The following is a 144,179-nucleotide window of genomic DNA, read 5'->3' on the forward strand; positions in this document are numbered from 1 at the left end:
TGCAAAAAGCTGCTAAGAGCTACACTATTTTGGAACTTGGAGAGGAGAGGAACAAGGGAGAAGGAACTAGGAGTATGTTAGGAGGTATTTGGAGATGCCTCATCATGTTTGCTTTGATAGTTAAATATGCTTGCATGCTTGTAGTCTCTCTTTTGGTATGCCTTTTTAGATTAGTTTTCGATTGACTAACGCTAATGCTTTGTGTGTTTTTGTGTTGTTTAATCTTAAACTAAATCTTGTGCCATTTAGGAGGGCATCATTTGGTGAACCCGACGTGAATCGAACACACAACCTTCTGATCTTGTTTTTGAAAATTAATATTTTTGCTTGTTGAAACTGCCACACAGGTCGCGCTTCGGCGCTATTGAACATGTTCTAGCGCTATTGCAACATTTTCTTTTAGCGCTATTGCCCATATAATAGCGCTAATGAAAAAGTTTTAGCGCTACTGATTCCATTCTGGTGCCTTTGTCACAGTTCTAGCGCTATTGCAACTACTTTAGCGCTTTTGACCTTTCGGATTTTCCTATTATTTCAGCGCTACTGTGTAAAATAACGCTTCTGCGACCGCAGACTAGCGCTATTGTATTAATTAGCGCTTTTGTCTAAAAAGGCAGAATAGCGCTATTGTGACAGAGTGTTGTCCAATTTGCTTGGTAACCAAAAATTAGAATTTAGGCTTGTGTAAGCCCACACTAACATTGGACCATTGACCAGGTGCAGGTTCTAATCTTCTTTGTGTGCAGGGGAAGGAGTTAGTAGATGCCTTAAAAAGTTTCTTTTTTTTTACTTTCTTTCAAACAAAAGTTGGTTAAAAAGAATTCATTTTTTTCTTCTTACACAAGTTAAAATAAACCTCACATCTCATTTTGGAGTGCATAAAATGAACCTCAAACTTGTTTTTGGTGCTTAAAACAAAAATTCATCTTTCTTTATTGCAAGGTAAAAAGAACAACAACTTCAAACATTTGTTTTCTTGCAAGTTAGGAAACACACTTTATTTGGTGCTTAAAACCAAACAATTCCATTTTCTTGCATCAAATCTAAAAATCACAAACCACACTTCAAATTTTGGTGCAAATAAAATACACAATCCACTTGTTTTTGATTTTTGCAAGCGATTTTTACTTCATGCAAACGTGTTTTCCATTAAGTTGACCAGGATTTCAAATTCTAGATTACAAAACACATTGCTTTTGAAGTTAAAAAGAACACCATGACTGTTGGAGCAACATCTCCAAATAGTTAGATCACATTTGCAATGATGGATTAAAAAAAGAACAAGTGAATTTGGTGTTTGGCACGCTTGTGCACAAAAGTCAGTCGAGTGGTCCTACTTCTAACACACACTATCCTCTCCCTTGGCTCTCGTGGTCCTAGGTGCAAGAGAAAAGTGTTAGTAACACTCAAAATTTTATTTTTTAAGAGAGGCCTGCCAAGGGATCGATACTCTTGGGAACGACCTCGAGCGATAAATCCTTCGAGCCGCTATAGAAATCAGGTGAGAGCGAAAGCTGTAGCCTTGGGTATAGCTGGTCCTACAGTGTAACTGGCCGAAAGGACAAATGGGCCCCACCACCAGTTACAAGGCTCTTAAGTGAGTCACTGCAGAATGAACTTATGTCCAAAGCCATCGAACATGACTAAAAACCTTTAAGTAGTAGCCCACATGTTCTATTGATTGAGGATATTTGAGGTATAATTTAGTGCAAGAGCATAGATGGTTTTTCTCCCAAGATACTCACCATACATATTTCCTTGAGTAGAAACATAGCTTTTTGAAAAGTCACTTGTGGCTTGATAAAAGTGGTGACTCCCCCATCATAGGGATCATCTATTTGTTATGCTCGTGCAAGACTTAGTATATCACATCCTTACCTGCCACGGCGGGATTCATAAGGTATGTAGTACCAAAGTCGAAGAAATATCAAGATGTGGGCTAAATTTATCACAACTGGCCATTTGACCATAGGGATAAAAAGTGTTTGAAGTGTGTTCGTTTTACAGACCTAGTGCGAATTGAGCCGGCTTTAGGCTTTGGAAATACACCTTAAAATAAATCTAAAGGAAGGGTCAAAAACAAGTCCAAGGATTGGGTTGATCTAGACCCATACTCATTTGTGCCTTTGAGGCAACATTCTTGTGTTTGTGTGCTTGCTTTGTTTTCTTGTCAAGGAAAAATCAGAAAATCAATCCCAAAAACAAAGTATTCATCCAACATTTCTCAAAAACAACCAAAAATACCAAAAACAAAAGTGCAAACAACACAAAGAATCACATTTTATGACCATTCTTCACGTCTTGCAAAAGAAGTGTCATCAGAATATCAACTTGAAAAGAAGACCATTAAGCTCAAAGGCTTTAATCAAAAGGAGGAAATTCTTCTATATCAATCGACAAATCTTTGTCTCCCATAGAGTCTTTCTACATCGCATGCGTCTATACCTTCAAGGTAAAACAAACGAATTTGATTCTGAATCATTAAACCGCAGAGCTTTTATGCAATATAGAGCTCTGAGTTATCACAAAAATCAAGGAGGAAAGATTAATCCCAACTTTTTCCCCAACATCTGTATCACCTACAACACAGCTCGAGAAGTGCCACCAATGCCTGAAAGGGAAGAAGAAGAGTTTGTCCCATTTGCGACACAAAGTTTTTATTGAAAGTTGAAAAACAAAACATCCATCATCTCACTCATACATCATCACTTCATCATCGATCCATCCCAAAACTCTCAAAACATTAAGAGGTTCTTGTCCCAAGATTCCTTTTTAGATATTGCTTGAAATCAAACACATCACATCACTTTTTAGATTGTTTCTACATCTAGGATAAGCTCATCCTAAGAGACACATCTACGCAGGTTAAAACTAGTTCATGAGTGAATCCTCTCATTGCTAGGTATTCCAATCTGCAACACATCTCAGATTTCTCTACACCTTATCACATCAAATCTTATCAAAACAAACAAGCAATTCAAAGAAAGAATTTCAGTTACATCTACCTTAAGGTGCTAGAGATCCCCATACAACACAAATCACCAATCATCAATCTTTCATTTCATCACCAACTCATCATCATCTTCAATCAACTTCAAAACAAACTTGCAAACAAAATGGCTCAAACCCGATCACGATCAAGGCAACGAGAAATAGAAATTGAGGAAGAAGAGGACAACCTCAATGAATTTCAAGAAGCACTTGGAGGAAATGGGAATGATGAAAACCCAAGTACACCCACTCCTTCAACAATCGAAAGGGTTTAACATAACCCCCATTTTAACAGATTATTTGATGAAATACTAAGGAGCAACGCAGATGCTCACTTCTTAAAACTCGCTCAAGAAGGAGCCAAACTCCCCTCAGACTTTGATCTTGCCCAATTAAGACAAGCATCAGAAAGACAAAGTCGCCATGAGGAGGAAAGGGGTAGAAATCATGCCAGATATAACATTCCCCGAGGTAACCCACCACCTCCTCCTACAAATGAAATGGAGATGTTGCGGCAACAAGTCGAGAATCTCACCCAACAACTTCATAGTGGTGTTAAAACCAATCAATTCTCACTTAACGACATCTGTCCCTATCCGTTTGATAGGAATCTTTATATGCCACCCTTTCCATGCGGGTTCGAAACACCAAAATTCGAAAAATATAGAGGAAAGGGAGATCCCCGCGATCATGTCCGAGAATTTCATTCCGCTTGTCTCGAAGTCGCATATGAAGACACATACTTAATGCGCCTTTTTCCCCAAAGCTTGGGAGGAACAACCACATCATGGTTTTCCCGACTACCAGGCGGCATAAGAACATTTGAGGAACTCATCCAGAAGTTCCTATCTCATTACTCTTATAATATTGAACGCGACATCACCATGGCTGATCTGTGCAACACCAAACAAAAACCAGGTGAATTATTCTCAGTATTCCTGCAACGATGGCGCCAAATGTCTAGCAGACGTTCTCTTCAGTTACCTGAACGAGAACTAGTGGAAATTTTCATTTCCAACTTAAACGAAGAAATGGAATTTCACCTGGATGTCAAAGATACAGATTCTTTTAACGATATGATCACCAAAGGTATAAAATGTGAAAGGGCACTCATCAAAAAAGGACTCATCAAAATCTTTAATGAACCAAAAGATGGTCCTCGCCCGCGCTTCAATAGCGATAAACCGAACTTCTGGAACAAGAATAAGAATATCGTCAACGATGGAGTTGTGGATGCTCGGACTATCCAAAATGCACAACCTGTGGTTCGGTTTGCAGGACAAAATCCTCCACCTCAAAATAACACAAATGTTCCTCCTAATCAAGGTCGCATCACATCTCATGATGAACCAAGACCTCGTCCACAAAAACAAAAACGCACATACACTCCCTTAGGGGAACCCATTGAAACAGTGATGCGACAACTCATTTCTCAGAATTTGATCACTCTACCTAAGTTATCAAATTATGAGCCTCAAGTCAAGCCGGCATGGTGGAGAGATTCTGAACATTGTGAGTTCCATCAAGGAAGAGGACACAAGACAAGTTATTGTCACCGATTGAAAGATCTCATTCAGGATCTTATTGACCGAGGAGAAATTGAAATTGAAGGGCATGACCCAAAAACAACCAATAATGATCATCAGATGTTCAAAAATCCACTTCCATCGCAAGATCAAAGGGGTCCTTCCACTTCCAGACAAGGTCCTGATACCACTGATTATACGCAAGCTGCGTATAATTACACTGTCAATCACCTGTATGATGCCAGTGAACAAATTGCAACTATCACCTTCAAAAATCCCACCTCAAATTGCAATGTTGTTACACGTCGTGGCAAGGTCACCATAAAGGCAGCTCCACAAGGCACCACCTCCATCCCAAAGCAGTACAATCTTGTGGAACAATTAGACAAAACCCCTGCGCTTATATCCATTTTGGAGCTTTTGCGTCTGTCACCCTCTCATAAAACTATCTTGGATCAAGCACTCCAAGAAGCGTCAGTCCCCGCAAATCTAAATACGGACCAGTTTCAAGCCATGGTTGGAAATCTAAAGTCATCACCTTGTCTCACTTTTTTCGAAAGTGACAACTCTTCCTTCCAGCAACCTCATAACGTCTCACTCCACATCGAAGGCTTTGTCAACCAACACAGGATCAAGCGAGTCTTGATCGATAATGGAGCAGGCCTAAACATTTGTACACTACAGTTGGTCACAGCATTGGGATATGCAATAGAATCAGTGGATCCTCGCAAGAAGATCACCATCAAGGCCTATGATGATGCAGAGCGTTCATCCAAAGGAGCTGTGGTACTACCAATCCGAGTGGGCCCTGTGGTAAAGCACATCATTTGTCAGGTTCTGGACCTTCCGCTGCCATATAATCTATTATTAGGGAGACCTTGGATACATGCCATGCAAGCTGTTCCATCTACCTACCATCAATGTATCAAGTTCCCACACAATGGTGCAGAGATCACAATCCTGGGCGATACAAACCCCTTTGCATTTTGCCATAATATCAGCCATCAACCAGAAATTACTGTTCCTAATAATAGGGAAGCCATTTCCTCCACATCATTTGTAAGTCCCACCTCTCTTGCCAGTTCAAACACTCCTATACCCAAGCAAGAAAAGCTTAAGATGAAAGTCGCAAAGGAAGGTCCTGGAGAATACAACTTGAGTCAGCTCTTTTGTGTGGGACAAATGCCCACTTCTCCTAGAACACATGGTAAACCACAGCAGTTACTCCAGCAACCACTAATCACGCCTGCATGTGCCTTAACGCCTTTCATCCTTGGAAAGAGTCAAGAGGAAGAGACACAAGATGAGGACCTAGCGGAATGGATCTATAAAGATCCCATCACCACTGACAAACCGCAAGTTACACTTCCTACGAAACAGTATGGTAAAGGCCTCCTCATTATGCAAAGAATGGGGTATGATGGTCAGAGTGCTTTGGGATACTGCAAACAAGGACGACACGAACCTCTGCTGCCAGAATTCAAGCCCAAAGGTAATACGGGCCTAGGTTTTAAAAAAGAGATCCTTCCTAAACTCAGATTCAAAGGAAAACCTAGCAAACCATTTTGCCTGCCTACTGCAAAGAGGACACCTTTCATTATTAAAGCACCATCAAACCCTATCCCCACTGCCCCATCGAGGCTCACAAACCCACCACAACCATCTACAATACCAATCATCCCACCAAACGAACCAGTAATCCCATCAATAACACCAATGCAGCAGCAACTATATCAGAACCCGCAGCAGCATCTATGGTACCAGCCATTCCAACAGAAGTCACTAAATCAACACTGCCGATACTTCCAGTGACAAATCCTTTAAACCCCATCACGGTTCCTGCAGCACCGATCACTACAAAGATACATAAACCAATCACACCTACCGTGTTTAACTCCAAAGACATCCCAGTATGGTATAGCAATCGGATGCTGGAAAGTGATTCAGAGACCGACTCACATGAGTGGGAATTTGATTCTATGCAGCTTAACACTTCAGATGAGGAAGACACATCACCACCTCCGCCCCGCAAAGACATCCCTATTTACGGAGAAGCACAGATAAAGACCACTTGGGTACCTGAGCTGGAAACATCTTCCACAGACCCTACGTCTCATCCTATGCCTGATTCTGACAGGGAGAGTACCATCAACGACCTTCACCACACTGTCTTAACCCTCACTGATACCTCTAACGAACTTAATCTAATCGATGAAGTAATGCCCATTATCCACCCTGAACTCATTGAATGGAACCAACCAAATCCCCCATGTCTTGACCTCTTCCAAAACGATGAGGCCATCATTGACTTTTTGGAATTAAGGGATAACCTACCAAGTGGGGATCACAAAGCTGGATTCGCCATTGAACTTAATAGCGCAGCATACTTCGGGGCAGATGCCAAACCTTTCAGCTGCAAAAATATAACACTAAAACATGGATCTTCCAGTGAAAACCACACTGTGGCGCTATTTGATCTGACAAAAGTAAAAAGAAAGAGCGTATCCAATGGTGAAAACCTCTCTGAGGCGCCTGAGGATGAAGGGTTTGACATTCTCCCTGATAATACACAACAGGAACGATCAATAATTCTTATCGAGAAAACCAAAGAGTACAATGTGGGGACTCCTGAAAATCCTCATATTATACATCTGGCATCTCTTCTCACTACAGAGGAACAGCCTCAATTCATAGAGTTCTTCCAGAAGCGTCAGATCAACTTCGCATGGTCATATGCAGACATGCCTGGGCTTGATCCTGATTTAGTCATGCATCACCTCACCGTAGCAAAAGGAGCCAAACCTGTCAAGCAGAAGCTTCGTAAGATGCATCCCCAGATTGCAGTGCTAGTCAAAACAGAACTCAAGAAACTTTTGGATGTTGGTTTCATTAGACCAATTGATTATGCAGAATGGATCTCCAATATTGTGCCAGTTGGCAAACCAAAAGGGGGCATCCGCATTTGTACGGACTTCAGGGATCTAAATAAGGCTTGTCCTAAGGATGATTTCCCCCTACCAAATATCGACATCATAGTGGATCTAACAGCAGGACATGCCATGCTTTCACTCATGGATGGCTTTTCAGGATACAATCAAATAAAGATCGCACCAGAGGACCAACATAAGACAGCCTTCACATGTCCATGGGGCACTTACTGCTGGAATGTAATGCCTTTCGGTCTAAAAAATGCAGGAGCAACCTATCAAAGAGAAATGACCACCATCTTCCATGACATGATGCATACTATGATGGAAGATTATGTGGATGACTTACTAGCAAAATCACTCACCAGAGAAGGACATCTCCACATCTTAGATAAAATCTTTGATAGACTGGAACAATACCATGTTCGACTCAACCCAAAGAAATGTGTCTTCGGAGTAACCTCCGGGAAACTTCTAGGATACATTGTCTCAAGCAAAGGTATTGAGGTCGATCCAGCAAAGGTAAAAGCAATCATGGACATGCCACCACTAAAGAATATCAGTCAGCTAAGGACATTACAAGGGCGGCTTCAATCCATCTGAAGATTCATTGCACAATTGGCTGATAAGTGTCACCCATTCACACACCTGCTACACAAGAACATACGCTTTCAATGGGATGACAGATGCCAGCAAGCATTTCAGGCACTTAAAGGCTATCTCATGAATCCACCCTTGTTGATGCCACCAGATCCAAGTAGACCGTTGTTACTTTATATCTCAGCGACAAGTACAGCATTGGGTGTGCTACTGGCACAACATAATGCAGAAGGTAAAGAGTGTGTTGTATACTACATCTCTCGCACACTGGTTGGCTATGAACTCAATTACACACCTATTGAGCGAGCTTGCCTAGCAGTAATCTTAGCAGCCACTAAATTGCGGCACTATCTGTTGACGCACAAGGTACAACTCATCGCAAAGATTGATCCACTCAAGTATTTACTCAGCAAAGCAGCATTGACAAGCCGCTTGGCCAAATGGGTGATGATTCTAAGTGAATTTGACATCGAGTATGTGGACCGTAAAGCTATCAAAGGGCAGGTCATTGCAGATTAGTTGGCCGATGCACCACTCATAGGCGATCATCCTCTCATTTCCAATTTTCCAGATGAAGAGATATTCATGATCACAACAGCACAACCATGGAAACTATATTTTGATGGGTCATACACTAGGCACGGCTCGGGGGCAGGCATTCTGTTTATCACACCTCAAGGTGATAGCATCCCGAAGTCTTACAGGCTCACATTTCCATGCACAAACAACATAGCAGAGTATGAGGCCTTGATCACAGGACTCAGGTTAGCCGTACAGTGGAAATTACAAGAACCAAAGATGATAAACTCATGCCATATAAGCAAATGGTAGACACTCTAAAGACATCATTTACTACTATCACTTTTGAGCAGATACCAAGAGATCAGAATCGAGCTGCTGATGCTATGGCTACCATCGCATCTCTCCTATATCTTCCACAAAATTCAACACGCTACGAGTTCTTGGTAGAACAACTTTGGATCCCCGCTTATGATATCCCTGAATCCGAGATGATATGTCGCCTTGTTGGTTCTGAATCCCCATGGTACGGTGAGTTCTACACCTATCTTCGCGATCATACCCTTCCTCCCAACCAATCAAATAACCAACGTAAAACCTTCATTCGCCAAACTGCTCGATATACCATTATTGCCGAAACCCTATACCGACGCGGTCTTGATGGTACTCTCCTTCGATGTCTGGAACAAGATGAGATAAAAAAGGCTTTGGAAGAGGTACATGAAGGAATTTGCGGGACTCACTCAAGTGGTCCGTCACTAGCCAAGAAACTCATGCGAGCTGGATATTATTGGCCATCTATGGAAAAGGATTCCTACTACTTTGTCAGAAAATGCAAAAAATGTCAAGTTCATGGCGACCTGATACATGCACCAGCCCAGGAACTGCAACCAATCACAACACCATGGCCTTTTTGTCAATGGGGCCTCGACCTTGTGGGTAAGATTCATCCATCTTCATCCAATGGCCATAAATTCATTATTACCGCCACCAAATATTTCACAAAGTGGATCGAAGCTGTTCCACTTACCCAAGTCACCGGCAAGCAGATCGCCTCATTCATCCTCAACTACATCATCTGCCGGTATGGTGTACCCATGTCCATCATCACAGATAACGGTCTTCCTTTCAAAAATCAGGATGTCCGTGAGCTTTGTGAGAAATTTCATATCCAACACCGCTTTTCCACCCCCTATTACCCACAAGGCAATGGTCAAGCTGAAGCATCCAATAAAAACATATTGAGAATCCTAAAGAAGACAGTCAATGATGCCGGTCGTGATTGGCATGTTCAATTGAATCCAGCATTATGGGCATATCGAACTAGCATTCGAACCCCTACAGGTGCAACTCCTTATTCATTGGTCTATGGTGCAGAAGCTATCTGACCTATTGAGGTTGAGATACCATCATTATGAGTTTCCTTGCATAATCTCATCGATGATGAAGCATACAGAGTCTCACGCCTTCAGGACTTAGAGTTACTTGATGAGAAGCGACAAGCTGCCTACAACCATCTCAAAGCCTATCAGCAGCGCATGAGTAGAAGTTACAATCACCGAGTTAGACCTCGTACATTTGAGGTAGGTGATCTTGTTCTACGAGAGAATCCTCGCAACCAACCAAATAGAGAACATCAAGGCAAGTTTGAATCAAACTGGCTCGGCCCATATGTTGTCACTGCTGTATTCGGGTCCGGGGCATATCAGTTGGCTACTTCAGAAGGAGAACCGCTTGCAGATCCAATCAATAGCATGCACCTCAAAAGGTTTTATACCTAAGCTAAACAGAGCATCAGGCTCCCCTGCATACCAGAAAATACCAAAAACATTCAGAAAAATGTCCTGAAGAAATACCAAAACATTCAAAAAAAGTAAAGAAAAATCATGCATCCAAACGGTGAACAACCACTCCAGTGGCACCTTGGGTAAGTACGGTGGTGAAAACCTGGCAAACAGGCGCCACTCGTAAAGGCTATGGCTCCAGTATCTTTCAGGCTCGTTGCGATCACATTCATGCACACACACATCCATCCATCCAAACCATGGCTTGTTATTTGATCTGCAATTAAGAAAATACTCCATGCGTCTAGCATCCCACCTTTTCATAGTCAGGTCTACAAACTGGGGGCAATACCCTTACCCTCGTGATGGAAGTGGATTCTACATTGTCTTATATGTCATTACGCTCTTCATTCAGGCAATCATCAGAAAATATCAAAAACATTCAAAAATGACTCTCAAAAATATCAAAAACATTCAAAAATGATTCACAAAATCCAAAAACATCGACAAAACCCATCAAAAATAAACAAAAACATGGCAACACCTTGTACATACTCATCCATGCAGATACCAAAAACAAGCATTGACAAACTACTCACACAATGACCATTTACCAATCAAACCAAAACAAATCGACATCAACAAATCCAAACTGTCTTTAAAACAAGGATGCATCCTTCCTTACCAAAACAAAGACAAGATGACATTTTCTTTGACAAGAAAATTCTGTTAGGCTATCAAATACTTGGTTGATTTGTGAGTACAATCGTTTGTTTATCTGTATCAGAATCTTTTAGCATTGTTTTGTTTTGTTTGCGCATTATTTCCGATGAAGTTCTGGGGCATGTACTAATGGTGTCTACGTGGGAAGTTCACTAAGCTACGTAATCTTATGCAAAATGCAGTAATAGATCACTACGGCTTGCTGACTACAGCGTATACCTCGACCATATGGGCATGAACCATTACCAAGGATCCTTATTCTTTATTCTTTATGTATATATACTGATTGGTTACAGATACAATGCTCATCCTTTAATTCCTCTTCCTCCAAACTGGATAAAGGTTTTTATCTCTTAGTACGGTATGCACTTGTCTCAGGATCTGATCAGCCTAAGATCAAGGAGGACGATCCAAGTCATGCATGAAAGGAGATAATCCTTGTCTGTTCCGCAAGCAATACTTTGGTCGACTTGACCCTTATATCAAGTCGTTTGTATTAACTTGCTATATCAAAACCATGAAAGAAATACTCAGGTCATCTTGAATCATTATGTCAAGATGCTTGTATTCTCTTCCAACATTTTAAAGCTCAATGATGAAAAATAGAGCACTATGGATCGTCATTTCATCTCATCTGTTTATATATTGCATTCCGTTGCATATCACCCATCCGTTCACTTATTCATATAGATGTTTTATATGCAAAAATGAGAAAATTAAGCTGGTCTTGGATACAAACCACGACCGAGTACTTTGATACATCATCAGTGCATCATGCAAAGTCTTAAAAACCTTGCATTCCTCATGGTCATATCATCATTGCATTTAGGTGCATCTTGCATTATGTCCATTCATGTCATTTTAAAAAAAAACATTGCATATAGTTCATTATTGACATTAGTTTTCATTAAAAATCATTTTCATCATTGCATCAATCATAAATAATTAGATTCATTCATGGGATCAAATTGTCTTTGGTTGTTTTAAATCATTTACTAAACATTTCATCCAGTGTAAATTATCCATTATCATCTTATCAACTTATTATTACACACATCCATTTATCCATTTAGTTACAAAGTGCATTCATTCATTCATTAATAAGCATCTTATTATGTTCATCTTAGGATTTATTCGCATTGCATTCATTATCCTCTTTTCAGGTGCAGTTATTATAACATTAGTTATCATATCATCACATTATCATTTGTACTTAAAAACATAGTTAAGCATTTAGAATCACAAAAACATTTGTACTTTACATTTTGTTTATCCACATCTGCATTCATTTAGACATTATCATATAAACATTTGTACTTTACATTTGTTTATCCATATGCATTCATTTAAAACACATCATCATATAAACATTTGTACTTTACATTTTGTTTATCCACATCTGCATTCATTTAGGCATTATCATATAAACATTTGTACTTTACATTTGTTTCTCCATATTACATTCATCTAAAACACAAAAAGGTGCATATCCATACATAAAATCATTACATTAACATCGTCACATAAATCATCTTATCATTGCATCGCAATAGGAAACACCATAAATCCTGTTCATACATCAAAGCATAAGCATATATCATCATGGCATTCCATACATAAAGCATTACATCAAAAATCAAAAACAAAAATCATACATAAACCTGCATTTCATATGTCAGTATCCAACATCATAAATCATCATCAAAACATGCATAAAAAGAAACATCTCATCAAATGCATACATGTACACATATCCATCTAAGCAATAAATCATCATCATGCATAAGCATCCATACATAATCAAATGCATATCATCAAAATATGGGATCTCCTCATATATCAGAGTACAATGAAGTCTACAAAAAATCGGCTACCAAAGAGCCATCCAAGATACAGTCCAAAAATAGACAATGATACAATACATGTATGCAAAAATGCTCTCTCAAATGCCACTCTGGCCAGATGTTGTACCACCACCACCCCTACCTGCTCCACCACTGGTACCTGCCCCACCTGATCCATCTCTCCGTGGAGGCCTCATCGAACCCCCACTCCCTCCTGCATCCCCTGATCTCTCCTGCCGTAGAGGACCCATCACACCCCCACTGCTCTGCATCCTCTGTGATCGCTCGGATCTGGCCTACCGCATCTGTGAATAGCTGAGAGCTCGCTGGCTAATCGGTACCACCTGCTCATATAACCCCCGCCAGTACTCTATCTCCGCCTGTGCTCGCCGCATCTCCCTCATAATCTCCCCTGAAGGCCCCTATGCACCAGTCCACACTCTCTCCTGCAGCTCCGCCAATCTCTCCACCGCAGTATCTCTCTCCCGCAGCACCACTGTCAGCTCTGACTCACGTGCAAATAGCTGCACATCCCTAGCCGCTATCTCCTCCTCTAATCTCTCCACCCGGGTCTGCAAATAACCTATCATATACTCCCGCAGATCCCCAGTCACTCCCTCCCCCATGTCCATGGCTGCCGCACCTGTATCACCCCCTCCACTAGGTCCCTCCCCTACACCACCCTCCCCTGCCCCTGTAGCCATCGGGATCTCTCTCTCCATCCCCCTCCCACTCAGCTGCACTCCTCCCTGCATCAAAGGTCCCTGTGATATCTGAAGAGGTAGTCCACCTCTCCCTCTCCGCTGCCTCGGCATCCCCAAACCTCCTCCACCTCCTCCTCCATCTCCTCTGCCACCTCCATCTCCACCTACTCCTCCTCCTCCTCCTCCTCCTCCTCCTCGACCTCCTGCTCTTCGTCCTCGTCCCCGTCCCCTCTCATCCTCAAAAGCTGGGATCGGCTCTGCTGGGTCTGATATCCGTAGGATCGGGTGCGCCGCCCGATACTGTGTATACTCTGCTGTCACACCTGCATCCATGACCCTCGGTTGTAAGTCCCATGGCCTGGCCTGCAGTGTCTGAAACTCTGCCAGTGCCTGATCATACGGTAGCACTGGACCCCATGCATACCGCTCCCGAATCACTCGTGCATACTCCCCTGATCCGCTAGGCAGTCCCTGCTGCCGTTCGAACTGCCTCATCACTCATCCCGGCACCTGTCTCTCCACATGATAAGAGGTCCTCCCAATGAGGAATCGGGTCATGAAGACATATGGTAGTGCCTCCGCATCATCCTCCCATGGCTCACACTCCAAGTATGGCCACCAGATCACTGCATCCAGGTCATCCAATGCTCGCCGCCACCACTCTAACTTCCCCAAGTGGGGCTGACTCATCATGCCACTGTACATAAACATGTATGGCTGGTCCACGGCTCGGAATCTGAGACTCACCGGTCGAGTCACTGGTAAGTGCTCCCATGCCCACACATGCAGCAGTGTCATGCCCACTGCAAGCGAACCTCTCCCCCGGTACACTACCTCGTGTAGCTCCTGATACATGTGCGCTAACACGCACGGCCCCCAGGCAAATCGGGTCCCCTCAGTCATCATCATCTCTATAACCTGTCCCCATCCCACCGCCAATCCATGTGACCACTTGTCTGGATACAGAAGTCCTCCCACGATCCCTGATAACACTGCTGGAAGGGGCTCATATAGTGCCGCTATATCCTCCCATGCGATCGAGCCATCATCAATGTATACATCCTCCTCAAAAATCCTCTGACAAGACACCGTCCCCCAGGATCTATCATATGTGACCAGCTCTCCTCGAATCAGAATCTGAAGGATACGCCACACGTCCTCCAAGGTCACAGTCATCTCTCCCTATGCCAAATGAAACGTGCACGTCTCACTGTGCCATCGCTCTGCCAAGGCTGTAATCAGGCTGTGATTCATACAAATCACAGGCATGTGCATCACCTCGTACAAACCAGTCACAGCAATGCAGTCTATCTCAGTTTGAGTCAATCGGTCCCGCAACCCCTGTGTCGCAGGATGACGCTCGCGTAACTGCAACACGCGCAGATCCTCCTGCACACCGACATTCATCAATCACCATCAGTTGTTTTGTTATCAAACTTTCTTAAGTTTAAACCTAGACTATCATCAGATACTTTGATCAAGTATCTTCGGGTCTCAACAGGTAAGCAATCATGGCCGCCTAGACTTCAATGGGCATTTATTCTAACAAATGACCTAAGTCTCATCGGGCTGCTATAGTTCAAAACAACTCCCACTTCACCTCGCCATCCATCAATCATCCGCATTAGGAGATTTATTTTGTCCAAAACTGGGGCATCTCATTATCCTAAGGCAAAAGCGCTATTTCATCTACAATAGCGCTAGTTCTACACAATAGCGCTACAATAAAAGCAAAAGCGCTCAAACAAGTCTACAAAAGCGCTACAAAAACAAAAGCACTAAACCCACTATGTAATAGCGCTATTACACATCAATAGCGCTCAAATAAGCCTACCATAGCGCTACTTAAACAAGAGCGCTAAAACTTGCATACGTTAGCGCTAATTCATACAAAAGCGCTCAAACCAGCCCCCAATAGCGCTATTGCGGCACAATAGCGCTAATTCATGGAGCAAAAGCGCTAAAACCATAGTTCCAACGCTCTTGCTCCGACTTGACTTTGACTCAGCTAACAACCTATCAAAAATGCATAAAAAGTCAGTTTTCGAATTTGCGTACTGCTGGTCCATAGTCAGCTGGGCGCTGGAACCATCGGACTCGCTCGAATCGGTGCTCGGTAATCGGAATCGGCATCGTAGCTCCTCCTTGCTCCTCCAAATGTCACTGTCAGAGCTCTCGTTTTCAACTGGTCGCGGTCACAAATGATCCTGTTTTCACCCCTTTCACCCCATTTATACCCCCCGCCGTCACCGTAACTTCGCCCCGCTCATCGCCGTGGTCCCCGTGAACTTCCCGAGCCCCCCATTTCTCCATGTTTCCCCCGTTTTCTTCTATTTTTCCCCAGTATGCCTAACTTCTTCTTTTCTACCACCCTGCCAATTTTCATTCTTTTTCGAGAGATCGCCCGATTTTTCAAAAATTTTCGGCCTATCTCTCGAGGGGGCATACCACCCATTAAATTTACATTTTATGGGGCATTTCTTCACACCAGTTTTTCTTTCTTTGAAACGATGCGATAAACTGCACCGTCTCAAAGAGGGGCAAATGTAGTCACATAAATCTGTCCATTTTAATTAAATGAATATTTCGTATTTATTTGATTAAAAATCCACTAGTCACCAATTAATTAAATTAATATTTAATTAATTCATCTCCAAACATTCTTCTATTAATTAAATAAATTATTCAATTTATTTTAATTAATTCATTAAATCAAATTTCAATCAATTAAATAAATAAAATCAATTTATTTAATTAAATCCCCTTATTCCTCTTTTAAATAAATTAACATTTATTTAAATCATTTTAAAACCTCCCCCACTTGCATTTTCCTACAAATGCAACTTGCACACATTTATTGAAATAAATGAATTTTTATTTTAATAAAATCCTATTTTCCCTCACCCACCAAATCCACTTGCAAACCTAATCCCCTTCTAGATTCTTCTAACCCCTTCCTAATTAGCCTAATCCATCTCCTAATTATTGTCACATTCCTAAGCAAAATGGAGTCACTTCTCAAAGACTCCAAAGTCTTTGAAAAGCATTTAATGCTTTGTGTGTTCAATAAATTAACCCCCCAAAGTCTTCTAAGACCACTAATGGCTCTTACATGACCATTTATGGCTCTTACATAACCATTTATGGTTATTTCAATCTTGTCTCCCCAAACATTTATTGTTTGGACCATAGTCATCCATTTCACATTTGCACAAGAGTTTATCTATTGGATAAAAGCTTTATTCTTTGAATAAAGAGTTTATTCATTCAACCAACCTTGACTCAAAATCCCAAAGTCATGTCAGACATTTAATGCTTATTCCCTCTCCTCTCAACCTATCTCACATTGACACTTGTCATCCTGGGATTGGGTTGAAAGCCCTCACATGGATTTGAAATCATTCAATCCTGACCCTTGTTGAGATTACTCAATCTCAACCATCCATTGCTCCATTTTTCCTATAAATAGAGCCCATTCCTTCATAATCCAGATCCTGAAAACTTGTATGCATCTAAGCTATAGACATTTTAGAGAGCATTTAGCATAGCATAACTAAATCTTGTCTTTTTGGTTAAAATGCATCATTTTAGCATAAAAATAGCTTTTTATTTCATATTTGGAGCTATACTACAAATTTCAATCCTCCATAAGCATCCATAGTGCAAAAAGCTACTGAGAGCTACACTATTTTGGAACTTGGAGAGGAGAGGAACAAGGGAGAAGGAACTAGGAGTATGTTAGGAGGTATTTGGAGATGCCTCATCATGTTTGCTTTGATACTTAAATATGCTTGCATGCTTGTAGTCTCTCTTTTGGTATGCCTTTTTAGATTAGTTTTCGATTGACTAACGCTAATGCTTTGTGTGTTTTTGTGTTGTTTGATCTTAAACTAAATCTTGTGCCATTTAGGAGGGCATCAAGAAGTATCACTCAAACATAGGTATTGATTTGTCCATGATGCCAAGGAATGCTCACAAAAGGTGGAATGATTGTACCAACATCAAGATTAAATATGTTATTAGTACCATATCTTGCTAAGTCTATGCCAAACATTGATAGCAACATGTGAAATTGAAGATGTTAAACTACCTAGCATAACACAAACTTCATTCAAAGTGATGCTTATTCTCTAATTAAGTGAGCATATTTTCTATATATACATAGAATGCTTACCATGAAATGTCATACAAAAGAGTTTCAACTTCTACTTCATTCTAAGATTGATTCCCTCAATTATCATGTAGAAGCCAACTTTTTCTAATATTTTAATGAGGAACCTCCAATTACTTCATCATGTGATTTGCTAATATTAATCTCGATTATTTAGTTGTATTGGAAATTGAGTAATCAATTCCATGTCTAGTGTTGCTACCTTCAATGATGGATCTTTTTAGATTAAGGTACTTTGTTCTTGGGAATTTAGAAAAAGGGAGCATTATTTTTAGATTGTTCTTCCTCGACTTCAAGAGGATTTTATGTAGAGTGTTACAAAGGGATATTTTTCAAAATTCTATAAAAGGCTCAAGGGAAGCATTCTTGGGGATTAGTATAATAAAAGTAAAATTGAGTTGTTTTAGCACCTTTATATCTTTGGGCTTCACCACAAGCCACTACAACTTATTTTTTAATGACATAACAACATTCCTAGAAGAAGACAATGTGAAATCCAATAGACTTTAGGGCTTTATTTGAGCTCACTTACATGGAATCCAAATTGATCTCCTTATTGAAAGGTGCTATTAAGATTTGACAATCTTCACTTGTAATAATGATGGGAATGAATTGTGAGAAGTCTCTTATCTCCTAAAAGTTTGAGTCCTCCTTACTTCCAAGTAATTCACTAAAAAAGAATATTTATTCAACCCTAATGAGTTTAGGCTCAGTGAGAGATTCTCTTCCACAATATTTGATCTAAGTAATTTTTTTAGCTCCCTCTTTCCCTATTTAAGTTACGAAAATGTTTTATGTTTTTTTCACCTTTAGCTAGCTAAATTTCACATGATTGTTTGACAATCTACCTATTTAGTCCTTGCCTTACCTCTTTGTTGACCTTCCTTTGATATAAAACATAGTTTATATAACATCAACACATTTTCCAATTATCAATGTTAGCCACAATATAGTATAAAGCCCAATACCACATGTAACGTGTCATGAACAAAAAATAACATACTTGCAATTTCAAAGCATTAAATAGTGGAGAAACCTCCATGTGGTACTGAAAACTTATCGTAAAGGGCTCAATAAATCCATATAAATATTATTTTATTCAGTTCAAGATATAAATCACTTGTCACATGCATGAAAATAATCCCAACTATACACAGTTATCCACATGATAAGTTCTCTCTAACTAGTTGGCTATCTTCTTTCTTGTGAAATTCTTCTCAAATTTTCATATGACACTAAAAAATCATAACTTAAACTATTCCCAAAATTATAAAACCCAATTTCAAGTATCCCCATAGATTAATAACTACGACTAACAAACAAACAATTGTTTAAACTAAAAAATTCCACTTTTTCATAATGATTCAATATTACCACATTGTGTAGGGATTCTCTTATATTACTTTTTTTAGAGGCAATGAGGCCCATAACATTCAAAGTTAGGATCGTCACTATAGTAGTGGGGAGCTACTTCCTCCTACTTCGATATTTTTTATGAAAATTTAGTGTAGACTGAGAACTAGGCTTGATCTCTTCAACTAAGACATCTTGAACTATCTTACAACTCTCTCTTATTTTTATTGAGAAACAAAGTGGATAAAGCTCGCAATATTAAATTTCTTATGTGATTACAACTCTGAAAAGATTACCAAATTTGAAATCAACATGTGATTGCACCATTTAACATAAATATAAAAACGACCAAAAGAGACACTAGATTCACTTAGAGAAACCCTTTCAAGAAAAAAAATCCATCAGAGAACAAGGGAAAATATATTATTAATCTTCAAAAGAGAGAACACCACAATAATACAATTTACTTCACTTTTCCAAATGATCTTGAAACTACTTGGAAACAATGACCAACTGAATGTCTGCCACATATGCCTGTATTCCATGGTACTTGTTTACTAATGATTCAATTTCCAGTTCAAGAGGAATTTTCCTTAAGTTTTTCACTACACTAGGAGAGCAAGTCATCTAGATGGAAATAGCTCAACTAATTTTGGCACAATAGTTATAATCTCCCCATTTCCTAAAATATTTTTTATCGTTTGATTTTTTATGTGACAATTTATTAGGCTAAACTAATGTTATGATTGATTAAAGTGAGAGAGGGCCCAAACCCTTGACATAATAGGGAGGAACTCACAAGTAGTGAGACTACCAATGCCAAAAAAGAGGAAACCCCTTCTTTGAAAGAGAGGCTTTTGATTGGAGCACCCAACCAATGGGAACAAGGGTCTTGAATCCTCAAAATGCTTACTTTTTTAGAACAAAGGGGTTTAGGAGAGCACCCTCAACCATAATCCAAATAAAAACCCTTTCACTGACAATAAACCAATAAATGAAATAGAAAGCTAATAGTGGGTTTTGAAAGGATTCTTGCAATATTTTTATTGAGGGACCTCCATGAACAAAAGAATTCTTTCAAATGGGAGGAGACACAAAGGTAACTAATGTTTAAGGATATGGTTTGGTTCCTATTTACTTGTTGAGCAATATTTCTATTCTAGTTGTGTTGTAAAAACTATTGAAGAAGTTGAGCTTAATATGTTATCCAAAGAGTCATCTAAATTATATTGGTACTAATCTCTTAAATATACAAAGGAAATAAATTTTTCCATATAACCAACTAGCTTAATTTCAACAAGATCTTATGTCATTGACTTACCTAAATTTTTAGCTCTCCATTGAGCTTGTTACCTTGTTGTATTAGCAAAAAACTCCTCTTATTTGTGTTAATATTTGAATATTATTCCAGTTTCCATTTCTAATTGTCTATTTATATTTCATTTATTGGTCTAATGTTGAACAAATTCACCCTTCTCTAAACTGGAAAAGCCAATATTTCTTTACCGGTTAATATCTTTAAATAATCACTTAAGGGTGGTGACTTTTTTTGCTGCATTGGGTTTCATTAACTAGTGTCTCAAAATAATTTTCAAGTTTTTATACTTGGAAAAAATATTAATTTGTTGGTGATAAAATTATGCCTCAAATACCTAAAGGTAAGACTATTAAAATGTAAGGGTGACGAAACTCAAGCAAAAAATTCAACCTTAAGATCAAATAGGTTAGCTTGGACCAATTATTAAGGTAAATAAAACCTTCTTCACTTCTAGCTCTACTAAAACAAGGGGATTTTCTTAATACATTGTAGTAGAATGAAACCATAAAATATAAATAGTTTCACAGTTGTAGATCATACCCAATGTATAGTCTATCCCTATTTTGAATGTCCCAATGTACTTTTATGCTAGTTTGATCATGAAAGATCAAATACCTTTACTTGAATCGATGAGGGATACCTTAGGTAGTGTTTGAAGATATGAATGTTACAACCTCTATTGTTATTATACACTTGAATATATGGAAGTTGATAAATATTAAACATTACACAAATTGATAATCAATAAAATGTTTCATTTGTTTTAGTGGGTTAATAGGTTGATGGAATATAGAGAAAATAATAGAATGAGGTTTCTATTCAACTAGGCATAAATTTATTGAATTTACTTAAATGATGCAACTATAGAAACCAAAATTGATATCTTAATAATGATCCCACAAAGGGCTATACAATTTTATTTACATACAAGAAAACTAAGTTCTATAGGTATGTTTTAAAATATATAGATTTTTAAGCTATTAGAAGAGAAATACTTAGTAATCCCTACATAACATGAACATTTACTTTATTATTTTGAAAAGATACTTCATAAAACATTGTGCATATTTTACAATCTTCTAGTTGATTAACTAATCACAAATACATCTATAAATGAATATGCTACAATTAAATACACTATATCAAGGTTGAATTTGCACTTTACATTTAATATTTAGAGGTTACGAGGAATTTATTACAAGATTGAAATGAACCCACATGAACATACTCTCAAAATATAATACTCGAAATTGAACTTGAAACTTGATGGGTTCATATGAATACTTTCTTCCTTCTATTGGTTTTGTAAACACTCTTTATCTTTTATTTTCATTCCCTTTATAAATGAGATTTTTTACCTTAGGTATCCCCAAAACATTGCTACCAACTCAAAAGGGGCATGCAAATTGTCATTAAACTCATAGGTTTGATTATTATTTTACAATAGTTGTCTGCGTCTTTTAGACATTTCTTCTCCTTGGATCAGTCTTACAATAATGTTGAAAATAATTCAATTTACGTGCAATTCAAAAATAATACCTTTTCACTAATTTTCAACCATTATCAATATTAATGGGGATCATATTGGAGTACCCAGAAGCTAAATTACCCATAAAATCTATAAAAAACATCCTAGTCTAGGTTATGAGGCATTACTCTTAAAGGCTAAAAATGTCTTAGGATAGGAGAGTTATAGGAAATAGTAGAGTATTCCTATAGTTTACATGTTGACAAGAAAGGTTGTATTCTTCTTGTGTATATTTCTCTTAAATAACATAATTTCATGACCTTACAACATTTTTCCATACAAGAACAAACACCTCTCTATGTTGAGGGATCCTTTCAAACTTAGGGATTTTGAGCAAAAAATAATAATAAAGGGGTCCAAGATTAAAGAACTGTATTATTGATTAATTTCATAAGAGATTAAAGGTATTTACCTAGACCTTTCAAGGTTTTTGATGATTTCAACAATGTCAGCCCATAAAAAATATTATTTAATCTAATATAGTTGTTGGACTAAGATAAAGCAAGGCTAACAAAGGAGATAAAACTTAAACCAATTATTAAATTTAGGGGCCTCACAAATATTAATACCAACACTCCTTAGGTATGAAAATTTGGATACCATAATTCTCTAATGCTAATTTTTCTTCCCATTTTATTACATTAATTTTTGTTCATTGATCCTCAATATCAATGATCATTTTCTCTTCTTTCGGTTATACACCCAACCTCTGTAAATTTCTCCAAACCTTAGAACACCCACTTGATAACCATGGAGAAACTCATCTTCACTACAAAATACTAGTCATCATACCACACATTTGCTAGAAGAATATATGTTGCCACACCTTGCAACTTTCCCTATTCCACTAATGGCTTTAGCCATTGGCATTATTCTACTTGCTTATTTCTTCCAATTACATACCACATGATTCACTAAATCAAACTTATTGTTTTCTCTCTAGTTTCAACATTAGCAATATTATTAATATTTTGTCTTTCTTGACTAGTCATTTGTTGCATATAGGGCATCTTATTCTTCACACTATTTAGATTTGGTTTTGAATATACCTTAATTGTTCTTTAGAACAATCAATTGTTTCTTATACTGAAATTGATTTTTCATTTCATTTGATGTTAGTTGTGTCACCATACATCTATTAGTGCATAATGCACTATTGATCCCTTTTCAAATTGTCTTAAAAATATAAATTCAATTTGCAAAAGTGTTCATGGGTTCTCTTGTTTCTCAAACATGTTACATCACTTTTATCTAGTTTTCTAAGTGACCAATTTAGGGAAATATGTTTTTCATGATCTCTATCAGCTTTTCATATTATTTTCAATTTTCTTCTTCATGAGTCTCTCTAAGCTAGAATGTATACCTCTAACCATGTCGATGCTCTAGTCAACATCTTGCCAAAAAGGCACCCCAAGTTACTTCTTAGTTCAAATTACCCTTGACATGAAATTTATTTACATACCTCTTGAAAATTACTTCAAGTTTGGTGCTTCTATTTGCTCACCTTTCTCACAAGTCAAACTTGCAAAAAATGATGTTACTCTTAAAATTTGCAAATTGGTGCTCGATTTGATAGTTCTCATTTTTTTAAAACTATATCTAATGTCAATTAGCGTTGATTGTTTCACCTTTAGTGCTTTGTTAACAACCCTATTCAAATACCATGGTACTAGAGGATATTTTATCCTTTCTCTCAAATGCATTTATTCCAATCTAATAGAACCTCTACCAAACACACTTGTTGGAGGATGTTCACACATGCATATATTCTACCTAACATTTTAGTACTAAAAGACACTTGCACACTCTTTTCTTGTGAACAACCTCTCTTATGGGTCACCTATGAAGTCATGCTCATAAGATTTCTTTATGAGATTTCTATGGATCATTCATATTGAACACAATATTTCTATTGTGAGGTTATTGCTTTCTCTCATAATAACTCAGACTCTTATAATATTTGATGTTGTCATATCTAAGAAGTCGATTAAAATATTATCCAAATACACAACTCTAACAAATAGATAAACACACGAAAAAAATTCAACTATACAACAAATGCATAAAAAATAATATCTTTATTTCTATTCATAATATATACATAATATATACATGAAGCTGCTAAACATCATTACAATAATAACATCTTCCTGTCTAAATGTTAGGAATTGCTGTTTTTAATATTGTAACGAATTGAATAAGATGAACCGCTTCTTGCATTCCTCATAAATGGTTAGATTCCAATCTAGACTGTCTTTAATAATAAGGTCGACTCATCTACACACAGAAAACCCCAGATTTTATTGAAGTCTAATTTGTCAGAGCGGAGTCTGGGTTTACAACTACCAATCGCATTTGGTTGAGATTTGCAGAATCATTTTCAAGAAATGCATTTCGTGCATATCCTGCAATCAAATAGGTTCCATACGTAAAGCCACTTTCGTACGTCCTGGGAATATACTGGCAAAAGTTGCAGCGTCTGGGTTTACAACTACCAGATGCATTTGGCTGAATCTTTTTTAAGAAATGCATTTTGTGCATATCCTACAATCAAATTACTTCCACGCTACCATATTTATTTGAGGCATCTGGTCAAACAGTTAATATGTCCTGTCTATGCTTCCACAGTTTGGATACGTCTACCAGAGTATTTCCCATTGTAAGATCTGACAGTATTTGACCTTTTGTTATGCTTTGATGGATGCGTATACCCTGTTCCAAAACTCCCATTTATCAACAGCATCCTCAGCATGTCCATGTCCTCTGTCTACTGAAGAAACCACTTGCATAAGCATTCTAGCAGGGATGGAAATCTTTGCACATGACAAAAGTCTTCCATGACAGCGGTGAAACAATGGGAGTGCCCGCTTTTTTGAGTGCGATCCAACGCTTTCAAATTTCTGCGCGGGAAGTTCTCAAATTCAAATGTTAACGCCGACTATTATTGGAACCGGACGGACTAGAGGGAACGGACGTTACGAAAGCAACGGTGGAAACCAAAAATCTGAAAACGGAACATTATGGATGGGAAATGTCAGCTCAGTGAGCCCGGCATACCGAAGCAGTCAAAGCTTCGAGTGTGCCAGTTAAACCAGGCCCTAAAATCATAGCATCATATACATTGAAGACTCTCTTTCTCACCCTGTTATTGAAAGTCAATATTCCAATCACAGTAGAGAATCCCAAACCATAACTCAATCCAAGTCCGACTGCCCATCCTATCATTTTAGCATCTCAATCCTTTGCTTCACCAATTGTCTCAATACTTGTGCAGTTACTATAGACAGAAGAGTTGTTGCAGACCGTTGTATTGGTAAATGGAATCCCACTTAGCTTATGATTGCCTAAGTAGGATGACTCCCCAAACATTAGAAACTGCCATCCGTGGGGTACTTTTCCATCAAGCATGTTGTAAGATAGATTCAAGAACTCCAAATAACTCAGCAACTCAAGTTCTAACGGAATGCTTTCATTCAACCTGTTTAGCGATGTTAGTTTTTAGGATCAGACTGTAGCAAATAACAGATAGACAATTCAATGCACACAAAGAACACCTAACTACCCTGGGAAAACCTTTCTCTTGAAGGTGAGAAACTCAGCAACAAATCTCAGATTTTTATTTATCAATAACCAGAAGTAATTTACAATATGCTTCAGCACTTGAAGCAATCAGCAGAGAGATGAATCACAGTAGAATGATTCCTTCACACAAGAGCAGTCCAAAAGAGCTTATCTGCAATATAAGTGCATGCTGACACAAGAATGAGGCATGCTGATTCTAAGGTTAAGTTCGCTTAGCCTTGAATGGAGTTCGCTCAGTCTTGAATGGAATTCGCTGACCTCCAAAGGATGTTCGTTGCCCCTGCAGTCCCTCAGTGATGTTCGTTGTCATCTAGATAAGGTTCACTGTGCTCTCAATGATGATTGCTGCCTTTAGTTGAGATTCACTGATCACTGAAGATAATTTGGTGAGCACTGAAGACAATCGCTGCACTCTGATGTAATTCGCTTGATGGCAGATAGAAAGTATTCACTAAATTGTATATGTTAACAATGATGTTGGTATTACATATATATGAGACTCCAGCCTTCCAATTTACCTTTGGTCGGCCTTACAATGTAAGAAATTTATTACAATACAAAACTTAAAGTTGGCACCAATATGAATAGGTCAAGGTTAACCACAAGTTACACATGCCGCCCCACTTAGGGCACAGTTAACACAAATTGTTTAAGCCTTCTAAGGCCGGCAGGGCCATACACATGCTAAATGTGCTAGGTCAGCCCTAGAAGGGATCCGACCTAGCTACAAATATCTCCAGCTGATCCATGCGTCCTAATGTTCCTGGGATTCCGCCACTGAGATGATTCCTTGAAAGGTTAAGGGCTATCAAACCTTGAAGGTATCCCATTTTGGGAGGAATACTCCCCGATAAGTATCCCATTTTGGGAGGAATACTCCCCGATAAGAAGTTGTTTGAAAGATCAATACATTTAAGAATAAAAAGAACTTTCACAAATATCCCTACCTTTCCAGGAAATTGTAATCTTATTTGTATACGTACCATATTGAATTTATTCATCCAGATGAATTGGATTACTCTGTGATGCATTGACCACTGCAAGCAAGTTTGTAAGGTTCCTTGGAATAGGTCCTAAAAGATGGTTCCCAGAAAGATCCAGAATTTGAAGATTTGGAAGGCCGATTAACTTGCGTGGGATACTGCCATAAAATTGGTTGGACCTTAACACCAACACATGCAGTACTTATTATTTCCCAAATCCAGTACTTGAAGATATCTGCATTTTGAAATGGAAGAAGGAATAACTCCTCTCAAGTTACTACCATTGAGCTTCAATGTATGAATCTCTTTCAGGTTTCCCCATTCTGTTGGCATATTACCTTCCAAATTATTTTCTGCCAAATCTAGAACAAAAATGAATAATAGAATGAGTAGGCATAAACAATGAATAAAAGAAGTTCAGACGATTTATAGTCAAATAATGAATATAAATTATAATACAAGAATAATGGATATCAATTATAAAAATATTGTATTCTTAAAAAGTTGACAAAATAAAAATTTTATTTTAATAAATAAATGAAAGAAGTAGAATTTAAGGATGTGTTCAATAAAAAAAAAAATTATTTCAATGAGCAAACATGTACGTGTGATATATGAGTAATAGATAAGATGGTTAAGATAAATAGCTTACCCTAGACATATGAAAGGGATATTCCAAGGAAGGAAATAAGGATTCTTGACTCCCATGATACCTTGGAGACACAAAAATTTTGATATATTTTTTTCAAGGAGCTAAATATGGACATGACGAATGAAATATTTATAGGATTGATTATAAATGTAAGAAGGTTGATAATGAAGATGGAGCTTTCTAATCTAGATCCTAATCCTTTTGCTCAAGTTATAGTGTTACATTCTTTTCTTTGAAAATTACATGTTTCAAAAAGCTTAGATTTTTCAAAATGTAGATTTGAAGAATAGAAATTGCATCAAGTAACATCTTTTACGCAATATTGCTTAATGCTGATATCTCTTGAAAGTTGTAAGTTTTTTGAACTTAAGGATTTCATGTTTATTGATAATAGACAATTGAGATGAATATGGACCCTAAAATTTAGCATTTTTTTTTTTTGTATTAAAAATCGTTAGTTAAAGCAAAGAGCACATCCGGGGAGGCCAGGCCTCAACCAAAAAAGAGAGTTAAGCCCAAGCCCAAGCCAAAATAGTTACATCACACGCCTACCTCGGCTATACCACAAATATCCATAGGTATCATACATAATCAGAAAAGATATAGTGTTGTAGCAAAAATAGCTCATTGAAGGATCTCATCATGAGACTCTACCCACGCAGTCCAACCTTGCGCTCCCTCTATCCAGACGATCTTCTTGCGGACCTGAAGCTGCAACAACATCTCCACATGAGCATAGGAGGGTCCTTTGTTTCTCTTTATCCCCTCCAGTAGCTTGGAAAGGGCATGTTCAAAGGCAACCTGGTTCTCCGCAATCCTTCTCCATTCATACCCATCCTTCATCTCGTAAACGAACATAGTGTCGTATCCATCTCTAAGGAATTGAAGGAGCTTGTTCCTTTCAACATTCATAGTAAAATAGATCTACACAACAATATTATAAAAAGTGAGCCTACGGAAAGACTCAGTAAAGATTTTGTCATTACCCTGAAATTTTTCTTCATTTCTAATTTTCCAAATGTACCATAGAGTATGAGATGAGAGAATAAACCAAAATAAATTAGCATCTTTTTTGAGCACATGGATAGTACCAAAAATAATATCTAAAACATCCACAATCACAGGAATGTATATACCAAAAAGTAACCATACCTCTTTAGCCACAGAGCAATCAAAAAATATGTGTCTACTGGTCTCGGGGACTCTACAAATAGAGCAGAGTTCAATACTCTTGGTAACCTTCTTAGTTGGAAGTCTATCTAAGATAAGTTACCATTTGAAGCATTGGATTTTGGGAGGGATAGGGCTCTTCCACAGTCTACCAAAAAATTTCTGCCAGGAAGATTCATTCAAATTAGAGTACCAGTTCAGATTAGCATGTTTAACAACATAGTCATCATAGGTGAGTAAATTGTATATAGAGAGGGCCTTGAATTTATTTAGGAGAGAGCCATCCTGACACTTGAAGGAAAGAATCCTATGATAATCCACATGGAAAATAATAGGCAAGGAGAGGACAACACAAGCGCTTTTGATCATGTTATAGGTTCATTTTTGGGAAGCAAGAAGATCAAATTTAGAGCTAAGGTCCTCCCAACTTATTAAATCATTACATTCAAGAATGTCTATAAGGTATTTTATGCCTTTATTGGACCAAAGTTTGGCATAACGGCCTTCAGTAAGCACCAGAGGTTTAGAAGTATGGTAGAGGTTCCACCAAATTGACCTTTCCCCATGCAAGAAATTATTGATGTTAACATTACTATTAACAATTATAAGCCTCCTAACATGCTCCCATTCTTTCTAGATAGATTTGAAGACACAAGTACCTTGGATCAAGATAGGGAAGGTGCCAACCACAAGGTCACCAAAGGGAAGACCCTTCCACGACTTAGCTTTCTTAGTAACCGCAGTCTAAATACTATTTCTAACTAGGATCTTCCAAGGTTCTTGTCCCTCCAACGCATGGAATATATCACATGGTCGAGTGGTAGTGCCACTTCCCATCGGATGTTCTGGATTGTATCTTCAAGCGAGGAAAGGCTTCGTTGGTGTTTCTTGGTTCGTGGTTCATGTACTAGCTCTTGTTTGTGATCATTGTTCAGTTGAGACCTTCTGGTCATTGTATCAAACTTTTATGTAACATTGATATTGTAACTTTTAGATTCCGTGGTATTTTTGGAAGCCATGTATTTATGGATATTGTAATATTATGTCAGTGCAATGTATGTTAATTCAGTTGCTTTAATCTTTTGTATAAATGGTTTATGGATAAATAAATGCATTAGATTACTTTGATTCTTTTATTATGAAATTTATATGTATTTGTAGGTTAAATCTTAAGCATTTAATTTATCTAATTAAATGGATGATTGGATTAACCATGGTGTTAATATAATTTGCGAATTAATCTTATTAAAATGTTCAAAGATTAAATACAATTAATATAATGATAAGTATTGCAGGTTAAAAACAAACACCATGGACACTCGGCGAGAGGGAGTCATCTCTTAATAGATAGAATAAGGCATCCGAGGCAATAACAAACAGGGTAGGGGCAAGGGGACAACCCTGCCTAATGGATCTAGTAAGCTTAATAGGTCGGGAAAGAGTCCCATTGATTTCAATGTGGGCAAAAGCATCTTTGAGAAGGACTTTGACATATTTACAAAACTCGGTAGGGAAACCAAAGGCTTCAAGAATCATAATGATGAATTCCCACCCAACTTTGTCATAGGCTTTCTCAAAGTCTAAAAAGAACATAGCAGAGTCTTGTCCAGAAGTTTTAGACCATTTCATGGCCTCCCAACTAGTTATAAGGTTTTCAAGGATGTATCTCCCTTTAATGAATCTGGTTTGGATAGGGCATATGAACTTAGGAAGGATTTTCTCAAGCCAGTGGGCCAAGGTTTTAGCAAGAATTTTGTAGGAGACATTCAAAAGGGTGATGGGCCTCCAAATTTTAATGAGGGCCTTGTCACTATCCTTGGGAATAAGTTTAATAATGCTTTTATTAATGGATTTGCCCAGAGTACCAAAGTCAAAGGCCTCAAAGTATATGTCCTGCAGGTCCTTAACAAGCCAATCAAGGTTGGCTTTGTAAAAATCAATAGGGATTCCATCCGGACCCGGAGTTTTGTCATTTTTAAGGGCTTTGATGGTAGATTTAATCTCTTCCAGAGAAACTTTTTGTTTAAGGAGGAGGGAATCTTGTTCAAAGATTCTACAGGGGATGATAGATTGACATTTATGTCTCATGTCTTTGGCTGAGTCCTTATCCTCAGAGGTGAAGAGGGCTTTATAAAACATCTCAAACGCATCTTTAATATTATTCCAGTCAATATTTTCTTCGTTATCCACAACTAGTCTGTCAATTTTTTCTTGAGTTTGTTTCTGTTTGAGCAAGTTGAAAAAGAACTTTGATCCTTTATCCCCAAATTTCAGCCATTGGCTGTGAGCCCTAATGATGCCTCCCCCAGATTTTAACCTATTGATGCTTCCTAAGGGCATCACGAGCTTGGGCAACTCGGGTAGCAAGGTAAATGGAGGAGGGGTTGCCTTGGACATCCTGTTCAACTTTATGCAAGTGATTAGTTAAAAAAAATTCTAAAAACCTGTAGTCCTTGGCTTTCTTTTGGCCAATAATCTAGAGGATGTTTTGCCAAGAATTAACATTGTAATTTCATCTGTCAATGTGGGAGGAGAGGTGTTTGTTCTGGATATTAAGGAGCCTAACCAGATTTATAGCCACCAAGGCATCTTGATCCAAAAGCAGGCTAGTGTTGAGGATAAACTTTTTATTACTGGTCTTGTAATTAGCCAAGGAATTCCTAATGCTAAGCTAAGTAACTATGGGATGGTGATCAGATAAAGTCATGGGACACACAACCACAGTTTTACCATAATCATTCGACGAGAAGGAAAAACAATCTTTGTTAGCATAGAAGCGATCAAGTCTATAATAAATCCTATTAGCACCCTTTTGGTAGTTGCACCAAGTGTACCATAAGATAGAAGTATCATTTTTAGTACCCTCCAAAGGATCAAATCGCAATTTTTGGTGTTTCATTCTATCCCATTGTAACTTTTCAGAGCTCTTCCATTCAAATGGAATTCCCTTGATTTTATCATCCTTGTTCTCAATCATATTAAAGTCTCCAACAATGACCCAGGGTATATCAGGAAGGGTCCCTAACCAAGTCCAGAGAGTAATCCTATCCTTTAAATCATTTGGAGCATCTATAGAACAAATGCCAACAAGAGTGCCTTTTAGGTCAACAGAAATCCAGACGGCTCTATTACACAGGGAGGTTCCTTTGTTAGTTATGTGATTAGTCCATTTAGGATTAATTAGCAGGCCAACCCCACCCTTACCTCTGGGGTGGTCTGAGCATATTTTGATAGCATCTTTCCAAATGAAGTCAAGAGTGACCTTAAGAGCGAAGTTGACAGATTTCAGCTCCTGCAGCATTAAAAATTTTGTGTCCCTATGAGAGTCAAGGAACCTTTTAACAACCTATTTTCCATCTGGTGTCTCCAGAGCTCTAACAATCCAAGATATGCACTTCATGGGGAACAAGATAGTTAAAAGTTACCGCTTGGGAGACCATTCTGCTCTCCCATCTTCTTTTTATTCAACGGACCCTTGTTTTTGGCCCCTTTAGGTCTTCCTTTCCATTTGGCATTGGAAGTGTTCTCTGAGATCATCCTCTTCCTCACTAGATTCAAGTTGGTACTCATGTTCAATTCCTGAAGTAAGATTTGAATGAGTGGCAACTTCCCTACTACTCATCCAAGATAGTTGTGCCTGGGGAAAACAGGGGAGCGAGGAGCCTGAAGTATTATTAATATCCATAGTGTTAGCAGGAATAACTTCAATCACGCAGTTATCATTGATTTTTTTAAACAATTTAGGAGATAGGATCACGGTCAAGGGAGTAGTGGTGACGATACTAGAGGGGTCCTAAACAAGAATCCTTCCCAACATATATCTTAGGGGTATCAGATCTGAGAGACATCTTTGCAGGGCCATTACTAGTATTGCAATCACTAGTGCCTCGATCGGAACCTTCAAAGTTCTTAATCATTGTTTTGACCAATAAATTACTCGAGATTTGGAAAGAGCATGACTGAACATCATCCATAGGGAAAGGTTCATTCCTAATGATAATGCTTTGGTTGACATATCTAATTTTATCAATGGTAAGTTGTTGGGCATTTTTATGTCTCCACTTTTTGCAGTTAACCAATTAGAAGCTGTCATTCTGTGAGGTTTCGATCATCTCCGTAGCAGAGAAGATCAGGGTCTTATTGAAGTTTTTAGCCAAAATGGTCAAGGGAGAAAAGAAAGTAGGCTCAAGGTTAGAAACCCCTAGAATGGCTTGCTCATCGCGAGGGTCCCCAAGCTTTGGGTCAGCCACAATGGTCAATGAGGTAGATTTAGAGAGATCATGGTAAGATGAACCTAACTTGGTTTGTTCAATGGTAGGATGCCCTATATTCGGGTTCGCGACAGAGTTAATTTTTGACATATCAACAGGGGAATTAGGGGTCAAGGATTCAACCATTTTAGGGTTGGCAAAAACATTAGAAAGATTAGCTTTCACACCATTGTCATCAACATTGACATTTGGAACCGAAGATTTAGCCAATTTAGGGTTGGCAGAGACATTATTAGAAAAGGATTTTGCACTATTTGCCTCAGATCCAGGCTTCTTCTCATTAATTATCAGACATTCCTTACGACGATGTCCTTCCTTTTTACATAAAAAGCAAGCATTTAATCCACCGAGCACCTCTGTAGGCCAGGAGAAATTTTCCCCTTCAATGTTAAGATTTAAGGTAACCGGGATATCAACTCCTGGTTTTATTGAGATTAGTATTCTAGCGTTGAGGTGTGAAATGATTCTATTGGATTCATCCATGCGAATAATTTTATCGATGGGTTCCATCATTTGGGGTCAAAAATGCCACAAAAATGAGGGAACATTTTTTAGCACAATCCATCTAGGCATGGTAACGCCAAGATTTTTTCGTTTATCACTTCAGGTGTCCATCCAAGGGCCCGAAATGATGTTCTACCAATAGCCCAATATTGTTTCTTAAGGACTTCGACTTGTGTTTCATGATTTTTTGAAGAAAATAACAAAGAGTCCTTTTTGTATTTGCCTACAGAAAGAAATTCTAAACCCTATCTTTAAATTCCAAAAATTGTAGAACCAGTCATCCATGAACTTACAGGGAGGGCACTTTTCCAAATGAACAGAGCCAAAGAATATAGAAGAATATTTTAACCTATCTTTTTCTAAATCTATTTCTTTAACCATGGCTTCATTGGGATAAATGGAGCAAAATTCTAGATTAAAGTCAGAATCCTTACCTTCTGGATTGGGTTGTCCATTTTAGGGTGTTGTAAGAAATTTGGCATCATTCACCAGTCCATTCGCAAAGCTCGCCACTGTCTCAGAGAAATATTTCTTGTGTTGTGGAGATAGATGCAGAGGTGGACCGGGAACAAGGTTTGGCTGAGTTAAATGAGGTGCATTTCATGTACCATCAGACTCCGACTCCATAAGGAGCCGAGTACAGGACGAATGACCAAGGTAATCAAGCTTCGGGTGAAACAAAAATTAAATGCAACGAAAGGAAATACTACTAAAGTTGCATAAGTATAAAAGTAGAGAAAATAAGGATCAAACCACGTGGAGGAGGGACGCCTCCTCCACCAAACACATGTATCGAGCCTCCCTCGTCGGCGAGGTCGCCTTTCACATGCCCAGCTTAGCAAAAAACTTTGCATCATTCGCCAAGCGAAAAAACGGAGCCCAAAAGTTCAAATATAGTAGTCAAATCAAATATTCAAAATTTAGCATTATTGAAAATAATAATATAATGAATTATTGAGCTATCCAACAAGTCAATACATAACTATCATGGTTTTACGATAGTCATTTTTTATTTTTCAATTAGATTTCCTATTAGGAGATTTGTGTGTTCGTCTTGAATTTTGCCTCAAATGAGACATGTATAAAAATACTTATCAAGAAGTACAAAATCATCTATATTATAAAATTATAGCCTATTGTCAAGTTCTAAATTTAGTTTTTATGAATTTGGTAAAATATTATATTTCTATACCATAGTTTGACTCTAGGTGGACTCTAATTTCTAATAAAAATAAACATTGAAGAAATAATTAGTTTTTAATGTATAAAATTCTTCAAAATGAATAGTAGATATATATGGTTGATGTCTAAAACTTTGACCATTAAATTCACTTTCAACATTTTACTCCTTGCATCCTTTTCCAAATTTATATCACAAATTGAAAAATCAAGAAGTTGAATGAACTATCTTCAAGAAAAAAAAAAAAACATCTTAATTTTACTTATAGGATCCTGGATATAATAAATGACATTTTATACATAATAACTGAGCTTAGGTGCACTATTTTGATATTTTAGAAAGTGTCTGCACTAAAAGTTCTCTATAAATATTAAATCAACATATAACTTCCCTTCATATGACTTCTTGACTTCATGTATATCTTGTTGTCATGTTGTTACTTGCAATCTAACATAACAATTACAAAAGCTACAATCTATACTTCACTTGGTAAATTTTGATACTATGATACTAAAATTTATTGATATTTTAATTAGTAAGTTTTCATCTTTCTAGTTTCCTAGATTCATTAATGTAAAAAATAAAGAATTATTGCATATTCATATCAATTAAAAAACTTTATGTAAATGCAATAATTAAAAGAATGGAATGTTCAATTCAACATATTAAAAATATCACTAAGAAACATAGCTAAGATATGAACAAAAATAATATAAGATAAATTTACTGACTCGAAAACCTCATTGTCATACCAGATTTTTCAAAGAAATAAATAACACGGCGTTTATAATAGGATTTTGAAACTAATTTAGCTGCTTCCCTAGATATTCGGCCCGTGGGCCCCACTTTGTTTAACCTTTTTCGTTCCCTCTCATTCCATGTTTTCATTTCTGCAACATGTTTCCATTAGCCGTTTCTTTTCCCGCTTGCCTTTCCCAGTCCTAGAGCAATTCGTTTCCTTCGTTTTGAACGCTTCTCCTCTATAGAAAATTACATGGCAAAAAACTAAAACAAAATCCTTAAATTTAAATTGTGAATGAAAACAAAAAGGTGAACTGTGTAGAAAAGAAACTCCAAAATGGTTGTTTGTGTTGTGTCATGGAAGCGCATCATAGAAATTTCTATTTAGTCTTTTGTTTCGTTTACTTCTTGCATGCAATACGAGACTTAGTTAAGTGGATTGAATATCCTATAAATATCTTTATAACTTTATGAATGTCCTATGTTTTAATAAGATCTTTCAATTGATATACAGGAATCTTATCCTTTTTTGAGTAGCTTTATAACTGGGTTTTGTTTTCTTAAGGCGATACTTAAAAGTAATATAAGAATATGATGGTTTACAAGTTTGCTTGATTCCAATGTGAGCGTAATTCTGATTTTGATATAACCTAGGTTGAAAATAGCAAAGATATATCCAAGGTAATGAACACAAGGTGGATTGATCAAGTTTTGTGATAGAGGATATGATATATCCTGATGAGAAACTGACAATGATGTTGATTTTTGCACTTAAGATGTTTTAATCAATAGCTTGTTGAATATTTTGTGCTTATGGAAACCTTTTTGAAAATAGCCTATTGGATTGGCAACCCAGTTATCCAACTAGTTTGAAAAATGTGTGATAGTTTAAAGACAATCCTACTCAAGAAGTGTTTTGATACTAACTTTGAAATTTTGGTTTGATATGATTTGTCTCAGATGTGAGAAAGAATTTGTGCTAACTTTTTTGGTCAAAAGTGCTAACTTATGGGATAAAAGCGTTATTTTGTTGCTTGAAAGCATTGTTCTAACTATGTTTCAAGGATTCTTTTCAATTTTTCCATCAAGTTGTTGGATTTTTGCTCATTTTTAGATGATGACTTTCTTCAATATTTGACCATTTTGCGCATGTTATAGACATGGAAGACACAATGTTTGAAAAATAAAATGCACAAGCAAGTACAAATCTTATGGCAAGCTGAGACAATAATTGTTGAATCTCACATGGGGTTTCCCCCGAGGCTACACTATTCAAAGCAGATATTTAGATGCTTGACCCCACTAGCTCCACCCTTGGCACTCACTTCTCCAGGGTAGCAAACCACCAGTTTCCATGAAAACTCCCCATGGAAAACTTTATATCTCTACTAAGAACCATGTGTGTGTGAGCTGCTTCAGAGGTTCGACCTCCTGCGCCAACAATTAGAAGGATTTTGGCAACTAGTACAAATGGTTTTTAGTAAATGCTTTCGGTCATGTGGCCATACATGTAGCACTTTCAACTCTGTAAATACAGAAGGTTCCCAGCCTATAGAGGTTACACTCCATAGGGTTTATGGGGAAACATAGTGTCGGTATGAACTTATCGGCACATGTTGCTTGTGACTTTCATCACAAACACAGTTTATTTAGAGTGGATCAGAAGGACTTGGTATTAGCTCGTTTCCACTTAAGTCGTTCCCCTCTCATTGGCCCCCTCAAGACAGCTCAAGAAGGAAAACCCTCTAAAGGTTACACATTAAAGAAAGTAGGTCAGGTTTTCATATCACCGTATGAGGGTGAGAGAATACTTACCTACTACTTCATCAAGCATGCAAAATACAAGTTTATTTTAGCCTCCTAAAATCTATGTGCAACTACTTTAAAGAAGTCACTCAAAATGCAAGTTGCATGCTGTCAATTTATCCCCTTAGTTAAGCTAAATGAGCAAAGATATGATGTGTTACTTTCCAAAATAAAATTTCTAATTAACTATGTGAGGAAATGCATGAAAGTTTCTTAAAAACAATCCTGCACATAGATATGTTAGTAGTTTAAAATTTTCAGTTCCTGGACATTCGGACATGCAGAAAAAAAATTTGTTAGCTACGAATAAAAGCGTTATCCTAGCAAATGCGTTGTTTTTTACCTCAAAAGTTCTAACCTAGAGGACAAAAGCATGAACCTGCAATACAAAAGTATTGCTCCGAGGACTAAAAAATGAGAATTCACTGACAAAAGCACTAACCAAAATGACACATGGGTTAACCTGTGAGATAAAAGTGCTGCTCTGAGCATTAAATGTGTTGATTTGCAGACAAAAGCACTAACCTAAGTGCCAAATGTACTAACCTGCAAGATAAAAGTGCTAACCTATTAAATAAAAGCATTGTCAGAACTCACACAGGCGTGAATCTAGATTACAAATACGTTAAGCTTATTTTTGTGAGAACTAGACAAGATATTAGAAAGATATATGCAAGGATTCAACCCCATGGTGGACGCCAAAAATGTGTCGACTTGAATTTCATCATCAGAATACTACCTGCAACATGTTAGTTTCACAAAATACAAAGGAAATGCTATAGGAAATCCAAACTCAACCAATGAAACTACATGAAATGAATATTAAAATAAAAATATTATTTTTACCTTCATTATTTAAGTCTCATTGTGTCCTAATTCCAATGTTCTTGGTTGCAGATGATGTGCTCTCAGACAAGCACTGATAGCTTCCAAGATAGCATATGAAGAATGGATTGATAACTCATAATTAACTGATACTATGATATGCAATGCATATGATTTAAATCTAAATGATTTATGCTAAATTGATTCAAGATTAAAACTCATAGATGCATAAGTTTTCTCAAATTGTTCACTTGAAAACTAACTCTTTCTCAACTCAAACTCCTACATTTATAGACTTTGAGAGGATAAGATGATGTGGCCTAGATCAACACTCATGATCAGATATGCAGATTTGGATGGCTATGAGCAAAGGTGAAGGTTGAGAGGATGGGGGAAGGAGAAGACAAGTGTCACTCATCTCACCTTGATTGGGTTGTTGACTAAAGAAATCTAGGGATGGTTGGAGAAGTTTTAGGTATGAGAGGACAAGTGGACTCAAGTCCTTCCTAAGATATAGGGATGTTGGAAAGAATATAGATGAAGGTTAAGAAATATGTGTACGTACACAATATTTCATCTATTTTGGAAGGTGGAGATAAGTGGCTAATAAATGTTTATTTATTTTAATTTTGTTGAGTTAATTTAGCCACATGATGGATGAGTTGGCAAAGGAAAGATGAAGTGGAGATGAAAGGATGAGTTGGAAATGAAATTAAATAATTTAGAAATTATTTAATATTTAAGACTATAGGATAGAAGAATAACCATTAAATATTAGATATTTAATTGATTGAAGGAATAATTAAATATTAGATATTTAATTAATTGATTAGAAGAATAGGATAAATAAGTTGATTAATAAAATATTTCAATTAAATTAATTAATAGAAAGATACGAAATGAATTAAATAAATTAATCTTTTCAAATTAACTATTTAATAGAAGAATAATTATTAAATAAATATAAAATATTTATTTAATTGCTCATAGCCATTTTTATGTGTATACAAATTCATTTCATTATTTTCTAGTAGTAAGCCTTTTCAGTAGTGAGTCGTTGTAATCTGGGTAGAGAGCCTCTTTTGTAATCTCATATAAATAGTTATATTATCTTGAGAGTGAATCCTCTCTGCGCTTTTTTCCATTTGGGTTTTCCACGTATAAAAATCTAGTGTCTCTCTTATGCATATGTATGTTGTGCATTAAATCACTTCTATTGAATATTTCATTTCATGCTAAGGATATCTAAGATCAAGATAAGTTTCAGATTATCAAAGTGTTTTAATTTTGGAATAATAATTCACCCCCCCCTTCCGTATTCTAGCATATTCAACAATTGGTATTAGATCTTGGTCTCCTGTTGCTAGCTTGACCACTTGAGGGAGATCTCGATTTAATCATGCTCTGGTTGACAGATCTAATTTTATCCATAGGGAAAGGTTCATTCCTAATGATCATGCTCTGGTTGATAGATCTAATTTTATCAATGGTAAGTTGTTGAGTATTTTTATGTCTCCACTTTTTGCGGTTAACCAATTGGAAGCTGTCATTCTGTGAGGTTTCGATCATCTCCATAGCAAAGAAGATCGGGGTCTTATTGAAGTTTTCAACCAAAATGGTCAACGGAGCAAAGCAAGCAGGCTCAAGGTTAGAAACCCCTAGAATGGCTTGCTCATCGCGAGGGTGCCCAAGCTTTGGGTCAGCCACAATGATCGACAAGGCAGATTTAGAGAGATCATGGTAAGATGAACCTAAGTTGGTTTGTTCAATGGTGGGATGCCCTATATTCAGGTTGGCGACAGAGTTAATTTTTGACTTATCAACAGGGGCATTAGGGGTCAAGGATTCAACCATTTTAGGGTTGGCAAAAACATTAGAAAGATTAGCTTTCACACCATTGTCATCAACAGTGACATTTGGAATCGAAGATTCAGCCAATTTAGGGTTGGCAGAGACATTAATAGAAAAGGATTTCGCACTATTTGCCTCAGATCCAAGCTTCTTCTCATTAATTATCAGACATTCCTTACGACAAGTTCCTTCCTTTTTACATAAAAAGCAAGCATTTAATCCACCGAGCACCTCTGTAGGCCAGGAGAAATTTTCCCCTTCAATGTTAAGATTTAGGGTAGCTGGGATATCAACTCCTGGTTTTATTGAGATTAGTATTCTAGCTTTGAGGTGCGGAATGATTCTAGTGGATTCATCCATGCGAATAATATTATCGATGGGTTCCATCATTTGGGGTAAAAATTGCCACAAAAAATAGGGGAACATTTTTTAGCACAATCCATCTAGGGCATGATAATGCCAAGATTTTTTCGTTTATCACTTCAAGTGTCCATCCAAGGGCCCGAAATGATGTTCTACCAACAGCCCAATATTGTTTCTTAAGGACTTCGACTTGTGTTTCATGATTTTTTGAAGAAAATAACAAAGAATCCTTTTTGTATTTGCCTACAAAAAGAAATTCTAAACCCTACCTTTAAATTATAGAAATTGTAGAACCAGTCATCTATAAACTTACGGGGAGGGCACTTTTCCAAATCAACAGAGCCAAAGAATATAGAAGAATATTTTAACCTATCTTTTTCTAAATCTATTTCTTTAACCATGGCTTCATTGGGATAAATGGAGCAAAATTCCAAATTAAAGTCAGAATCCTTACCTTCTGGATTGGGTTATCCATTTTTGGGTGTTGTAAGAAATTTGGCATCATTCACCACTCCATTCGCAGAGCTCGCCACTGTCTCAGAGAAATATTTCTTTTGTTGTGGAGACGGATGCAGAGGTGGAGCGGGAACAAGGTTTGACTGGGTTAAATGAGGTGCATTTCATGTACCATCAGACTTCAGCTTCATAAGGAGCTGAGTGCAGGACGAATGACCAAGGTAATGAAGGTTTGGGTGAAACAAAAATTAAATGCAACGAAAGGAAATGCTACTAAAGTTGCATAAGTATAAAAGTAGAGAAAATAACGATCAAACCTCGTGGAGGAGGGATGCCTCCTCCACCAAACACATGTATCGAGCCTCCCACATCAGCGAGGTCGCCTTTCACATGCCCAGCTCAGCAAAAAAATTTGCATCATTCACCAAGCGAAAAAATGCAGCCCAAAAGTTGAAATATAATATTCAAATCGAATATTCTAAATTTAGCATTATTGAAAATAATAATATAATGAATTATTGAGCTATCCGACAAGTCAATACATAACTATCATGGTTTTACGATAGTCATTTTTTATTTTTCAATTAGATTTCCTATTAGGAGATGTGTGTGTTCATCTTGAATTTTGCCTCAAATGAGACATGTATAAAAATACTTATCAAGAAGTACAAAATCATCTATATTATGAAATTATAGCCTATTGTCAAGTTCTAAGTTAGTTTTTATGAATTTGGTAAAATATTATATTTCTATACCATAGTTTGACTCTAGGTGGACTGTAATTTCTAATAAAAATAAACATTAAAGAAATAATTAGTTTTTAATGTATAAAATTCTTCAAAATGAATAGTAGATATATATGGTTTATGTCTAAAACTTTGACCATTAAATTCGCTTTCAACATTTTACTCCTCGCATCCTTTTCCAAATTTATATCACAAATTGAAAAATCAAGAAGTTGAATGAACTATCTTCAAGAAAAAAAAACAATATCTTAATTTTACTTATGCGATTCTGGATATAATAAATGACATTTTATACATAATAACTAAGCTTAGGTGAACTATTTTGATATTTTAGAAAGTGCCTGCACTAAAAGTTCTCTATAAATATTAAATCAACATATAACTTCCTTTCATATGACTTCTTGACTTCATGCATATCTTGTTGTCATGTTGTTACTTGCAATCTAACATAACAATTACAAAAGCTACAATCCATACTTCACTTGGGAAATTTTGATACTATGATACAAAAATTTATTGATACTTTAATTAGTAAGTTTTCATCTTTCTATTTTCCTAGATTCATTAATGTAAAAAATAAAGAATTATTGCATATTCATATCAATTAACAAACTTTATTTAAATGCAATAATTAAAAGAATGGAAAGTTCAATTCAACATATTAAAAATATCACTAAGAAACATAGCTAAGATATGAACAAAAATAATATAAGATAAATTTACTCGAAAACCCCACTCTTGTACCATTGAAAGTCAATAACACTAGACTGTGATTTTTCGAAAAAATCAATAACACAAAATTTATAATACCATTTTGAAACAAGTTTAGCTGCATCCCTAAATATCCGGCCCGTGGGCCCACTTTGTTTGACCTTACCTTTTTCATTCCCCCTCATTCCACATTTTCATTTCTCCAACCTGTTTCTATTAGCCGTTTCTATTCTCACTTGCCTTTCCCTGTCCTAAGCAATTCGTTTCCTTCGTTTTGAACGCTTCTCCTCTATAGAAAATTACATGGCAAAAAACTAAAACAAAATCCTTAAATTTAAATTGTGAATGAAAACAAAAAGGTGAACTGTGTAAAAAAGAAACTCCAAAATGGGGTTATGGAAGCGCATCCTAGAAATTTCTATTTAGTCTTTTGTTTCGTTTACTTCCCGCATGCAATACGAGACTTAGTTAAGTGGATTGAATATCCTATAAATATCTTAACCGAATATGCTTAAAAGCAAAGATGATAAACCTTACCTATAGAGTGGAGGCCTCAAATGCTAAACCAAAAGATTTGTTGGAGGCTTTACTATGTTAAAATTAAACTTCCTTTTAAAGTTTATACATGGCTTAGATGAATTGTCCTCTAATCAGAATTTAAGAACACTATGTAATATTACTAATTTTGTTTCTATATATTTTTTGAAATTATAGTTTTTTTTTTTGGGTGTTAGGTTTTTTTAATGTATCTTTTAAAATTATATACTTTTCGTTATGAAATTATAATTATAAATTTTATATTTAATTTTTTAATATTTAAATATATATCAAAAGATTCTCAATAATTACATTGAGAAGACATTTTCTTTTAGAATAGCAATGAGACTCAAAATATCATGGAATTGATCATATATAAAAAATCAAAACAAACAAATATTTATAAAAATTGAAATTATCTAATGATTATTTAATTTTTTATTTACAAAAGTATAATAATTTTAATTTGTTTGAAATATATTTGATTATGTTTAGAAATGTTTTTTTATAATACAAAATTAATTCTATTCTATAACAAATGCTATTGTTGTCTAGATAATCAAGTTTCAATATCCATTACTATATATATTTATTATTAAACTATTTTAAAGAATTATTATTTCAGTACCTTTTATTATATTATTAAATTTTCTTTAAAGCATATAATAACAAAATACATTTTGTTGATAAAAAGATACTTTCAATATTCTTTATTATTATATATTTATTATTAAACTATTTTAAAAATTTATATTATTTCAACACATTTTATTATATTCTATAAAAATTCATAAAACATATAATAATAAAACACATTTTGTTGATGGGGATGATTCCACAACGCAACAGTTAGTTGTGAGCCTCTTACATGGGAGGTCTTGGGTTTGAGTCTACTCGAGTCCCATGTGTCCCACACACAGGCAATAGAGAGATAAGGTGAAGCCCAGGCATAGAAGATAGGGCGATACAAGGAAATATAAGGGTGTTATTGCCGAACAACTATGAAGATGAGGCCCTTCAAAAATGTGGTCCCACTGGTTCATAGCTCCAGTCAAAAGCAATTCGGCTTCAGCCCATTACCAAGCAAAAAAATATATATTGTAGACACCTAAAATCATCTTGTCATAATTAAATCAATATTTTATTTATTGAATTATTTTATCTTAACTCTTCTATTTATTAAATAGATTTTTTATTTATTTAAATTATTGTTTTCCTAAATTAAATAAGTATTTTATTTATTTAATTGGTCATGCTTCCTCTATTAATCAAATAGATCTTTATTTATTTAATTAATTCGTTAGCTTTTTCCCTCCATGACACATGTCATTTATCTCATAATTTTCCTCTAACTACCTCTCTCATTATTTTCCCTACCTACCCTTTAATCCTAGCCAACCATTTATCCTTTCACCTCTTAATTCTATCTCTCCATTTTCTAAGGTGTTCTCTATATAAGAGAATTCCTTCATCCTTTCACAACCCTAATGACATATGCAATCAAACCTTCTTGTGATCAAGTGACTTTACAACCGCAATTAGTTTTTTGTTGAGCTCTTGTGCGCATACAAAATCTGAGAGCAAATATATCAAACAAGATTAGTGGAGATAGGAGATAGTGGATATCAAACCCTACTTGGCATGTGAACAGTATAATCATTTCAATTTGTTGATTTGCATGTTCTTAGGTTTCTTCATTGGTGTTTGGTGAATGTTTTATTATGGAACTAGGGTTTATTTGTGTGTGTGTGTGTGTGTGTGTGTGTGTGTGTGTGTGTGTGTGTGTGTGTGTGTGTGTGTGTGTGTGTGTGTGTGTGTGTGTGTGTGTGTACATGTACATGTACATGTGGGTATGTATTTATGTACACACACACACATACACAAATTTCATAAACCATATAATAATAACATACATTATATAAGATTTCAAGTTACCACTATTTCAGTAAGGCATTTAAATCAATAAAAAAAATTTATTAAAGCGGGCTATTTCTAAGAAGTTATTACATGGTGTTTGAATCACATAGTGAATGTGGGAGTAAATAAAGAACCCTTTGAAATGGTATAAACTACTACTATGAAAATGATAATGGCTAACGAATACAAAGGAAGGAAATGGGTTATAGGAATAGAATCCCTCCAAACCTAGAACAAGAAATGATAGGAAATGGAAAAGATTGGACAAAGTGGGGTCCATAGGCCAAACCACCTAAATAGTCAACACGTAGGGTGTGTTCTTATGGGGGGCTTAAGCTTCTATTTTTTAGGAAGAGGAGGTCCAATGAAAAAAAAAGTGCTATGGGAGTATTTGGGATCTTTTCCTAGAAAATAGAAGTCCCTACTTTTTAGGCTTGCATATTTAAGTGGGTGAAAAAGAGGTGGGGCTAGAAGTTGGCCCACCAACTTAAGGATGTTATCTGCCATTTGTCAAACATCTAAGTTTAGGTTTCTATTAATAAATAATTTTGGAGGGAAAATGTTTTTTAATACTCATTTTTATCACAACACACTTTAGAAGACAATTATTATCTTCATGAGACAACCAACTTCCCTAAGTTTTGAAGCCTAAACTTATAAGATGAGCTACATTAAAAAATTCATGGGACCAACAACTTTAAAATATTCCTTAAGAAAAAATCTCGACAACTCCAACTCTATTTTTAGGAAGCCCCCCTCCATGGGACCCTAGCCTTAGAGTGTGTTGGTTAAGGCTAATCCAATTTTACTAACAGAATTCCTTAAAATGATAGATTGCATATTTCATTGATGCTTCTCTTCCATGATAGGGAGGTAACCCAAACAAAGGAAAATTAACTTATTCTTTCAAAATCAATGGTTAGATATGAAATTGTAAATATCAAACAACTCATCAAGGAAAACAAAATTATTCTTTCAAAATCAATGGTTAGAGATGAAATTGTAAATATCGAACAACATATAACAAATCTAAAAGTTTACAGATTAATTTAATTCATTGTGTGATAATTTATAAGAAAAAATGTGCATTTCCTAGTCGAACATGACAAATTGAATGTAATCATACAATAAAAACTATATTGGGTATCTATGCAAATTGAATGTTCAAAACACGTATTCCAAGCTTTTTGCAAGTAGTCAAGTCATTGTTGGCCGTAGTTTTTCTTGTCGAACATGTATAAATTGAATTGAATCATAGAAAGAAATATTGTATTCAGTTGAATGTTCAAAATGTGTAGTCAAGTCGTTGTTGGCCACTAAGTTATATGATTTTCTTATTAAAATATTATTCGATGTTGAGTTGTATGTGATAGCAGTGGTTCAACTTACAAAATCATTGTGAGTCAAGAATGAGGGTTGGCTTAGCTATCCAAATATCTTTAGAATCCAAGTTTAAAAGGATGCATACTAATTATTGATCTCATTAGAGTTATAAATTTTAAATGAATTTAATTATAATGAATTTCAAGTGTAAATTTATTTTCATGGGTATATAAGTTTAAGTTGTTATTTCTTTGAAAGTAGATATTAATAGATATTCATTTTATTAAATTCATTTTTTTATTTTTTCATCTTATTAAATGTAGATAACTTTATTTAATAAAAATAAGTTTCTCTTTTAAAAAAATTGATGTCTTATAAAAATATAAAAAAAAATTAAGAGTATGTAAAGCTTTGTAAATTATTAAACATTTTATTGTGAAATTTCAATCAATCAATTATCTAGCAATCCCTTCAAAATATTAAGAAATTTTTGATTAGATAAAGATGGGATAGACTCGTTACTGATACATAACCGCCAAAAAGGCACACAAGGGGAGCTCACAAGTAGTGAGATCACCATACCCAAAAACACTAAAATAGAGGACAAGATCTTTTTTGAAAGGAGCATTTGACCAAAACATCAAACTAGTGGGAACGGGGTTCCCATTAAACCAAAATCATCTAATTAGAAACATAGGGGTTTAGGAAAGCACCCCGAACCGTCTTCCTGTTGAACCCCTTGAACTTACACCAAAGAAACCAAGGTTGTAGACAACATCCTGTGAATTTTGAAAGGTTTTCCACAACTTTGAAACAAAAACCAAGCCTTTCCAGAAGAAAGTTACCTACTAAACCAAAGGAAAGGACAAGAACAAACATAGGGTTTTGAAAGGGATCCCAAAATCTTATACTGATGAAAATAGTCCCTGTAGATGAAACATACTTGACCACCTTGATACGTGCATTGTCAGTGATACCCAAGGACCTAAGCGAGTCCACAATAATCCCCGCCAAAGAGAATAGGTGTCACTGCAGTAATGAAATCTAGGTAGGAGAGGCAGCCCTGCTAACCACTAGAAGGTCCACCACAAGATGTCCAAGAGAATCCCCCACTAACTTGATCCACTCCACAAGAGGTGATGCCTCAATAGGTTCTTCAATAATGGTGTAGATCACAATGTCATTGAGAATGTTTCTAAAGAGAAGATTAGGGATCAAAATAGTCCACCAAAACCAAATCCGTACAAAAGAAATCATGCATAGGTTAGTAGAGGCAAAGAGACCAATAACAACACCCAATCCACAAAAAACAATGAGACCAGAGAATAGGACATAGAAGAATAAGGAACGCAAACCCCACAAAACATGCCCATTAGGAACACCAAAAATAAGAACCATCTACTTTGGAAAGAAAGAGCCCTACCAAACAAAGCCCACCCTCTACGAGCACAGAAGATGAATGCCACCATACACACCCCATAGGAGGCAAAAAGATGAATCATTAGTCCACCGTCGAACACCAACCCAGTGCAAGAGAACAAACCCCAAGCACATAGACAAGTACAAAGGAAATGGCATCCAAAACAAGGTAGTGATAAAAGAAATGCCATCCACAGCCAAAAAAAGGGCCCGAGAGGTGAGGTGAAACAGATCAAACCAGGTCATAGCACCCAAGAATAACTTCTTGTACACACAGCAAGAGTAAAACCTATGAGTCGAACCCCAAAGCAAAGCAAGGGGTGGGCACCAGAAGAGAACCCTGATCACAGAAAATATGTGAAAAGCACCAAACAAATACACCACATGGAAATGGTCCTAAGAAAGGATCAAGTCTGATGGTGAAGAGGTACCCACATCACAGACATCAACAACCCAACACTACCAGCTTAAGAAAGAGCTGACAACTAAAAACAAGCACAAACCTCTGAAACCCAACCCCAAAACTAAAGAGAAAGACCAAAAAATAAAGAGGTATAGCCCAAGTAAAAGCAAAGAAGCAGAGATGAGGAAACAAGAAACCCCCAAAGAAATCCTTGTTGAAGCACAATATGCACAATCAATAGGAAAATGGTAGCATTTGAAGCACCCAAAGGTAAGAAGGAAGAGGAAGAGACCAACCAGAAATAGAGATTCTCGTAGACACAACCTCCACCACTCCCAAAATAAAGGCCAAGGCAAGCCACGGGCTTGGCCCCAATCGCATGCCTAAGACAAACCCATCCGGATCATCTTCTCCACCATCACCTTCCTCAACAACACTCTTCAAAAGATCAATCTAAAAGTTTGGATGCACATCAAATATTTATGAAAAAAATAATTGTATTTTTGAATGGGAAGCATTAAAGAATGCAAAGTTTTGTTAGAGAGAAATACTTTCAAAAGATAGAATAATGAGTAGGAAATCATTAAGGTTTAGAAGATGATATACTATTTAATGAATTATTTAAATCATTATCTATGATATCATTAACATGAAGGCTGAAACAAATACATTATGAGTTTAAATGAGTTATCTTGCAACCCAAGATGGATTCAAAATGGAACAAAATATCTTACATGGACCTGAGGTAATTCAAAGTGAAATAAACCTTGAGAAGGATGCAAGACATCAATGAAACCCAAAAAAACAAGATGAATGGATGTGAAGACCTACAATGTAGGCCAAATGACAGTAGCCACTTCAAAATATAGTTCATCCTTGAAGTCTTCACACCAAAATCAATCACAAAGGATTTTTACATTCCCATCCATGAAAGGTAATATCAATTGACATCATGAATTGGCACCCTTGATCACTATAATTAGAATATTGAAACATGCTCGAAGTAAATTAATTAATATGTTATTTACCCTTAGTGTTCGATTCTTTTTCTTGTTGAAAAGTCTTCCTCAGATCATTCCCTTACGTAGCATCCTTTCTTGCTTCTTCTTTTTTTTTTACTTCCTACGCCAAAGAGACCCTTTCCTTTCCCTATGCAGTGGCTGAATAATGACAAAGTTTTCTTTTTTTGCCTACATTCTCCTTCATTTCCCACATACCCTTTCAACTTCCTCTCTACTTAAAACTTACTCACTTCACAATCTGTGGCACTTTCAGTTATGCATGAGTTTTGCCTTCTTTAAACCAAAATTCATTTATTTTACAATGGTCTTGTTCTATCTACCCTCTAGCTGCATGAATATTTTCTTTATGGGCTCTTATAAATGAATAAACTGGGGTATCTTATAAGAAATACACACATGTTACTACTAAGTTTTAAATTGATGGTAAATTGTGTAATGATTCACCAAATTATTAATAGAATGAAACATTTTGTTCATGCAATTAACAAAATTTCAATCCAATTTGTACACATTGAAGCTAAAAAGTCAAAAGTGAAATTACACAATCCAACTTAAATTATTGGAATAAACAAACAAATAAATTTCTTGATGCCAATTACCCATCTCCTGGATGCTCCTGCATTAGTTCTCCTACATTAATAGAGCTTTATAAAATAAGAAAAGATCCAAAAGTGATAGATATTGATGAAGAGTTTGAAGAGTAGTTGACAAAGTGGAAGAAAATAGAAGATTTTACTATGAAGGATACTTAAAAGAGCTACTAAGAAGTGATTTTTAATAGAAAATTAGGAACATGGTGAGACTATTGATAAGGATAATGGGATTTTGTATTACTTCCACCTTCATGTCACAGATGCCCTCTTTCAGCAATATAATTTTATAAAATTTGGAACTAATCTACTAACCACAGTTATCACTAGCGAATTGAATGACTAATTGACAAAGTAGAATCTAATAAAAGAGTTTAGAGGACATCATATTTGGTATATTGTCTAGCTAGAAAGATATTACATCCTATACTATCACATATCCAAACCAAATTAATGTGTCTGAGTGTTATCCATAACTACAAATGTTATAATATATCAATGGTTCAATTCACACAATGGTGAACCATGTATTAACCTTCAACATTTTACAAATATTTGATGGTGATGAGAATAAAAGGCTAGCATTGAATATAGTAAGGGCTATTAGCTAATATGGTACATTAGTTCATCTAAATTGTAGATACACTTATCTCAAAATGGTGAGATTTTTTGCACTCCTACAAAAATAGCCATCTATTAAGATAACTAACTTTATTTTATTAATAAATAATTTCTAAACATATTTGATTCATTTTTTTTTAATAGATAAGTAGTGTTAGTAGGGGGTAGCTCATGTTATATTAAAACCATAAAAAGATTGCATATAAAGGGTGGTTAATGATAAAGATACCCTATCCTCATCCCAATTTCTTTCAGACTTTCTATAATTTCTTTTGGAAGTAAATCCTTATTTTCTTTCATTTAGGCCTCAAAATCTTCTAGCCTATATTTATGGTCTGCCATGTCTTTAAAAATCTTATAGGCTTTGGTCATCTTTGCCTTTTTCTTTTCTACATTTAGGTCAAAGAATCCCGGCATAATCCATGACTTTGGCATATGTTCAAGAGTATCCATCACCACCTTAACTCCCTCTACATTATCCTCTTGGATAGTGCAATCTACAATCCCATAGGTGCTAATAGCATAGTCCAATATCTACACAATGGGATCAAACAATCACTTGTAGATGATACCATCGTGAGTGTACTTGCCCATGAAAAAGACAATTCCTAGAATTTTGATCACAATCATTTTTCTTCATCATTCCCTTTTTGGAACAGACGGGTGACTTGTTTATTAAGGGACTCCTTTACATCCTTTTGCACAACATAAGCACATTTGACACCAAAGGTCTTCATCATCTCAATTCACACAGATAATCAAGGAGCTAATGATTTAACCAATACAACATCATCGGTCCATTCGACCTAATGAAGAAATAGTAAAAAATATAAATGGTAAAAAGGGATAAGAAAAATATATAGTTTAGAAGACTAAAAAGAAAACGGCAATGCTCATAGTAGAAAAAGCAATGTAGCTACTTATACTTTACAATGACAACAATAAGATTCACCAAGGTATCATAATCTTTAAATTCACTATCAATAAACGAAATCAAGAGCTATAGAAATCTATATTCCTATAAATAGCTACCATTTATAAGAATAATATTTACCTTATATTATCCATCCTTCTTCTATATTTCCTTCTTACCATTAGCATGCGCACACCATGACTTGATAATTTTTTATAGTATATGAGAAGCAAAACCTTTGTCTACTTTCTCTATATAAACATGGAAGGTTGCTTCTCTAACTTGTCCTTTTTTATATGAAAACCTTTGAAGTATGAGAAGGATACTATTATAAACTAATTTCCTTCACCCGAGTTCAAATATGAATAACCCAATATTATAAATTAGGGTTTTCGATATCCTATTCCACATAAACCAAAAAATCAACTAGCATTACCTCATGTGAATCATGTGATTTATGTTCTGTCCTCTTTCTCCCTTTTAAATTTACCTTCACCGTCAAACACTCAATAACATTTTTGTGTCTAGATCTAGAAGAGACTCCCATCAAAAGATATACAACATTCATTGAAACTTTTAAAGATCTTCATTTATAGTTTTGTTACACAAACAACATCAATTATTAAATGATCTACCAGTTGATCTCATGTACTACACAAATGTATACAAAAAAAACAAATATTTCCTAATTGACCTTCCAAACCTATTTAGCATACTCATTGCACACTACAATGTGATTGCAATAATAATAAATGAAATAATATATATAGTCCATTTTAAGTTCATAATAATTATTAAAATAATTAATAGACATATTAAAAATCAATGAAATAAATATCTTTAAATATGAAAGTGTTACAACCACTCCATTTTAAAGATATTTTTGATAGCCAAACCAACCCTCTTCTTGAACCTAGTGAATTCGTAGCTCGAATTAGTGCAATCACATATAGCTCAGCACTAATATCATTTTCAAAAGAGTTGTTGTCTTGAATGCTATATAAATTTTGTTTCTTGTGAAAAGTCTGACATTTGTGCCCAACAATGACTTGACTCAGAATGCTTTAAGTCACTACCCGCAAAACATTTGGAATACACGTCGTGAACTATCAATTTGAATAGACACATATCCAATCTTTGTTTGTATAGTTACATTACTGGTTAAATCGAGTTTCCATTTGCCATGTTCAATAAGGAAATGCCAACTTTTCCTTATAAATGTGGTAAATGTATCACACAATGAATTATTAGTCCGTAGAGTTTTTTTTTTCATGATGTGTTTGATAATTACAATTTCATCTCTAACTGTTGATTTTGAAAGAATAATCTAATTTTCCTTTGTTTGGAATCTCCCGCTATCATAGAAGAGAAGCATCAAGGAAACACACAAGCAATATTTTTTGAAATTCGGTTAGTAAATTTATCCATATTATTTGTGTTCCTTAAATCTTAACTATGCTTTATTTCTTACTCTCACATAAATTTAAAAGATTGCGAGTATAAAATTGTATTAAAAATATTTTATATCATAAGAATTATTTTTCCCGAATTTTTATTTTATAAATAAATTTATTTATAATTGATATTTAGTATAGAAAATAATTATTCTTTACTCAATGTTAGTTTTAAAATATAAATTTATTAATAATAGTAGGAATTAATTGTTTTTTAAATTTTAATATTTAGTATTTAGTAGATTATTAATTATTTAAATTGAAAACTAAAAAAAATCCCAAATTTTTTTGATTTTAGAGTTTGGCAACATGATATATAATTTTATTAGAAATTGATCATTTTTTGGGTTTTAATAAAGTAGATACAAATGAAAAATCATTTGATGACGAAATTAATGTTTGAAGACTTGTTATTCAAATTGCGTAAAACAAACTAAGATATTGTTATGAGGATAGTGATGCAACTTTTCTAATTAGAGTACATTCCATAAAATCAAGACTCTTTCGAGAATTATGTCAAATAGTTCACATGCTTTGTCTATCCTCCCATAGTTTTCATAGATTTCAAAAGGGTTTATGCAACCACAACATTTGAGAAAATCCTTTTCATACTATGCTTTGATGGATATCTATCCTTTGTTCCAAATTTACTTTCTTAGCAATATGGATGGAGTCTTAATAATTGTGAACATTTTTAGAAAAGTAGAAAGCCTATTACCATTATTGGTCAATGTACATAGAAATACATTAACTTAATTTACAATATCTTGTGTATAGAATTATATTTTTTGTTTATATAATTTTGAAATATAGTCTTAAAAATAGGTTAATGATTTTAAAACTTAGAAAGATGGATAAATTATTAATTAAAATATTAATATTTTTGAATAATACTTTAGTTGAAAAGTTTATCAAGTAAAATTTAGATTGTGGTTTTTTTATTGTTATATTAGATTGCGACTAACATCATGACACCATGATTTATATGAAGGCAAGAAGCCATATGAGAGCAAGCTATAAGTTCATATAGTATTTGTAGACCACTTTCAATTCACTAACACTTTATAGAACTCAAAAATGTTCATCAATGCTTAATCATTATGTACAAAATGCCATCTATTACATTCAATTTTCTAAATATCACGGGATCACATATTTAAATTAAGGTTTGAATTTTTTTCAAAGATGGTTCATTCAAATTTCTTGATCCTTGAATTAGTGATATATATTTGAAAATGGGTCTAATGGATAAATTATTGAAAACAATAAAATAAGGTAAACTAAATTTGATGATCAAATGTTAGAAATCCATGTTAGATGTCTCCAATTCAATTCGAAGAAGTTTATAGATAAAAATCTAAAGTTTATTTCAATGTCAATTTTCCTTATATACATACTATTGTCTATCTAGAGTTAAGCTATGATGTAGCAACATTATATTTTATCACACTCATAGACAACACATTTGCAGCTTAGTAACAATAAATCAAACCCCAAAATAGCCAATGAGTACATACATATATATATATAATAACATACATACATGTATACACACACATGTGGTTTATAATTATATAAAGATTGTAAGTAATATTAAAAGATAGGTGTATCCATAATATAAAATAAAATAAAATAAATTTTGAATACATTAAGATAAGCTAAATTTTAAGAAATAATCTCATGAATTTATAAAAATCAAAACAAGTCTATTATAAACAAGTGAGGTGTTCTTTTTAATCTTAGTGAAAAAACAATTTCAAGATTGGATGTTAAGTAATAGTTTCATTAGCCATTCGATTAGTTGGGTCATCATATCATAATAACATTGTTATTACAAAAATTCAGCTATAAAATAAGAGATTTGAGTTTTGAAATAGACAAATTGAAATGAACTATCTATTAATAATTATTCATGGAGATTTAAATGATCTATAATAACAAATAGTTAGTAAATCTCAAAATAAAAATCCAATAGAATATTTGAAAAATAAAACAAAATTTTATAATTTCATATTTACAAGAAATAATAAGATCTTTTTTAATTTAATATATAATTTCACCCCTTAGGATACATTTTACGTATGAAATTAATTAATAAAACAAAATCACTTTAAAAACTTCAACCTCACTTCCGGCTTACAATTGGAACGAAATAAAAAAACACTTCGTAGTATGATAGTTAAAATCGAGGAGATATATAAAATTATGTATATTACAGCATTGAAATGTTTACATCATAGAAACGCCAACAATTTCTAGCTCGCCTTATGCTTATAAATTTATATTGGCCATATAATAACAGAAAACTTACTCCATATACTAGCAAAACCCTCTATACAATGCTATATACTTTCATCTATTCCCTCTTATACGCCGATCAACAGCTAAAATTACAACATCATACGAATTGAAGGCTCTATTTCTCACACTCTTATTGAAAGTCAATATTCCAATCACAATAGAGAATCCCAAACCATAACTCAATCCAAGTCCCACTGCCCATCCTATCATTTCACCATCTGAATTCTCTGCTTCACCAATTCTCACAATACTTATGCAGTTGTCATATCCAAGTCCCACTTAGCTTAGGATTGCCTAAGTAGGACGACTCCACAAACGTTAGAAACTGTCTCCCGCGGGGTACTTTTCCATCAAGCATATTGTAAGACAGATTCAAGAACTGTAAATAACTCAGCAACTGAAGTTCTAATGGAATGTTGCCATTTAGCCTGTTTAGCGAGAGGTCCAAAGACTCTAGATGATCCATGCGTCCCATTGTATTTGGGATTCGGCTACTGAGATGATTCCTTGAAAGGTTAAGGGCTATCAAGCCTTGAAGAGATCCCATTTCGGGAGGAATGCTCCCAGATAAGTTGTTGTTTGAAAGATCAATACATTTAAGAATGAAAAGAACTTTAACAAGCTCAACATCCCAACCTTTCCAGGAAATTGTAATCTGATTTGTATACGTACCATATGAGAAGAAGAATTCTAGATGGTTTGGATTATTCTGTGATGCATTGACCATTGCAAGCAAGTTTGTAAGGTGGCTTGGAATAGTCCCTGAAAGGCGGTTGCCAGAAAGATCCAGAATTTGAAGATTTGGAAGGCCAATTACCTGGCGTGGGATACTGCCTTGATAATGATTAGACCTTAACACCAACACATGCAGTTGTGATAGCTTACCTATCCACTGGGGAATGGTGCCTTCCAAATTATTATTTCCCAAATCCAATACTTGCAGAGATCGGCCTTTTTAAATGGACGAGGGAATAACTCCTCTCAAATGATTACCATTGAGCTTCAATGTATGAACCTTTGTAATGTTGCCCCATTCTGCTGGCATTTTACCTTCCAGATGATTTTCCGCCAAATCTAGAACACTAAGAAAAGAACAATTCCTGGTTAAATGAGTAGGAATGACACTACTCAGCGTATTATTTGAAAGGTCGAGAACCTGCAAATATGGAGTGCAAATAGATTCTGGAATCGCTCCACTGAAATTATTCCTCGACAAGGATAAGAACCTTGTATTTTGAAGATACGCACCAATGTCAGTAGGAATAGAACCATTAAACTGATTCATCAGCAGATTAGGACCAGCAGGAGGAAAAGGAAGAACACCTTCTAAGCTGTTATTGTGCAAATCTAGATAGTGAAAATACTTGGGTAATGTTAGTCTAGATGGAAATGACCCTGTTAATTGATTACAACTAAGGTTCAAACTATCAAGGCTGGGTAAGTTCCATATCCAAGATGGAATATTTGTTTGGATACTGTTAGCAGATAGGTCCAGATCCGTCAAGTCATATTGGGTCACAAGAAACGATGGAATTCTATCTAAATTGCAAGAACCTAGTCCCAAAGAGGAAAGCTTAAACTGCGGAATCCATGTTGAGTCAATGTTTACAGTTAAGTGATTGTAAGAAAGATACAGGTCATTAAGTCTAGTTAGATTATCGAATACGGAAAGGGAAATGAGGCCGCTTAAACTATTGGAATCGAGCCAAAGGCTTCTTAAGTTAACAAGATTTGAAATTGTAGATGGAATCGTACCATTCAATTCGTTGGCATAAAGGTGAAGACTAACAAGGGAAGAAAGCGAGTCCAATGAAGGTGGGATTACCCCAGTTAACTTGTTGTATGATAGATCGAGATGAAGGAGAGAGGTGAGGTTCAGAAGGGAAATTGGGAATTTGTCCTCCAAGCCCACAGTCAGACATGCTGAGTTGTTGAAGGTTGGATAGACTGCCAGAAACTTCACCCCATTCTTTCTTTACAGAGATGTTCACTCCAGCAAGAGAAAGGTATTCCAAGCTCACCAGATTTGATAAGCTTTCCAAACTAACATAAAATTCCTTTACAGAATCCAGAGAGGATTCATTTACATAACCAGCAAATGACAAGTCAAGAAAAGTGAGACTCTTCAACTTTGGATTATGGGGAGGACTGAATTTATCCTTGAAGAGGTTGTGACTGAGATCGAGGTGCTCCAACTGTGCAAGTTGGAACAACGATGAACTGATGTTACCTTCCAAATAGTTTCCACTCAAATCCAGTCGATAAACACGGCCTGTGCGGAGATTACAACTGACTCCTAACCACGTGCAGCAATTGAATCCGTGCCAGGAAGTTAGAGTGTTATACTCATCTACAGGGCCATCTACTACATTAGCAGAACACTAGTGGGATACGAGCTCAACTATTTACCAATAGGAAAAGCATGCTTGGCGGTAGTTTTTGCTTCTCAAAAATTAAAACACTATCTATTATTAAAGCTATGAGATTTCCACAATCCATCTTATATTCTTGAATTTTTTTTTGATTGATTGTGTGTATTTTTTTCCCATCAAGAATACTATCTATTATCTCACTCCATCAAGTTGATAGCTAAAATCGATCCGTTGAAGTATTTACTCAGCAAGGCAACATTAACAGGACGACTAGCAAAATGGATCATGACCCTAAGTGAGTTTGATATTGAGTATGTTGAAAGAAAAGCTATAAAGGGACAAGTCATTGCAGAACAACTAGTAGAGACCCCGCTCCAGGATAATCTTCCTTTGGAGATTGAATTTCCCGATGTTGATATCCTAACGGTCACAACAAAAACATGGCAATTATACTTTGATGGTTCATATACACAACATGGATCAGGAGCGGGTATTCTATTCATCACACCACAAGGTCACACAATTCCAAAAGCTTACAAATTAAGCTTTCCATGAACCAACAATACAGCAGAATATGAAGCTTTGGTTACAGGTATCAAAATGGCTATAGAATGAAACATTACACGACTTCAAGTCTTTGGAGACTCTCAGCTCATCATCAATCAAATCAATGACGATTATCAAACAAAGGACGAAAAGTTAATGCCTTATAAAAAGATGGTTGATGATATCAAGAAATACTTTATAGAAATAACTTTTTAGCAGATTCCAAGGAATGACAACAAAGCAACAGATGCCATGGAAGCACTTTCTTCTCTCCTTCAGACACAGGAAAATCAACAGCGTTATGAATTCCTAGTGGAAGAGTTGTTTTACCCTGCCCATAATTGTCCCGATTCCCAAACTATCTATCACCTCGTTGGGCATGATTCCTTCCGCTATGGCCAAACTTACACATACCTGAAAGATAACACCCTACCTCCAGACTTATCAAAAAATCAAAAGAGAAACTTTATTCGCCAATCCTCCCATTATACTCTTGTCACGAATACCCTGTTTAAACGAGGTCTAGGCAGTACTCTTTTAAGATGTCTCGAACAAGAAGAATCTGAGAAGGCCTTAAATGAAGTCCATAACAGCATTTGTAGCACTCATTCAAGTGGTCTTACCCTTTCGAAAAAACTCATACACTTGGGCTATTATTGGCCAACTATGGAACAAGATCCTTTTCAGATAGCTAGAACATGCAAACAATCTTAGATCCATGGGAATTTGATTCATGCACCAGCACAAGAACTTCATGCTTTGGCAACATCTTGGCCTTTCTGCCAATGGGGTCTTGATCTAGTAGGAAAGATAAATCCTTCCTCATCTAATGGTCATAAATTCATCCTTGTAGCTACAAAATATTTCACAAAATGGATTGAGGCAGTACCTCTCACAGATATCACAGGAAAACAAATTATTGCTTTTATCTTGAATTACATCATCTGTCGCTATGGAATACCCATGACCATTATCACTGATAATGGGCGACTGTTCAAGAATTAGGATGTCCAAGAACTATGTGAGAAATTCAAGATCCAACATAGATTTTCCACACCCTACTATCCACAAGGGAAGGGGCAAGCAGAAGCATCAACAAAACTATTCTAAAAATCCTTAAAAAGACAATGAATGATGTTGGAAGAGATTGGCATATCAATTCAACCCTACTCTATGGGCCTACCATACTAGTATCCGTACACCAACAGGTGCCACACCTTTCTCTCTTGTCTATGGATCAGAAGCAATACTACCAATAGAAGTGGAGATACCTTCTCTACGAGTATCATCCTAGATGAAGAACAACGAGTGTCTCGATTGCAAGAGTTAGAATTAATCCATGAATGAAGACAAAATGTCTTTGATCATTTAAAGGTATATCAGCAAAGAATGTGCCAAAGTTATAATCATAAGGTCAAACCAAGAACATTTCAAGTTGGGGAGCTAGTACTAAAAGAAAATCCACACAACCAGGCAGATCGAGAAAAGAAAGGAAAGTTTGAACTAAACTGGTTAGGTCCATTTGTGGTCACAATAGTATTTGGGTCAGGAGCATATCAGCTATCAACACAAGATGGGGATCATCTCGAGGAACCCATCAATAGCATGCATCTGAAGAAATTTTATGTCTGAAAAAGCAAAAAAATCCAAAAATAGTGAAAAAAAAGAAAAATCCAAAATACAGTGAAAAAGCAGAAAATCCAAAAAAAAATCAAATATGGGAAAAAGTGCAATAAAAATGTATGTTGAAAACTTGGCGAACAGGCGCTATCTGCCTGCCATCTCTTCCATCTATTGGTTCATGCATCCTTCTGCATTCATTCTTTTATGTCAGGCTGTTCATATCCATAATAAAGTCTTTGTACATACGCAGGCATCTTGGGTGGCTTCTTGCCATGGTTTGGATCATTGGGTATATCATACTGAATTTGTTTCTAGGCTTGGGGCAAAATCCTGCACCTAGCTAGGGGTAAGATTTTTGATCGTTTTGAGCTTAATCAAACAGGTAGAACAATAATCAGGGAACTCTTATCAAGTGAAAATTGAGACACATCCAACATCGAAAATGAAATCAATATCAACCATCAAACTATCACAAAGTTTGTCTAAGCACATCACACACTTTTTAATGGATGATATCTTTTGGATAATGATTTACAGCAGCTTACTTGGCAAGTTCCCTGCTTATAAGTAAGGTTTCAGGGCCACATCATCAAATATGATGCCACATTAGCATGCTTTTTGCCAAGGTGTCCAAAACAGCCCCCCAAAAAAGTGAGACCAATAGGCGTGCAAAAGAGACACCAATAGTTGTACAGCTGACATGACATCACCTGATTGGTTACTTTTTACAATATTACTACATTTCTTAACAACTACTGGTACATTTCCTAACAACTGTTGGTACATTTCCTAACAAAAATTGGTATTTTTTGTTTCAAACAATAGGTTTTATTTTATCAATTTTTGGAACAAAAGGTATCAACAACCCTCACAACAATTGGTACATACTCATCTTACATCATTTTGCCAGTACAAGGAAAGATATAATGAATTTTCTGCCCTGCGTGTTTATTTGTGACTAAACCAAAAAAAAGGATTGTCGTGCGATAATGAAAAAAAATTGTTACCAACAGAAATGATAAACTTTATTTGTGACTACCCGCGCAAATTTTATCCTACAATATTTTGTGGCTTTTATGTCTTACAAAGGGGTAACGTGCATATTTTAATTTCTAATTTGTCATAAATCTTAACATATTATGAGTTAATTCTTTTTCATTTTAACATTGAGGTGGCATGATCTTGGTGTTCTAATGGATACATTTTTTTCAAATTAATAAATAAAAACAAAGAAGTAATCAATTAAATTGTATTTATTATATAATTAAATTATTTTCTAATATTTATGTGCATATCTTATTTAATTTGTCTATAAGTATATCTTATTCAATGTTTTGGAATAGGATATGGATATTCATTAGAGTATAAAGGATAAATGAATTTCACCAAATGTCATAGTTAACTTGTCCTCAGACATGAATGTAACATGTGGAAGCACACATAAAGCTCAACTGAGTTCTCTCTCTCTCTCTCTCTCTCTCTCTCTCTCTCTCTCTCTCTCTCTCTCTCTCTCTCTCTCTCTCTCACACACACACACACACACACACACACACACACACACACACAAAATGCATTCTCTTCAACTTTTGCTATTGTACAAACAAATATGAATTAAATTACAAAATAACCTTTGTTTCATTTTTGTTTGAGTCCAATGATGTTTAGTTTTATGTGGGAGTTCTATTTTCTATCTATTTTTAGTGGATTTTGGTGTTGTAATCCTTGTTGAAAATAAAAATTGAGATTTAATTATATGGAAAGCATTTGTGTGTGGGAATTGGATCCTTTTGCCATTCCAACAAATACGCTATAACAATATGAAATTTATAGTGATATGAAGGGGTTTCATCACTACAATGAAAAATTGGTTATCTTTCTAACATACTCAATGAAATTAGTTTCTATAGCAACCTTCTTGTTATTGTAACATCAAATTTGCATTATTTTGAAAAGGAATGTGTCCAAATCTTAATGCATTTTGAATAATTTCATATATATATATATATATGGACACCAAATTTTAGGTTTATTTAATATCTTTTTTTTTTAAATGTGGATGTAATATTAGCTTTTGATTAAGGATAAACAGGTTTTGAGGGGACCCGAAACCCTCAGGTTTTACCAGGATTTGGAACCCATAAAACAACGTTGCCTAGAGGAATAATCTTCAGAAAACTAGTAGCCCAACCACAGCTGAGACTAAAAAGACTAGCCTCTAAAACATACACAAGGGTTTTACTAAGGCTCCTTTAACCTTCGACTGACAACATGGATGTTCCAGGCACCCATAACCTTCAAAGACACCAAACTACAATAGGTAGCCATACATTCAAGATCAGGACTCAGAGGGTTCTGAAAGACTCCCCTAACCATCAACCTGAGTTTTGAACTAGCCCCCAAAACTAACAGAGAAGGTTTTTCCCAGGCTCCCTTAACCTCCAACATAGACCTCAAGTTGCCAAAAACAAAACCTATCCTTAACCAAAAACCAAAACAACAAGTGGTCAGGATGGGCCCTTGAAAACTACTAGCATCCAGCCTGCCTGTGGGTTTTACAAGGCTCCCAAAACCTGAGCCAGACATCAATAAAATAAACATAAAGCAACATCCAAGAGGGGGATTTTGAAAGGTATCCTGAACCTTCAAAATGGGTTTTAAAGTGGCTCCTATAACCAGCAGGAGGGCACCCATCTCCACCCACCATCTAATCAAAACCCACCTTCCAGCACAACACCTCTCCACCTCTATAGAAAAGGGAACCACCTCAATAGGAGCTGGAATGAAAGAGACCATGCGCAGAGAAAACAAAGTAGATAACCCCAAAACAAAGACCAATGAAACTACATGAAATGAATATTAAAATAAAAACATTATTTTTACCTTCATGATTTAAGTCTCATTGTGTCCTAACTCCGCTGTTCTTGGTTGCAGATGATGTGCTCTCAGATAAGCACTAATAGCTTCCATAATGACATATCAAGAATGGACTGATAACTGACAGTTAACTGATACTGTGATATGCAATGCAAATGATTTAAAGCTAAATAATTTATGCTAAATTGCTTCAAGATTAAAACTCACAGATGTATAAGTTTTCTCAAATTGTTAACTTGAAAACTCACTTGAAGACTAACTCTTTCTCAACTCAAAATCCTGCATTTATAGACTTTGAGAGGATAAGATGATGTGGCCTAGATCAACAGTCATGATCAGATCTGCAAATTTGGTTAGTTGTGACCAAAGGTGAAGGTTGGGAGAAAGGGGGAAGGAGAAGACAAGTGTCACTCATCTCACCTTGACTGGGTTGCTGACTGAGGGAATCTAGGTATGGTTGGAGAAGTTTTAGGCATGAGAAGACGAGTGGACTCAAGTCCTTCCTAAGATATAGGGATGTTGGAGAGAATATAGAAGGTTAAGAAATATGTGTACGTAAACAATATTTCATTTATTTTGGAAGTTGGAGATGAGTGACTAATAAATGTTTAATCATTTTAATTTTGTTGAATTAATTTAGCCACATGATGGATGAGTTGGCAAAGAAAATATGAAGTGGAGATGAAAGGATGAGTTGGAAATGAAATTAAATACTTTAGAAATTATTTAATATTTAAGACTATAGGATAGAAGAATAACAATTAAGTATTAGATATTTAATTGATTGAAGGAATAATTAAATATTAGATATATAATTAATTGATTAGAAGAATAGGATAAATGAATTAATTAATAAAATATTTCAATTAAATTAATTAATAGAAAGACATGAAATGAATTAAATAAATTAATCTTTTCAAATTAACTATTTAATACAAGAATAATTATTAAATATTTATTTAATTTCTCATAGCCATTTTTATGTGTATACATTTTGCCCCTCTTTGAAATGATGTCGAGACAACATTCTTTCAAAGATTAAATCAAGTCTTGATAGTGTGCCTAATGGAGATAAAAATCTTGATTGTGTGCCCCCTCAGGGGATTGATCATGAAATTGTTGAAAAGTTTGGATAAGCGATTGATCTCACGATAATTGAAAAGGTCCTTCAATTAAATTCATTTATGAAAAATAAATAAAATTGCCCCTCTTAAAAGCATTAATTACCCTTCCAAATGGTAAATATTAAATTGACCAAAGTTAATTTTAATCTCATTTGCATCCTTGTCAACTTGTGAAGAGAATTATCTTTGGTGAGGTGGAAAAATGGTGATTCCATTCGAGAACCATTGATTTGAGCGCATTCGATGATATCAACGACCTCCTGACTATGGTTATCCGGTATGTACCTTATCCCGAGCTTTTTTGCAACTTGTCGTATGATTTTATTTTTTTTCCAGCATGTGTGAGGCTATTTTGAATTTTTTCAATTTTTGGCTTTATGTTTTAACCTTTTTTTTTGTATGCTAGCGCTTTTGCATTGGATGGTAACTCTTTTGATAGTTTTAGCGTATTTGTTTGTTTTGTTCATGCCTTTATGATTTATGTTAGCGCTTTTGTTAAGTCAGCGCTTATGCTTTGAGTGTTTGTGCATATGTTAAAAAGGGTAGTGCATATGACTGTTTCATGCTTTTGTTCCAAGTGTTGCCGCTTTCATGAAAATTATTCGCACATATGTGTGTTTTAGCGCATGTGTTCAATAGAATAGCGCTTTTGTTAAAAAGATTAGCTTTTTGGTTCCAAATAAATTTATTTGATGTTGTTCATGTTAAAATTTATTTTGATGACGTGATTGATGTATTGTAATGCGCAATTGTGATTTATAAGTATTTGATTGATGTCTTGATTGATATAAATGTTATAATGTTGCTTGATAGGATAAACAATTGATTGATTTGATTTGATTTGATTGGTAAATTGATAGATTAGCTCTAAGAAACCGATGCAATTTCTGATGAAGAGCATAACAAAGTTTGATTGAACTCATTGATTGATAGGAAACCATGATTGAGAGGTTTAGATTGATTTGGTTTGATTGGATTTGATTGGTAAATTGATAGATTAGCGATCTCTTTGATTTGATAGATAGATGATTGATAATTGATAGAGATCAAATTCTCTTGTTAAACAGGATAAACTCGATGTTCTCCAGTGTCGAGAGAAATTCCTGGCTATGCGCCATTTAGTGCCAAAGATTACATAGGTTGATATTAGACACATAGAAGCATGTGGATTATGCCATTTGTTATATATGGTTGATATTATCCATAATAGGGGATTGTTGACTGCTTTAGCAGAGAGATGGCATAGCGAGCATAACACTTTCCACCTACCCCCTAGTGAGACTAGTGTGACACTTGAGGATGTCTACAGGATTCTTCATATCCCCATGACTGGTGAGTTAGTCCAGTATGATTTTCAGGATCGTGGAGAGACAAAAGCTTGCATAGCCATACTTGGTGATGAGAGCATTTCCAGAGGAGAGATCCGATGGGAGGATATGATTATGTACTATGAGACTCTCCCAGTGATTCTTGGAGGTTTGATTGGTGGATTCATTTGTCCAGACAGGAGATCTTGAGGTTTTGTTGTTGGTTGGGGTGAGATTTTTCAGAAAATGATGCATTATCGAACTCTATATGCGTGGGGTGTTTGTATGCTCGCTCATTTGTATCATGATCTTCATCAGGTTATTTTTTATGAGAGTGTTAGTCTATCTACGGGATGCACACTTTTACAGATTTGGCATTGGGAGCACATTGCTATTACTTGGCTTATCCATCATAGAGTTCGTGGTGAGAAGAAGTCATATGTCTATTTATATGTAGGTATCCTTACTTAGCATAAGCTGGGTAAGATGGAGTATTGGCGTTGGGTTCTAGATTCACTGGATAGTGTTATTTAGAGACCGTATATCGATTGTGAGCCATGGATGGATGATGCACGGACATTACCATATATTATGCAGAGTAGATATCTCATTGGTCGTACTCCATACATTATTGAGTGGCAGTTGATTAGTCACATTTTGAGACAATTTGGTATCATTTAGCACATGCCTATTGGTGTCATGATATATGCACAACGATACAAGGATAGGCGAGATTGGGGACCGTCTTTATCTTTTGAGATAGCACGCATGAAGTTTCTGACTACTCCTAGGGTGGCTTATGATTTGAGATTACACATTCTAGATCCTGGTGTGACTGCATATTATGCTCAATACATGCTTGCACACCCATTTCCTCGGATTACCGATCCAACAGACCCTCCTCCCAGCTCAGGAGATGAGGAAAATTATTTAGATGATCCCATCACTAGGAGATAGAGATGGAGATGAGATCTTAGAAATTCTCAGGAGGCCACGCGCGATGCAGATGAGGGAGGAGATGGAGGCGGAGGCGGTAGGAGGCCCAGACGGAGAGGAGGTTGATTGAGAGTCCATTGAGGACCTTTTGGACCGGTTGGTAGGATTGGGAGACTACTTCCCATGGGTGGGAGAGATGCAGGATGAATTGAGATGGATATTGGTAGGACATGTATGAGATTAGTGAGAGGGTTACCCTCTATGGGAGGAGGCAGGATTACTAGACTAGATGGGGGTTGCGAGAGAGGCATTGATTTTGGTCAGATTCAGCCAAACCTTGGGCTTATTGCAGCTCATGGTGGAGAGGAGGAGGATCCAGAGGATCATGTTCCCCTTATTAGATGATGAGTTCTGAGAGATACTCAAGCTGAGATTCCAACAGGTGGAGATGAAAGGATTCGAGATCATGTTCCTCAATAGGATGTGCTAGAGCAGGATACTTTGGATAGTCTCGGAGCATAGATAGATCAACTTAGAAACAGGTACGGACACTCATGACAGAGAGAGACAGGGATGTTAGGAGACAACTAGATACTCAGGTTCTTCTTGATCGCATTCAACAGGTTGGATCGGGCACTCTTTCAGCTAATACGATTAGAGCACTATTTTGGGCCTGAAAGGAGACATCACACTGGTGACAAATATATGAGGATTTAGTCGCACAGATCCAGATGGAAGGTAGCTATCATGCCACTGTGAGGATGGATACTAGTAGCGTTAGAGTCATGGGACCTCCTCAAAGGAGTGGTGATCGTGCAGGAAAGGCATCTGGAGGATCTTCTCACCCACAGCCACAAAGACGGACAGAGTAAGGTGGTAGTGGCACGGGATAGCCTTGACTTGATTTATATTTGATGAGGCACTTGTATTTTTTATCTGATATCATTGTATACTTGGACTTTTTATTGTTTTATGATGATCTATATGCAAACATGGACTCTATATGATGATATTTTATTATGCATGTTACTCTATATGATGATGATTTATATGCATTGATTACATGGATGATTTTCTTTCCTTTTATGATGATGATGTTCTATATGATGCAATGATGAATGCTTTTGATTTTTGATTATTTAGTAATCATGGATGCACTTTAAAATGATTACTAACTTAAATAATGCATTTATGCAATGATCTATATGAGAATGCAAATGAATGATTTTGAAATGCAAATGACTAATATGAAATGTTTTTTTTATTTTTATATGTAAAGCTTATAATGATTATGAATCTAAGTGCAAAGATGCAACTAAATGATCTTAATGTAATTCAATGGTAATGATCCTAATGATATACTACATGATTAATGAAATGCACTTAATAGAATGCAAACTAATGCAATGATTGAAATGCAACTAAATGATCAACAATGAATGCACCTACAATGATCAAATGAAAATTATTTTTGTTTGTCCAAGTATACTCAATCTTTATTTATGTTCGTTGATTTATGAATGGAATGAAATTCTTATAATACAACTGACAATGAATGCTTGTAATGAAGATGAATAATGAGCTAATCTAAAAAATGATCTAACTAAAATGATACTTCCATTCTTCATATGTTGTCTTGTAACAGTGCTTGATTTCATTATTGAGCTTTTTAAAATGTTGTAAGAAAATACAAGCAGCTTGACATAATGATCCAAGCTATCCTGAGTATTTCTTGCATGGATTTTGATATAGAAAGGTTATACAAGCAACTTGATATAATGAATCAAGGTGACCTGAGTATTTCTTGCAGAACAAACAAGGATCATCCCCTTTCATGCATGACTCAGAACGTCCTCCTTGATCTTTTTCCAATCATATCCTTAGACAAGTACATACCTTAATAAGAGATAAACCACAACTAGCAATCAAAGAAAATAATCATGCCCCATCATAGCTTCTCTAGTCATGGACATCCTTGATTCGCATAGAGTACATGATTAGCAATAAAATCAAGATATAAACATTGAATCTTTAATGTCATTCACATGTTCTAATGGTCATTAACTATTATAATCAACGTGATGAATGATCATTGATAATCTTTTATTACTTGCTGGTTGATTGTTTGTTTTCTGAGTTGCACGATTCAGTTGTTAGAAAATGGCTTGATCTTCGTTGCTCTGTTGCTCGTTATCTGTTTTAAAACCCTAGGTGTTTTGTTTTTCTCTAAGTTTTCTGAATGTTTTGGATTTTCAAAGATTTAAAAGATCACCTTTGCAAAAGGAATTAGGATTTTGCCCCCAACAGAAACAAAACTTTATTATGGATGTATGAAGTTGATCAAGATCCAAACCATGGTGGGATACAAATGCAGATATGATTGATTATGATAAAATCTAAGACAATGACTACGACAAGTATGTCAAAGATTGATAACTGTTGGTAAGTTGCATATTTTCCGCTAATGGTTCAGAGTAATGAATGCAAAAGATGAAATGGATAAGCTAGGATAGATGGAAGCGATAGATGTGAAAGGATGGATGGATAGGTGCGCAAAGCGATCTAATAGATGGAAGACCTCACTTTTTAGATAGTGCCTGTTTACCAAGTTTTCACTATCTAAATTTATTGCATTTTTTTTCATATTTTGATTTTTTTCTTCTTCTTTTCTGCTTTCGCTATTTTATGCTTTTTAGAGATTTTTTGCTTTTCTAATTTTTACTGATTTCTTCAGGGCTTTATATGCTTTGTATTGATTCTTTTCAGGACTTTACATCTCAAGCATAGAATTTGTGGAGATAGATAGAATTTATAAGTTCATCAAACCAACCACCTTCATGGGTAGATAACTTGTATGCTCCTGAGCCATATGTTGCTACTATGACAAAAGGACCTAGCCAATTTGGTTCAAATTTACCCTTCTTTTTCGTGGTCTTGTTGATTTCTCAGATTTTCCCTTAGAACTATATCTCCAATCTTAAAAATGTGTGGCTTGACTCTATGTTTATAACTTATTTCCATTCTCTATTGATATACATTCAAATGATCTATTGCATTTTGGTGACGTTCTCGAATCAGCTCAAGTTCTTGAAGTCTAGAGACTTGTTCTTCTTCTTCTAGTATAAGTCCTTTCAAGGAAACTCGTAGAGAAGGTATCTCTACTTTTATTGGTAATATGGCTTGTGATCCATAGACTAAGCAATATGGATTTGATCCCGTTGGTGTGCAGATGCTGGTTCGGTATGCCCAAAGAGCAGGATTTAGCTGAATGTGCCAGTCTTTCTAGCTTCATTGATTGTTTTCTTCAATATTTTTAAGATAGTCTTGTTTGATGCCTCATCTTGACCATTTCCATGTGGATAATATGGAGTAGAAAACCTATGTTGGATATGGAATTGCTCACATAGTTCCTTCACATCTTGATTCTTAAATGGTCATCCATTATCAATGATAATGGTCATCCATTATCAATGATAATGGTCATAGGAACTCCATAGCTACAGATTATATAATTCAAGATGAACGATGATATTTGTTTTCCTGTCACTTTTGTCAAAGGTATTGCTTCAATTCATTTAGTAAAAAATTAAGTAGCAGTCAGAATGACCTTATGTCCAATAGAGGATGAAGGATTTATCTTACCTACCAGATCAAGGCCCCATTGAGAAAATGGCCATGCTCCTGCTATAGGATGTAATTCTTGTGTTGGTGCATGGATGAGATTCCCATGAATCTGACATTGTTTGCATTTCTTAGCATATGTGAATGAATCTCTCTCCATAGTAGGCCAATAGTAAACTATACAAAGAAGTTTCTTAGCCAGTGTTAATCCACTTGAGTGTGTGCCACAAATACCTACGTGAATTTCGCTAAGAACTTTCTCAGATTCTTCTTGTTCGAGACATCTCAATAAAGTGTAATCTAGACCTCGCCTATATAAGGTATCAGCAATAATGGGTAAGTTTACAATAATGGTTCCCACTTTCACCCACAAAGGAAAAATGAGGTGGTAGGAAAAAAAAATTGGAGGGGGTTCGAGTGAAGTAGGGGTGTTCGAACGAACTACCCTTTGGGGTTCGAGCGAACCCCGCACTTCGCTCGTACCCCCTCTTTTGAGTGAAGCACCTTTAATCCTTGTTTATATCATTTTTTAATTATATAGGGGGGGTTCGCTCGAACCCCCCTTCGTATGAACCCCTTTTTTAACACTTCTCTGAAGCTTTCTATATTTTTTTGCAGATTTTTGGCCTTCAAACCTCTGGTTGAAGGTTCAAATGGAATGATCTTGACAACCCAAAATGTAGTATGGTAGTCCTCAAAGCAAGCTTTACAATGCCTACAATTTTATTACATATTGAGTTTATTATGAACTTGTGTTTTTAATTTTACCAAACATAGGTTTTTCACCGAACATGAATTTCTCTATTCAATGCATTGGGAAAAATAGTAAACTAATTCAAAAAAAATCTGAAAAACATCTATGCCCTACGTATTGATGTCTACTTTCTAACAAAAAAAAAACTGAATATCGATATATATAGAACAAGTTATGTGTTCAAACGTACACCTCTGTTTAAAATATAATTAGTCGGACTTCAAAACTTAATAAAATGAAAAATATTCAACATATCACTATCAAACCAACTACAAGCACTGGATATTGATGTTATAAACCAAAATTCGAAATAATTAATTTTTTTATCATTTATAGAAAATAAAATGTGTTTCGGGAGGCACATCACTCTTAAAAAATGTATTTTGCTGTAAAAAACTACTTTTTGAGGGAGATGGAAAAGTTAAAAAACAAATTGAAAAATATATATATATATATATAATCTACAGACAAAATGCTACAAATCACTAATTTACATCATCTTCAAATTTTTAATAGTTTAAAAGTTATAGTTGTCATAAGTTGAAGATTATTTTAAAATTGTTCATCTTAGTGTCAAAAGTGGCAAAAAAGTGGGAACCATTATTGTGAGTTCACCCTAAATAGTATAGCAGGATGACTGATAGATAAAATTTCTTCTCTGATTGTGGGATAGGTCAGGAGGAAAGATATTCTCTTTTAAGTATTGATAAGTTTGGCCATATAATGATTGATTGGTTTCAAATATATGGTAAATCATGTAGGTATGTTGGGATTGAATGGTAGGGGTTAAGATATCTTCCACCAAGAATTCATAACGCTGTTGATTCTCCTGATTCTTCAAGAGAGATGCTATTGTAGCCATTGCATCTACTGCTTTATTCTCATTTCTTGGGATCTAAGTGAATGATACTTCTTCAAAGTGTTCTTTAAACTCTTGTACCAATTGTTTGTAGGCCATGAGCTTGCCATCCTTAGTTTGATAATCATTATTTATTTGGTTGATGATAAGCTATGAATCACCGTAGACATGTAATTCCTTGATATTCCATTCAATAGCCAATTTGAGACCAATAGTCAATGCTTCATATTCTGCAGTATTGTTTGTGCATGGAAACCACAGTCTATATGATTTTGGAATTGTGTGTCCCTAAGGTCTGATGAACAAAATTCATGTGCCTGATCCATATTGTGTATAAGAACCATCAAAGTACAACTCCCAAAATTTTGTACTTATTGTCAGAATGTTTGCATCAGGAAATTCAATGTGCAATGGTATGTCATCTTGTAAAGGTGCTTCAGCGAATTGATCAGCAATGACTTGTCCTTTGATAGCTTTTTGATCAACATATTCTATATCAAACTCACTTAGTACCATAACCCACTTTGCCAGTCTACCTGTCAAAGTTGACTTGCTCAACAAACACTTTAGTGGATCTATTTTTGCTATCAGTTTCACATAACGAGGACTAGCATATAATGTCACAGCTTCTGAGTTACAAATACAATTGCTAGGCATTTCTTCTCTATTGATGTATAATTCAATTCATAATCGACGAGTGTTCTACTGATGTAATACACTTCTCTTTATTTTCCTTGTTCATCATGTTATGCTAGGAGAGCTCCTAATGATACATTTGTCATTGAAATATAAATTAACAATGGTTTCCCTTTGATTGGTGATACAAGTAATAGAGGATTCATGAGATATTCCTTGATTTGCATAAAATCCTCTTCACACTTCTAATCCCATTTGAATGGAACGTTCTTATGTAAAAGACAAGTGAATGGATGACATCTATCCACTAATTGAGAGACAAATCATTGCAATCTTCCTTGTAAAGAACGCAATTGACTTTTGTTCCCAGGTGACTCCATTTCCATGATAGCTTTCACCTTTTCTGGATCTACTTCAATTCCATGAGCTGATATAATGTACCCCATAAGTTTTCCAGAGGTTACTCCAAATGTACATTTCTTTAGGTTTAATCGTAACAGATATCTTTCAAGCCTATCAAAGATCTTGCCCAAGATGTTCAAATTTTATTTTCTTGTATGAGATTTTTCAAGTATATCATCTACATAATCTTCCATAAATGTATGCATCATATCATGAAAAATTGTTGTCATAGCTCTTTGATAAGTTGCTTCTGCATTCTTAAGCCCAAATGGCATAACATTCCAACAATAAGTACCCCATGCACTTGTGAATGTTCTCTTTTCTTGATCTTCAGGGGAAATTCTTATTTGATTGTATCCTGAGAATCCATCCATTAATGAAAACATCTCATGTCATGCTGATAAGTTCACAATTATATCAATGTTGGGTAGTGGGAAATGATCTTTGGGACATGCCTTGTTCAAATATTTGAAATCGGTGCAAACTCTTATGCTTTTATCTAGCTTTGACACTAGCACAATGCTTGAAACCAATTATGGATAGGCAACAGTTCTTATGAAACCCACATCTAATAGCTTCTTTAGCTCAACCTTTACAAGGAGAGCAATGTGTAGATGCATCTTCCTTAGCTTTTGTTTAACTAGTTTTTCTTTTAGATCCACATTGAGATGATGCATGATAAGATCTAGATTAAAACCTGGCATGTCTGTATATGACCAAGAAAAATTTATCTGTCTTTGTTTGAAGAATTCTATGTATTCTTTTCTAGATCATTATCTGATAATGATGCAGCAGAATGAAGTATCTTGGGATCCTTTGGTGTGCCAATGTTTATTGCTTCTGTTGATTCTATTAGAATAATAGATCTCTCCTAAAAATATGCAGGGAGGATGTCAAACTTTCCATCTTTTGGCACCTCAAAAAGGTTTTCATCGTCAGATATGTCCTTTATTTTTTTGTTTGATTAATCTATTGTTGCCATGAAATGGTTTTCAGCACTAGGTCTTTTTCCTTGTTTTATTTCAATTTTGCGACCAGAAAGTTTGGCATTCTCCTGACTGCAAGAAATGTTACTTGATTCCGCGATGGAATATATCTTAGGTGTTATGGGTTCGACAACATTAAAATACACAGCTAAGTCATGGTCATTGGAAAAGACATCCAATTCAGGGTTTTCTAGGTTATCCCAATCAATTAGTTCTAGATGAAGAAGGGGATAGTCATAGTCATTGTCATTGTTAGGTGCTTCAAATTTCATGACATAATAGTCATAATTTGGCATAGAATAGGTAATTTCATAGATAGAACAATCTTGAGGATAGTCTTGTTACAAGCTAGGGTTGTCGTTGCACCAAAATATTGACCTTTCAATGCCCGATACAACCACTAGACTTATAGAATCCACATGAGGTTGTTAAACCATGTCGCGAATCCCTATGAGGGACACTGACCCAGTGCCAACAATCCCCCTCCCAATGTCGCTCATTGTGTCCTGCGTGATTCGAACCTATGACCAAGCTCTGATACCACTTGTTACAAGCTAGGGTTGTCATTGCACCAAAAGATCAACCTTTCAATGCCCAATACAACCACTATACCCATAGAATCCACCGAAGGTAGTTAAACCATGTCGTGAATTCCCGCAAGGAACGCTAGCCCACTACCAACAAGTCTCTCCCAAGTGTTCTCCAATCAGTTCTAACAAAATCAGTCTTAGTATTTTGTGGTTCACACTCAAGTGACTCTTCATCTGACGTTTGTCCCTCAAATGAATGGATTATATCAACACACACATCTTTAATATTGCAAGTTCCTTCTTGATTAATTTCAATAGGTTCATTTGTATTTTGAAGTTGACATACTTGTACACATGATATAGAGGGTTTTTTTCCTATCTTTTGTCTTCTCTCGAACTCAGCTTCTTTTGGACTAATAGTCAATCCTACTAGACTATCTCTTAGTTCTTCTATGGTTCTTCCATACCTTGGTACATCTTTCTCCTCATTTGATAGAAATCTGATATTTCCCAATGCTTGATCAATATCTGTTTGTGCTTCTTGTGGTGTTACTTCTTGTTCTTTTTCATCCTCTTTCTTTTGTTGTCTTGTATATGCCTCTTTTCTCTAGATTTTGAGTTCTTCTTGTTCTTTTTCATCTTTGTACAACCAACCAAGAATGTCCTTGTCTTCAATTTCTTCTGCAAGTGTTCCAGCTCTAACAAATGCTCCATTAAACATTTCTTTTGATTTTTTTGAGATCCGTGGTTGGGTATTTGTAGGCTTTCCATATGATTTAGGTGAAAGTGGAAAATTATGCAAAGAATATTTTCCCATTCCTTCGGATCATTTAATTTGATCTTTTTCTCAAAATTTTCCCATAACTTTTCTTGAATTTCTTTGGTAGGATATATTGATTCCCTATTATGTGGAACTCTTGTATCTTGTGTTGGCTTCAGATTATTGCAGTATTGGCTAGAGTCTTAAATTATAGTGACCTCTTGTCCCTCATGAGGAAACTGTACACATTGGTAATATGTAGAAGGAACTGCTTGCATGTTGTGAATCCATGTCCTTCCCAGAAGAATGTTATAAGAGAGATTAAAATCTAAAACCTAACATAATGTATTCCTTTCTATGGGTCCAATTTTGATTGGTAACACCACAGTTCCTTTAGAAGAACGCTCATCTTCATCATTAGACTTAATGGTCATTTTCTTCTTTGGATCTACTACATGTTTTGAATATCCCAAAGCCTTTATCAAACTTAATGTACAAATGTTTAAGCCAACTCCACCATCTATGAGTACGCGTTTGACACGAGTTTTATTGATGGTGACTTCGACATGTAAGGGAGCATTGTGAGTATGTTGCAAGGATGTGTCACCATTTTCAGAAAATGATAAGCAATAAGGGGCAATAAGGTGTCCCACCATGTTTTGGAACTAAGCTACATCCAAGTCTTTTGAAATTGTTGTTTTCGTTAGAGCTTTTACTAAAATTTCCTTATGCATAGGTGAAACTTTGAGAACTTCCAAAATTGATATTTGAGCAGGTTTTCTTTGAAATTGTTCCACTAAGTTATATTATCATGAAGTGGAGGTTGATTCATTTGTTATACCTGGAAATGTGACCTTTGCTTTGCTTCTCGTAATAACGTTGATTGGTTCTGAAGGTGTGTTATCTTTAACGATGATGACATTTACCACATCATCATAATATGTATAAGTGTAGTTCACTTTAGCTTTTCCTTTGTCATATTTTGATTTAGATTGTTCACCTTTTTCATAGTTTCGAAGCAGAGTTTTGAAGGCAAGGTGGGATTCATTTGTCTTATGACTATCCACTGTGATAATTCTATTATCGATCAAATCTTGGATAAGATGTTTCAATATTTGAAAATCATTAGTTTGGTGTCCTTTATTTCAATGGTAATTGAAAAAATGATTGTCATTCCACAAATTAGGTTTGACTTGTGGTTCATAACTTCTTACTTTTGGTAAAAAAATCATTTTGTTCACAAGAAGAGTTTTCAAAGCTGATTCCAAGGGTTCTCCAATATTTGTGAATTTCCTGCGAGGATTGGAGAAGAAAGACTTGGATTTATTGTTTTCTTGATTGTTTTTGTTTGGGATTTGACTTGATAGATTAAATATTGGTTGATGTTTTGTAGCATTATTGTCGTCATTTCCTCCATTGATGACATTCCTATTCTTTGACAAGAACTTGGGTTTGTTGTTGTTGTTGTTGTTGTTGTTGTTGTTGTTGTTGTTGTTGTTGTTGTTGTTGTTGTTGTTGTTGTTGTTGTAAGAATTATTGTAAAGCTTTAGCTCTCCTTTCTTTACCATCACATCTTCTATTTTTAGACCATTCTCAATCATATTAGCGAAAGAAGGAGGACATTACATTTTTAGACGATAACTCATTTCACTGATAAGATTATCAATGAATATATTCATTTTTTCTTGATTGAGTACATCTCCTGGATACCTATTAAAAATTAATTTCCATCATTGCAAGAAGATCATGAAAGATTCACCATTCTTTTGTTTAACATTACATAAATCCAGTATTGTTATCTCATTCCTTACATTGTAGGAATATTAGGAAATAAACCTATTCATGAGTTCTTCAAAAGATTTGATTCTAGATGATAATCTTGAAAACCATTCCATTGATTGTCCATTTAATCTCCTAGGGAATAGATGCATCGTGTAAGTTTTGTCATGGACAAATTCCATACTCATAGTACAAAACTCCCTAATGTGATCTTGAGGATCAGATTTCCCATCGTATTTATCATATTTAGGGATCTCGCAATGCTGTGGAAATGGTATCATATTCAAACTTTTATCAAAAGGATATGGGCAGGTATCTTCCAATGAATACTTATTGGAGCTTGTTCCATTTTGCATATCATGTATCTGTTGTTGTAGAGTTTGCATTTGTTGAGTGAGATTTAACAGTGGATTATCCATATGGTTTCTCCTTGTCTCTTCATAAGTTCTTCTATCACTAGGATCCCTTCTTGTGTCATCATGTTCTTTTCTTGTTTCTTCATGGCTTTCTTTGTTTATATCTTCGTTATTTGGATCATCTGTGTTTTGAGTATTACTTGTCTCCACATCTTGTTTCAAGCCTTATATGTTAAAGTCTTGTGGCAATTTAGCTCCTCATTTTGCCAACATCAAAAGATATGTTTCTTTTTGCTTTGCTAATAATTTTTCCATTAGTCTATCAAATTTGAAATATTGCTCAAGGTCTCTAATGGTGTTATTGATCACTTCTTCATCAATAGTTGTATACCCAAAAGTGTGGAACATTGAATTATCTTCTTCTTCCATTTGTTTTTGTTGTTTTCTGAGTTGTTCATATTGAGCTCTAATCCAAACTGGCATGTGATTGTTTCAAAAAAAATTGAAGTTTTATAAAGACAACTCAATAGTTGATTATTGGTTTAGGAAGGTATGCTTTGGTGATTTTACCATTGTTGTTTTTTCATTGTGATAAAGCGTCTCTTTGTTTAAAAGCACGTCCTTGCAAAATTTCTCCATAAAATTCTATCTCGCAGCCACATATAAAGTGATGAAAATGGTGTAAGAATGTCCTATGTTTTAATAAGATCTTTCAATTGATATACAAGAATATTATCCTTTCCTGAGTAGCTTTATAACTGGGTTTTGTTTTCTTAAGGCGATACTTAAAAGAAATATAAGAATATGATGGTTTACAAGTTTTCTTGATTCCAATGTGAGCATAATTATGATTTTGATATAACCTAGGTTGAAAATAGCAAAGATATATCCAAGGTAATGAACACAAGGTGGATTGATCAAGTTTTGTGATAGAGGATATGATATATCTTGATGAGAAACTGACAATGATGTTGATTTTTGCACTTAAGATGTTTTAATCAATAGCTTGTTGAATATTTTATGCTTATGGAAACCTTTTTGAAAATAGCCTGTTGGATTGGCAACCCAGTTATCCAACTAGTTTGAAAAATGTGTGATAGTTTAAAGACAATCCTACTCAAGAAGTGTTTTGATACTAACTTTGAAATTTTGGTTTGATATGATTTGTCTCAGATGTGAGAAAGAATTTGTGCTAACTTTTCTGGTCAAAAGTGCTAACTTATGGGATAAAAGTGTTATTTTGTTGCTTGAAAGCATTGTTCTAACTATGTTTCAAGGATTCTTTTCAATTTTTCCAGCAAGTTGTTGGTTTTTTGCTCATTTTTAGATGATGAATTTCTTCAATATTTGACCATTTTGAGCATGTTATATACATGGAAGACACAATGTTTGAAAAATAAAATGCACAAGCAAGTACAAATCTTATGGCAAACTGAAAAAATAATTGTTGAATCTCACATGGGGTTTCCCCCGAGGCTACACTATTCAAAGCGGATATTTAGATGCTTGACCCCATTGGCTCCACCCTCGGCACTCACTTCTCCAGGGCAGCCAAGCACCAGTTTCCTTGAAAACTCCCCATGGAAAACTTTATATCTCTACTAAGAACCATGTGTGTGTGAGCCGCTTCAAAGGTCCGACCTCTTGCACCAACAATTAGAAGGATTTTGGCAACTAGTACAAATGGTTTTTAGTAAAAGATTTCGGTCATGTGGCCATACATGTGGCACTTTCAACTCTGTAAATACATAAGGTTCCCAGCCTATAGAGGTTACGCTCCATAGGGTTTATGGGGAAACATAGTGTCGGTATGAACTTATCAGCACATGTTGCTTGTGACTTTCATCACAAACACGATCTATTTAGAGTGGATCGGAAGGACTTGGTATTAGCTCATTTCCACTTTAAGTCATTCCCCTCTCACTGGCCCTCTCAAGGCAGCTCAGGAAGGCAAACCCTCTAAAGGTTACACATAAAAGAAAGTAGGTCGGGTTTTCAGATCACCGTATGAGGGTGAGAGAATACTTACCTACTACTTCATCAAGCATGGAAAATACAAGTTTATTTTAGCCTCCTAAAATCTATGTGCAACTACTTTAAAGAAGTCACTCAAAATGCAAGTTGCATGTTGTCAATTTATCCCCTTAGTTAAGCTAAATGAGCAAAGATATGATGTGTTACTTTCCAAAATAAAACTTCTAATTAACTACGTGAGGAAATGCATGAAATTTTCTTAAAAACAATCTTGCACATAGATATGTTAGTAGTTTAAAATTTTCAGTTCTTGGACATTCAGACATGCAGAAAAAAAAATTGTTAGCTACGAATAAAAGTGCTATCCTAGCAAATGCGTTGTTTTTTACCTCAAAAGTGCTAACCTAGAGGACAAAAGCATGAACCTGCAATACAAAAGTATTGCTCTGAGGACTAAAAAATGAGAATTCACTGACAAAAGCACTTGCCAAAATGACACATGCATTAACCTGTGAGACAAAAGTGCTACTCTGAGGATTAAATGTGTTCATTTGCAAACAAAAGCGCTAACCTAAGTGCCAAATGTACTAACCTGCAAGATAAAAGTGCTAACCTATTAAATAAAAGCATTGTCAGAACTCACACAGGCATGAATCTAGATTATAAATATGTTAAGCTTGTTTTTGTGAGAACTAGACAAGATATTAGAAAGATATATGCAAGGCTTCAGCCCCACGATGGACACCAAAAATGTGTCGACTTGAATTTCATCATCAGAATACTACCTGCAACATGTTAGTTTCACAAAATACAAAGGAAATGCTATAGAAAATCCAAACTCAACCAATGAAACTACATGAAATGAATATTAAAATAAAAATATTATTTTTACCTTCATTATTTAAGTCTCATTGTGTCCTAATTCCAATGTTCTTGGTTGCAGATGATGTGCTCTTAGGCAAGCACTAATAGATTCCAAGATAGCATATGAAGAATGGATTGATAACTCATAGTTAACTGATACTATGATATGCAATGCATATGATTTAAATCTAAATGATTTATGCTAAATTGCTTCAAGATTAAAACTCACAGATGCATAAGTTTTGTCAAATTGTTAACTTGAAAACTAACTCTTTCTCAACTCAAACTCCTACATTTATAGACTTTGAGAGGATAAGATGATTTGGCCTAGATCAACACTCATGATCAGATATGCAGATTTGGATGGTTGTGAGCAAAGGTGAAGGCTAAGAGAAAGGGGGAAGGAGAAGACAAGTGTCACTCATCTCACCTTGACTGGGTTGTTGACTGAAGGAATCTAGGGATGGTTGGAGAAGTTTTAGGCATGAGAGGACAAGTGGACTCAAGTCCTTCCTAAGATATAGGGATGTTGGAAAGAATATAGAAGAAGGTTAAGAAATATGTGTACGTACACAATATTTCATCTATTTTGGAAGGTGGAGATAAGTGGCTAATAAATGTTTATTTATTTTAATTTTGTTGAATTAATTTAGCCACATGATGGATGAGTTGGCAAAGGAGAGATGAAGTGGAGATGAAATGATGAGTTGGAAATGAAATTAAATAATTTAGAAATTATTTAATATTTAAGACTATAGCATAGAAGAATAACCATTAAATATTAGATATTTAATTGATTGAAGGAATAATCAAATATTAGATATTTAATTAATTGATTAGAAGAATAGGATAAATGAGTTGATTAATAAAATATTTCAATTAAATTAATTAATAGAAAGATACGAAATGAATTAAATAAATTAATCTTTTCAAATTAACTATTTAATAGAAGAATAATTATTAAATGAATATAAAATATTTATTTAATTGCTCATAGCCATTTTTATGTGTATACAAATTCATTTCATTATTTTCTAGTAGTAAGCCTTTTCGGCAGTGAGTCATTGTAATCTGGATAGAGAGCCTCTTTTGTAATCTCATATAAATAGTTATAATATCTTGAGAGTGAACCCTCTCTATGTTTTTTTCCATTTGGGTTTTCCACGTATAAAAATCTAGTGTCTCTCTTATGCATATGTATGGTGTGCATTAAATCACTTCTATTGAATGTTTCATTTCATGCTAAGGATATCTAAGATCAAGATAAGTTTCAGATTATCAAAGTGTTTTAATTTTGGAATAATAATTCACCCCCCCCCCCCCCCTTCAGTATTCTAGCATATTCAACAATTGGTATCAGATCTTGGTCTCTTGTTGCTAGCTTGACCACTTGAGGGAGATCTCGATTTGAATAGATGGATCGTATAGATAAGAATGGATAATATTATTTGGATGAAGAATTAAAGACAACCTTTGAAGAATATGAAAGTGTGGAATCTGAGAATGAAGACTTGAAAGAAAATGTTAAGGTAACAAATGAATGTGTTAAGAAGCTGAGAAATCCAAAAGTTCAAAGCAAGGCATGAAAGAGTTCACAAGGATTTGAAGCAAGAGAATGGGACTAGATTTTGAATCTAAAGTTGTAGATTGAAGAAAGAAAGAAAGTTGAAGAAAGCTTGAAGGATACAACCAATCTAAAGACAAAAAAAATGGGAAGTTGGAACAAGAATTATTGAAGCTACAGTTTGAATAAAAATTTAGTACTAAAAGATAAGAATTATTCAATAAACTAATAATCATGCAAAAATATCACAAGGATAAGGAAGGACTAGGGATTTTCAAAGAGTTCTCTAATTAGAATGACAAAAGAAAAGGCAAGGATAAGAGGCAAGGTGAAAACAAATTAGAATATTCAAACAAAGTCCAAAATCATGGACCTGTTGTAAACAAAACTCTGGTTCAAAAACCCAATGCTCAAAGGTACTCATCATTTAATGGCTATTATTTTCAGTGCAATTACTTTGGACATAAAGTTGTAGATTAAAAATTCAATGTAAATCATAGTATTCAATTCTTTACATGTAAAATTTTTGGACACAAGGCTAATAATTGCAATAATGAAGTCATGAATAGAAGCTATAGATTATTTTTCAATGGATTAAATGGATCCCTTATGAATAAGCTCTTTCAAGATTATTATCACATATGCTATAACTTTGTTCATAAAGCTAATCAGTGTAGATCTAGAACAAATTCAATTTTAATTCGGGATTGGGGAATGTAAAATGTTATAATTTCAACAAGTATGGATATTTTGCTAACAAATGCAGGAATGTGTATGCTTGGGTTAAATCAAGTGAGCTTAAAAAGAAGAATTATATGGTATAGAGAAAGAAAAAAAAAGAAACAACTGAGTCTACTGCACCTGAGCCTAGTGTTGGTGCTTCTTCCTCGAGAAATGGATCTGGAAGCTTTGTCTTAGGGGGAGTTTCAAAGATAAATCTCTTTGCCCCCCCTTTCATGAAATAGATGCATGTGGTGGCTTGTGTTGTTGGTGTTGTTGGTATTTTCTTTGATGGATTGCGTATGTAGAAGTACAAATTTTAGTTGATGTCACTATGACAAGATAGCTTTTAGCAGTGAAACTCTAGGCACATTGAACAAGTTAAAAATCTAATATATTGATCATTTTTTAATCATGCATTGAATAATTTGAAAAATAGAGGAGTTGGAGAGTAGAAGGAGATTCAAAGCAAAGTTTTTCTAAAGGGATTTTTTACATCTTTTCTCTATGGATCCTGAGAAGTCAGTGGAAGTGAATCTAGCCATAATAATATTTGGAGAATTGAAAATGTGCAATTAGAGGAATATAATTGTGATAAAATCAGAAACTAGGGAATTTCTTTGTCGAGTGAAGGATTGCAAGAAATTAGAGATTTAGGTCATAAGGGTTTGGATGTTTAGAGTGAATTTTCATGGTTCACAGATGAGGACATGATTAAATTTCTTTTGAACTATATTGAGGATGATCATACGGTATTAGATAAGCCTTATCAAATTTTGAAGGAAGCAATACTTGTTGTTTTTGGTCTGTGTGATAATGGACACATTCTAGTGAAGAGATCAATCGAGAACAAATAAGTTGAAACCCTAACTAGCATCACAGGTGATCAATAGGAATTAATAATTGATATTATCATCAACCCTATTGTGAGGTATATTACATATGGAATTTCTTACAAAATCTATTTCAGAAACAAAGGACCTACTTCGATGGGTGCAATGTATATTGCTCATCAAATGGTGAAAGAAGGCAAAAACTTTGATTAGTGTGAGTTGTTGCAAACATAATTAGCAAAAAAGCATTAAGAAGACAAAAGATTGGATAAGGGTTTGGATATTTGGAGTGAATTTTCATGGTTCACAGACGAGGACATGATTAAATTTCTTTTGAACTATATTTAGGATGGTCATATGGTATTGGATAAGCCTTATCAAATTTTTGAAGGAAGAAATACTTGTTGTTTTTGGTCTGTGTGATAATGGACACATTTTGGTGAAGAGATCAATCAAGCATAAAGAATTTGAAACCCTAACTAGCATCACAAGTGATCAACTGGAATTAATAATTGATACTATCATCAACCCTGTTGTGATGTATGTTGCATATGGAATTTCTTATAAAATCTATTTTAGAAACAGAGGACCTACTTCGACAGTTGCAATGTATAGGGCTCATCAAATGGTGAAAGAAGGCAAAAAAATTGATTTGTGTGAGTTGTTGCAAACATAATTAGCAAAAAACATTAACAAGACAAAAGATTGGGGGTGATCCCACAATACTGGGTTACACTTTTTGGTACATCCTGATTTTTGCTGAAATCATACATTTTTTAGAAAACATAATGATTTAAGCTTTAAGAGGTCCCATTTGAAGTAATTCATTGAGGAGAGTTAGATCAAATGCTCTTAGATCAAAATTTCTTACACAGAACATCTCTACTTCTGAATCATACACGCAATGGAGTCTCCTTCACACCAATCAAAACGCTAATAAAAATCCTCTTTTACATTAGCTTTTGGGGGTTCAAATGAATTCATTTAGAAGTTTTTTTAAGTATTTAGTCCTTATTATAATCTTTCCAAATAATATAATTTTTAATATATTTAATTTTATTAATATATTTATATTTTATTAATATATTTATATTTTATTTCTCATGAATGTAAGTTTTTCACCGAACATTAAGGATTGTGTTTCACACATGTGGAAATTTTGAAAAATAGGAAAAAAAAATTGCAAAAAATATATTTTCACTAGGTATTGATATCCTCATTTCAACACAAAAAGAATGAGTTAGTTCAAATGAATACAAAAAACATTATGCATTACAAAATACACCTTTGTCCAAATTAGAATTACTCTATCTTTAAAAGTTAACTAAAAAAAATATATGTAACAAAAAATTATGAAAAAATATCCATTCACTAGATATTGGTGTGACAATTCTATATTTGAAAAATTAGAATTTCTTTCTTATTATAAAAAATTTTATGCATTACCAAATAAATATCACTTCTAAAAAATGTTGATTATTGTAAATACTGAGTTATTAAAAGTTACATAGCAATATGGACAATTAATTTCTAATTATTTTTGAAAAAATTATTTAGAATCTATATGAAAAACCTCACAAATTAGTAGTTTACTTCATCTTCAAATTCTTCATGGTCTAGCTACTATAGGTTCTAGAAAGTAAAGATCTGATGCAAAATGTTGATTTCAGTGTCAAAGTTGGCCAAAATGTTGATTTCGATTTGGTTGCTTGATATTTTATTTCATAGGATATTTACTCTTGAAGGAGAATGTAGTATGGAAATGAAATGTCTCTATTGGAAAACAAATTTACAAAAGAAGTTGTTCTCTAGTCTAGTTCCTAGCATTAGTAGTGCTCCTAAGGAGAGTCCCTCCTCTGGTAGTAGAAGTTCGAAAAAGAAGATTGATGTGTCTTCTTTGGAACTGATGAAGAAGATAAAATGTGAAGAAGAAAAAGAGATTATTTTCCTTGATGATCCCACTAGTACATTCAGGTCAAAATTTTGACGGTAAATCATCGTCATTCCGACGCAATTTCGTCGCACTACCGACAAAAATAGCCGTCGAAAACTTTTTGTCGGAAGTTCCGACTATCCTTGTGGTCGCCGCAATTCCGACATCAACTCCAACCTTTCCGACAGCCGCCATGGATGCTCATACCCAGAAAGAATACCGTCGCGATCTCGGCCTACCATCGGAATTCCGACATCAAAGGGTAAAAATTCTGACAGAGGAGTGTCGTCGGATGCACAGCATCCTCATCAGAACTCTCCTGGAGGCCATTGTAATTTTAACCCTTTTGTGTCGGAATTATGACGGCCTCCAGGAGAGTTCCGATGAGGATGTTGCGCATCCGATTGCACTCCTCTGTCAGAATTTTTACCCTTTGATGTTGGAATTCCAGCGATAGGCCGATTTTTTGAAAAAAAAAAATTATAGAAAAAGATTGACATTGGTATCTCTCTTCTATCTCTCTTCTCTATCCCTCTCTACTATCTCTCTTCTCTCTTCCCTCTCTAGGTCTCTTTCTCCATCCCTCTCTTCTTCTCTCCCTCTCTACTTCTCTTTCTCTACCCTCTCCAGGTCATTATCTCTTCCTCTCACCCTCTCTCTCTCTCACCTCTATAGGTCTCACCTTCCATTCCTCCATCATTACCCATGTTGTCAAGTTGCAAGATATTTCCCAAAGTACTTGGTTGCTAGGGTTGATTTGCTTAAGTGTTGGAGTCAGAGTTAGATGAGACCTGTATGATTAAGCTGTATTAAGTGATCAAGTCACCAAGATCTCAATTGTAAACATGACTAGGTTGTAGGGTTTTATGGTAGCATAGGTCAAGATTGAGGTATGGTGGTCAAGAATTACCTTCCAATGTACAAAACACATCAAAATGATGAAGAATGAAGGCGATGAACTCATAGACGGTTGTTTGCTCAAATTATTGAAATTATTCGTCTTATAAGTGAAATCCAGTGTTTTCTTTTGGATAGTTCTGTAATGACATTAGTAAATTATTTCATTTCTTTGAAGGGTTCCTCTGGAGATGAGGAGTTTCATTGGTTTGTTTGCCAACTTTGCCTATTCATAACAATGTGCAAAAGTTATGTCTGTGCTTAGCACTGATACTGTTCTAATATTATATAACCTCCTGCTGGCACTCCCTTCTTTTGCATTCCTTTGATCACAAGGAGTGAGCGTTCTTCTATCTCTAGTCCCCTAATGCCAAAGTGGAGGGCTAAAGCTTAATAATGCAAAGGGATTTACATTCACTATCCATAATGAGTCCTCCAATTCCTACAATACCTGGGTTGTCCTTTGGAGCAATGTCAAAATTGAATTTGAATCTGCCTTTTTGTTGTGGAACACATTTTCTATAGGCTTCTTTGTTAGAGTTCTTTTTCATATTCTAAGCTTCAGGCTCATTCCAAGTTTTATTAAGGTTTTTAAAGCCTTAATTTATTCAAAGGTGTCCCATTTGTTTTATGGTAATACTGTCAAAATCTTTAAAGTGGGGAGCTAAACTTTCATCAAAAGAGAAATAAAAACTTGTGTGGCCTTATAATTCATGAGTTGAAGTTTGAGTTTAACATTTTGGAGGTAATTTTCTTAGACTATTCAATGCCCATTCTAACTAGGGTCAATCAAAATTCAAGATAAACCTGTGGTAAAGATGAGGATCTCGAGTTCATTGGTAGATGACTCCACTTTTGATGGGAGAAAACCCTAGTATTCAGTTTGGTAAGCTCTAGTCGAAGGTGCAATATGACAGCCACGTAGAAGGAGAACCATGACATGTTGCAAAATTAGAAGGGAAATTCTAACAAAGAGTAGCTACATGTCTGGAAAATTCAAAGCATTTCATGTCTGGGCTAGCTATCTTCTTTACTCTAGTCTAGGATTTCATATTTTTGAGAAAGCATGATTTGTATGGATGGTTTGTTTGTTTCAAATGAAGTATAGTCCAGCCTCCACCAAAATAACAATGACAGTAAGGACTAGTAGAGTAGTCTGTTAGAAGGTTTAGACATTGATAATAGTGTCTAGGTTTTCCCCAATTCTTGAATAGCATTAATAGATAATCATAAGTACAGCAAGGAATAGATTACTTAGAGCTTGTAATGAAGAAGGGTTTTGAATTAAAAAGACAATGATAAGAGTTTTTTTACAGTTCAAAACACAAAGACAATCACAACAGAAAATTACAAGTTATAGGGTTACATTGAGTAGGTTTGATTGATTATTGAAGAATATATTGTGTTTCTCTATCAATAAATAAGAGGTCTCAAGAAGCTAAAGACAATAAAAACTAATTGATGGGCAACCTTTTGACTGTCAAGAAGTGATTGCCTCAGATGAAAGTAGTGATAAATGTCACTATCAACAAAAGAACAACCAATAAATGATAAATTTGCAGTGAGATCATAGTGCCTAAATCAGTCTAAAAGCTTATAAGGATCAGAACCAAGCCATATAAGCTTCAAGAACAATTTGAGAGCATCAAAGACATCTACCAGACATTAGAAATTGTCAAATCAATGACACATAGCAGCCTCATTACAGTCTTATGTTGTATTAAATAGTAAAAGCCAAGTCTAAGATAGTGTTAGAAGGTGTGTGAGAGTCTTCAACATGGATAACTGATAGGTATAACACTAAGAGCAGCAATATATGAGATTTGATGAATGACAATGGCCATGATATGGAGATGATAGTGTCAAGTATCACTGTCAAAGCATGAATAGAGGTCCTAATCTAAGTCTTTTCAAGAGAGAACAATAAATATGAAGCACCAAGGTCTGCAGTCAGATCAGAGACAACCATCTAGCGGCCCAAAAAAGAATCAAAAGGTTTTGAAAGGTCAAAATCACAGTATTTCCATAGCCCATGAAGTTCTAGAAGATGTGCAAGGACAGTTCATAGTGCAAGGTCATAGGTATTTAGTGTCATAATTATTTTCTTCACCCCCAGATCTTGATGAGAGATAAAAGGATGCCATGACACAAAGTGAAAAGTCTATAGCACTGATAAATAGGTTAGCATTATGTCATATGCATACAAGACATCATGAAGCAGATTTGACAGTAATAAAGTTGCAGTAGTCATCAACTCAAGCATAATGAAGGCATGGATACTGAGCATGCAAAAATATAATTGATAATAGTGGTGAAATTATTAATGTTGTATCACAATTTGATATCAAATTGTCTATGAAGATGGTTGTTGAAAGGTTTAGTGTTGGTTTTAAAGGTGAAAACATTGCATGAGGTTTGCCACCATAAAGGAAATACAAAGCTACAAATAAGGCAGTGACCATTCAAAGATAAAGCTACAAAGAACTATCAAAGAAACCATAGTCCAATGAAGAATCAAGAGACAACAGGCCCAAGTTTAGTCTCAGATATTTGAAAATGTCATTATGGATAGTTAAGAAAAATAAATGCATTCATGATATTTGCACTCAACAAAAGAGAAGGGTTTGTATTCATTAAAGATTAGTTGAAACACTTGTGAGAGAGAGATCAATATCCATCAAGCCATAAATAAGATAATCACCATTACAAAGCACGATGAGTCAAAAAGGCAATCAAGAATTATCAGTTCAAAGGATCAATAGGTGAATCTTCTCTTGTTGATAATCTCTAGTGATGGTGTATAGGATCCCTATTCCAATCTCAAAGTGCCAAAGATTGATGAGAAGTCAGGGATTAGAAGTTACAAATGCCTTAAACAATTTTCTATTGAGAGAAGCCATATAGTCAAATCAAGACTCAAATCCACAATGGTAAGATACAAACAACGATGATAGTCAAGGAGTCATTCATTGTAGGGTTTTCATAAAATTTTAGAATATGGTATGAGCAGTCCAAAGAACTATGACACTTCACTGAAAGGAGCAGCATATCAGTCCTTATTGGCATCAAATTATACAAATGACAACTAGGGATGAAGCTACAGGAGACAATCACTATCTTAGTTTAAGACCCTAGAACAATATAGCCCCAATGGAGAAAGCAAAAATCAAAACATAGGAGAAGTCCTAGAATCCCACTAAAATCTTATTTGCAGTCACAGAGTTGCAAGATCAAAAGCATATAATGGTAAAGATGACCTAGGGTTCTCTTTTTATTATTGAGACAATATTATGTGAATACGATAGTTTAGCAGTCCTCGAATGCATGTGAGTAGTCCCAATGAAGAAACAATACCATCAGGGTATTAGAATAATTTTTGAAACCTGCAATCATGTTAGATAAAACCTGCAATCATGTTAGACAAGTATTGAAAGTATAATTCATAGAGCAACCATTTCAACTAGGTTTAGATAGCATATATTCATAACTATTTCAATTTTATGTGAACTACACAATATCTATAATGCATAATTGGAGTTAAACCATAATAGGGCTTGGATGAGAAACATGATAGGGCACCTGAAGTTGTCCACATGCTAAGCCCAAGAGCGGATATACCATCCCTCTTGGCCCCATGTGGCAGTCCGCCATCCATATGAGGTGGTGTGCTTAGTGGGTAAACTTGTACCTGCCCTCCCTATCCATGTTACCTTATCCACCCTTCTATGATTGAGACCCCTTTAATCACAATGGTAGAGGTTGATGGGGAAACCACAATTACATTATGTAGGATCTCCTACCCTATCTCATTGAATTCATTCCTACACCAAGTGACTATGAACAAAAGCGTAGGTATTTAACAACAATGACATGGTCCATGGACTAGTGATCCTCCTCTTGATACTCCATCTACAAATGAGAACATCTCTTGTACACGTTGCTACTTCAGAATTAAAATTTGCTTCTTCTAGAACTTTCCATGATTATTTGCAATAGGATTATATGTCTTCTAGATTCACCCCACTAGGACACATTCATATCAAGTATCTTTACTTTTTTGAAAAGTAGACCACATTTTAGATCTAGATGACACCATAATGACTTTGATTTCCTCTTGCAAGATATTCCTCCATCATGTATTGCTTCATCGAAGTTCAAATTTGCTTCTTCAAGGGCTCTCAATGATTCTCTATATAGGATTCTTCGTGTCTATGAGATCCACTTCATTGGGAGGCCTACTTAAACATTTCACATTTGTTTGTGAACTCTCACCTTTCAAACATTTCACATCTTATTGAGCTTCACTTTGTTTCGAGAATAGTTTAATATTCTCTACTTAACAGGGCCAACCACGTGAAGGTGGAAGCTCATTTGGCCCCGCCACCCCCCCCCCCCCCTAACATCACTCTAAATTCCCCGTTAACATCTAACATTCATTCATTCTTTCATTCATTCTTTCATCCATTATTAAAATATAACATTCATTCATTATCACATAACGTTCATTAACACATAAAATTCATTAACTTTCATTAAAATGCAACATTCATCAATAATCATCAACACATATCATTCATGAACATTCATTAGCACATAATTACATTCATTACACATAAAAATCAATCATTATCAAATAAGGTAGATTACAATCATTTCTTTGTTTGTTTTTTCTTTGAAGCTATGAAAAGACTAAGTGGAACATCAGTTTCTTCATCATTTCCCCCATCTTCGGATGTTCTGCCCTCTTCTCGTGCTCTTGATGTATGCCTAGTCCTATACAAAGGACGAGGATGCTGAACCAAAGGGGGGTCCTCTGCAATAACAAAGAATTGGGTTAAATTCAAAACATTTTTTTATTATTGTTACAAGTATTTCATTAATTTAAAGAACATAACTGTTACACTCTTTACCTGATAGGGCCACATCATCTTCCACATCATTTTGTCTAGCCTCAACCTCAACATGTTGAGCACCCTCTAGATCCTCTGGAGTTGAAATACAAAACGTTACATTAATCAATACACCAATTGCAATTAAATTTGTTTAAAGGAATAATAGTGGTCCTCTTTACCTGATTGGGGAACATCACGTTCCTGATGTTGTCTACCCGGATCATGCTCCACTTGGTCACCACTGACTACATGCTCTAAAATATTAACACTAAAGGTTACATTAATTACTACACTAATTTTCAATTTAAGATGTTTAATTGTATTAATAATTACATAAAAAAAAATTGAATAGCAAATGAATACCTCCACTACTAGGATGCACATCCGGACCTTCATGTACAGGTTCTGTTCCACGATTATCATGCTGCATTCCAATGTCACGCGCAGTGTTATCATTGCTTGCTTATTTTAAAAAAATATAGTCACTTTATGTTGAAACTTAACATCAAATAGATTATTGGTTAAGTATTCAATTTGAAATAATTTTCATTTAGCTTAATTACCGTTGTGACAGATGCATCAGAATCTTGTGTTTGCCCACTCAATTCTCGTAGTTGTTTAGCCATGGCTATATAGCCTTGCTGGTAGCCAATTCTCTTGCCATCTTCCGTGGGTGCTCTATTGAATTTAGAGCCCTACATTTTTGCTTAGTATTGTGAATTTTGCTTGTATTGTTTGATAAAAAAAAAAATTGTTTACAATTTATAAATATTTTGATGTGATACTTAATTTACTGATTCTTACAATTCGTGCGGCAAGTTTCATATAACCACCAGAGCCGAGTTTGTGTTGCCCATGCTTTTCTTGTCTTGCCTTGGTTGCCTTTGACGTGTCACTCAATCTATGAAAAGTTTGAAATATGTTAGATTATATAAATATAATGAATAATTAGTACATATTCACATTCTTAATAGTATCACATACCTTCTTCTGTCGTCTGGTGGTGTATTTCCTTTTTTCCTTTCAATTCTCTCCTTTGCATCCAAAATTAGGTCCTTCCACTCCCTCTCTGGAATCATGGGGGGACGCTCATACTTTATGTTCTTCTCTAAATGTGTCTTGTATTGGTCCCTCACATACTTTAGATATGTGCCAGATTTTTCCAAGAGCTTAGTCTTGTCGAATGTGTCATTTCCAAACAACCCTACCATACGGTTTGTGAGTTCATCTTTTAACTTTTTTTCTTGGTCATTCCACCTTTAAAGCAAAAACAAACCTGTTAGATTTAGAAAGAAACTGAAGCTACCTTTGATATAGTTCAAGAAATGGATAAAAGGAAAACTATTCTAGCAATGATATGAAATCAAAATAGTGGATAAGGGTTAGTTCACGTATGGTGTTCCACCTTTTACGTATGGTGGGCCCAAATATCTACAATGAAATGTCATTAAGGTTTTTATAAAAAATATCATTTCCTGCAAAAAAAACATGGGATCATTAGTCCAAAATGAGTGATCAATAAGTAAATTACAATTAGACTATATATAATAATATTTTTAAAGTACCTAGAACCTTCTGTATCTTCAAGGGAATCAATTCTTCGTCACTCACCACCAATGTGGCCTGCAACGTTCCCGTACTAGCAATACGGGAAGATCCAGGAAATGATGGTATGTTATCAGTAGTACTCGCCTCTGGCGCATCCTCATGTGCATCTCCTGCCACAGTAAATGAATCCACTATGAAATGCCTCCAAGAAAGAACACTTCAAGGGTAATAAACACATAACGAAAGAGAGAGAAAAAGAGGGATCTACCACCAGTGGGCGAGTCAACACGAGTCGGTGCAACAGACAATGTCTGCATGCTACGTGTTGCCGACATTGCAGTCAGAAATACAGTTGGGCTCGACCTCAGACCCATGTCAGCACCTGAAGAGTAATACATTAAAAAAGCAAGTTCATAAGTCCAAAGGAGTGGTTTTAATATATAGAACATGGTCATCACCTGAACTACTCGCAATACCCTATTCATCGCCACCAGGATGATGAGGCCTTATAAATTTCTGTAAAAACAACACATACATATTTTAGTTAATGACATAAAAGAGAAAAAAATATAAACCATTATTGAACTTTTTTTATGATTAAAGCTTTCATTACTGCTTACTTGCAAGTTTTCCATTGTCTGCAACAATAGTTGCACCCTCTCTGTTATCTCATCAGTCTGAGGGCTTATGGTTGCCAAATCAACAATCTCTTGGCTAATTTTTCTAATATTCTTTTGTACCAATTGTATAGGGTTTGCGCTAAGTGCGATGTCATCAGCGCATAACACTGTCGAGCACCCCACATCCCTATGGAGGTGCTGAGGTAATGCAGGTTCCTTTCCCTTATCCCGAACATCCGTTTGTGACAAGAATATAATTAACACTATCAAAATTACTTCAAAACACTCAAGAAAAGATCATAATGTAACAGTTTGCTTCTATCTAATTTGTACAATTACAATGAGGTTTACCTGCTCCGTAGAAGTGTCGGGACCTACACCCCTATCTATGCTATGTGGTGGATCCATGTGGCCCTGTGACAAAGAAAAAATATAAAAATGTTAGCGAAATGAAACCAATAGACTTAGCAAAAAAATTTAATAATACAATGGTTTATTGGATTCATTAATTGGAAGTTGGCTTAAATGGTATATATATAGTACGTACCACCCCCATGATAGTAACTTTGTTTGTATCTATATGATTCAAATTGTAATCGATTAGCAGCTCTTCCCCTGCACTTATTGATTTTATCGCACATACAAACACACAATTTTCCTCACGTGCCTCAAATATGCAATTGGGTTGCTTATTAGTTGACCCAGGTCGTGTACTATTTATAAAACCTGCAATATTCCCTGTTGCTTTTGGCCTTCCATCAATGTATACAGCCACTCGTTTACTTTGATCATTATCTTTTTGTTGTATATAATTGGCTGACAGTGCATACCTACGCATACTATTTTTATATCGAACAATCTGCATCCAATCATTATAATTGTAACAAGGTCCAACAAACTCCATCAATTCAATAACTTTGTTGTAACAGACCTTTATGTTGTCCATGGAAAATAGGCCCAAACCATGTAACGATGAAGGTGTTATGCAATATATCCTCTCATTAACACAAAAAATAGTGTTTATTGGAGGAAGTTCCTTGGGTACACATTGTTTCAGTAGATGTTTGTACCTCAAGGGCACCTCAATGTTGCCTTTGGTCTCATCATCATAAGAACATGACCCCCCTTGAGCAAGAAAAAATTCCATGCATTTATTGAATTTTCTTCTAATCTTTTGACCTCTAGTTGATCTCCCTATTTGAGATCTACTACATGTCTCATTTTCCTCTTCTATTCCTGCATTTCCCTCACTCGAGGAAGACACATCTGACAAATACCTATGATGATACCTGTGCACCATCAAATGAGAGAGTTAGTTGGTAATGAGAGAGAGATTTTGCAAATGAGGGTAATATTGATGAAGAAGTTGGCCATAAAGTTGATGTTGAGATTAAAATTTGAGTAAGTCCAACTGGGGCCTCAAGTGTTGATAACTGTATTAGATTTGCTGCTAATGTTGAGGTTTGAAAAACTAAGGAAGTTTGTTTTTCTTGTAATTTTTAAAAAATATATTATTTCTATAAGGTGTATTGACTTATACCTGTCGATCCATGAGACTGTGCAGGATCCTAGTCAAAGGGGTTCAAGTTCCTGTACCAACAATTGAGCATCATAAGCATTACATTTGTAATTTGATAAACAATAAATACTGTAGTATCATAAGCATCATAAGCATCACATATGTATCATCATATATGTAATTGAGCATCATAAGAATCACATATGTATCATCATAAACATGTAATCCATCACATACGTATCATAAATCATCGTCCATCACATAGCTAATAAGTAGTCCACATTCCATAAATAAACACAAAGTTCAAAAAATGTCACATGTATCATCATAAGCATGTAATCCATCACATATGTATTTTAAATCACCATCTATCACATAGCTAGAGGTTAATCATGAATTAATTAAGTAATGGCCTTAGAATTCAAAACATATGAATTATTTATGTAACCATATAAGTCAAATCAATTTCTATCAAGCTATCAATATTAAATAGATAATATAATAATCGCATCTCATACATTTCATTCATGTCATTGATCTTCTTCTTCATCCAACTCATCATCATGACCATCATCATCATCATCATCATCATCATCATCATCATCATCATCCTCCTCCTCCTCCTCGTCATTGTGTCCGTCATCGTCATCGTCATCACCATCACCGACACCATCACCATCACCATCACCATCATTAGCAGCAGCAACACCATCATCATCATTAGCTTCTTCTTCGTGTACATTTCCGTCAGGAACATCATCGAGTAACTGTCGATCGTGATCATCTATATCGTCTTCTACTTCTGCGGTATCTTCTTCTTCCATCACATTATACATTATCGGCCTTCCTCTTGGATCATGTCTAACAACAAATGACCAACCCAGTTTATGTGGAACCTCCCTCACATTGACTTGGAAGAACATAGGGCTCATCCCCAACTCGTTCAAATGACCTTGTATTAACCATTGTAAATCCATTATCATGTTCGATAATAGTTCTTATCAAGATCATTTATATTCAGTCGTAGCCGATACCATTTGACGACGAACATAACTAATTTGAAGGAATTAAAGTCACACTCAAGTATATCATCCAAAATGCCATAGTATCGATTTTGAGACACTTGAGGATGTATGTCATTTCTAGATGAAATATTGGTCACCTCAAAGACTGCAGTTATCCCAGAATCACAAGTTTTCTTCGTGTCATCCAACTATTTGATGCGAAATTTATGACCATTGCAGCACATAGCCTTGTGGTGTTTGACCTGCAATATGTCTAACATATTAAAATTATTGCATCATGAGTTGATAAACATACGGGTGATTAATAAAATTATATGTACCTGTTGATCTCTTAAACCATATGCTAAATCAATTTCCCTTTGTGTAACATTGGAATCTCCATTACGATGAGCTTCTTTAACCAATGAAGCGACACCATCCCATGTAAATGTGCGACCAGAATGTTGACATCGCTCAATCCACACCGTCATCCAATCAAGATTGTTTGCAATATACAAATGTAGCACATCCCACTCTCGACCAACTGTACAAATAATTAATAGACCACTTACAACTGATTTATTTAGAAGATGAAGAATTAATTTACTACAATAACATCTTATAATTACCTCTCACTTTCTTCAATCTACCTTTCCCCATCAAGTGCTCCCCTTCGAATTTATTAATGGGGTTGGGATCCCAAATGCGATCTACGTGGATTTTTGCTGCAAACTTAGGAAGATATTCAGTAATGTACACCATAGTTTGGTATACCATATATCCCTCCACCATAGAACCCTCAGGATGTGCTCTTTGTCGAACCAAAGCCTTCAAAAATTTCAAGTGCCTCTCAACCATCCACACTGACCTAGTGTGTACAGGTCCACACAATTCAATCTCCTCAACTTGGTGTATGAGGTAGTGTTCTTGTGCATTGAAAAAAGTTGAAGGTAGACACTTTTGCATTTCACACATTAGATGAGGGATTTTTCTCTTCCAATATTTTATATCTTCTTTGTGGATTTCTTTAGATGACAACCACCTAGTTAAAGAGATTGAAGACGCAAAAATATATAAATGAGACTTTACAAAATAATATACAATATATTGCATAACAAGTAAAACAAATGGCAAATATAATATCTATACAACAAATTGAACAAACATCACTACTTACCTCATGTATTTTCCAAGATCATATATGACTTGCTTGATATTATTGTCGAAGTGGTCTGGGAGAGATAGAGGTAGAACGTACTGCAACAATTATAAAATGATCTTTTCATTGTTTTCTAACATAATAAAATGAAAAGTACATGTGCAGTATACAAATATATAGTAAATACACAAGAACGCGAATTACCTTAATGAAGGTATGCCAATCATGCGTTTTCATCCCTGGCCCAAATTCACTCTTCTTTGATATGAGATTGTTTATGTTCGCAGCAAATCCTGTGGGAAATCAAATTTTTCGTATGACTTCTTTTATAGAATTGCTTTGCTGCTCCATTAATAACCAAGGAAGGGCACTTATATTAATCTGATCTCCATTGCTATTTGATTGAATGACATTTTTCATTGCATGATTGGATTCCACAATGTCACTACAAATTTTGACATTTTTTTCTTTGTCACGCCTTCCATCCAATATTTTCCATAATGTCTCTGTTATATTCTTTCCAATATGCATTGTATCAAACAAATGCACAATTTGTAGCTGCTCGTAGTAAGGCAACCTACTGAATTGTCTGGGATAACTTTTTAGTCCCTTTGGAAGGTGGTCATCCATGCCTTGACGACCTTCAGTATCATCAATTACATCATCAGTAAACAAAACACGATAGAAAAATTCAAATTCCAAACATAAACCATTAGATGGAATGACATTACCTTGACGATTAATTCTATTATATTCCAACTTCCATAAGTGAGGAGTCATTCTTCGTGGCTTTGATGTAGTCTCTTCTTTCCCATTGAAAAGATGTTTTTCAGTATTCCGGTACTTATGATTTTTGTGAAGGAAGTGCCTATACTCATCAAACACCTGCTTTCCTAAACTTTTTGGATGACGGGATTTCATCTTTGGACCACAAACTGGACATGCAAATTTTCCCTTTGTTTGAAGACCTACAAGATAATGTATAATTCTATTAAATTTGTTAATTTTTATAATTATAATTATCATGCACAACTTGAACACTATAACGTACCACAAAAATGTGTTAGCCCTGGGGCATCATGTATTGTCCATACAAGCATTGCATGGAATTGAAATTGTCTTTGTCCTATTGGTCTAGAGATGTCATACATGGTCACACCATTCCATAACTCCAGTAACTCGTCGATAAGAGGCTCAATATATACATTCATATCTTTAACTTGGTACTTGCCTAGTGGAATGAACAAAAACATTACATAATTATTATGACCATTTTACTGCAATATTTATAAATAAATGTAGATGACTATTAAATGATAAAATACCTGGAACAATCATTGCCAACATTATGTGCTCCTTCTTTATTGACATCCATGGAGGAATATTATTGTTGATAACAAAAATAGGCCACACCGAGTAAACAGATCTCAACTCTCCAAATGGATTGACATCGTCCGCTGCCAATGAAAGCCTGATATTACGAGGTTCTTCTTTAAAGTATGGCCACTTTTCCTCTATGTCCATAAATGCTAAACCATCCACAGGCATTCGAATAATGTCATCTCGACTTCTATTGCGTGCATGGTAATCCATAAATTGTGTCAAGCTAGTGCACCTGAATAATCGTTGCATACGTGGAATAATGGGAATATAATGAAGAACCTTGCGAGGCACCTTTTTTGTTATTTGATCTATTCGATATCTATTGATATGACATTCAGGGCATTCTGTTCCAAATTCATGTTGTTTATGATATATAATATGATCATTGGGACAAGCATCTATTGTTTGATACTCCATTCCAATATCTTTCATAATGGCAAATAATTCTCGGTATGAGCGAGGTAGAATATTGGATGGTGGTAAGAAAAACTCACCTATCAATCTACAACAAATAAAAAAGTTTGAGGTGTTAATATAAAGAATATTAATGTTACATGATTCACCATTTATTAACTGTAATGACATGTATGACACACCTTAACATACGTGAGATTGTTATGTTGGATAAACCATTCATAACCTTCAAGTTCACCAACAACATTACAATAGAGAGAAGAGTTGTTTGGGAGCCTTTGTAAAGGGGCTCATATGCCTTCTCAAGAAGAAGTAAATCATGAACATCAAGGTCATCCTAATCATCATGATCAGTTGTGCCAGTACTAAATGTGTCATGGATCAATGTATTTGTACCATCATCTTCAATTGTGTTTTCTGGTGCATGATTGTCATCTTCCATGGGATCATTATCTTCAGCTTCAATATTCACACCTCCATGTTCCTCCACTTCAAAAACCATATTCTCAGGGCTTTGTTGATCCATACCATGTGCTCCAAGGTGCTCCACCTATATAAAATTGATATACATAAATAAACCGTGATCATGATCTCATTATCAAGTGATTTCTTATGTATATAAATTGTTAAAACGATATAATGAACAACTTACCAGTGGATGATAATCATGTCCCCCTTTAATGTGACCATGCTGCCTAAATGTTTCTTAGTTGTTTTGATTAGAAGTCTTCTAGTCTTTAAGCCCTTACAAATTTTGCAGGGACAATAACATTTCCCATCACCTTTTCTTTTCAAGTTAGACCATAATCTAGCAATTGTCTCCTTATTTTGTTCTTCACTGATATTATCTGACATGGTCTTTCTTCATAGGCAAAAAAATTAGGCTATGGAAACTTCAGTGCAAAAGCTTCACAAAAATTGCAAATCAAACCAAAACCATTTAACTCTTCTTTTTCATCTTAAAACATTGAACTTAATAGAGAACGTATTTAATGTAGCTGATTGTGTGAATTTCTGAGCATTGTGTCTACAAATTCTTACTAAAAGTTTGCCTATTGCAGACTTTCTGTGAGACATTTTTGAGTATTCTAAGCAAATCATTTATTTTAACATACACTTATTCATCCACATTGCAGGGATAACAATACAAGGCTCACATATTGGTCTAAGAGGATGCCATGGTCTCACAAAGTAACCAAGAACCATATGAAATGATGGTCTTGAATCCACACACAACTAGGGAGGATCCATATGATTATGTATGACTTCCCCCTTGTTTGTTTAATGGTATTAGCCAACTCCAAGACATAGCCGTCAATAATCACTAAGAATGTACAAGTGGATCGTAGCTACCCATACAACAAACACTTACCCCTATCCTCAAATTTTCCCTATCTTTGATTCCTTATATACACTCATCCAAGGTTATCTATGTCGATCTTGGTGAGGAATCACATCACAACAAAGAAGGCAACATTTAAAAATAGCAAGAGTTTCACTAAACTACCAAAGATCATAAATATTGAAAGAAAGAAAAAATAGTAACAATAATTAGTAAAATAAATGTGTTCAATTCCAATAGTAAATCAAACATAGCCACAATAACTACACAATAGAGAAAACTCACAATAGTGATTAAACTAATTCAAACAAGATAAAATAAAATTGTTGGCCCATGCAACAAAGATGAGAGATCATCAATAATTAAAGGAAACTTCACAATCCTTAAAAGTGCACATTACATAACTATACGACTAGAAATTGTGGCTAAATAGAGTGAAGATTCATCATGACTCCAATAATAGTCCCTCATGTGTGCATTTGTGGCATGAACACAAAAACTCCCACATGGCATGGCCATGTACCTAATGGAGAAGACATGTCTAGGCTACATGCCCAAAAAACATGACTATAATAATAGTCCCTCATACATGCATTTGTGGCCTGCACACTACAAATCCTAACATATCATGGCAATACACCTCATAGAGAAGACACACCTAGGGCCACATTGCACATAGCAACGTGCCTCACAAAGAAGACATGCATAGGGCACATGCCACATAGCAATGTGTCTTATGGAAAAATGTGCATGCATGTCACACACCAAAGCTATATGTATACATCATGAGGCACATTGATATGTTATCAAACACAACCTATTGTATCTAACATGAGTTCCTCTCTACATGTGTGCAAATCTTCCAACACTAATCGCCACTAAGAAGGAATAATATAAAATGCATCTTCAAATTTTTGTGTGTGTGTGTGGAATTGTGTCTTTGAACCCAAATCACTACCATCAACAACATGTAACCATCACCTACACTATATCAAAGCATAAGTATGGTGTGACATCATATCTATTTGCATAATGTCAAAACACATGCAAACATGAAAATCATCATAGCATGACAAAAATCAATCTCCACATGTTGGAACAAAGATATAAATAAGATAATAGGGTAAGAGGAAACCCATACCAAGAACCACATACCAACTATCGGCAATGCCATCAAGATAAATGTAGGATAGGATACCACTATGAGCCATCCAATGGTCCATTCTATGAGGAGAACTAGGGGATACTATCTTTGAAAGGTGTGGTCAATAGAGATAATCCCTACTAATGCCACAATATGTCACCATAGCTTCTTGAGTTTTCCATTCTTCTACTTAACACCACATTTATTGAGTTCCTCAACAGCGAGGTTGGTTCTCAATAGGATGCACAAACATGTAAACACACAAGCATGGTTTCATCATACTTGTACAACAATACAAATTCATTTTTCTAGTTAATTACTTAGTGTAAAAATAACTCCATTACATAACATAGGGCAATAATCACCATAAGTTTTCAAATAAACTTCCCAAACATCAATTGGAGTTACCCTTTCTAAGGTACAAACATAATTTTTATATAACTTCAAAATTAAAATAATCACAATACATCCAAATAAGTTCAATAGTGCATGGAAATAGACAACATGATCCATAATTAAACCCATAAATTACCCTAACCAATTTTTTTATGTCAACTTTGATTCAATCACTCCTTATTCTCTATCATTTGGTTGGCACAAGGTGAAAAGATGTTAAAACTGAAAGCAAAATACTACATATAGTTGCTCCTACAATAGAAAATGTAAAGATTTTTTTTTGAAATGATGAGTGATATTTTGAGAATGGTTATGACTTGTGCCTTCCTAAAGGCCAATGGACTCAACAAATAATATGTTTTTTTCTTCTGGTCACTTGATGTGCTCTTATCTCAATAGTCATAGGACTAATCTTGTAAGTCCTTTCTATAGGTTTTCTTCAATATATAAAATATTTTAGGTATCTTCATTGTCTACAACAACTTGGCTATCATTAATCATTGTTTTTAAATGGCTTCACTATATCATGTGATTGCATGAAAAAAGGCGATTTCAATTGAATCTTGCATCATTGTTTTTGTTTGGTTGTCCTTGGTTGTCTCTATCTGATGGACTCTATAAACCATGTTTTTGGATGATCATTATTGTCTTTCTATAGCTTATTGAACTCCATTTATGGAACATCCTCAAAGTCTACGATTGTCACTAGCATGATCCTTGCTCATTAAGATTTGGACCGTACTATTGATATGCCAACTAATTGAAAGCTTCTAGGAAATTGCTTTTTCTTTTGCTCTTGTTAGATTTTGCTCTATACCATCACAGAAATACATGACAATATGACATACTATCCTTATTCTCATATTGTCACTTTTGCACTCTTACTTATAGCAATGGCTCTTTACAATGGACTACTAATTTGCCCTCTTCATGGTACAAATTCCTCATGTTAGGATGTCTGTCCATGTGAAACCTTTGGCTCTAGAGTGGAGACTATTCCTTAATAGGTGTGAGAAACTATCATGTTGGTAGCTAATGGTCCATGCACTTGTTTCCATTACAAACTTCTATTACAAACTTTCAGAGTTGCAACTTCCACGAGCCCCTCTAAGATTCCAAAAATATTGTCTTTGGTCAAGAATTTTGATGATGGCTTTTGATTTGTCTTAATAAGAATTCATCATTACTAGTGTTTGTTTTGTCTTGACATTCATCTCTCCCTCATTTATACCCTACTCTTTTGGATATTGTCTCAGAGATTACACTAATGTTTTCTCATATTTATTGTTGATAAATAAACCTTACCTTGACAACGAAAGAATTTTTTTACAGACATATAGCAAATAATTAAACGTTTGCCAGCATCCTCCCTGCGTGTGCCAAAATAGGAGCTTTCAAACAAGGTATGGACATCCATCAAATCATAATCGAGAGAGCATTGGAATATAGGTCAGTTCTTGTCCAACAAGATTCAGGATGTAGGATTTCAAAAAGGGAGATATGGAGGGTGGGAATTTACCCTCATGGGTATCGATTAAGCCTTTAAACAAACCAAATTGATCCCTGCCCATGTACTTCACCAGATCGGTGCTAAACAAAAATAATCAAGGCATATTTGGTTGGGTTTAATTTAGAGCAGAGACAACATTGAGAAATTAAGCAATAAAAGATCGATACTATATATATATCTGCCATGATTTGCAGGAACTGTGAAATGAAAACAAACAAAACAAACAAATGAATACCAAAAGTATTACCCAACTGGTTTGTGGTGAGGAGAAGTAAATAATGGCATGGTCTCAAACAATTTGAACTCCACCTTTGCAGGCCAATCAAAATATAGCAAGAAATTGGAGGGGAATTATGATTTTGAAAGAATCCCCAGCCTATCGTTTTCAACCTATGATAAAATACATTACCAAGATTGCAGGAATGCACAAAATGGATTAATTCAAAAAAAACCTTACCTTGCTTGTGCAGAGATCGCTCTGGTGGGAGGGGTGGGGAGGCAAGATGGTCGCCACTTGTGCTTTCAAAATGAAAATGCGTTGTGCTTTTTTTTTTTAATAAAATGCTCGAGGTCGTCAGAATTCTGACGAACATGGGCATAGGTCGTCAGAATTCCGACGACCATGGGCATTTTTTTTTTTTAAAATCAAATTTTCACACAATGCTCCTTGTCCGTCGGAAACCTCCGTCGAAATTTAACCCCAAATGTATTAGTGTCCAAAATGACCTACAGTGGCTAAGCAAAAATTAGCTTTAGTTGAAGGCAGTAAAGAGGAAGATGACCCTTGCAGTGTTGAGAATATGTAATGTATGCTTAAGGAAGCTGATGGAATGAATAAGATTGGATATTTGTGGCTTGAGAGACCCTCTATGATTAGGATCAAATTGAAGAGGTTTTAGTTGACTACTTGGTTTGAAACAGTATTTCTCTTAGTAATCTTGCAAACATCTTATTAGATGTTTTATGTGAAGTTCTTAAAGATCAATTGAAGTAGCCTCTTGAGGCATCCGTTGCAAAATATGTTTAGGATGATATGGAAAATAAGTGTGCATATGCTCAAAAGAGATTATCAGAAGACATTAAGGATATGAGAGATTGTGTTGTAGAAGCGGGCATACTATACAAGTGCTATCTCTAGTGGCCTACAACTATTGAACATTTCAAAGATAAGATCGACTATATTGAATCCGAATTCAATTTCATAGGCAAATAATTTGATATTTTTAGTGATATAGATGGTGTATAGAGAAAGAATATTAATTCTCTGTATTCAAAACTTATATTTTATCAGAGGCAAAAAGAAGATGTGGTGAATTTTTTCTTAAAGGTAAAGAGATTATTGAGGCTAGGTTAGTTCTACACATTTCTGATCTCCTTATTGAAGTTGAGAAGTATGTGCAAAACCCTACTATTCTCAATTTCTTATTTGAAGCAAGTAATGTAATGGTTAAGAATGATGGCTTGAGTTTGAGTCTATATTTGGTAGTGAACTCTTAGAAGAGTTTCTTTTGGGAATTGAAGGAGAAGTATAAGAGAATTTTCCAAAAGCGTAAGTGAAACGTTCCTTCTTTTGTAGTGCAACTTTATTTTTGGCAACCTTTTGTTGTTACCCTTTGTCCTTGATATCAAAGGGGGGAGAGATGTTGGGTATTTGGAGAATTTTGGAGAAATAGTATTAAGGAGAAATGTTGAGTTTTGAATTTTAAAATCTTGGGGATATAAGGAAGCATTATCTAAGGGGGAGTTATGACAAGTTTTTCGAAATGTGTTTTGCCATCAATGACAAATGGGGAGATTGTTAGAAATACATGTCTTAGTTTTCATTGATGTCAAACATCATGGTCTAGATTAGTCTAGATATGATGTAGAATAGTGGAGGATAGGTATGTATGTATATTGCAAACACTGGAAGATAGGAATGTATGATATATATTTCATATCCTAGTTGTTATTGTTGATGTATTGTAGACATGTTTATTGCTAAGGAAATATGTATTGTCAATATGAAGATCTATGTTTATCTTGATATGAAAGATTTGGTGTTGGTTGTGGCAATTAGTTTTGTTCTCTAGTCATTCATGCAATATGACAATATATAGTTGATTTATTTTAGATGTGCAGTCGTTTGCATTTCTGTCTTGATATAGATATGGTAGTGCAATTTTCGATATGCTTATTATCATTGTTTGAGATTGTTGTATTAGTGGTTTTCATGCTTTTAAAATCATGCTCCAAATGTTGTGCTCCTTAAATGTATTCTATTATGCAGTGTTAAGTAGCTCTATGTGCTTTGCTTTCCTGATTTCTGATGATAATCTTTTGATGATTTGTTGTTCATTCCTTTAACCTCATGATGCTAAGATGGATCTTCATCGTTGTGCTCTGATAGTGTGTTATTGTGGAAATTCAAGGATATGCTCATTCTAGGTCAAGCCGACATCAAATGATTATGTTGCTTTTTTTTGCTCCAATGATTTTAGTGTGTGATTTGACCAGTGAAATATCATTTGGGAAAATATTATTGAAGTCGACTTGGTGTATATTGTTATTGGTACACACACACACACACACATACGTATGTATATTCATAAATTATGTTTTTAACATATAAATGGATGGTGATGATGTAAGAGAGAAAGTGGTAAGCGACAAAATGAGAGATTTGATACTTGCAAAGAAGAAGGAAAAATTTAGTGCAGTGTGTTTGAAGAAGGTAGGCAGTGAAGTATATTATAGAATTTCTTAAACGGATCTACTGCAAGCAGTTAGTGTGTTGTCTGAGCTTAATAGGAACTGATCCCCTGCATATGTAAATGCAATTTTCTTAGTTCATTTCTTTATTTTCTAGTAGTGAGCCTTTCTAGCAGTGAGTTGTTGTAATATGGGTAGTGAGCCCTCTGGTAGTGAGCCTCTTTTGTAATCCCATATAACTAGTTGTATTATCTTGAGAGTTAGCCCTCTCTATGGTTTTTCCCATTTGGGGTTTCCATGTAGAAAAATCAAGTGTCTCTCTTATGGTTGTGTATGTTGTGAATTTCACTTCTATTGCATAGTTCATTTTGTGTTAAGGATATCTAAGATCAAGATAAGCTTCAGATTGTCAAAGTGTTTTAATTTGGGATTTATTGATTCACACCCATGCCCCCCCATACTCTCATTATTCTGGCCTAGTCAACAAAAGCAACATAGTATGCCCATCAAGAAAATCGAGTGTCTTGGATGTATTCCAAGAAGAGTCAAGGATCAAGCAATGCTCCAAATAACTCCGCAGCAACCATACTCAATGCAGAGTGTCAAACCATGAATCAAGAAGTTCCAATACAAGTGTTTCATAACAAGCCATAATTAAGAATGATTTTTTGGTCATGAATCCATTCCACAAGAAGCAAGTAATATATAAACTTCATAATAAGGAAATACATGCAACAAGAAGAAAATGGTTTCCATTAAGGAAACCGATATAGATTATGATCATGCATACCTAGATGTCCAATGTCATGTTTGATCCATAGGACACATATCAGACCATAATTAACATCTAAGTCCATAGAAACTTACTCTTGGAATTATCAAACATGGCAAGATGCACCAACCCCTCTTCCTAGAAAACTCAATCATGGAATTTTTTTTGTTTCTATGTCTATTTCAAGTGACATAGTCTAAACAAAAGTTATGAGACTGTCAGACTCAACTCAGAATCAACAAGCATGACTCAACTCAAGAATTGGGACTTGGTAAAAAAACTCAGTGAAGAATCGACAAAGTGAAAAACCCAAGAAAGTTAGAGATTTTTAAGGATTTAAAACTTGTTTCATGCACCCTTAATTAAATAAATCTTAAACACACAATAACATCATCAAATAGAAGATAATTTGATCACATACACAAGTATACATCAATCACATAAGTATAAACATAAAGTGTAGCTGAAAGAAAAAATACACTTAAATATATAAATATTGTCAAATGTATTCAAAACTCGAGCAAATGAAATCCATGACATAAAAAGTTGCAAAGAAACATCAAAACAATAGTTAGAAGTATATGGCTTAGAGGAGCTGCATCCTTCCTATGATGGCATCTAAGGTAGGCCTTGGATGATGTAGCAACCAAAATATTTTTATAACTATGAATATGCAAAGATTTGCAACAAGGGATATGTATTATATAGATTTTTATGATCATGATTCACCATTATCCTATTACTTTCTTATACTTATAGTTTGATAGGGATTTGGGGAAACACCAAAATGAAGTTGAGGTTAGCACCCTTTGTAGGGGTTTGAGGGTGAGAGAGAGAGCAAGGTAGATTTGGATATTGGGCGAGAGAGGAGAGAGTGAGATAGAGAGAGGTATAGAGAGGGGATGGAGGAAGAGTGACAAGGAGAGCGATAGGTGGTACTTTAGAATATATTCTAATTGAGAGAGCAAGAGAATGATAATAGGATTTTGTTGATTACTGGAATTTAAGTATCTAAAAATTTATAAGATGTTCTAAAACCTAGAATTTGCATTATAACTCCTAGAGATATGAAACCACACTCAAACATCCTGCAAATATATACAAGAAATATAACTTAAAGTATAAGAAAGGAAGACAAAGGGAAATGTTATATTTCATGTATATATTTCGATGAATATAATGAGATTGACTTGAAGACAAAGATGTGAGTAAAATGTTATATTCCATGTATATTCTAGGGGCATGTCTTAAAACAAAACAAAAAAAGAAATTTTGACAGTTTAAAAAAGAAATTGAGTCTAGTTGAGTCCAAGTGATGAGACTCAGCCAAACCCTAAAGTCTAGTGATTTCATCAGACTTGGGGAGTCTCTCCTAGACTCAGTCAAGTCCAAGTCCAAGTCTAAGCAACTAGGACTAGCCAGGCTTGACTCGACTCGTTACTCGCTTAGTCTAGGTAACTCCATGTCACGGGTCTCATTTCTATCATTCATACTACAATATTATACCCACAATCCTGGTGGATGAGTTGTCTCCTCAACATCCTCCACATTATTTATTGGCTTAGCTATCCAAATTTTAATCTCTCAATGTGAACCCCACAAATGCCCCGGCATCCTCAACGATCAATCAATGCCCCAAACAAGGTGCATATACTCCATAATCTAGCACAAACATCAAGATGTGTCACAAGAAGTAAAGCACTTCAAATCAAAGTGAATTAAGATAATGCATTACAACACATATATCAACAATAAACAATCAATTGTGCCAATATTCACATACAAAGATATAGAGGCACTTCCCAAAAAGCATCTTTAACCCAAGTTCCATCTCTCTCCATCAATAACGGCAAGAGAGTGGTCAAAAGAAATAGTGAAAATATATCAATTTTGAGTTTGAATGACATCTTAAAAGACTAGCCCAACCTCCATAGGATAATACATGTCAACAATGACCATCTAAATCAATGGTGAGAGGCAAGAAGCCTCACTAGTCCCACTATTGAGGATTATAACCTATATGACATCCTAAAACATGGGAATGGAAATATCAAAAATCCAACATCAACACTTCCATTTGTAACAAGCGTTGAACGATAATATACATCTGTGCCTTTCTTTCTTTAAGATAATTTTGGAGGACGCGATAGTTTTTTAATCTTGTTAAATCAGGTGAAGATGACTATTTCACTCTAATTCTACCAGCTGAGTTGTTGTAAAGGAAGTTGTACTGAAAACACAACTAATCTCTACAATTATACTGTTTGGTAGTTGTGGATAATATCATAGAGTTTGAGATTGATTATACATGTCCAACGAAAAAATAAAAATAAAAATGAAAGAATAGAGCAACTATTTCTTCCCTAAGAAATGATAGCCATGCGGGAAGTAGAAATAGTCACCTTCTAGTACAACTACTTGTCATGGGTTGATGGTCATGGAAGGCTAACCAGAAGTTTCTTCCCAATTAGCTCCATGCAAATCTATCATGTCTGATTTCTCTCTTAAATCATTATGACATTGTAGAGGCTGAGAAATTGGGGGTGGTTTACAGATTTTCTATTTAGATTAATTTTCAACATCGGGTTATTAAAAGAAATGACCGCCAAGGGGTGAGACCGAGGTGTTGCTTATGAAGTAGGTGCAATTTCTTCATCTTCCAGAGAAATGTCTTGGGAAGAACTGGGAATGGGAGTGAATCTTCTTTTCATGTTGGTACTTTATTATTTACCAATGTGTTCCCTATTATAAACTTGGAACTTTAAAGGATTATATGCCTTTTGCTTACTTTTGGTGTTACCCTGGGCCTAATTTATAAGAATGGTTAAGGTTATAGTACTTCTAAGGTTCATTGTAGTAGAAAAAACAAGATTCATAGAATAGGGTAGATGGGGACATGGATAATTTGACACAAATTGTAGAAACAGAGAGTTTAGAATAGATGGAAATTATTTAAATTCATTTATGAAACTAGAAATTGGTAGCTTTGAAACTTAAAAGTTTTATGGGGTAGTTGAATCGAGATATGAAACATAATTTCTTATGGAGAGGTGTTGTGGTTACTTGTTTACCTCTGTAGAGAATCTTTATATTGATGGCTAATAAAAATCGCTTTAGACCCCTAATCGACTAGTAATGAATCCATTCAAGATTTTCTTGAGGGCATGCAATTAAACATATATATATGTCCTCTTTTCCCCTAACTTGTTGATGCAATGGCAGGGATAATACCACTATGAATGTGTTGCCATAGAAAAATCTCAAAATTCTCCCACTAGGAGTGTGGACAAAAGTCCTCAAAATTTATTGTAAACATAAGGTGGCCTTTAAAAGTAATGTGAAGACAGATAAGTGGAATGGATTAAATCATTAAGGTTCCTATTGCACAAAGAAGGGTAGTGGTGGGTGGTGAGTATGTATGTGGCAATGCAAAGTTTGTAGGTGTGGAGACATAAAGTGAGATGTGGTGGTTGTGATGGCTATTATAACCAAGAGCATAAACAATGGGAAGCACATAAGATGGTGAAGCCTTTGGCTCTTAAAAACAGCCTAAGTGCATATTAAAATTTAATAAATTATTGTAAGGAATGTCAGCTAGTTAGAGAGAATGAGGAGGTGTAAGGGTCAGAAGAATGGGTTGAGTTGACAATAAGGGAATCATGGGGGATGTATTTAGGGAATGAAAGGTATTTAATGATTTTTTATGGAATGGGGTAGATAGGATTCTAGGGATAGGCATAAGAAATTATTTTAAATGATGAGTAATCATTAACATTTAATTATATTTTTAAATTTATTCTTGTCACCATTCTTCAAATACTACTACTTCCTACACTTTGTTTATTTTTCCACTACGCAGGAAAGGGGACTTCTTTTGGCTATGTCCAGCTTCAAATTTTGCAAGGAGGTTGATGGCATGCTTAGCTTGTGCATCAACAACCTCATTATCTTCCCATTTTTTACCCCAAAATTGGGCAATACCACAGTGCCATAAGTGGTAAGGGTACCCATTGGGCTAAGCAAGCAATTGATACTTGTAATTGATTTGATAGGTAGAGAATTCCTCACTATAATATTGAGTGATGTGAGTTGCCTTCTAGTATAATGTTACTAAACTTGCACTAGGGTGCTATTTTAACTCTTTGTAGACAATCTAAAAATTCAATCATTTAATTGATTTTTGTGCCAACCTCTTAAGAAAATGCAAGAAATATGTTTCATTTGTGATCTCAAGTTATGCTAGCAATGCCTAATTGTGCTGGATTATTTTTCGATGTTCTAGCAAAATTGAGCAAAGTTGGTGTTCTAGAAGAGTTGTATATTCTAGTAAAGTGTTATTTTATGTCCCTATAGACAATCTAACAATTCAACCATTTAATGAGTTTACATGCCAACCTCTTTGGCAAATGCAATTTATAACATGCCTCAATTGTGATCTGAAGTTATGCCACCAATACCTATGTGTCCTAGATTATTTTTGGATATTATAGCAAAGTTGACTTTGGCCCACTCTATTAGTGGCACAATTCATTTAACCATAGGATGTATTGATTGCTAGATATTTTTATAGAGAAAAGGAATGTGCCATAATCAAATAATTCATGAATCCATTATATTTTCCAAGGGCATGCAATCGTGCTAAGTGTTGAGAAGAAATATTATCTAATATTTGTTTTGAAAGTGGAAATGATTCACCTATAGATCACAGAGTTGGATTTGGCGCACTTGGCAAGCCAAAAATTTTGACTTGGCAACTTAAAAACACAATTTTAAAAAATTAATAAATAAATAAAACAAAATAAATTTTATATAGAATACAACTAAAAAATGGAGTAAATAAGTTTGGTATGGATCTAGGGGCAATACCCCTAACAAGGTCAACAGGTAGTGCCACTTACAAGGGTTTGGGGGTAGCACCCCCATTAGGGTCTAAGGGAATCTCACACCATTTTCATAAAACTTTAAGGAAAAAAACAATGTTTATAAAACCAAAAAAATATTTTTGGAGTGTTTAATCCATGTTATTTTTTTGTGTTTTTGAGGTGTTGCTGGCATGGTGCAAGTTGAACCATCAAACTCACTATGAACTCAATGAGTTCTATTAAAAAATCACCAAATAAACTCAAAGAGTTAAAGTCATCAAAACTTGAGGGAGGAAAATTATGGCAAGTACTCGTCGAATCTATAAACTATGGATTTTCCAAGGGTGACAATGATCATTATTGAAGAGGTGAATATTTTTCCATTACCATATTTTTCACATGTCAAAATCTCAAACAATCATTTTGAGATTATGTAACATGTCTATGCTAAGGGAAGCTCATTTCTTGCAAAATGGCTACAAATTGTTGGCAAAATAATTTTTACTTGAAACAATACAACCAATGCGTACAAGTTGATTGTGAATGGGTAGTGGAGGATCCAACATTTCTTTAAGTCAAAGACAATTTTAAAATCTAAACTTCTATAGATACCTCTTTTTTCAAGGTTCTTGTTGATGGGGAAATGTAGCACTTTCATCAATGCAAAATAAAATGCACCGAGTAGATCCTACCCTCTTGCATAAGGAAATCCTATATGCCTTTTGATTGTGAAAATAAGATAAGCTCAAGGTTTATAATACATGTCTTTTGACTATCCAAACAATATAACCTCAAGGTTTATAATAGCAGGTCATGACTAAGCTTAGGATAACTCAGAGCTGAAGTGATTTATGAGTAATCTCAAGGGGACTTATGTATCTGAGAAGTTGGGTTGCATCTAATATGACAATCTAGTTGATTCTTTAATTCTCAAATTGGTTGAAATAAATAGTAAAGGTACAGGGTTCAAAGAACCTAGGGACAATGATAGTAATGGTTGGTGTCATGCATAGACAAACTTCACATAAAAATAGCTCCTGCTTAGCCAGAGCTAAACTCACAACTCCATAGAAATAGTGCAATCTCCAAAGGGAAATAAAAGGATTTTTAGACCATGAACATATACTAAGTTCCCAATTCTGGTGCAACTTAGATAAACATTCACATTTGAACTAATATAAATAAAGAGGCTTAGACGAACCATGCACAAAGACCTATAGTCAACAAACCTCCAATGATATGAACCTGAAATATATCACATATCCTCCCACTTTTCATCAAAGTCATATAACTTTAAGTAACTTGATGAAAAGAAATCATGCAAACAGGTGAAGGTAAATGGTGAAACACCATAATTCAGTGTTTTATTCACTTACTTCAATGACCATTACAATAATTTATGCTCAAGAATTCCTAATCTATTAATTTCTAATTCTAATAGCTACTACCTACCTCTATTTTGTGGAATTGTAACCTATTTCTAACTCCTTACAAAAAGAGAGGCACAAGAATTTTATAGATTTTACATTGTGAATCAATGGCTAGGATTCAATCCATTCAATGGCCTAGATTTGACCTCCAAAAACCCTAACAACTTTTGGTTAATACTCCCAACCACCATCAACCACCTTTTTAGCTACTTTCAACTGCTCTCAACTGATCTCGCTAAAAGACAATAGTTCATGAGGCTCAAGACACAAAAAGACAAACTCAATAGCTGGGTGAACAACTAACTTTTGGCACCCTCTTGAATTGTGTTGACCATTTTTGTGTCAACACTTAGCCATACATATAACTGATCTAATAAATCATGATGGCTAACCTTGAATTTTATGCACACCATGTTATACCCTTGTGTGTTATGTGCACCATGTTAGTCACCGCAATGAAAGAAGAGTGCAGAAGCATGGGTCTTTTTATCCTTTTCAAGCTCTAAAATTCTATTTTTATGTTGACTAGGTTGATCGATCAAATCACTTAAGGTATACCGGCTGGAAGGTTCCTTCTTCATGGTGGGACCAACCCCTTTCACATGCTATTGGCTAGTGAAGGTAACAAAGATCAAAGAGCACATGCTTTTCTGCCATCCTGCAAGCAATTTTTGGAGGCATGAGGGCCCCCACGGGGTAATAAATGAAGTAAGCTTCTTTGGTTCCTCACTATCCCACACCGAACAGATAAATAACAAGATGAATTTGTGGGGAAACAAATAATGTAAGGTGGATGGTTTACCCGCCACCCCGCAAGCCAAATATGGACTGTGAATGGTATTCCCCGCCATCTTGCGGGGGATTTTGAGGAAGAAAGGTGACCTTGCAGGGCAATAAAGAACAAGATTCTCTGCCATCCTGCAAGGAATTTTAGGGTCCAAAGGGACCTTGTGGAGAAACAAATGCATTACGAGATTGGTGCTCCCCACCATCCCGCATCGGAGGACCATGAACCAAGGCAACGTGACGTGATCTGAGTCATCTGCTTTCATTAAGGGCTAGATCAATGGCCATCTTTTAAACTTTCATTAAGCCCTTTGAGAGGCTATGTAACAACATCTCGAGCGTCCATCTACGTGCAAAAAGGAGGATCGAGGGGCCCAAATTCAAATTTGAGCACGATAAATTCAAATGGCTGCATGAGGGTGGTTGCCAACTTTAATGGTCGACAATCAGTTATGTCTCGTCAATAGCCCAAATCTAATCAGAATTGCTCCCAACCACTTTTAGGTTGTTGGGGACTTCCGCCATTACTCCAAACATGACTTTGTAGGCCGAAATCCGATGGAAACTGCAACCCTTTATTACAAATGGAGACTTTCTTGTCATGCAAATGCCATCCTAGTGTAGCATGGGCAAAGATTTCCCCTTTTTGCAGGTATTTTGCTTCTTCCTGGTAGGGGAAGATATTTTCAAACATGTTGTATACACACCATCATATTAGTCAATCTCATCTCCCTTCTTCTTTGATATTTTATAGCCTAGCCCTATTAGGGTTAGGATTTCTTAACTATAGTTCAATTTGAGCTATGCCTAAATTATAAAGGCAATTTTGTACCCTATTTCAGGGAGCTTCTTCATTTCTCTTGCAGAATTGTCATTCTTCTATAATTTTAAATTTTTCTTTGCCTTTGCATGAATAGATTTATTTGCCTTACCTTGTTTCAGTTTGAGCAAAGTTGTGTGATATCTTGCCTCTTTGTTTGAATTCATCTTTATCTTGTTCTCTTTGTATAGGTGATTGTGTTGACCCCCTCTTTAAGTGGCATCTGTGAACCATCTATGTTCCTCTTGCCATTTTTAAGAATTCCAACCTTCACTCATCATAGGGAGCTGGTTTAGATAGGAAATTGTGTATATTTTGGGTAGTTCTATTGGTGTTTAGTGCAATTATAAGTAGGAAGATCAACCTTCAATTCAGGTGCAAACCTTATTTTCCTTTTATGCATTTCTTCTTCCCCTTTTTCCCCCAAATCATTAGATTATGTTGATCAGTGTTGGGTTGGTCCAACACCTACACCAAATTGATAAGGAAGCCAACCTTATCTGGAGAGTCAACCTCACTTTTGCAAGTCCCACACTTGGGAGGTTGTTTCCATGTTTCATGAGGTTGATGGATCAAGGTTGATTCATCAAGGGTACAAACTTTTATGACAATGAATTGTATAAAATTGGGCCAACAAGTATGCATTTTACAATATAATAATCCTAATTTTATAATAAATCTTTTTCAACTCAAACCTAGCTATTAATTCTTCATTTTTGCATGCTCCTATAGCGTTTTATGTCTGTCGTTGTCTTCCAGGGTTCTGTAAATGGCATCACTTGGCTTTTGCCACTATAGTAGTGATCTTTCACCCTCAATTTTTATCTAAGGCCTTAAACATGTTCTTCATTGGCACTGCTTTGTGATCATACCTTCAATCATGTGCTCTAGATTTCCTCTTGTCACCATATTGGTGGTCTTCTATCTCTTTGATCCTTTCATCTCTTGGATTCTCTTGGTGGTCACTATTAGTCACAGTTTGTCATTGATGTCAAATGTTACAAGTTCTACATATATTTTCAATGCATGCACAGTAATTTGATGATTAGGGTTTGGATGTATGCAAACACATTGAAATGTATTAATGGACACCCGATAGAATTTGATGGATGCCTAATAGAATTTGATGCATTTGAATTATGTTTTAAGTTGTTGTAGATGTTTCTCTTTTTCTGTCATTTATAACAATACAGGGTACTCAAATTAGAACACAAATACAATAAATGATAATATATATAATCATGTGGAACATTTTAGTTAAAATGATTGTATACCAATCAGTCATGCGATGATCTCTGGTTCAATGGTTCCGCTAGATAATATGCGTTCAACACTAGAAAAATATTCAGAGATATAATCATTTTAAAAAACTGTTATGTCTACAAAATAAATGTGAATTGTATGTTTGTGATGTCATAAATAGTTGAAGACGGGCTTTACAAGCTTAACTATTTATAAACAACTTTGAATAATTATGTGTTTTGTTAACAAACAAACTCTAATATAACTATGCAATTATAGTTCTAGTGGGCAAGTAATAATTAATTTTGTTAAACAAACAAACTATAAAAAATATCATATAGTTATTACCCACAAGCAATTGTTAACTAATCTAATTCTAAATGTATGTATGTGTATATATATACATATATATGTATATATGTATGCATATACATATATATATACATATATATGTATATATGTATGCATATACATATATACATGTATATATATGTATATATATATACATATATACATATATATATATATATATGTATATGTATACATATATACATATATGTGTGTGTGTGTGTGTGTAGAGAGAGAGAGAGAGAGAGAGAGAGAGAGAGAGAGAGAGAGAGAGAGAGAGAGAGAGAGAGAGAGAGAGAGAGAGAGAGAGAGAGATACTATTTATTTCAAAGATGGAAGAGTGTCAATGAGAAATCAACCCATGTGATAGGAAGCATAGTCTAAGTGATATATGTGGATTATAAAATGTATTGGAAGCAGTCTTTATGATGTATAATTTCATTTCAAGTACTTAACAAAGTTTGCAAATTTATTTTGTTGATGATAAGTCAGAGATACCAGTTTGCTAATTTAATGTGTTGATAAGTTTCAAGTCATATGTAACATAGTTTGCAGACATCATTGTTTTAAAAAAAGATTGTACACTTGTAGTTCACAGTTTAGATTTGCAAAAACTTGTTCTAATCAGTAATATTTCATTTGAAGGAGTCTCATTTATAGATTTCTGTATATCTCAAACACAGTGCTACATAGTGTATCTGACATTTTTAACATTCAGAATGTCAAAATCTATTCTTTTATTTTATTGTTTATATTTGTGTTGATATATAAAGTGAAAAATTAGCAATATTTTGAATTGGGACTCTGAGAAATATGAGTTGTTTCTCAAACCATTGAATTGTTTATTTGGTTGATTTGGTGCTTAGAATATAGGGTTTTGGTGACTCCTTAGGGTTGGTGCCCTTAAAAACATTGTAATCAGAATTCATGTGTGAGGCTGGATTAGGACAGTCGATCCTAGTAGCATTTCTCACCATGGTTTTCCCACCTCAAGTTTCTATGTATTTCTTTGTGCCTTGACTTCATTGTGTGGTGTTTCATACATGCTTTATTTTGATGGTTTTAATTTCAAGTCAATTTCAAAAGGGTTTAAATATTTTCCAAGAGTTTTAAGTTAAATTGTAAGAATTTGTTTACTACTGATTCCCCCCCCCCCCCTCTCCGTATTAATTTTGTGTTCTACAGTTGGTATTAGAGCTAGTGCTTGTGTAAATAATTAATCAATCTAAGTAGATCATGGTATTAGAACACATGACTTGTCATGAAGGTTCATTTTCTATTAAACCACCACTATTTGATAGCACCAATTATGCTTTTTGGAGAATAAGAATGGAGAGTTACTTGTCTACTCTAGGATTTGATGTTTTAGATTTATATAGTAGATGGTTATACTATGCCAACTCGTACTATAACTGATCCTGTAGAAAAAAAGACTATGAAAACAATGCTAGGGCAATGAATGCTATTTTTTGTGGATTGTCTAATACTTAGTTTGTGAAGGTTATGCATTGTAAAACAACGACGGAGGTATGGAACAAGTTGAAAAGTATCTATGAAGGAGATGACAAGGTGAAATAGGTGAAATTACAAACATACAAGACCAAATTGAAATAATTAAAGATGAAAGAATGACAAATTGCTAATGATCTCCTCGAGGTTGATGAGATAATAAATGCTATCAAGGGACTAGGTGAAATAATGAAAGATTCAATCATTGTTCAAAATGTTTTATGATCCCTTCCTTCTAAATATAATGAAAAAAAAATTGCTATAGAAGAGGCCCAAGAGATCTTAGCAAACATTCTTTAGATGGTTTACATGGTATTCTAACAGCTCATCAAATGAGAATGACAGGTGATGATGTGTCAAAATGGGAGGCTACTTTTAAAGAACTAAAAAGGTAAAAGATGAAAGAGCATGCATATTCATAAAAGGATCTAGAGGAACAACTTGCTAACTTGGTGAAGAAATTTAATAAAGTTGGCAAATTTAAAGGAAAAAATCCTCTTAAGTTCTTTAATTGTGGGAAAATTCAACATTTTACTGCCAAATGTCCTTACACCAATAATTACGAGGAAGAAGGATTCAAAAAGAAATAAAAAGATCACTTTTCTTATTAACAAATAAAGCTTCAACAGAAAAATAAAAGTCTTTATACTAAGGGAGAAAGTACTAATTCTGATGCTAGTATTTATGATTCTAACACTTATGAAACTTTGTTTATGGCAATAGGACCATATTCTATAGGTCAAAACAATGTTGATTTTAATAGTCATGCAAAAGGTGAAGTGCATCTGGAATAAGAGCTTGTGTGTGGCTTAGATGAGATCAATAGATTGAAGAAGGAAAGATCACATCAACTGAAAGACAATGAAGCCAAAAATCAGGTTACCACGGATCTAAAAGTTGAGGTTGAAGAAGGTGAAAAACAAGTTCATAAATGGCAAAATTTAAAATTCTTCTAAAATATGAATTCAAAACCTAAAAGTGAACTAGTTTCTTAAAAAGGTGAAATTGAAAAGTTAAATATGGTTTCAAAAAAACAAGCTAAGTTTGGAAAGGGTTCATAAATATTAAGTGAAATGTTGGCTAAACAAAGAAAGAATAATAATAAATCAAGTTTGGGATTTGAAAAAGGTGAAAGTTATAATTGTACAAAAATTAGTAATTTTGAATGACAAAGAAGGAAGAATTGGTATCCTAGAAGATTTTATTCTTTCTATGGCAATTGTAATATTGGTAACTATGTTGGTCACAAAGCAATTAACTACATAATTATGACAAGGAGAAGAATCGATTTTGTTAGCTAAAATTCATTTGATTCCTTAAGGAATTTTAATGTGTTTTTTTAAATGATAGAATGTTGGACATAGTTCAACAAATTGTTACATGAGTTTTACAGATACTGAAGACAATCTGAAGGAAGTGAAAGTTTGGAGAAAGAAGGAAGAAAGATCTCTCATTGTTGAAAAAACCCTAAATGCAATATGAGAGAATATTTTAATAATGGATAGTGGTTGTTGAAACCATATGACAGGTGAAAAAAAGAAGTTTTCAACATTTACAAAATGAAATGGCGGTACAATAAAATTTGGAGACAATTCCTCAATACAAATTTGTGGTAAAGGTTCCTTGAGTATTAATAGTATTTGAAAAATAAAAATTGTGTGGTATGTTGATGGTCTAAAATACATTATACTAAGTGCAATTCAAATGTGTGATAATGGTTATTTTGTAAATTTTAATGCTCAAAGATGTGAAATAAGAGATTCTAAATCTAGGAAACTAATAGCCAATGGTAAATGAACTGAAAATAATGTTTATGACTTAAGGGAAATAAAAGGTAGAAGTTGTTTGATAAGTTATTGATGAAAGTTGACTTTAGCATAGGAGACTTGGTCATGTTAATTTTAATAATCTTGTAAAAGTCAAGTCTTTGAATTTAGTGAGGCAAATGCCCAAGATTGTGAAACCTTAGAATATTATTTGCAAAGAATGTCAACGGGTAAGAAAACTAGAATTAGTTTTGAGCCAAAAGAATATTCAGGTTGGCAACCTCTTGAATTAATCCATATTGATGTTTGTGTTCCAACAAGAACTAAAGGTTTGAAAAATGAAAAAAAAATTATGTTGTTTGTAAATGATTTTTCTCAAATGACATGGGTGACATTCTTAAAGGAAAAATAAGAAACATTTGATAGATTTAAGGTTTTTATGGTAATGGTAGAAAAAAGGAGTGATTTTAAATTAAATGTGTTGGCAATTGACACTCATCTGGTGGACATTGATGCTTGATTAGTGGTTTAGGGTTGTCATTGATGACAACTCTTCTTCAGATTCCTATCTGGCAATCACAGATCTTGATATCCGGAAGTGGATGTGAACCGATAATTAGTTAGCCAATATTTTAGGTTGAGCGGAGCAATTTTGGCCTAGAAGCTTTCTAGTGATTGCGGTGTTATGAATCGTGCATGGGATGATATGGCTGACATAAAGACATCATCTTATCATCTTTTTGTTGATCCACATTTGCTTTTGGTGATTCAAAAAAGTTGACTCAATTCTACATGTTACATTAACAGGTCAACTTGATAGTTGTCTATTTTGTGATTGCGCATATATAAGACCGGTGCAGAAGATCTGTTTGGTATGTGGTATGATTGATATGTGAGTGAGTGATGATTGTGAATCCTTTGTAGCATAATTTCACATGTGCATTCTTAATGTGATAGCTGACTGGGACAGGAAATAGAGTAGAGTTGCAAAGCAGATACAATTAGAGATTTGGTACTTAACCGAAACTCATCCAGGCATTGTTAAATGTCATTTTTGGAGTTCTTTCATTGTATTTCATCACTATAATTGATTTGTAAGGCAGTGAGCCTTCCAAGGTTGTAGCCCTTATTGTAATTGAGCAGTGACCTCTAGGAAGTGTGCCTGAATGCTTGTGCATTCCCCCTCATGTAATATTATTTTTATACTGGTCATAGTGGAATAATATTGTGAGTTCAAATCCTACCATGGTTTTCCTCATTTGGGTTTCCACGTAAAAATCTTGGTGTTCTGATTTGTTGTTGGTTGTTTTGAGTTTCTGCATTTCAGTTTCATGCTTATGTGTCTAGTGGTTTAAAGTTAAATTAGAAAATTTGTTAACCGGTAGAGTACTGATTCACCCCCCACCCCCCCCCCCCCCTCTCAGTGTTCCTTGATTCCAACAAAATGTCTTAGATCTAAAAAGGGTGGAGAATTTCTTTCTAACAAATTTGTGGCTTATTGTGAAGAGCATGGCATAAAGAGGCAATATTTTGTAGCTAGAACACTACAACAGAATGGTGTGGTGGAAAGATGAAACAAAATAGTCAAGGAAATGGCACAAATTTTTCTTAGTAAAGCTAAAATTTCATAAGTGTTTTGGGTGGAAATATTTTTATACAATGATCTACATTCTCAATAGAGTTAAGTTAAGACCAAATAGTCAAAGAACTCCATATGAATTATGGTATAGTAAGTCTTCTTCGGTTAAATATTTTGTTGGCCGTAAATACTTTATTAAAAGAGAGAGTGATAGATTGGGTAGTTTTGATTCTTGATGTGGTGAAGGTTTATTTCTGGGTTATTCTACTCATAGTAAAATCTATAAATATTATAACAATAGATTAAAAAGAGTGGTTGAAAGTATTAATGTAAAAATTGATGGAGATGTTCAAAATGATATTTGCAAAGAATTTATTATTGAATCTGGTAATGGTGTTGAAATAAATCCTAATACTTCTTCAAAAAATTCCAGTGCAACTAATCCTAATCCTTCTTTAAATAATTTTGGTGAAACTAATCCTGCAACAAATATTTCTAATAATGATGAATATAATTCAAAGATTGCCAATAAAATTTCTTTTGAAAAATATTGGTGAAAAGAAACCTTCTAAGTTTGTTAGAAGAAACCATCCCAAACAACAAATAATTGAGCATAAAGAAGATGAAATTCAAACAAGAAAAAAGGTTGTTAAACCTTATATGAAGAAGAGTATCTTTATTTCTTGTTTGAAATGGAACCTAAATCATAAAAAAGAAGACATTTTAGGTGCTAGTTGGATTGATGCAATGAAAGAGGAATTAACCCAAATTGAGAAAAATAATACTTGGGAGTTGGTTCCTAGACCTTCTAACAAAAATGTCATTGGTGCAAAATGGGTATTTAGAAATAAATTGAATGAAAATGGCAAAATTGTTGTAAATATAGCCAAATTGGTCTGTAAAGGTTATGCACAAATAGAAGGGGTTAATTTTGATGAAACATTCTCTCCTATAGCTAGATTAGAGGCAATCCGAATGTTTTTGGCTTTCTCAGTTTATATTAAAGTCTAGTAGATGGATGTGAAATCGGCTTTTCTTAATGGATTTTTGGATGAGGAGGTTTATATGAACCAAAAAAAAGGTTTTATGTGTGTAGGTATGGAAGATTATGTTTGCAAGCTCAAAAAGGCTTTGTATGGTCTTAGACATGCCCCTAGGGCATGGTATTTTGGGCTTGATCAACATCTTCTACAACAGGGTTTTCATCGAGGTAATGTTGGAAGTAATTTATATTTCAAATCCATTGAAGATTAGGTGTTTGTTGTGGTGGTATACATCAAGATTGTATTTTTTTGGTGGGAATGATGAAGTTTGTAAGGATTTTTCTAATAAAATGCAAACAACATTTTAAATGTCTATTATAGGGAATTATCATATTTTCTTGATTTGCAAGTATCACAGTTGGATGCGGACATATTTTTATCACAGACTAAATATACCAAGGAGATGCTTAAAAAGTTTCAGATGGAGGACTGTAAGTTGGTCAGTACATCAATGATTATAGGTTGCAAACTAAGTAATAATGATGATTCTCCAACCATAGATCAAATAGAATTTAAATCAATGATAGGTAGTTGTTGCATCTCATAGCATCAAGACCTAATATTATGCAATTTGTTTGTATGGTTGCAGGTTTTCAAGTTGCTCCTAAGGTGTCCCATCTTAATGCAGTTAAAAGGATTTTTAGATATCTCAAAGGTACTATAGATTATAGTTTATGATATCCTGGGACTGATGATTTTACCTTGACAACATATACAAATGTTGATTGGGAAAGTTGTGTTGATGATAGATGAAGCACCAGTGGTGGTGCATTCCTTTTGGGGAACAAGTTGTTTGCATGGTTGATCAAGAAATAGAATTCTACCACTTTGTCTACAGCATAAGCAAAATATGTTGTTGTTGCCTCTTGATGCACACAAGTCTTGTGGATGAAGCAAACCCTCATATATTTGAAGATGGTATTTGATTGTCTAGTTTCAATATTTTATGATAATTCTAGTGCTATCAACATTTCAAAAAATCCTATTCTTCATTCTTGCACTAAGCATATCTATATCAAATATCATATTTTGAAAGAAAGGGTTGTTGAGCATGAGTTTTGTCTTGAGTATGTGAATACTAAATAGTAGTTGGCCGATATCTTTATAGAACCTCTTCCTATGACCACTTTTGAACTTCTACGTGCATGGCTTGGGGTTCTTCCTTTGCTACATTGAATTTGGCTAAGAATTAGTATCTACTTGGGGAAAGTATGTTCTTATTTCTCTCTTTCATACCCCATCCCTTTGCCATTGATGTCAAAAGGGGATAAAATTTGTGGTGATATATTGTTTCAGATTTAGATTTGTGGTGATATATTGTTTTAGGTTGATCATCCTTTTTGTTGACATCAATGTCAAAGGGGGAGATTGTTAGTTGTAGGTTGCCATTGATGTCTAATGTTACAGGTTCTACATATGTTTTCAATTCATACACAATACTTGGATGATTAGGGTTTGGATGGATGCAAACACATGGAAATGTATTAATGGATGCCTGATAGACTTTGATGTATATTTGATAGACTTTGATGCATTTGAAACACATTTTAAGTTGTTGTAGTTGTGTCTCTTTTTCGGTCACCTGTAACAATACAATGCAATCAAATCGGAACACAAATACTATAAATGATAATAGATATAATCACATGAAATGTTTTAGCAAAAATGATTGTATGCCAATCATTTATGTGATGATATCTAGTTCAATGGTTCTATTGGATAATATATGCATTCAAAATAGAAAAATCTTTAGAGATATAGTCATCTTAAAATTTTGCGTTATGTCTATAGAATAGAGATGAATTGTATGTTTGTGATGACATAAATAGTTGAAGACACGTTTTACGGGATTAACTATTTATAAATAATTTTGAATAGTAATATGTGTCTTGTTAACAAACAAACTGTAATATTACTGTGTAGCTATAACTGGTGGGAAATTAATAGTTGATTTTGTTAAACAAACAAACTATAAATAATATTATACAATTATAACCCGTAAGCAATTGTTAACTGATCCAATTTTAAATGCATCTCTCTATATATACTAATGATTTGAAAGATGGGAGAATATTGATGAGAGATCAACCCATGTGACATGAAGCATAGTCTAAGATATATATGTGGAGTATATAAAAAGTATTGGAAGCAGTCTTTGTGATGTATGATTTTGTTCTAGGTATAACCTAGTTTGTAGATTTATTTTGTTGATGATAAGTCAGAGATAATAGTTTTCTTATTTAATGTGTTGATAACTTTCAAGTCATATGTAACACAGTTTGTAGACATCATTGTTTAAAAAAAAAAAGACTATATACTTAGCTCACCTTCAAATATTTGTAGTTCACATTTCAGATTTGCAAAACTTGTGCGAATCAACACTATTTCATTTTAAGGAGTTCCATTTACATATTTTTGTATATCTAAAAGATAGTGCTACACATTGTATCTGAGATTGTTAACATTTAGATTGTCAAAATTTGTTCTTTTGTTTCTGTTGTTATATTTGTGTTGATATTTTAAGTGAAAAATCAATAATATTTTGAATTGGTACTCTGATAAAGGTGAGTTGTTGCTCAGACCATTGAATTGTTCATTTGGTTGAGTTGGTGCTCACAATATAGGGGTTTGGTGACTCCTTAGGGTTGGTGCCCTTAAAAATTATAATTATAATTCATTTATAAGGTTTGATTAGGACGGTCAACCCTAGTAGCATTTCTCACTATGGTTTTCCCACCTTGGGTTTCCACATATTTCTTTGTGCATTGACTTCATTGTGTGGTCTTTCATACATACTTTATTTTGATGGTTTTACTTTCAAGTCAATTTCAAAAGGGTTTAAAAGTTTTCCAAAAATTTTAAGTTGAATTGTAGATATTTATTTACTACTAATTCACCTCCCCTCTCAGTAGTGAATTTGTGTTCTATAGTCACCTTACTTGCATGGACAAACAAGCTCAATGATCAACCATATTTTTATTGTATTCAATCCTCACTATCAAACTCCTTCCCCACTTGAACACATGTCATCACTCATTCTTTCACTCATTCCTTGAAGGAAATCAAATCGATTAGCTCCTTATGATGAAACATTTCATCCTATTGATTATCACACTATAAGAGGGTCCTTTGGCTTTGGGAAGGTGATCCAAGGAGAGCCAAGGATCAAACTTGGAACAAGGGAGTCATTCAAGAATAAGGCCAAATTAGATTTCCCACATCCGTATTGAGTTTCAGACTTAACTCAAGCTTAGGGTAAAAACTTGTGAAAACCATGGGGCCAAGAAGATATTTAGGATTAACATTTATTCCAAATCTTAGTGCAAACACCAAACTTCAATGGAAGAGAAAAACTTGGTCCTAACCTTGGTATTAGGACATCTTTTGGATTATTACAATTCCCTAATTTTGTGCTAGGACCAAATATGGTGAGGATAGGTGAAAGTTCGGACCTAGCCTCAGGGTTAGGAAGGCCTTTGGGAACAAGCCTTAATCAACCTTAGCATGTATGTACCAAACTTGGTGAGTAAGGGTGAGAGTTTGGGGTAAACTTCGGACCTAGGAACATTTTTTGGATTAATACTTAATCTCCATTTTGTTACTAACGTTGAACTTGCTTTTGGATCATAACTTTGGACTTAACCCACATATTAGTAAGGCTAATAGGATTAAGGCCAAATACAATTTCAAGTGCAACTGTTGAACTTCAAACTCAACTCAAGTCCCTAGGAGAACTTCGGGCCGAACCTCGGTGTTAGGAAGCCCATTCGAAATAGAAGTTAAGTTTGATTTTACCTACTAACACTAAACTTCAAGGGCAGGGCCAAAATTTCAGCTAAAACTTAGGGGTTTGGAAGACTTTTGGGATTAAGGCTTCTTTCATCTTAATTCTCAATTACTAAACTTTAGGATGAACTTAAGTTTTTAGGGGGAAAGTTTGGTGGTAAGAAAGACCTTTTAGGATTAAAGATCTAATCCTATTTTCAATGCAAGTAACGAAGTTTAGGCTGGTCAGATAGAAGTTAGATCTTAGGATAGGTTTTGGGATTAAGAACCTAATTCCATTTTGTGTGCTATCACCGAATTTTAGAGGTAAACTTCAAAATTTAGTCTCAAGTCCAAGTTTGGCCATTGAAAGCCCTTCTCCCTCTTTACCTATGGTGAGGTTTGATCTTTAGATTTAGATCTATAGGCATGTATTCATCTTACTCTCCTCATGTTTGGACTTCACCTTGATTCTCCATACATCTCCAAGATCTCTCTCTCTCTCTCTCTCTCTCTCTCTCTCTCTCTCTCTCTCTCTCTCTCTCTCTCTCTCTCTCTCTCTCTCTCTCTCTCTCTCTCTCTCTCTCTCTCTCTCTCTCTCTCTCTCTCTCTCTCTCTCACACACACATGATAGCAAGGCAGGAAAAAGGAGAGGGGGTCCCTGTCAAAGATGAGGAGTGTGTGCATAGCACAATTGTTTTCAGATGTAAGGATTATATGGTAAAGATTGATCCAAAAGAATTTTATTTTTAGGCTAACAAGAATAATTACAAAGATAATTCCATTTACCAAGTTTTTGATTTGGATATTTGAGATGGAGACAACATGTTGAGGCCACTATGCAATGATCTGTGAGTGTATACATTAATATCCCTTTTTTTATTTTTTTCTAGTCAGCCATATTCGATGACTTTATAGATCCTTTGGCACTTGGTTTGATGATTTCAAAGGAAGTTAAGGGGTTGTAAGTAGTAGGATGAAATCTTAATTTGTTAGGTTTGAAGTATAAGAGAAACAATAATCAGTAAAAGTGATTTTGCATTGGGATTGAAAGAAGAGTTATAATGGTGCCTAATGTTCTCTTTTATATAGTGCCAAGTTATTCCATCCATCTTCTCAAAATATAAATATCAATTCAGCACTGATTTTCTATGTTATGCCTTCTCAAATAGTTCCCTATAAGTCATAGGATGAATTTGGGTATGCCTACAAATAGAGTTTTCCAATCTAGTAAGATCTGGCAATCATTACTATTCTGCGAGTATTTTTTCTTGTATAATAGCTAACTAGAAGGTGTTGGGAAAGCATTCCAAATCCCAAGTAGCACTTGGGTGTAAAGCATGGTACAAAGAAAAAATATTCTAAATTCCCATCCCTCCTTCAAATTTTAGTTCACAAATGAATTTCCATGAAATGAAAGGAAACTTAAGGGTTATCTCCATTCCTTACCAAAGAAACACCCTTTGAATCTAATCACATCTTTGTGCTTGATATGAAGGGACCAGAATTAGAGAGAGCAGATAAAGAGAAGTTGCTTGGAGAACAGATTAAGCTAGTTGGATGCATCCTACAAATGAAAGACATTTATGAGTTTAATGAGAGATTCTTGATACAGCCTGGATTTGGTAGCCTCCCATAGTGTTTCCTATTTAATATGCAGAGGAAATTCCAAATAAGTCATTGGAGGCTTAAATTAATTAAAATGAAGCAAACTGAGTATCTACCATTTTCTTTGGCCATGAATTTTGAATAATAAAATGAAAATTTTGGTTGCATTCATTTGCTATCTTGAGGCTATCCCATAAGGCTAGAGAGGCTTCTAAAGTTGCTTAATTTTTGCCAGCGCAATAATGAACTAAATGATGGCATCATCAACAAAATGCAAAATACCATATCACAGTCCACTCATTAGAATGAACAAATAAAAACTAAGATAATCCACAGTTTGAAAAAATCTATTGTATGAGATGATCATTATGGAAACCTGGAATGTACAAGTTTGAATGCATGAGGCAATCCATTTAAAGATATGCTCATAATGAACAGTTTTGGTGAGTTGACTCCAATTGCATCTGTACAAGGCTCTGGGTATATCTAAAGTGATCATTATTCTTGGTCTCTTAGGAGAATGTAATATTATGGAGTATGTGGCATCCTGGGACAAAAGTTGATTGAAGGATTGAGATAATCTTTTGCACAAATATTCAATTCTTGAAGTAATGAATTTGAGATGATTTTGTAGATCATATTGCATAGATCCATAGGCCAAAAATTCCTCTTTTTTTGTTTGTTCCTTTTGGTGACCAAAATAAGATGAGTGAATTAACCTCTTTCAATAGGGTTTGTTATTTGTGAGATTCTTCCACAACATCAAGGAGATTCTATTTGCAGGACTCCCCATCTAGTCTCTAAGGGATATGTTTGCTATTTTCTGAAGCTTCTTCTTCCAATCAGGAATTGTTAAATTGTTCATTTTCAATTTCTATGAGAAGTATAGGAATGTTGTGAAGGGTGTTTTCCCGTGCACATCATATCTCCCCATCATCTAGTGGGGTTTTTAAGATATGTTAGTAGTAGTTAGTTGCATAATATTTTTCATCCTCTTGCTTCTAACTTCTAGATAATTTGTCCATCTAAGGTTTGACTACTGTCAATAGAGTTCAAATGTCAAATATTAAAAATAGAAGGATGAAAAAGAATTATATATTGATATGACCTTTTTTTATTCTCAACTAGTGGAATGAGTCCTTGATCTTGTATTTCTGTATGAAGTTTCTCAAGCCATTTCTTAATGGCACTGAATTGGGAAAAGGCCAAAAGTGGTTTTGTTATAATGTTTGATTTATTGCCTAATGTGCTAAAGCGTTTTACAAATCTGTGCATAGTTTTCCATGGATCACAGACTGCACTTTCACTAATGGCTGATGCAATTCCTCAAATCAACATGTGATAAAAAAGACAATAATGGACATATGATTGGCCAACAAGCCAATTGAATGATCTGGTTGACAAAGCATTTGATTTGATGCAAAGTTGATCCTTTGTTAGAATTTTTTTTTCCATTTCTTTTAGCAATGTATTGGAGACCTTACTGACAGTTGCACTGAGTATACTTGCCATGAGAGAAATCTTATCTCCATCAAAAGTGAGTTGCTTTTGAGTTGACGGAGAGCTTCGACAGTTTTGTGGTTGAATCTTGTACTACCCTTTTTCATCTAGATCATACACGGTTTGAAAATTCTCCATCCTAATCTTATACAACTTGTCTAGTTTCAAGCATGGGGCTTCACTGCCTAGGCCATATTATATCATGTGCATTCATATTGGGGGTTTAATATCCAAAAATGAGGTGCATTCATATTGGGGGGTTTAATATCCAAAAATGAGGGTGCAATATATTACTTATTGGTGAAAATGGGGTTTTTAATTTCAGCTATAAAAATATAATATTTAGTGAAAATGGGGGGCTTTTAATTCAGGTCGTGTTGTTTGAAAATAGGGGGATTCCTTAGTATTCTATAAATGAACCCAACCAGGTTCACTAAGTGAAGCCCCCATGGTTTCAAGCTTTAAGAGTCTCTATATCTAGATAAAACCCCACAAACCTTGATATAAATCTTTTCCTTGAAGTAGCTATTCAATTTATCTTACATCTATAATGGAGAAAAGGCACAATAGAAGGGTTCTTTCTATAAGTATTCGCTTAAGAGAGTATGAAAATATTACATGTTAGATTTTCTCAATAAGTATATGCTCAAGACAATAACATATCTATTTATTATTATATTATTTTTGTATTAAGCATCATAAAATCACCAGTTACAAAAATTTGAGGGTCTTGGCTGGAGAACTCACAGCCAGCTAAAGAGTAAAAACATAGAGTGCAGACAAAACCATGTCAGGTGGGATCACGAGCCATAATATAAGACCATATACATAGGATGGAGCTGAATTACAAAATTACACAAAAATGAGAGCCATAGCAAAATGAAACATAGGTTATACAACTAGCTAAACACAAAGGAGGAGTCAGGATCCTTGTTGTCACCCACGGGGGGGATCCATGCAGTCCAATCTAGCTCCCCCTCACACCAAACCAGCACATTTCCTTCGGAAAACTGATCTTTGAAGGGGTGGGAAGGTAGCCCTTCCAGCTCCAGCTCAATAAAGTCCTCTCTCTACTGCCTTGCCTCCATCTCCTGCATAAATGTCATCAGCCCACGAGATTTTGCCAAGATCAAGAAGCAATGGAAAACACAAATAAGAGAGAACAAAATAGATGATAGAAATAAGTTGTATTCTATCAAGATGAAAATATTGATCAACTGGATCATCAAGTGTTACATATAATGAATATGAGCCTGCTTATATAGGCAAGGCTATATGGATATGTGAGCACACAAACATGACATGTGTCTCAATAAGAAATAATGGTAGGTAGGAAATAGGTGTGGGTAGGTAGGAGAAACAATATAATATTCCACATGAGGTCGATCACCCACTGAATGTGGAGTGTAACAACAAGATCACACCATAAAAGGTGGAAATTCTCCTACACACATTATCCCAAAGTGGTACAAACACCCAAGTGTCTCATACCCAAACTACTATGGAATGCATTTCCTAAGTAAACTTAAGTATAGTGTAATAATATCCAAGATGAATATTTATTGACACCAACACCCCCCCTTAAGTTCAACTTAGGGGAATGCACTTAAGTCTATAATGCAACTAAGAAATGCAAAATGGGTCTCGGATACTAGGCCATGTTAGGTACCCATGTACAAATGAAAATGCATGCAAACCAATGCAATGAAATCTCTCACAAAGCAGGGAAAGAGAGAAAAACCCAATGGGAAAAAATCCTCCCCCAAAAGAGAGATGAAAACTAGATATAAAGAACTCTCATAGAAGTATGTGAAGGACAAAACCCTATGTGAGGAAAAAGTCCCCCCCATATGAGAGAAGAAGAAGAAGAAGAAGAAGAAGAGAGACTAGGAAGCCCCCCCTCAATGTGGAATCTGCACTGATGATAGAAGCTCGATGTATGAAGAAACTGCTCCACGAACGTCAAACAACATTCCTCCCCTTAGGAAGAAACAAAACCAAAGGTGTATCCATGAAGTATCCCCAATCATGAAGGGAAGATGTATGAAAAAAACTCATGATGAATGGAATCTCTGAAAACTGGTCAAGTGTCCCCATGTCGATGCTGAAAGATACCACCTCCAAAGGTGGTAAACTGTGCCACACTACCGAAAAAAGGCACTCCAAGATCTAGTGGAGATTGATATAGAACATATCTCACAAACTCACATGGCGTGCGCACAAAGATGGTGGTCAGAAAAGTGGACACCACCCAAAAAAAACTTGGAAAAACATGCAGCGCGTACACGGTTTTAAATTTTGAAATTCTCGCGTGTGCGCTTAGGTTTGTTCTTCCTGAGCCTAGAAAAGGTAGCATGTGCATGCTGCTTTTAGGAAAATGAGCGCGTACGCGCTACGCCTAGGAAAATGAGCGTGTACGCACTGCTCATAAGAAAATGAGCATGTACGCGCTAATAATCCAAATAAAACCACGTACGTGATGCCTGGTAAAAAAAGTTTTAAAAAAAAACTGGGTCTCATTTACCCATGAATCGCATTTTTAACTTCATTTTTTTCCCATTTCCTCACCTAAACCACGAACGGGGTGCTAGATTTGTCCTCCAGGCTATGTATCAAGGTTAGTTTTTGTTTATTTTTGTCTTTCTTTCCGGTTTATGCAATTTGTTTTACATTTTGAATTTAATTTCATTAATTTTGATTAGGTTTTTTCATTTTTTGTTTCAAAAACCAGATTCTACTAATCCAGAACAAGAACAACCAAATGCACCTCCTGAAAACCCACAAGAACAACCAAATGCACCTCCTGAAAAACACACAAGAACAACCCCCAATTCCTCCTTTTGACCGCACAACCAAAACATAGGAAGAATTAATTAATTAGTTAGGACAAAATATGTCTAAAATCAATAGACTGATTGTAAAATTGAAAACTTCTGAACTTGACCATCATCAATCCCTCACCACTAGCCTAGAAACATTAGCTAGTGGTACCATAGTTGTTTCCACAGAAATTACCAAATGGGGAAGCTTTAGGGATAGGTGTCGTCAATCTTATGCCAATGGGCTATCATACAATGGAGTAAAAAACAAAACTATTTCTAAACAACAAATGTGTGCCCTTTTTATTGATCCCAAAATTGGTCAGTCATTACCTCTTCATGCAAAGAGGTTTCCCATACATTGGTGTACCAATGCGCAAATGAAGAATCTTTTTTGGTAGATGTGGTGGATGGTCTTTGATGATCCACCTTGTAATAATTATGAGGTTCCATTATATTTTTTGAGAAAAATATATTGTGAGTTTGTTCTTGTAGTCACATAAATCTGTCCATTTTAATTAAATGAATATTTCGTATTTATTTGATTAAAAATCCACTAGCCACCAATTAATTAAATTAATATTTAATTAATTCATCCCCAAACATTCTTCTATTAATTAAATAAATTATTCAATTTATTTTAATTAATTCATTAAATCAAATTCCCATCAATTAAATAAATAAAATCTATTTATTTAATTAAATCCCCCTATTCCTCTTTTAAATAAATTAAATAAAACATTTATTTAAATCATTATCTCCACCCCACTTGCATTTTCCTACAAATGCAACTTGCACACATTTATTGAAATAAATGAATTTTTATTTTAATTAAATCCTATTTTCCCTCACCCACCAAATCCACTTGCAAAATCTAATCCCCTTCTAGATTCTTCTAACCCCTTCCTAATTAGCCTAATCCATCCCCTAATTATTGTCACATTCCTAAGCAAAATGGAGTCACTTCTCAAATGGCCCAAAGTCTTGGATAACCATTGAAGGTTTTCAACCTTCAACCACCAAAAACCCCAAAGTCTTTGAAAACCATTAAAGGCTTCCAACTTTCAACCACTTAATCCCCAAAGTCTCCAATAACCATTAATGGTTAATTCAACTCTCCCACATGGTTAAAACATTTGTTTTGACTCAACCTCTACCCAACCCAAGGGTCTCATCAGGTCATTAATGCTTTGACCATGATTATCTCTTAATCATTTGCACAAAGGTTTATCCTTGGATTAACTCCTAATCCAGTGGGTAATCCTAATTTAGGCTTGACACTTAGCCTTTAGATAACCATGAAGTCTTCTCAGGCATTCAATGCCTCCAACCCCTTTCTTTCAACCCAATCCTGTGTTGACACTTGTCACTATTTTATTGGTGCCAATTGTGCACATGGATCCCCAACTTTCAAGCTTGACCCTTGATTAAACCTTTCAATCCTGGCCATCCATTGCTCCATTTTCCCTATAAATAGAGCCCATTCCTTCATAATCCAGATCCTGAAAACTTGTATGCATTTAGACTATAGCCATTTTAGAGAGCATTTTAGCATAGCATAACTAAATCTTGTCTTTTTAGTTAAAATACATCATTTTAGCATTACTATTAGCTTTTCATTTCATATTTGGAGCTATTATACAAATCTCAATCCTCCATAAGCATCCATAGTGCAAAAAGCTGCTGAGAGCTACACTATTTTGGAACTTGGAGAGGAGAGGAACAAGGGAGAAGAAGCTAAGGCCATGCTAAGAGGCAGTTGGAGATGTCTCATGATCATTTGTTCTATTTATTAGATATATTTAGCATGTTTCTTTTAGTGTCTCTTTTGGAATGCCTTCATGTTTTAGTTTTTGATTGACTAACGTTAACATCTTGTGTGTTTTGTTTTGATTGATCAAGAACTAACAATTGTGCCATTTAGGAGGGCATCATTTGGTGAACCCGACGTGAACATCTTGTGTGTTTTCTTGATCTAGGATAAGCTCATCCTAAGAGACACATCTACGCAGGTTAAAACTAGTTCATGAGTGAATCCTCTCATTACTAGGTAGTCAAAATCTGTAACACATCTCAGATTTCTCTACACCTTATCACATCAAAACTTATCAAAACAAGCAAGCAATTCAAAGAAGGAATTTTGGTTACATCTACCTTAGAGTGCTAGAGACCTACATACCACCAATCCACTAAAAACATTCATCCATCATCCCACTCATACATCATTATTCCATCATCAATTCATCCCAAAACTCTCAAAACATTAAGAGGTTCTTGTCCCAAGTTCCCTTTTAGATATTGCTTGAAATCAAACACATCACATCACTTTTAGATTGTTTCTACATCTAGGATAAGCTCATCCTAAGAGACACATCTACGCAGGTTAAAACTAGTTCATGAGTGAATCCTCTCATTGCTAGGTAGTCAAAATCTGTAACACATCTCAGATTTCTCTACACCTTATCACATCCAAACTCCTCAAAACAAACAAGCAATTCAAAGAAGGAATTTCGGTTACATCTACCTTAAAGTGCTAGAGATCCCCATACAATACAAATCACCAATCACCAATCTTTCATCACCAACTCATCATCATCTTCAATCAACTTCAAAAACAAACTTGTAAACAAAATGGCTCAAACCCGATCACGATCAAGGCAACGAGAAATGGAAATTGAGGAAGAAGAGGACAACCTCAATGAATTTCAAGAAGCACTTGGAGGAACTGGGAATGATGAAAACCCAGGTACACCCACTCCTTCAACAATCGAAAGGGTTCAGCATAACCCTCATTTTAACAGATTATTTGATGAAATACTAAGGAGCAATGCGGATGCTCACTTTTTAAGACTCGCTCAAGAAGGAGCCAAACTCCCCTCAGACTTTGATCTTGCCCAATTAAGACAAGCATCAGAAAGACAAAGTCGCCATGAGGAGGAAAGGCGTAGAGATCCCATCAGATATAACATCCCTCGAGGTAACCCACCACCTCCTCCTCCTAATGAAATAGAGATGTTGCGGCAACAAGTTGAGAATCTCGCCCAACAAATTCATAGTGGTGTTAAGACCAGTCAATTCTCACTTAACGACATCTGTCCCTATCCGTTTGATAGGAATCTTTATATGCCACCTTTTCCACGCGGGTTCGAAACACCAAAATTTGAAAAATATAGAGGAAAGGGAGATCCCCGCGATCATGTCCGAGAATTTCATTCCGCTTGTCTTGAAGTGGCTTATGAGGACACATACCTAATGCGCCTTTTTCCCCAAAGCTTGGGAGGAACAACCACATCATGGTTTTCTTGACTACCAGGTGGCATTAGAACATTTGAGGAACTCATCCAGAAGTTCCTATCTCATTACTCTTATAATATTGAACGCGACATCACCATGGCTGATCTATGCAACACCAAACAAAAACCAGGTGAATTATTCTCAGTATTCCTGCAACGATGGCGCCAAATGTCTAGCAGACGTTCTCTTCAGTTACCTGAACGAGAACTAGTGGAAATTTTCATTTCCAACTTAAACGAAGAAATGGAATTTCACCTGGATGTCAAAGATACCGATTCTTTTAACGATATGATCACCAAAGGAATAAAATGTGAAAGGGCACTCATCAAAAAAGGACTCATCAAAATCTTTAATGAACCCAAAGATGGTCCTCGCCCGCGTTTCAATAGCGATAAACCGAACTTCTGGAACAAGAATAAGAATATCGTCAACGATGGAGTTGTGGATGCTCGAACTGTCCAAAATGCACAACCTGTGGTTCGATTTGCAGGACAAAATCCTCCACCTCAAAATAACACAAATGTTCCTCTTAATCAAGGTCGCATCACATCTCATGATGAACCAAGACCTCGTCCACAAAAACAAAAACGCACATACACTCCCTTAGGGGAACCCATTGAAACGGTGATGCGACAACTCATTTCTCAGAATTTGATCACTCTACCTAAGTTATCAAATTATGAGCCTCAGGTCAAACCTGCATGGTGGAGAGATACTGAACACTGTGAGTTCCATCAAGGAAGAGGACACAAGACAAGTAATTGTCACCGATTGAAAGATCTCATTCAAGATCTTATTGATCGAGGAGAAATTGAGATTGAAGGACATGATCCAAAAACAACCAATAATGATCATCAGATGTTCAAAAATCCACTTCCATCGCAAGATCAAAGGGGTCCTTCCACGTCCAGACGAGGTCCTGATACCACTGATTATACGCAAGATGCGTATAATTACACTGTCAATCACCTGTATGATGCTAGTGAACAAATTGCAACTATTACCTTCAAAAATCCCACCTCAAATTGCAATGTTGTTACACGTCGTGGCAAGGTCACCATCAAGGCAGCTCCACAAGGCACCACCTCCATCCCAAAGCAGTACAATCTTGTGGAACAATTAGACAAAACACCTGCGCTTATATCCATTTTGGAGCTATTGCGTCTGTCACCCTCTCATAAAACTATCTTGGATCAAGCACTCCAAGAGGCGTCAGTCCCTGCAAACCTGAACACGGACCAATTTCAAGCCATGGTTGGAAGTCTAAAGTCATCACCTTGTCTCACTTTTTCCGAAAGTGATAACTCTTCCTTCCAGCAACCTCATAACGCCTCACTCCACATTGAAGGCTTTGTCAACCAACACAGGATCAAGCGAGTCTTGATTGATAATGGAGCAGGCCTAAATATCTGTACACTACAGTTGGTCACAGCATTAGGATATGCAATAGAATCAGTGGATCCTCGCAAGAAGATCACCATCAAGGCCTATGATGATGCAGAGCGTTCATCCAAAGGAGCTGTAGTACTACCAATCCGGGTTGGCCCTGTGGTAAAACACATCATTTGCCAGGTTCTGGACCTTCCTCTGCCATATAATCTATTATTAGGGAGACCTTGGATACATGCCATGCAAGCTGTTCCATCTACCTACCATCAATGTATCAAGTTCCCACATAACGGGGTCGAGATCACAATCCTGGGAGATGCAAATCCCTTTGCATTTTGCCATAATATCAGCCATCAACCAGAGATTACCGTTCCTAATAATAGAGAAGCCATTTCCTCCACATCATATATAAATCCCGCCTCTCTTGCCAGTTCAAACACCCCTATGCCCAAGCAAGAAAAGCTAAAGATGAAAGTAGCAGAGGAAGGTCCTGGAGAATATAACTTGAGTCAGCTCTTTTGTGTGGGACAAATGCCCACTTCTCCTAGAACACATGGTAAACCACAGCAGTTGCTCCAGCAACCACTAATCACGCCTCCATGTGCCTTAACGCCTTTCATCCTTGGAAAGAGTCAAGAGGAAGAAACACAAGATGAGGACCTAGCGGAATGGATCTATAAGGATCCCATCACCACTGATAAACCGCAAGTTACACTTCCTACAGAACAGTATGGCAAAGGCCTCCTCATTATGCAAAGAATGGGGTATGATGGCCAGAGTGCTTTGGGATCCTGCAAACAAGGACGACACGAACCACTATTGCCAGAGTTCAAGCCCAAAGGTAATACAGGCCTAGGTTTTGAAAAAGAAGTCCTTCCTAAACTCAGATTCAAAGGAAAACCTAGCAAACCATTTTGCCCACCTACTACAAAGAGGACACCTTTCATAATCAAAGCACCATCAAACACTATCCCCATTGCCCCATCGAGGCTCACAACCCCACCGCAACCATCATCAGTATCAATCATCCCACCAAACGAACCAGTAATCCCATCAGCAACACCATTTGTAGCAACAACTGTATGGAAACCTACAGCAACATCTATGGCACCAGCTGTTCCCACAGAAGCCACTAAATCAACACTACCGATACTTCCAATGACAAATCCTTTAAACCCCATCACAGTTCCTGCAGCACCGATCACCTCAAAGGTACATAAACCAATCACACCTGCAGTATTCAACTCCAGCGACATCCCAGTATCAGTATGGTATAGCAATCGGATGCTGGAAAGTGATTCAGAGACCGACTCACATGAGTGGGAATTCGATTCAGTGCAACTTAACACTTCAGATGAGGAAGACACATCACCACCTCCACCCCGCAAAGACATCCCTGTTTACGGAGAAGCACAGATAAAGACCACTTGGGTACCTGAGCTGGAAACATCTTCCACAGACCCTACGTCTCATCCTACGCCTGATTCTGACAGGGAGAGTACCATCAATGACCTTCACCATAACGTCTTAACCCTCACGGATACATCTCCTGCACTTAACCTAATCGATGAAGTAATGCCCATTATCCACCCTGAACTCATTGAATGGAACCAACCAAATCCCCCATGTCTTGACCTCTTCCAGAACGATGAGGCTATCATTGACTTTTTGGAATTAAGGGATAATCTACCAAGCGGGGATCACAAAGCTGGATTCGCCATTCAACTTAATAGCGCAGCATACTTCGGGGCGGATGCCAAACCCTTCAGCTGCAAAAATATAACAATAAAACATGGATCTTCCAGTGAAAACCACACTGTGGCACTGTTTGATCCAACAAAAGTAAAAAGAAAGAGCGTATCCAACGGTGAAAACCTCTCTGAGGCGCCTGAGGATGAAGGGTTTGACATTCTCCCTGCTAGTACACAACAGGAACGATCAACGATCCTCATTGAGGAGACCCAAGAATACAATGTGGGGACTCCTGAAAATCCTCATATCATACATCTGGCATCTCTTCTCACTCCAGAGGAACAACCTCAATTTATAGAGTTCTTCCAACAGCGTCAGATCAACTTTGCATGGTCATATGCAGACATGCCTGGGCTTGATCCTGATTTAGTCATGCATCATCTCACAGTAGCAAAAGGAGCCAAACCTGTCAAGCAGAAGCTTCGTAAGATGCATCCTCAGATTGCCGTGCTAGTCAAAACAGAACTCAAGAAACTCCTGGATGTTGGTTTCATTAGACCAATTGATTATGCAGAATGGATCTCCAACATTGTACCAGTTGGCAAACCAAAAGGGGGCATCCGCATTTGTACAGACTTCAGAGATCTGAATAAGGCATGTCCTAAAGATGACTTCCCCCTACCAAATATCGACATCATAGTGGATTTGACAGCAGGACATGCCATGCTTTCACTCATGGATGGCTTTTCAGGATACAATCAAATAAAGATCGCACCAGAGGACCAACATAAGACAGCCTTCACATGTCCATGGGGCACATACTGCTGGAATGTAATGCCTTTTGGTCTAAAGAATGCAGGAGCGACCTATCAAAGAGAAATGACCACCATCTTCCATGACATGATGCATACTATGATGGAAGACTATGTGGATGATTTACTAGCAAAATCACTCACAAGAGATGGACATCTTCACATCTTAGATAAAATCTTTGATAGACTGGAACAGTACCATGTTCGACTCAACCCAAAGAAATGTGTCTTCGGAGTGACCTCCGGGAAGCTTCTAGGATACATTGTCTCAAGCAAAGGCATTGAGGTCGATCCAGCAAAGGTTAAAGCAATCATGGACATGCCACCTCCAAAGAATATCAGTCAGCTAAGGACATTACAAGGACGGCTTCAATCCATCCGAAGATTCATTGCACAATTGGCTGATAAGTGTCACCCCTTCACACACCTGCTACACAAGAACATACGCTTTCAATGGGATGACAGATGCCAGCAAGCATTTCAGGCACTTAAAGACTATCTCATGAATCCACCATTGTTGATGCCACCAGATCCAAGTAGACCGTTGTTACTCTATATTTCAGCAACAAGTACAGCATTGGGTGTACTACTGGCACAACATAATGCAGAAGGAAAAGAGTGTGCTATTTACTACATCTCTCGCACACTGGTTGGCTATGAACTCAATTACACACCTATTGAGCGAGCTTGCTTAGCAGTAATCTTGGCAGCCACTAAATTGCGGCACTATCTATTGACACACAAGGTACAACTCATCGCAAAGATTGATCCACTCAAGTACTTACTCAGCAAAGCAGCATTGACAGGTCGTTTGGCCAAATGGGTAATGATTCTAAGTGAATTCGACATCGAGTATGTGGACCGTAAAGCTATCAAAGGGCAGGTCATTGCAGATCAGTTGGCTGATGCACCTCTCATAGGTGATCATCCCCTCATTTCCAATTTTCCAGACGAAGAGATATTCATGATCACAGAAGTACAACCATGGAAATTATATTTTGATGGTTCATACACTAGGCACGGCTCGGGGGCAGGCATTTTGTTTATCACACCTCAAGGAGATAGCATCCCGAAGTCTTACAGGCTCACATTTCCATGCACAAACAACATAGCAGAATATGAGGCTTTGATCACAGGACTCAGGATAGCCATACAATGGAAATTACAAGAACTACAAGTATATGGCGACTCACAACTGGTCATTCGACAAGCAACTGATGAATATCAGACCAAAGATGATAAACTCATGCCATACAAGCAAATGGTGGACACTCTAAAGACATCATTCACTACTATTACTTTTGAGCAGATACCAAGAGATCAGAATCGAGCTGCTGACGCTATGGCTACTATCGCATCTCTCCTAGATCTTCCACAGAATTCAACACGCTACGAGTTCTTGGTAGAACAGCTTTGGATTCCTGCTTATGATATCCCTGAATCCGAAATGATATGTCGCCTTGTTGGCTCCGAATCCCCATGGTACGGTGAGTTCTACGCCTATCTTCGCGATCACACCCTTCCTCCCAACCAATCGAATAACCAACGAAAAACCTTCATTCGCCAAACTGCTCGATATACCCTTATTGCCGAAACCCTATACCGACGTAGTCTTGATGGTACTCTCCTTCGATGTCTGGAACAAGATGAGATAACAAAGGCTTTGGAAGAGGTACATGAAGGAATTTGCGGGACTCACTCAAGTGGTCCATCACTAGCCAAAAAGATCATGCGAGCTGGATACTATTGGCCATCTATGGAAAAGGATTCCTACTACTTTGTCAGAAAATGCAAGAAATGTCAAGTTCACGGCGACCTGATACATGCACCGGCCCAGGAACTGCAACCAATCACGACACCATGGCCTTTTTGTCAATGGGGTCTTGATCTTGTGGGTAAAATCCATCCATCTTCATCCAATGGCCATAAATTCATTATTACCGCCACCGAATATTTCACCAAGTGGATCGAAGCTGTTCCACTTACCCAAGTTACCGGCAAGCAGATCGCCTCATTCATCCTCAACTACATCATCTGCCGGTATGGTGTGCCCATGTCCATTGTCACAGATAACGGTCTTCCTTTCAAAAATCAGGATGTCCGTGAGCTTTGTGAGAAATTTCATATCCAACACCGCTTTTCCACTCCCTATTACCCACAAGGCAATGGTCAGGCCGAAGCATCCAATAAAAACATATTGAGAATCCTAAAGAAGACAGTCAATGATGCCGGCCGTGATTGGCATGTTCAATTGAATCCAGCATTATGGGCATATCGAACTAGCATTCGAACCCCTACAGGTGCAACTCCTTATTCATTGGTCTATGGTGCAGAAGCTATCTTACCTATTGAGGTCGAGATACCGTCACTACGGGTTTCCTTGCACAATCTCATTGATGATGAAGCATACAGAGTATCCCGTCTTCAGGACTTGGAGCTACTTGATGAGAAGCGACAAGCTGCATACAACCATCTCAAAGCCTATCAGCAGCGCATGAGTAGAAGCTACAATCACCGAGTTAGACCTCGTACATTTGAGGTAGGTGATCTTGTTCTTCGAGAGAATCCTCGCAACCAACCAAACAGAGAACATCAAGGCAAATTTGAATCAAATTGGCTCGGCCCATATGTTGTCACTGCTGTATTCGGGTCCGGGGCATATCAGTTGGCTACATCAGATGGAGAACCACTCGCAGATCCAATCAATAGCATGCACCTCAAACGGTTTTATACCTAAGGTGTACAAGGCATCCAACTCCCTTGCATATCAGAAAATACCAAAAACATTCAGAAAATGTCCTGAAGAAAATACAAAAACATTCAAAAAAGTAAAGAAAAATCATGCATCCAAACGGTGAACAACCACTCCGGTGGCACCTTGGGTAAGTGCGATGGTGAAAACCTGGCAAACAGGCGCCACTCGTAAAGGCAATAGCTCCATTATCTTTCAAAGCTTATTGCGATCACATTCATGCACACATACATCCATCCATCCCAACCATGGCTTGTTATTTGATCTGCAATTAAGAAAGTACTCCATGCGTCTAGCATCCCACCTTTTCATAGTCAGGTCTACAAACTGGGGGCAATACCCTTACCCTCGTAATGGAAGTGGATTCTACATTTTCTTATATATCATTACGCTCTTCATTCAAGCAATCATCAGAAAATATCCAAAAACATTCAAAAATGTCTCGCAAAATCTAAAAACATTCAAAAATGTCTCGCAAAATCCAAAAACATTCAAAAATGTCTCGTAAAATCCAAAAACATTCAAAAATGTCTCAACAAAATCCACAAACATTCAAAAATTGTTTCACAAAATACAAAAAACATCAGAAAACATTGAAAATCACACAAAAACATGACAAAACTTTGTACATACCCATCTATGCAGATACCCAAACAAGCATTGACAAACTACTCACACACTGACCATTTACCAATCAACCACACAATCAACATCAACAAACCAAACTGTCTTTAACACAAGGATGCATCCTTCCTTATCAAAAACAAAGACAAGATGACGTTTTCTTTGACAAGAAAATTCCGTTAAGCTATCAAATGCTTGGTTGATGCGTGAGTAATTCATTTGTTTGTCTGTATCGGGATCTTTCAGCATTGTTTTGTATCATTTGCGCATCATTTCCGATGAAGTTCTGGGGCATGTACTAATGGTGTCTACGTGGGAAGTTCACTAAGCTACGTGATCTTATGCAAAATGCAGTCATAGATCACTACGGCTTGCTGACTACAGCGTATACCTCGACCATATGAGCATGAGCCATTACCAAGGATCCTTATTCTTTATTCTTTATGTAAATATGCTGTTTGGTTGCAGGTACAATGCTCATTCTTTGGTTCCTCTTCCTCCAAATTGGATCAAGGTTTTATTTTTTAGTACGGTATGCACTTGTCTCAGGATCTGATCAGCCTAAGATCAAGGAGGACGATCCAAGTCATGCACGAAAGGAGATAATCCTTGTCTGTTCCGCAAGCAATACTCTGGTCGACTTGATCCATTATATCAAGTTGCTTGTATTAACTTGCTATATAAAATCCATGAAAGGAATACTCAGGTCATCTTGAATCATTATGTCAAGATGCTTGTATTCTCTTCCAACATTTTAAAAGCTCAATGATGAAAATAGAGCACTATGGATCGTCATCTCATCTCATCTGTATATATTGCATTTCGTTGCATTCCACCCATCCATACATTCATAATAGCTGCATATCATTCATACATAGTCATAATAATGCATACTCTATTTTCCTCTTCTTCCATAGGAATGAGTCATAAGTCCTCCATATCTTCTATCTAACATCAAATCCCCCCCTCACCCTCCCTATCTTGATCATCAACATCATCCTAATCCCTTCATCGCTTCCCATCCTCACTCATCCACAAAATTAAGCCAGTTACTCTATCTACACAGATACATCAACTCACACACACCTAGACTATCAACAGATACTCTGATCAAGTATCTTCGGGTCTCACCAAGTAATCGATCATGGCAATCCTAGACTACATCAGGCATTTATCATAATGACCTAGTCTCAACGGGGCTGCCATGATTCCCCACAACCATCCATCACACGCACACACTATCAATTGATCAACCAATCAAACACAATCCAACGGACAATTCCATCAATTGTCTAAGTCTCAACGAGTATTTTGCTTCATATACCTTGACTTCATCGGGCAATTACATCAATTGTCTAAGTCACATCAGGTCACTTTGATTCACTTACTCAGACTTTATCATGTCCAAGCGACCACCTGACATCAACTGTCACGCTTTGACTTGACCGGGGCAATTAAACCGATTGCACCAGATTGTCCAACCAATTTTGATCAATTGTATAGCATCAATCAAAACCCCACACTACATCTGCTATGTATCTCTTGCATGACCTCAGGGTACTCGCTGGCTTGTTGTTTCTTCATATTCACTCCATTTTCTCTTATTCTTTCATCATTAGTTCTAATTTCTTCTATTCTACCTCCCCTCCACTTCTCATTCTTTTTCGAGAGCTCGCCCGATTTTTCGCAATTTTTCGGCCCATCTCTCGAGGGGGCATACCACCCATTAAATTAACATTTTAATGGGGCATTTCTTCACACCAGTTTTTCTTTCTTTGAAACGATGCGATAAACTGCACCGTCTCAAAGAGGGGCAAATGTAGTCACATAAATCTGTCCATTTTAATTAAATGAATATTTCGTATTTATTTGATTAAAAATCCACTAGCCACCAATTAATTAAATTAATATTTAATTAATTCATCCCCAAACATTCTTCTATTAATTAAATAAATTATTCAATTTATTTTAATTAATTCATTAAATCAAATTCCCATCAATTAAATAAATAAAATCTATTTATTTAATTAAATCCCCCTATTCCTCTTTTAAATAAATTAAATAAAACATTTATTTAAATCATTATCTCCACCCCACTTGCATTTTCCTACAAATGCAACTTGCACACATTTATTGAAATAAATGAATTTTTATTTTAATTAAATCCTATTTTCCCTCACCCACCAAATCCACTTGCAAAATCTAATCCCCTTCTAGATTCTTCTAACCCCTTCCTAATTAGCCTAATCCATCCCCTAATTATTGTCACATTCCTAAGCAAAATGGAGTCACTTCTCAAATGGCCCAAAGTCTTGGATAACCATTGAAGGTTTTCAACCTTCAACCACCAAAAACCCCAAAGTCTTTGAAAACCATTAAAGGCTTCCAACTTTCAACCACTTAATCCCCAAAGTCTCCAATAACCATTAATGGTTAATTCAACTCTCCCACATGGTTAAAACATTTGTTTTGACTCAACCTCTACCCAACCCAAGGGTCTCATCAGGTCATTAATGCTTTGACCATGATTATCTCTTAATCATTTGCACAAAGGTTTATCCTTGGATTAACTCCTAATCCAGTGGGTAATCCTAATTTAGGCTTGACACTTAGCCTTTAGATAACCATGAAGTCTTCTCAGGCATTCAATGCCTCCAACCCCTTTCTTTCAACCCAATCCTGTGTTGACACTTGTCACTATTTTATTGGTGCCAATTGTGCACATGGATCCCCAACTTTCAAGCTTGACCCTTGATTAAACCTTTCAATCCTGGCCATCCATTGCTCCATTTTCCCTATAAATAGAGCCCATTCCTTCATAATCCAGATCCTGAAAACTTGTATGCATTTAGACTATAGCCATTTTAGAGAGCATTTTAGCATAGCATAACTAAATCTTGTCTTTTTAGTTAAAATACATCATTTTAGCATTACTATTAGCTTTTCATTTCATATTTGGAGCTATTATACAAATCTCAATCCTCCATAAGCATCCATAGTGCAAAAAGCTGCTGAGAGCTACACTATTTTGGAACTTGGAGAGGAGAGGAACAAGGGAGAAGAAGCTAAGGCCATGCTAAGAGGCAGTTGGAGATGTCTCATGATCATTTGTTCTATTTATTAGATATATTTAGCATGTTTCTTTTAGTGTCTCTTTTGGAATGCCTTCATGTTTTAGTTTTTGATTGACTAACGTTAACATCTTGTGTGTTTTGTTTTGATTGATCAAGAACTAACAATTGTGCCATTTAGGAGGGCATCAGTTCTCAATGTGCGGCCAAACTATTTTGACATGAGAGAGTTTCATGGTAGAGGTGGTGGCTCTGCCCAAGATAGACCTGGAGCCCGTAGGCAATTAGCCGCAGAGAGTCGTCGCCCCCTAGCACCCAAACCCAAGGTGCATCAGGCTATCCCATTAGAGGTGAAAGAGTCGATGGAGCTACAGACTCTTCAGGTGGCCACAACATTCATTGGTGCCATCATCCAACATGGGACATCATTCACACACCCTATTGTATTGGATGATGAGCCGTTAGAGGGTGACAAAGAGCCCATCGAGCATATGT

At 35.6% G+C, this 144,179-nt stretch overlaps 1 protein-coding gene across 1 annotated transcript; it reads right to left on the minus strand.

The window, feature by feature from the left end:
- Positions 1-54,380: 54,380 nt before the first annotated feature.
- On the minus strand, positions 54,381-112,116 carry LOC131857849 (receptor-like protein 19). Its single transcript, XM_059210610.1, has 5 exons — positions 112,068-112,116; positions 56,155-56,625; positions 55,380-55,724; positions 54,624-55,280; positions 54,381-54,556 (listed from the first exon to the last, which is right to left on the minus strand). Exons 1-5 carry the CDS (start codon positions 112,114-112,116, stop codon positions 54,381-54,383), a joined length of 1,698 nt encoding a protein of 565 aa, XP_059066593.1.
- Between the last annotated feature and the right edge of the window lie 32,063 nt (positions 112,117-144,179).

The sequence above is a fragment of the Cryptomeria japonica genome, chromosome 8 (genome assembly GCF_030272615.1).
Source record: "Cryptomeria japonica chromosome 8, Sugi_1.0, whole genome shotgun sequence".
Taxonomy (NCBI): Eukaryota; Viridiplantae; Streptophyta; class Pinopsida; order Cupressales; family Cupressaceae; genus Cryptomeria; species Cryptomeria japonica.

Excerpts from the sequence above, each read along its gene's own strand:
- LOC131857849 (XM_059210610.1), bottom strand. The coding sequence starts at position 112,116 with ATGGCGGGGAATACCATTCACAGTCCATATTTGGCTTGCGGGGTGGCG. Across the intron at positions 55,725-56,154 it reads CATACAACAAGTTAACTGGG|GGTCATTTCCATCTAGACTA; the intron begins GTAATCCCACCT and ends ATCAATTAACAG. Across the intron at positions 54,557-54,623 it reads TGTGGAGTCGTCCTACTTAG|AGAATTCAGATGGTGAAATG; the intron begins GCAATCCTAAGC and ends TTGGTGAAGCAG.